The following is a 144,179-nucleotide window of genomic DNA, read 5'->3' on the forward strand; positions in this document are numbered from 1 at the left end:
GCTTGGGAAACTTAAAAGTTTATAGTTTGGAGAACTTTACAGCCAATAAATTTAATAGGTGTGATGTCAATAAGATAAAGATTAAATGACTTTTTTACTAATAGTTACTCTGGAAGTGGCTAATAGCACTATGGAAACAATTCAGAGAATACTTGAAAAGTAAATCATTTACATGATACAAGAAGTTGTTCCAGCATTTATTAATTTAAATTGAGACTGGTTAAAGATTATTATTGTCCAGGATATTATTATATTAACTGAATATAACCACATGTTTATTGAGAAATATTCCTTTGACAAAATTTTGTCAACCTTCCAGTGTGTTTTTACTTTTGTTCAACTTTTAATAGTGGCCTCGAGATCTTTTCCCAAAGGTAGTTTTTATTTGTAATATTTCTTCTTTTTTTTTCACAATTTAATTTCATGTTTGTCTACAGAAAAAAACCCTCCATTTTTGTCATTGATTACTTCAGATGAATCTAAATTAGACTGGCTCATACTCAGTTAATTTAGATAAAAACTATGAAAAATCTATGAGAAAGGGCTGCTTATTAAGTAAAATAATGACAGAATATTTGTGATGCTTGGCAGTTATTTCACATTTAATTCCACAAGCAAAGTTCTAAGCATTCAGCAGATTTTCATTCATTTTGCAAGCATTTAAAATAAGCAGATTTGGAATCAGTTGAGAGAAAGTCAGAACTGAATGAAAAAAAGTTCTCAGAATTTGATAATTCCTTGGTAATTGAACGGAGTGTACAAACAGAGGTTTATCAAAACACATAGAAAACTGACACTAAAATGATAACCTCACCACAATTTTTTTTTGTCGGTTGTGGGGCCTGAACTCAAGGCTAGAGCTACCACTTGAGCCACAGCACCACTTCCGGCTTTTTCTGCTTATGTGGTGCTGAGGAATCAAACCCAAGTCCTCATGCATGCAAGACAAGTGCTCTACCACTGAGCCACCTTCCCAGCCACTCATCACAAGATTTTTATAAGAAGGAAATTAAAATATAGATGTTCAAATATGTAAGAAATATTTGATATCTGAGTTTGTAGCATAATCATTTACATCGACATAATTAAAATTAATAGATTCATAAAATATAGCAAAATTCATAACGAATAATAGATTCATAAAACTATCAGTAGATAGTTACAGATTCAGTTAGTAAATAATTTTCAATTTTAGTGACTTAATTTGCTACTTATATATATATATATATGTTCAAGTTCTTTTTTCTTTTTCCTTCTTTCTTTCCTTCCTTCCTTCCCTCCTTTCTTCCTTCCTTCCTTCCTTTCTTCCTCCCTCCCTCCCTCCCTCTCTCTCTCTCTCTCTCTCTCTTTCTTTCTGTGTCTTTCTTTCTTTCCTTCTTTCTATCTTTCTTTCTTTCCCTCTGCCTATCTTCTTTCTTTTTATTTTCATTCTTGTGCCTGTCAGGTCATGGTGATTTTGCTTAGTTTTTTCCCTCAAGGCTAGCATTTTACCACTTGAGACAAACTTCCACTTTCAGCATTTTGCTGATTAATTGGAGATAAGACACTGATGGATTTTTTTGTCCAGGCTGAATTTGAACCAGGATCCTCAGATCTCAACTTCCTGAGTAGCTAAGATTACAATTTTTAGACACTAGCTCCCAGCTTATTATCTTCACTAGTAGACACCATGGAATTATTAAGAGGGCTAATTTACCTACAATATATAGAAGCATATTTTAATTCCTAAAGCATAGTATAGGGTCATTTCCTATGCTATGATTTTTAAGCTTCCTCCACTTTGACTAAATATTTACATATTTCAATGCAAATATAGTTAACATATAGTGCTACAGTGTTAAACTACTGTAAATTAATGTGCTATTTATAACTATGTTTTTGTATAGTTATATATAGGCTGTTAGTTAAGCAATTGCTAAGTATAGTTTGCATACATAATATAGATTACATATGTATGAACACTCATATATTCAGGTGTCTCAAGACATTCATTTATTTCAATGAATTACTAAATTATACTGTAATTTAGAATAATAAAAATTAACAAACAGAAATATATTTCAGTAAGCATAAAATATTTGAGCCAAGTGCTAGAGTTTTAAACTTATATTTTTAGTTATTCGGGAGATAGATCTGGAGTATCTGGAAGCCCAGGTAAAGACCAGTTTAAGACTCTATCTCCAAAATAACCATCACAAAGTTGATATGGAACTGTGGTTCAAATGGTAAACTGACAGCCTTTAACAAGAAATTTACATGAACATGATGTCTAGGACATGAAACTGGCAAATTAAAAGTGAGAATTCGGTAAAAATTAATCACAATGCCACTACATTTTCTGTTAATTTTCTTTGAGTTTTATCCAGAAATATGGAAAAATTTTGAAGTCTATATTATGACTCAAATAATGTTATCATGGGTTTAACCATACTTGATTTTATACAATACTGGCTCTACTTGACTGTATTTTGAAGAGTATACAAAAAGAGATAAAATGGCCTAAGAATTTTAACCATCTCCTTTGAGTTCTAATATTTTGATATAATCTTGGTATGTGTAGCTAAATTGTTATGTCATTATTGTCTACCATCTGTATTTTATATTAGAATAAAAATGTCCTGTTGTTTTTAGGGGATTCCATTGTTCAAAAGCAAATTCTGATTTAAAAGTTCTTAATCCAAATGAAACTTTTACAGTGTTTCATCTTAGATACTTTATCAAAACCAATGGATGAAGAATTAAGGATAATCTGTTTGTTGGTGTTGTTCAAGGCTGACACTTTATCACTTGAGCCATAGCTGGTTAATTGGAAATAAGAGTATCATGGAATTTATTGGCTGGCATTTAACATAGATCCTCATATCCAAGCCTCCTGAATATCTGGGATTACAGATATGATCCCACAAGTGCCTGGCTAAAGAGAGTAATTTAAATGGGAAAGTGTTATACAACACTAATATAAAATAACATATATATATATATATATATATATATATAAACAAACACACAAAGAGATATCTGTACATAGACATGTATAATACATACTCATACTGGTGTGGATATGTATATATACACATTTGCATAGATTTTACATAATGTTATACCTAGGAAAGTGTCCCAAATATTAAGATATTAAACAAAATTATACTCTTGCCATTCTTGAATGCTTCCTGTGTCCTTTAGAAGAAGCAATGTCTCTCTATTCTTGGCCTACATTGAAAACAGATTAGTTTTCAGTTTCTAGAGTTTTATATACAAAATAATATAGTATATCACCTGTTTTGCCATCTATAAGTTGGTAAAATTATTTAGTAAATCACCAGGTTGGTTGTGCTTTTGTATATTTTTGTATGTTTACTTCCTTTAGCATTTTTCTCCCAAATTAATAGGTAAATTTTGTGTAGCTTTCACTTGTTAATGAACATTTGAGTTAATTCAATTGTCTACTAAAAATAAAGCTTTCAGTCAGCAATAAGAAAAAAATTCAGTTAACATTAAGTCAATTTGCAATCAACAATTTGATTAGGAAAGATAGGTTTTGCTATTTATTTGGTTTAATCCATTTTTGTCTCCACAGCTTTACAGAAATCTCTGTCAAAACACCCATGTACTACAAGCTAAGGGGAAGTTGGCTGGAGAAATGACAAGCCTGACTCTTGGACTTATTCCTGAATGCATCTCAATTCTACAAACAGTTCATCTAACCAAAATTGATGTGCCAAAAATACATTATTTTAAGAGTTTTTCTGCGTGTATGTTCTATTTAGTATTTTCATCATATATCTTTTCAATTTTGTGGTTAACTTTATAGTCATACTTTGCACTTCTAATATACATTAAATTTATTAGAGAAAATTTTAAATGGAGTGTTACTCATTTTATTCAGACTTCTCTGTGGAAAGACGAAGAGAATACCTTTATATATATATATATATATATATATATATTATATATACATATATATATACATATATATATATATAATTTAGCACAAATATTGTAATAGAGATAGAACCTTGGGAGCTGGAGGCACAACATTACATCAGCAAACAAGAGGTTATGTAGTATGTTTTAGGAAGTTCATAATTTTCTGGTACTTACACTATGGAAGATTATTCAAAATCCAACTTGAAAACCAACATATGACATCTTAAATGAAATAGAAATATTTATAAGAAATAAAAGAATAGTTGTAGGTGAATGGATCAAGAAAATGTGGTGTACAAACACAATGGAATTCTATGCCTCCATCAGAAAGAATGACATTGCTCCATTTGTTAGAAAATAGAAAGACTTGAAAAAAATTATATTAAGTGAAGTAAGCCAGGCCCAAAGAAACATAGGTCACATGGTTTCCCATATTTGCAATAACAAGTATATGTCTGGGACAAGCAGAAACTGTCAGATAAGTTGATGTTAAGTGAAATGAACCCCAAGATAAGGAGTCAAATGATTTTTCTTTCTTGCTATTGTTTCTAACATATTTATAAGATGATTTCTTTGTTGTTTTGCATGTCACTCCCCCCAATGTATAATCCCTGTTTTCACTGTATTTGATGTTGGTATAATTTATGGAGGATAAGGGAAAAAACAAAATTTTTAACGAGGGATACAGGTGGACCCATTGGAACAATGTGATGCACAAGTCATTATGTCGAAAAAACGAACTTTACAACTTTGGCGCGGGAAGAGGGGTTGGGGGAGAAGGGGGTGGGGGAGGGGGGTAGATGGGAAGGGATGGGAAGGAGTAACAAAGGAGGAGGCAACAATGCTTGATAAGAAATGTACCCATTACCTTGCTCATGTAATTGTAACTCCTCTGTACGGTATTTTCACAATAATAATTTAAAAAAGAAATAAAAGAAAACTAGTATAGAAACAAGTAACCAACAAATAGAACCAAGGTACCATGTCACTATGTACACATTTCAAAATTCTACTTCCATGTATTCTCAATTATGAGAATGAGTCTTTTTCTTCTTTGACTTATAATTTAATGAACATCTTAATAAAGTTAACAATAATAAATTCTTCTTAAAGAAATATCTATTTGTAGATAATTATTTTGCATTCCATATTAAGTCCTGGTTCTCTAAGAGAAAAAAATAGTAATGGAATGATAGTAGTGTGATACATAAGGACAGAGTTTCTTGGGGGAAAAAGCCCTCACAACCAAATATGACCAAAATTATGTTTTCCTTAGAGAAATAAAAGCATCTAAAAGTGATGGTATATAGACACATTGGGTTAATTATAATAATTTCATCAAGAAAGGTGGTGTGCCCCTGTCAAGTAAAGAAACAATCTTCACAAATATAGCAACAGAGAGAGAGAGAGAGAGAGAGAGAGAGAGAGAGAGAGAGAGAGAGAGAGAGAGAGAGAGAGAGAGAGAGAGAGAGATCATATATTTAGCATGGAATTAATGGTATCATTAGAAAGAGTGCAGCTAAAGTGTGCTGTTAATTTAGAGATTCAATACCAGGCAGATAGATATAGGAATGCTAGAGAGATGTCAGAGAAAAAGAAAAAGAAAACCTTAATAAGGTAAAGGATTGTCTGATTTGTAGGGAGAGATTAAAGCAACATGATGTTTATAGCTCTCTAAGGGAATATGAAAATGATCCGCAAGCAGGGGTTATAGTGGGGGAGGGAGATATTGATGTCAGTATAACTTGTGGAGGAGATGGGGAAAAACCAGTTGTTTAAGGATACAGGTGGACCTGTTGCAACAATGAGAAGTACAAGTTGTCATGTCCAAAACAAGCTTTACAACGTCGGTGCGGGGGGGGGGGGGAAGGGGGGGAAGGAGAAGGATTGGGATTGAGGGGGAGGGGGGAGGCTGGGAAGGGATGTGAAGGGTAAACAAAGGAGGAGGCTGCAATGCTTGGTAAGAAATGTACGCATTATCCTGCCCATGTAATTGTAACTCCTCTGTACAGTATGTTCACAAATAAAATAAAATTAAATTAAAAAAAAAGAAAATGATCCGCAAATAGCTGAAAGATGTAAATAACAAGTAGTAAAAGAATTCTGGAGGAGAAAGCAGAATAGAAGCAATGCAGTTTGAATGAAAAGTGGCAAGGTTATTTATCTCACATAAGGATTCACACACACACACACACACACACACACACACACACACACACACACACACACACACAAGATACAATTTTCCTGACTGAATTACTAAACAGAAGCGGAAGCACCATCTTTCTCCTGAAACAATAAATGCCCTTCTGAATGTGGATTGCCCATACAACAGCAGGAAAACTGAATTTTTTTTTATTGAAATCAGGAAAAAATATTTACCTGTGAGGTTGTCTAATTCACTGTCTCTATTTGAGAAGGACTCAATATTTTCTTCCGTTTAGGAATGCAAAGATTTATTTTATGTTTTCTTTTTCTTAACTTTTGCCTAAAATGTAATTGTGAATGACTTATTAGCAGACCTTAAGCAAGGAAGAAGAGGTCACACAGAAAAAGATATGCAAAGATATTGCTCCAAGAGGCAATGATGAATGATCGGTACTCACAAAATTCACAGGTGGTAATTTTGCCTATAGAGACTTTACATGTGCATGTATAGTTCTTGTGAGTACCTTTAACCACTTTGTGTCAATTATAATTTCAAAAATGGTAGGCACTGAAAATACATTTACTTCCCTTCTTTGGCCTAATTATAAGAAACATTTTATCCAAATGAAAGACTACAGGGAAACTATGCATTGATAATCTCCAATGAAAACACATAGATCAAGTAACATTTATTTGTAAGTTCACAGATCACCAGAAATACTTTAATGTAAATGAACTCCATTTACTTCTATACTTTATGATAAGTTACATTATTATGTTCCTTAAAGAAATGAGAAACTGAAAAATGAAATTAAGTAACATTCCAAGGTACCACAGCTGCAAAAACAGAAGAGGAGAGAATTCAATCCAGCTAATCTAGATGTAGCCAGTATGTTATATTGTGACTCAATGCAGAGCACCACATTACATATGTATAGCTTCTACTATGTATTTGGTAAGAGTAATTCTTTTCTACAGTAGCAAGGGCACTTTGCACATAATAGTATCATTTACCCAATAATATTAAATTTTATCTACTCTAAATCAACATCAAATATAAATTACATCATTGTTTTGCATGGCACTACAAAAGAAACTGAAAATGTAACTTGATCTCAATACATGATTTAGAATTTTTGTTTTATATTTAGTGAAGTTGACATATTGTACTTAACACATATTCATAATTTTAGCCTCTTACCTGTACTTAACTTCTAACAAATGGGGCGATGTCCTTCTTGAAGACATAAAATTTCATCGTCTGTGTGTGTGTGTGTGTGTGTGTGTGTGTGTGTGAATATCCATTCATCTAATGCGGGACATCTGGGTTTGTTCCATATCATACCTATGGTGAATAAAGCTGCAATAAACATAGTTGTACTGGTAGCTTTAGTGTAGCCTTGTTTGTGATCATTTGGGTAAATGCCCAAAAGTGGGATTGCTGGGTCATAAGGGAACTCTCTGTGTAGTATTTTGAGGAATCTCTATAATATTTTCCAGAGTGGTTGAACAAGTTTACACTCCCACCAACAATGTGGTAGGGTTCCCATTTGGCCATATCCACTCCAGCCTCTGTTGTTATTAGATTTCTTGATTATAGTCATTCTAACTGGGATTAGGAGGAATCTCAATGTTGTTTTGATTTGGATTTCTTTTATGGATAGAGAAATTGAATATTTCTTCATGTGTATATTGGCCACTCTTATTTCCTCTTCAGAGAAGTCTCTCTGTAAGTCTTTACCTAACACTCTCCACTACTATTCAATTTAGTATTTGAATGCCTAGCTAGAGCAATAAGGCAAGATGCAAACATACAGGGGATCCAAATAAGGAAAGATGAAGAAAACTCTCCCTCTTTGCAGATGACATGATCTTGTATTTAAAGAACCCCACGGATTCCTCTCCCAAGTTACTTGAACTGATCTGAAACTTTGGCAAAATAGCAGGGTATAAAATTAACCCTCAAAAAATAATAGCTTTTCTGTTTGCCAATAATGAGAAGAACGTGGTTGAAATCAGGAAAACAACTCCTTTTGTAATAACTCTACAAAAAATAAAATGCATAGGAGTTAACTAAAGAAGTGAAGGGCCTCCATGATGAAAACTTTAAATACCTGAAACGGAAATTAAAGCAGAACTAAGGAAGTAGAAAAAAATCTCATGTTCCTGGATTGGGAGGATTCACATTGTGAAAATGACAATACTGCCAAAGGCTACCTATAAATTCAATGTGATACCTGTCAATATCTCAACGTCATTTTTCAATGAAATAGAAGAATTGATCCAAAAATTCACATGAATTTAAATTTATTTGTTTTTTGTCATTCATGGGCCTTGAACTCTGGGCTTGGGTGCTGTCCCTGTGCTCCTCAGCTCAAAGCAAGCACTCTACCTCTTGAGCCACAGCACCACCTCCGGTTTTCTAGTTGTTTTTATTGGAGATCAGAGTTTCATGGACTTTTCTGCCTGGGCTGGCTTTAAACCGTGATCCTCAGATCTCAGCCTCCTGAGTAGCTAAGATCACAGGCGGGAGCCACCAGCACCCGGCTTTGAATTTACATTTATAAACCAGAAAAATTGTAAAAATCTGATGATTATTTCATTATACTGTATAATACAAATGATGTCCTTAAAAAAGTTTCCAAACATAAAGTAATAGTTATCCATGTATGTTTACCATTTAGTAATAAACTATTTTGTAAATAAAAGAACTTTAAGAACTCAATAAAGAAAATGTTGTTGAAATGGACATGCATTGTAAGCATGAAATAAGTCGGCTTTTTAATTCTCAGATCTACTAATGTAATTGAGGTTATGAGACTTTTGTTTTTGTTTGTGTTTAACAGATAAGTTCTGTTAAATGTAAACTGTATTTGATTTGTTTACATTTTGGAATAGCTCCCTGCTGATTATAAAAAGCTATTCACAGGAACTAAACTCATTCTTCTATCATTTTTCATGCATTAATGTATCCACTACAATAAAGTAGCAGAATTGCTAGATATACAGCATAATCCTTGCACCAGTTAAATTTTTCAAAAATCTAACAATTTCTGAGAAATGCCCAAATTCTATTTATGAAATCTTAAGGAGTTCTTGGCTGTTTCCAAAATTTTCCCTTCCTTTACAGCTTTTTTTTCTTTTCCATTCGTTTCTTTTCTTTTCTTTCTTTCCTTCCTTCTTTCTTTCTTTCTTTCTTTCTTTCTTTCTTTCTTTCTTTCTTTCTTTCTTTCTTTCTTTCTTTCTTTCTTTCTTTTGATGTTCATTGTGGCTTGAACTCATGGTGTTGACATTATCTTTTCTTTAATAGTTTCTTCATTTAAATAGTGAAAAGCATCCTGTGGGTGGGAGGAGTGGTCTTAGAGCGTGGCAGCTCACTATTATTGCTATTCAAACAGATCATGTATTCTCTGATGGACAGTAATGTATGTCTTCTGTCTGAAATACTTTCCACATTTGTTACATTTATAAGGTTTTTCTCCTGTGTGTGTTCTCTGATTTAGATTAAGTTGTGTCCTACTGGTTAAACATATTTCATATTTCGTACATTCACAAGGTTTCTGTCCTGTGTGTTCTCTGATGATGACAAAGGTGTGACATATGAATAAAAACCTTTCCACATGTGTTACATTCATAAGGTTTTTCTCCTGTGCGTGTGCTCTGATGAAGATGAAGGTGTACCATACAGGTAAAATTTTTTTCATATTTGTTACGTACCGAGGTTCCTCACATGTGTGAATTCTCTTATGTGTTGAGGTTTGATTTTTGGGTGAAGGAATTTTTAAATTTCATACTTCATCTGTGTCTTTGTGGGGGGGTGAGGGTCCGGTCATGGGGCCTGAACTCTGGGCCTGGGCGCTGTCCCTCAGTTCTTCAGCTCAAGGCTAGTGCTCTACCACTTGAGCCTCAGCGCCACTTCTGACCTTTTTTCGTTTTAGTTATGTGGTGCTAAGGAATCGAACCCAGGGCCTCATGCATGCAAGGCAAGCACTCTACCACTGAGCCACCTTCCCAGCCCCTCTTACATTCATATTAATGTGTGACTTCTGGGTGAAAGACTTTCCACATGAATTACATTTACATGAACACATTTATATGTGCTCTCTGATGAAGATGAAGGTATGAGTTACATTTTAAAAACTTTTCACATTTGTTACATTCATAAGGTTTCTCTCCTGTATGTGTTCTCTGATGAACAGTAAGGTCTGACTTCTGTCTGAAATACTTTCCACATTTGTAACATACATAAGATTTCTCTCCTGTGTGTATTCTCTGATGCAAAGGGATGTATGAGTTCATTCTGAATGTTTTTTCACATATAGTTCTCTCAGGTGTTTTCCTCCCTCCCTGACAAATTTCTTGGGCAAGGAGAGCAGAGTTATCATATTCTTCTCTATTCATTATGATATAGGTGGCATCTCTGACACAAGCCCAATTATGTTGAAAGAATATAGTCTCTGAGTTTAATATCTTCCCTCCTCCATATTCAAAATATAGAAGCTCATTTGGTCCCTCATAATTTTGACTAAAAGGATCAGAATATCTAAGGGACTGTTTAACTACAGGAGGCACACCAGGCATATATGCATCCGGCATCTCACCAGGTGGCATGTTCTGACACTGACTGAACTCCACAGTCCTAATCCTTAAGGAATTCTCATCATTTCTATTTAGTTCTAGCTTCTGTTTTGAGGGTAAGTTAGAAGTTGGTACTAATCGCACTCTTTGGTCCACTGTGTTAATATCTGTGACAGCTACTTCACCCAGACATCTGTCTAGATCTCCCTGGTAAATCTTAATCACATGCTATATTTGTTTCACATCTAAATTGAATCATTAAACGAAGGAAAAAAACATAAATGAGATCCAAATACTCTTCTATGTAAAGGTAAAGACATTTTTCCCATCTTAACTGTTACAGATCTTAAAATATTAAAGTAGGAATTGATTGATGAGAAATAAATTTCATTCACCACAATGTATTAATTAGGAAAGTAATACTGGTATTTTATGATGGAAAATGTTTGTCTGTGTTTCAGTTTTTTCTTCTGTTTTATATCAGAGGAATAATTTACACAAATTACTAAGCTATTTACTGCTAGCGTTTTCACCTGTATACTTTAGTATTTAGTGTTCTTGGGTTTTTTTTCCAAATATTGTTCTGTTTGATCTTAGGGAAATAGATGCTTTGTTTCATTTTCTTAAAATAATTTATATATTGTGATACTTTACTTCTCAAACATTAGTGGAAGAGTATTTTCTAACTTTGGAGATTGTACCTTTTTATTAAAAAAAAACTTTTGCCTTTCACCTGAGAATATGCTTTTATAACTACATCACTTCAGTTCTACGTTCTCACTGTTAATTACTTTAAATATCTGTAGAATTTTAAAATTGATTTTTCTCCATCTTAGAAAAAGTCTCATCAAAATTATTTTTCTGATACTCCTTCCCCTCAGACTCCTTGAAGACCAAAGCCACACCAGCTCACCACCTAGTTAGTCATTCCCTGTAGACTAAAAGCTTTGGTTCTGTATCCCAGCCTATACCCAGCTTATTCTCATCAGAGGATAGCAGCATTGGCATACTCATTTGCTATACCTACCTAGTCCTAGTTTCAAGGAAAACTAAATCTCATTTTTGACATTTCTAATTTTTTTTGTCAGAAAAATTTCCACAAAGACAAAGAGTTGCTAACTTTCACTTCACTGACATACACAGTTCAGTATACATCTACATGTATTTTGATTCACAAATCTAACACAACGGATCCCCTAGTTCTCTGCCACACGTGGGACTCAGCGGAACTAGGAATATTATTGGTCAGTACAGAGCAAGATGAACTTACCAACTGGGTTCTGGATCCAAGATCACTATTGGATGCTTTAACTCACTTGTGAAATTCTTGTCTAAGGTTTCTCCCATATATGGCTCTTCATCTTGCTCCAGCTTGACAATCAATTGAGGTTTAGGAACACAGTGCCCTGTTAACCTGAAAGAGTGTGGACCTATTGCTCATACTGTGTCAAAAGTGTTCTAAGTTCTCAGATATCCTGTTTACCACGTTGCTCCTAAATCTTCTTTCTCATTTCTCACTGGCTCCATGGTTGAATTTCTCCCAGCTTTGGATTAACTTTGCAGGTTGTGTGCTTTGAACTCAATTTTTTTACTCAAGGCTGGATTTTATTAAGTTGATTCCTAGCTCCACTTGCAGTTTCTGAGTGTTTAACTTGAGATAAGAGACTTTACTGGAATTTCTCAATCAAGCAGCGAAGGACAGAAATAGAGCTATGGTTCAAGTGGTAGAGCACTAGCTTTGAGTGAAAAAGCTAAGGGACAGTATCCAGAACCTAATCTAAAGCCCTAGTACAGTCACCAAAACCCCCAAAGTATTAATAAAATGGTTTTGGAATCATTTATTTTCCAGATAAAATGAAACATGAAATAATCTACTGATCAGAAGACAGAAACTGAGGGCTGGGAAGGTGGCTCAGTGGTAGAGTGCTTGCCTTGCATGCATGAGGCCCTGGGTTCGATTCCTCAGTACCACATAAGCAAAAAGATAAAAGCCGGAAGTGGTGCTGTGGCTCAAGTGGTAGAGTGCTATCCTTGAGCTGAAGAGCTGAGGGATAGCGCCCAGGCCCAGAGTTCAGGCCCCACTACCGGACCCCCCCCCCCAAAAAAGAAACTGAGCAGCACTGAGTCTCTCATATGCCTTAAGTGTTAGTCTTAGAGCAGGCACTGTTGAGAGAGACAAATTGATTCTAGTCTCCTGTTAAAGCCTACAGATATTTCAAAGTCTGTTTCAATAACATCTGCTTCGACAAATCTCTTTTTCCAAAGGGAGAATTGTTCATCATTTAATCTCAAATATCACAAAGTGTAACACATTGCTATATTTACTCAGAAAAAAAGTATTCCATTTGCTGTATATATTGAAAAAAGATTACACAATGGTTTTTCTCAAAACAAGGACATTGCTTTAGCCAACAGTAAACATCCTTATCTTCATGGATGAGACCCAGAACACATGCTAAATGAAGATGTACATACAAACTATATATATGCTCCCAAATATGGGTGATGAAGTCCACACAGGAAAGAATACCAGAACATGAAATTTAATAAAGAAAGCTAGAGAAATGAAGCACATGCCATGCTTTCTCTTTCCGAAGAATAACTATCCATTAAGAAATGAAGAAGCATAATTGTCTATCAACTGAAATGAACTGAGCTCCAATTTGAAGAAATAGTTGCAAGCAAGTGAGTAGAAGATACATTCTTTTAAGTGGAATGGTAATTGCATAATGAACAGATACTTTCCAATTATTAGGCACAGCTGAAAAATGAGGTAATATTAAGTTTATGAGATGTGGCAGAGTAAGAATCTTTCTCTTTTCCTATATATGTATGCAATTGGGGAACTACCAGTTATACTGATGAAAGACAGATATACAGGAGTAAAATAGGTGTATGTATATACTGAAACTAGCAAAAGGTGTAGTTCAACAAATGGTTAAATTTATATATACATAATTAAACAAAGGGAAAGAAGAAGTAAGTCTCTTTGCTTAAAGAACAGCTCTTTGCTTAGTCATCATTATACCATTTTTGGAGTTCTAAATAGTCTCCTGAAAGGTAACTTTAAAAACAGCCTTCAAAGTTAGGTAGGAATGTTGATAAATATTCATTTTGATAAATATTTCATTTTGATAAATGTTCATTATGGGCCACCTACTGTTTACAAAGGGGTGTCACACCAAATCCTGAAATTTCATACTCATGCATATGGCCAAGTTCTGGAGTTTCCCAGAGATGTTTCAGCATCTTAGGTCTCCTTTTATAAAATATTTATATATTATACCTTTCAGTGGCTTTGTCTGTATATTTCATGCTTATAGACACTATATACATAAAATACACACTTTAGGGACTAATCCCTTAATCCTTTATTAGTGATATATGTTTGTAAGTTTCCTTTTTCAGCTTACTCATCTCTTAAGATACCGACACCTATACTTTTTCCCCTTTATTTGTGCTAGTATTGAGGCTTGAACTCAGAGCCTTGGACTATTGCTCACAGCTGGTGTTCTCATCATCACTCTATGCTTCCACCTCTATATTTTGTTGGTGAATTGGAGATGAGAGCCTATCAGGTTTGTCTAACCATTCAGGCCTCTGTTTTCAGTCTCGTCATTATTTTAGAATTACACACATCAGTCATGGGATAAGTAGCATCCCTATATCTTTCCACAAGCAACATTATGTTACCTGTATGGAACAAGACTGATGTTGATGTGTAATATCTGAATCATACAAGGCTCTAGCATGAAAACCAAGAGAATTTTATGATAACTGGGATTTTCTTTTTATAAAACTCATTTATGTATCCAATTTCTTTTTTTTTTTTTGGTCGGTTTTGCGGCTTGAACTCTGGGCTTGGGTGCTGTCCCTGCAGCCCTCAGCTCAAGGTGAACATTCTACCACTTGAGCCACAGCACCACTTACTGTTTTCTAGTAGTTTTTATTGGAGATAAGAGTCTCACGACTTTCCTGCCCACGCTGGCTTTGAACCGCAATCCTCAGATCTCAGCTTCCTTAGTAGCTAGTATTACAGGCTTGAGCCACCAGTACCTGGCTTCTATTCAATTTCTTATGAATTAATGTCTGCATTTCAGATGAAGGGTCATTTTATTCTCTTTTCCTTTTGCTCACACAAAATGATTGATTATTCTTCTATCTTTATAGTAATAATTTATTTTTCCAGAGAGATCTGCAAAGGTACTGAGGTCTGAACACTCAAGAATTATTTCTAGCCTCTGAATTATCTCAATCTGGTAAACTGTTCCCTACTCAAAAACTACCATGTTTCTTATCAGGAAATTTATCATGATTTGTAATAAATAAATCAAATATCTTTGTGATGATATACTTCAGCTTATATTTATTTCTTTTTTTCTGGTTAATTAGAGACAGAAGTCTGTGAGAGTTTTCTGCCAGGGCTGCTTTGATCCTCAAATCTGACGCCTGATTAGCTAGTATTACAGGTGTGAGTCCCTGGGGCTGATTCTGTCTTCATTTCTTAGTCAAGAATATTTCAGTACTGGTGGCTGGGTAGGTGCCTCAATGGTAGAGTGCTTGCCTTGCATGCCTGAGGCCCTAGTTTCAATTCCTCAGCACCACATAAGCAAAAAGAAAAAAGCCAGAAGTGGCGCTGTGGCTCAAGTGGTAGAGCATTAGCCTTGAGCTGAAGAGCTGAGGGACAGCGCCCAGGCACAGAGTTCAGGCCCCACGACCGGACCCCCCCCAAAAATGTATTACTTCATTTCCTCTATTAGATAAATATTACTATTGATCATAAATATTACTATTGATAGGTATGCCCATGGAACCATTTAATAGGCTAGTTCAAACAATAATAATGTTACCTAGAAATTTGGACACAATTTATACCTGTATATTATTGGCCCTATTCATGTGCATAATTTATCATAAAATTTAAGTTGGAATTCCTTCATCGCTTTTTAATATTTTATATTTTCTGTAAAAATATATTGCATGTACTACATTTTTTATTGATATTTTAATTCTTTATGATCATGAATTATATTTTAAGATTTATGTCTCTGAACTTTTTGGTTTGTATGTTTCTTTTGTGACAAACGTATAGCAAACACTACTATTGGGGCGACCATTTTCTCTAATAAATAGTCAGAGATTAAGCTGACAGTTTGCCTAGTGTTAATTTGACAAGTTGTGGTAAGTCATATTTGAGTTTCTTTTCCATCTTGATATGTTTTATGACATGTTCTGGCATTTTTTCCACTGGCTAATAATTGTAATATCATGTTAAGTATAACTAATAATATTACTTAGTTTTGTTAACATTCCTAAGGAAAATTTCTACTATTTCCACATTAATAATAATAATAATAATAATAATAATAATAATAATAATAATAATAGTCACATTTGTGGCAGGAATGTTGTTATCCTTTATGTTCAAAAACTGTGCCTTTAGTCAGACACAGTGGCTCATGCTTACAATCTTAGCTGTTCAGGAGGTTGAAATCTGAGGATCATAGTTAGAAGCCAGCCTGGGCAAAAAAGTCCCCATGAAACTCTTACTTATCTCCAATTAACCACTCAAAAATCAGAAGTAGCACTGTGGCTCAAGCCTTGATCACAAAAAAAAAATCAAGAATGTCACCCATTCCTGAGTTCAAGCCCTACAACCAATAAACCCAATCAAAAAACAAAAACAAAAACAAAAAAACAACTGTGCCTTGGCTGGTACTAGTGGCTCACACCTGAAATTCTAGATACTCAGGATAATGAATCTGAAGATTAGCGCTGAAATCCCGCAGGAACAAGAAAGTCCTGACAATTTTCTCTCCAACTACCCAGCAAAAGTTGGAAGAGGAAGTGTGGCTAAGGTGTTAGAAAACCAGGCTCTGATTTCATGCCCTAATTATGGTACAAAACACACAACAAAAATAAAACCCCTGTCTGTGCCTTGAGACACACAATATTTCACATTAAGGAAACAATCAATTGAGAAGATGATTTAGAAGCCATTAGGGTGCAAACAATGTTGAGGGTGTATTACAGGACACATAACTTTGATCCCCCCTCCCTGCTCAGGTGAGTTTAGATTTAAGTGTACAGCTTTTTCCTTGCTAGGAAGGCACTTCAGACACTTTTACATTTTGGCTATTTTTCAAGGTAGGGCTTCAATTCATGCTCAGTTCTACTTGCTTTGTCAACATCCTGCTTGTGCCTCTCCATCGAACTAGAAACAATAGGCATGCAAGTACTGTGCCCAGCCTTTGTACATTTTCCTCCAGGATAATGGGCAAGACCACCACACCCAGACATTGGTTCAGATGGATTCTTGTGAGCTAATTTTTTTCTGAAGCTGCTTGAAGTGTAATCTCCCAGCCTTTGCCCTCCAAATGGCTAATATTAGAGGATTGAGCCTAGCTTATCATTTATTTATATAAAAGTCGTACATTTTCATAGACAGTAATAAGATTAAAGTAATTTTAAGTATATTTGAGCTTACTAGCATAAAATAGCTTCCATGAAAAAGAGATTCAGATAAGTCTTGCTTATTTATATCAGTAGATATTTGACCGTGTATATATCTTAGAACTGGTTATCATAAGTAATCTACAACAAAACTGGCCATGGCTCTGAAGATTATTCAAAGCATGTCTTCAGGTGACTACCACAATTACAGGCTTCATTTTCCCAGGAAGTTTTCTGAGCACTGTGAAAACGTATCTAAATGTTAGCAACTTAAAAGGATGCACCTGCAAAAGGAATATTTTCTTTCTAAAGTGCTTTGCTGTAGATCTGATATTAATCTTTTAAAGTGCAATGGAGATTTAGAGTAGATAAAATTGAAATGCATGTTTTCCAGAAGATAGGGATGCCTTAATGGCAGAAAACCTGAACCATTAATTTTCCTGTAGTCTATACTGGGAGTCTTGTGATAGAATGGTCTCTTCCTTCCAAGACCATTTCCTGGCTCTGTCTGTGTTCCATTGATGTAATATCATGCTCTTGATAATAAGTACTTGTTACTTAGCAACAAGTTCTAGTGTACATCATAATTCATGGCTGATAAATCACCACATTTACTCTACAATAAGTAGTCATGCTATTTTAGGTTGAATTAATATTGAAGTTTAACTAAGTGTTTTAGAAAAATTAAAAAAGTCTGTGATCAGCTCTCAACAAAGACTATTAGACTGTAAATTAATCTTAACAAAACAATATGAACTTATTTAGTTATAACATGCACCCTACTTAAGTTTTAAAATGTTCAAGATCCAAGTAAAAATAATAAAAATACATTTTATTGAGGAAATGAGTGGATAGAGAACTTTTATTGATTAGACTTAGTGCAATACAACTGAGAAGTTGTTTTGAACTGTGAACTCCTAGAGATATGATAAGGCTGTGCCATAGTTGAATGTATTCAGAGACTATGGGCAATAAAGTTACTTTTTTATACATTGACTTATGATTTCCTTTTGAATTGTTTGGTAGGAAGTTGATGTTATTGCTTCTTTTAGAGTAATGTTTCTAGTGACAAATTTTCTCAGTTTTCATCTGAACATTTTATTGTATCTTCATTTGTATGGTTTGCTTCTCTTTCGAATAGAATCCTAGGTTTTAGTAGCTTTCAGTAAAGACTATCTTCTTCTAGTCATAGTTCCTAATGGTTTGTTGAATATTTTGCCTGGTTATGCTACTATGCAAAGTTATATGAGGCTACACAATTTATGAGGAATAGAAATTTAATCCTCACAGATCTAGAAGTGATGACTAGCAAAAGCATGGTGCTGGCCGTTTTAGTGTCAGATGAGAGTCTCTCTCTCCCCTCCTCTCTCTCTCTCTCTTTCTCTCTTCTCCCCCCTTCTCCCTGTTTTCAAATTGAACCTATAAGACCGTGTCCTTGAAGGGGACAAACATCAATTGTGCACATAATCACAGTATGGGGGATAAAAGAATGTGCATAAGCCACTTCTCTCTAGTGCTTTTGTATGTCATTAATCCCCACTCTCAACACGATCACAATGTGATTCATATCCACAAGAAATTTCTGAGAAAGCATATGTTCAAGCTCTAACCTGGACTATTAGCACATCATTGCGTCTTTAAAGGGAACATGACTTGCTTTCTTTCCCATATGTTTACTTTAAAGCATTTGAATTAGTAAACCCATAGGAGTAGTAATTTTTCTTTTGTTTTCATTTGGTCTTAATTGTACTCTGTGTTTATAACATGATTATATGACTAATATATGAATGGATTTGGGACCATGATTAAATTTTGTGTATTCAAACATTGCTTCATACCAATTCTTTTCCATTTCTTCTAGGATTCCTAGTATGCAGAATAATAATCAATGAATTCGAATATTTCAATTTATAGGTCTTGATTTTGATGATTGCTTAATCTTCAGGTAACATCATAATAAGCCAAGGAACCTCGGGACACACAATGACAATATTTTTGACATAGATGTTTATTTTAAGTCCCTATTGAAATCTGAGAAACAACTGTATTCAGAAACTTTAAGTTTATCAACATGTCTTTAATAGTTCTCCTTCTATTCAATATATTTTCACCCATATAATTTTCACCTTTATTCTGATGTTCTAATCTTATTCTCAGTTTGGTCCACTTTTCTGTTAAACCTACATTTTGATATTTATTTTGGGCCTCTTCAGAATTTCTGTTTATTATATTCTAAATATGTCATTTTATATGAGAATATACATATATTTATAGTTATCCACAATTATTTCATTCCTGGTTAGCTTAGATTGTTTTTAACTTTTATGAACTTGGAAGATTAGACGACTTCCTGGCAAATATCAACATGGCAAAACTAAACCAACACGACAGGCCCATATCAAGCACTGAAATAGAAGCAGCAATAAGAGACCTCCCATTTAAAAAAACCCAGACTAGAAGGATTTATACTGGAATTGTACAAGGCCTTGAAAACTCACACCAATACTCCTTTAACTCTTCATTGAAATTGAAAGAATAAATTCACTACCAAACTCTTTCTATGAAGCCATCTTAACCCTCATCCCAAAACCAGGCAGGGACTCATCAAAGAAAGAGAACTATAGATCCATTTCTTTGATAAACATGGTTGCATGTTCAACAAAATTTTGGCCAATCAACTTCAAAAACTCATCCAAAAAATCATAAACTACAATCAAACAGGATTCATTTCAGGGATGCAAAGTCTGTTCAATATACGTGAATCAATTAATATAATTCATCACATCAACAAAAGCAAGGATAAGAACCACATGGTTATCTCAATAGATGCAGAAAAGGGATTTGGCAAGATCCAACACCTCTTTATGATGAAGGCTCTAGAAAAATCTAGGACTTCAGGGAACATTCCTCAATACAATAAAGGCTGTATATGACAAACCTACAGCCAGCATTATACTCAGTGATGAAAAACTAACACCATGTTCTCTAAACTCAGGAATAAAACAAGGATGTCCACTCTCTCCATGCTCTTCAATTTAGTATTAGATTACCGAGCTACAGCAATAAAACAAGATGCAAACATAAATGGGATCCAAATAGGGAAAGATGAAGTAAAACTCTCCCTCTTTACAGATGATATGATCTTTTATTTAAAGAATCCCAAGGATTCCACTCCCAAATTACTCAAGCTAATTCAGAACTTTGGCAGAGTAGCAGGGTATAAAATTAACCCTCAAAAATCAATGGTTTTTCTGTATGCCAACAATGAGAAAAGCATGGTTGAAATCAGGAAGGAATTTCATTCATAACAGTCCCACAAAAAATAAAGTGCCTAAGAATTAACGTAACCAAACAAGTGAAGCACATCTATGATGAAAACATTAAAAAACTGAAAAAGGAAATAAAAACAAACGGATTGGGAGAAGATCTTCACTAGCCATACAACAGACAAGGGTCTCATATCTAAAATATACCTGGAACTCAAAAAATTTAATCCCCAACAAATCCTCAAAGAAACAACTGCCCAATAAATAAGTTGGCTAAAGACCTAAAGAGAAACTTCTCTGAAGAGGAAAGAAAGATGGCCAATAGACACATGAAGAAATGCTCTACCTCTCTATCCATAAAAGAAACGCAAATCAAAACAATATTGAGATAGCATCTCACCCCAGTTAAAATGGCTATAATCAAAAACTATAATAACAACGGATGCTGGAGGGGATGTGGACAGAAGGGAACCATACTACATTGTTGGTGGAAGTGTTAACTTGTTCAACCACTTTGGAAAGTAGTATGGAGGTTCCTCAAAAGACTCCACATAGAGCTCCCCTATGACCCAGCAATCCCACTTTTGGGCATTTACCCAAATGATCACAAACAAGACCACACTAAAGCTACCAGCACACTATATTTATTGCAGCATTATTTACTATAGTTAAGATATGGAACCAACCCAGATGCGCCTCAGTAGATGAATAAATCAAGAAAATGTGGTATATATACACAATGGAATTCTATGCCTCCATCAGAAAAAAATGGCATTGCCCCATTTGTTAGGAAATTGAAAGACTTGGAAAAATTAGATTAAGTGAAGTAAGCCAACACCAAACAAACATAGGTCCCCTGATTTCCCTTATTTGCAATATCTAGTATATGTATGAATCAAGCAGAAAAGGTCAGATAAGGTAATGTTAGGAAAATGAACCCTTAGATATGTATTTTTTTTCTTTCATGCGATTGTTTCTAACTCAATTATAAGATTGTTTCTTTGTTGCTTTGTATGTCCCTCCCCAACATTATAACCACTGCTTTCACTGTATTTGATGTCGGTATAATTTGTGGAGGTGAAGGGGAAAAACAAGTCGTTTAAATAAGGATACAGGTGGATCTGTTGCAACAATGAGAAGTATAAGTTGTCATGTCAAAAACGAACTTTACAACTTGGGGGGGAGTCTTGGTAGGGGGTGGGAGGATGGGAAGGGATGGGAAGGGTAAACAAAAGAGGAGGCTACAATGCTTGATAAGAAATGTACTCACTATCTTGCCCATGTAATTGTAACCACTCTGTACAGTATTTTCACAATAAAAAAGAGAAAAAAATCATTTGATGTTTCAAGTTAATGTGATATTTTTGGCTCACCTAAAGATAGCAGGAGGTGGGGCTGGGAAGGTGGCTCAGTGATAGAACACTTGCCTTGCATGCCTGAGACCCTGGGTTCGATTCCTCAGCACCACATAAGCAAAAAGAAAAAAGCCAGAAGTTGTGCTGTGGCTCAATTCGTAGAGGGCTCGCCTTGAGCTGAAGAGCTGAGGACAGCGCCCAGGCCCAGAATTCATGCCCCACGACTGGACCCAAAAACAACAAAACAAAACAAAACAAAAAATAGGATAGCAGGATGCAATGGGTTTCCAGCATCACATCTTTATACAGGGTCCTCTAAGAAATATCCAATTCCTGCCACTCCTCCCAACTGAATTACACAGCCCCATCATCAAATGACACCAGCTTCTGTAAGGACATATTCCATCAATTTATTATCCATGAGTCATGAGAACCCCAAGGCTGGAATTTCATTCTTCTACATGTAGGCTTTTGTCTAACCGAATGTGTTTGGAAAGTTCTGCATAATTTATACAATGAGATAAGTGTTTTCCTCCATAGTAACTTGGTAATTACAAATACAAAGTTTTCCTAATACATTAGAACACATTTCTGGTTCCAGGAATAAATACAAGGTAAACAATTCTGTAGGGAACTGACAGTAAAGCTCCAAGGTCATCTTGACCATTGTGCTCACTTGAAGGCACATACAAGGAACTGACTTTCATGAAAAACACCAGGTGCCCGGGATTGCTTTGCTATGTCTGTAGAGTTTGTTTTAATTTCTACCAGTTGACCTTGTCTTACATTTACTGCACTCTGTTTTTATTAAAATTTTCCTTGTTTTTCTGCAGTATGGTAACCTTATGTTACCTCTTGACTTCTAATAGTATATAATAAGGAAAGTTAAAAATAAACGGTGCTGCAGTCTTGAGCTGCAGACCTCCCAACCCCATCCTTTGTCTTATGTCTATATTTTTCTTTATCCTCGCCCCCTAATTCATGATTCCCTTTAGTTGCCGGCGGGCTCCGGCAAGTGGTGACTCAACAGGGACCTGAAAACCTGGGATCACAGCAGAGGACCCCGCTAAGGTAAGAGGACATGTCCAGAAAAAGAGAGCGGGTGAGAGTATAGTCAGGAGTAAGAAATTATGGGGCAAGGTAACAGCCATATGTTATATGTGCAGGCTCTTAAGGGCATGCTTCAAGTTCGAGGAGTGAAAGTTGGACAGAGTCAGTTAGAAAGTTTCTTTCACTTTGTCGAGGAAGTATGCCGCTGGTTCCCAGAGTAAGGAACATTAGTTTAGAAAGTTGGCAAAAAATAGGAAAAAGGATTCAGGAACATTATGAAGCAAGTGACGCTGAAAAAAAACCCCAGTGGATGCTTTTACTCTTTGGAATTTGGTTTGAGACTATCTGGACCCCAGGCATGAACAAATGAAATTTAATCAGTTGATTGGTGAAGTTGAACAGGGTGAGTCTCACCCTGCTCCAGGAGCGCATACTGCTGCCCAAGAAAAATCAAATAAATTAATAAAAGTTGAATCTATTGGGTCAGACAATGAGGAAAAGTCAGATGGCTTGGATGCTCAAGAAAAGTCAGATGACTCAGATGCTGAGGAAAAAATATATGATGGTCCTACTGAGGATAGAGTGCTCCATGTTGAGGAAATGTTGAATTCAGTTATAAATAAATTGTCACAGCTTCAAACAAAGCAACGACCCTCATTAAGGGTGAATGTTTGTGAGCCCTCCTTAACAGCTCTAGGGGACTCAGATTTCTTTCTGCCACCCCTTCTGCCTGTTATTCCCCCGGCACAGTCTACTCAGTCTGCTCAGCCTAGTCGGCCCAGGCCTTTGAAGTTATCTAGTCCTTCTAATAATGAATTCTCTCTTGGGACCTCCCAGGCTTAGTGCCTTGCAGCTCTCACTAGCACAGGATGCTCAAAGAGGGGAGGATATTTCTGGTTTTCATTTATTTCCTGTAATGGAGGACCAAAACCAACAAAGAACTCACCAGCCCATTCAATTTAAACAAATAAGAGACTTGAAAAATGCTTGCGCTCAATATGGACCTACAGCTCCATTTACTCAGGTAATTTGGGAAACGTTGTTCACTGATGCTTTATGCCCAATGATTGGAAACAATTAGCTAGAGCTTGTCTTAGTGGAGGAGATTACTTGTTGTGGAAGTCTGAATTTGTGGAACAGTGTCAGGCCACAGCAGAGGTTAATAGCGCTAATAATATACCTACTACATTTGCAGAGCTTGCTGGGGAAGGTGCTTATAATAACACCCATACCCAGTTAAATTACCCTTTGGACACATATGTTCAGGTTAATGCTGCTGCTAGGCTTGCCTGAAAAAAGCTTCCTAACTTTAGTAAGAATGAGGATCTTTCTAAAATTAGACAGGGACCAGATGAACTTTATCAAGATTTTGTCTCTTAGTTACTAGAGGCAACCGGCCATCTGATCGAAGATGGGGATGCCGGTATGGTTCTTCTACAACAATTGGCATATGAAAATGCTAATACAGCTTGCCAAGCAGCCATTAGACCATTTAGAAAAAAGGAGGAATAACTGATTATATTCGGCTCTGTGCCAACATTGGCCCATCATATATGCAGGGCCTCACACTGGCTGCTGCACTTCAGGGACAAACCATAACTGAATTCCTCCGCACTTCCTGAGGAAGCAAAAAAAGGAGGAAAATGTCCCCGAGTTGCTGGACCTCCTGGCAGCGTTTTTTCTTGTGGCTAAATAGGCCATCTAATAACTCAATATCCTAATCAGAAAAAGGGAATTATACTAGGGAAATGCCCCCAATGTAAAAAGGGAAAACATTGGGCCAGAGATTGTAGATCTACTTTTGATAGTGCTGCCATCTTATTTAGGAAAACTGGCAAAGGGGCCACCCCCTGGCCCCTCAACAAATAATGGGGCAGCCCTGTCCTTTGCAAGGCTTCAAGCCTACCCACTAGCAACCATCAACAACAACAACAAACGGTTTCCAGTCTCCTCACAGCAACCCCAGGAAGTGCAGGATTGGACCTCTGTTCCTCCACCTATACAGTATTGACTCCTGAAGTGGGAGTTCAAGCTCTCCCTGCGGGCATAATTGGCCCCCTTCAAAAAGATCTGTTAGTATATTATTAGGCCGCAGTAGCTTGGCATTGAGAGGCCTATATATTACTCCAGGAGTGATAGATCAATACTATACTGGAGAGATAAAAATCATGGCCTCAGTGCCTACTGAGTTATATCTATTTCTGCTGGGCAAAGAATTGCTCAGCTGGTCCTAGTTCCTTCGATCTCTGTTGGAAATTCTGTTACTTCTGCCCCCACAGGGGCAAAACGTTTGGGGTCCTCGGTTGTATTCTGGATTGAAAATAGCAAACAAGGAAGGCTTGAACTTATAAATTATATTTAACAAAAGCCTTTTCAAGGCATATTGGATACTGGAGCAGATGTATCTGTAATAGCAAAAAAATATTGGTCTTCTCACTGGCCCTTTACTGCCTCTTACATCCTTACAAGGAATTGGCCATGCTACAGATCCACAGCAAAGCAGTGCTATTCTCAATTGGAAAGATGATGAGGGCCATTCTGGAACTTTTCAGTCTTATGTGCTGGATCACTTGCCCATTACTTTGTGGGGGAGAGATATTATGGAAAAAATGGGGGTTTATTTGCTTAGCCCAAATAATGTAGTCACTGGACAACTTTTAAATCAAGGACTACTACCTTCAGGGGGATTGGGGATTGGTCAGCAAGGCATTCGAGAACACATTCAGCCACAGCCTCGACCCCATAGACAAGGTTTAGAATACTTTTTAGCGGGGCTGCTGCTCATCCTTCCCCTCACACCGATCCTATTACATGGTTATCAAAAACTCCGGTGTGGGTGGATCAGTGGCCCCTATCAATTGAAAAGATTATTCTTTCCCAGCAGCTGGTGCAGGAACAGCTGGAATTGGGCCACATAAATCCTTCTACTTCCCCATGGAATTCATCTATTTTTGTTATCAAAAAAAAATCTGGAAAATGGAGACTTCTTCAGGATATCTGGTGAGTAAATGCTACTATGGGGGGCTGTTACAACCAGGTTTGCCCTCCCCTATGGCCATCCCTCTAACAAATTGCTTCATTTTGCCTCTTCTTACACTTTCATATATCCTCGGGTGGTATCTTTATCACCTCTTTCTATGGCTGCCCTGGTGTTTACAGATGGATCTTGTAATGGAATGGCCGCTCTTACTATTGATGGGAATACTTCATCCTGGGATACTGGTCTTTCTTCAGCCCAGGAAGTTGAGCTTCAAACAGTTTTATAGGCCCTTACACTTCTGGCTACTAGTGCTTTCAATTTATATTCAGATACTCATTATGTTATTTGAGCCCTTCAGGTTATTGAGACTGTCCCCTTTCTCAGAACAGCAAATTCCACTATTTAAACTCTTTTTCGCTAAATACAGCTTCTTCTTCACTCTCGCACTTGTCCACGCTATTTTGGATTTATACGTGCCCATACTAAGCTTCCTGGTCCATTAAGTAAGGGCAATGCTATTATGGACAAGGCTACTCAGGTTTTTCTTACTCAAATTGATTTGGCAAAACAATCACATGCCACCCATCATCAAAACAGTCGTGCTTTACGCGGACAATTCCAAATCACTCATGAGGCGACTCGTCAAATTGTGAAGATCTGCCCTAGTTGTACTACTTTCTTACCAGAGCCCTCCATTGGAATTAACCCTCGAGATTTAGTTGCCAATCACATGTGGTAAATGGATATTACTCATATTTCATCCTTTGGATGGCTTCACATTGTCCATGTTACTATAGATACTTATTCTAATTTTATTATGGCTACTGCCCTTGCTGGGGAGACTAGCAAACATTGTATTTCCCACTCTCTGCATTGCTTTGCCACTATGGGACTTTCTAAATATATTAAAACTGACAATGGTCCAGGATATGTCGGAAAAGCTTTTCAAAATTTTTGTAAATATTATCAGATTATTCACACTACAGATATTCCCTATAATCCTCAAGGACAAGGAATTGTTGAACGAGCTAATGGTTTGCACAAACACCAAAATTTTAAATTAAAAGGTAGGGATTTATACCCCTTCTCTCTTGTTAATATTCTTTCTTATGCTTTGTTTGTACTAAATTTTTTAAACTAAATTGTTAATGGCCTTTCCACAGAAGAGCCATTTTGGGAAAAAAGAGAGCAAAGAGCTTTGGCTCAAGTTAAGTGGAAGGATCCTTTAACAGGTGCTTGGCACGGACCCGATCAGGTTTTAACATGGGGTCGAGGACATGTTTGTGTTTTCTCGCAGGAAGAAAATGATGCCCGCTGGTTGCCTGAGCGTTGTGTTAGGATTGTGGAGGCTCACTCAAATGACACAAACGCTGACACATTGGGCTTACATGCCGGATTCCCCGATTGTGCACCCAGCCACCTGGGAGGGAGTTGAAGTACTCATAAATGTAAATGGATCAACATACGGTACAGCCCCCAATCCTTTCATCCATTAGACCAAGATGGGAGATTTCTCAGCTTCAGGTATTGGAACTCCTTTATGCTTTACCACCAATTTTTAAAGCTCCATTCCAGACTGTACTTTTATGCGATCCATAACTCATAAAATTTGGATCACAGACACAAATCAAATGTTCAATATACAGATGACATCTTTGACAACTGGGCACCTAGTTTATGCAAATTCTACTCTATCCTATAGGATACCCCGTTGCATTAATTCTTCACAAATAGTAGAATCTACAGGAAAGCCTCATTCAATAAGGTGCAGGCATGTGCAGCCAGTTGTTACCAATATTTCTGGAACTAATTCTCAATTAATGGATTGGTCTGGAGCTAATCTTACTAATCAGTTCAATCCTGGATTGTGGTGGATGAATGGGCATCCTCAACATCATGTTTGGATGCTGGTGGCTGCACTCAATAATATAACCTGGCCCAATTAATCCCTTTTAAAAAATATTATGAGTTGTGTATCCTCACCCCATGTCATTATGTATGGACCATTTAATATTTCTATAGGAGCTAATTATTTTAATGTTACCTGTTCTAAATGTTCTTTTACTAATTGCTTGTATAGCAGCATAACTGAATCCATACTTATTGTTAGACAACCACCTTTTGTTGTGCTTCCTGTACCTGTAAATAGTTCTGAAACTTGGTGTGAAGATTCTGGTATTCAGGTGTTGAAACATTTGAAAGAACTAATGTGCCCTCGTAGATTTGTTGGGCTACTTATAGCTGGTGTTCTGGCCTTTATTTCGTTAGCTGCCGCTGAGGCACTAACTCGAAATGTACAAACTGCCCATTATCTTAATCAGCTTGCTCATAATACTACACAAGCTCTCCACTTTCAAGGTCAGATTGATGACAAGGTAGAACAAAAACTAGAAGCATTATATGAGTCAGTATTATCTTTAGGAGAACAAGTTCGCGCTCTGCAAACTTTACAGCGAGTGCGCTGTCATGCCAGGTTTGATTTTATTTGTGTGACCCCTCATATATATAATGAATCAAATCACTCATGGAAAAAGGTTGTAGCATATCTCAATGGTATTTGGCACCATAATAACTTGTTTTTAGATCTTTTTCAAATTCACAGGCAAATAGCTAGATTACAACAAGCCCCACCGCTGGACTCTGAAGTGGCTAAAATTGCTAAAGAGCTGTTTGAACAATTTCAACACTATATCCCTTCCCTGACTAATGTTAAAGGATTGTTAATGACATTCCTTGGCGCCAGTCTATTTTTATTAATGGTTTTTCTCTGGCTTTCTTGTATTATACGTGCACTGCAAAACTCTCTTATGAGTTTAGCCAGCCAGCTACATAAGATCAAGCTCCAAATAAGTGAATTCCCCCCCGAGAGGAACTGCAGCTAGAGATGGGTAAAAGGGGGTGCCAGTCTGACCAACCTAAGACAGGGCATTCAACTTCTCTCTGAAGAAGTTCCCGATGATGGGTAAGGCAGACAAGATGATCCACCCAAACTAAGACAGGTGGGTTCGCTTCTTCAAACACAGACAGGGGAGATGTTGGGAGCTGACAGTAAAGCTCTAAGGTCATCTTGACTTCTGTGCTCACTTGAAGGCACATACAAGGAACTGGCTTTCATGAAAAACACCAGGTGCCCGGGATTGCTTTGCTATATCTGCAGAGTTTGTTTTACTTTCTGCCAGTTGACCTTGTCTTATTTTTACTACACTCTGTTTTTATTAAAATTTTCCTTGTTTTTCTGCAGTATGGTAACCTGATGTTACCTCTTGACTTCTAATAGTATATAATAGGGAAAGTTAAAAATAAACGGTGCTGCAGTCTTGAGCTGCAGACCTCCTGACCCCATCCTTTGTCTTATGTCTTTATTTTTCTGCATCCTCACCTCCTCATTCAGGATTACTTTCATTGCCAGCAGGCTCTGGCAATCTCGGCTTCTGCAGTTGGGAGAGCAATATCCCCATGCATACACACACTCCTGGAACCTAGGGTTTGACACTGGTCGAACCCTTGCAACAACCTCACTTCCTCCAGAGTGGCACAGCACAATATGCGAACTGTAGTCAGCACTGGAGTAGATATGAAGCCCTTGTCTGTTGTATGGCTACTGAAGATCTTCACCCAATTTGTGGGCTTAATATTGATCTTGAAGGCTATGTCCTTTAACATGAAGAAACTATGTGGTTTCATGCAATACCATTTGTACAATCTTTCTTTGATTTCTTCTGTTTCTGTGTCTGTATGAGAAAAGTTCAACCTGTGGCAAGGAACCCTAGAGTTTCTCATGTTCCATCCTGTAATGTTTTTATGCTGTGAGCTTTTGCTTCCAGGTCTTTAACTCATTTGGAGGTGCTTCTGCTGCAAGGTGTTATGTAAGGATCTAGCTTTAGTTTTTGAAGTTTTTAATCAATTTTGCTAGCACTATTTAATGAAGAGGATTCTTCCATTCTATTTTTTCCTATATATTTTTCAATTTAAAAACAGGGTATGGAGGGGAGACAGTTACATGAGTAGTGTAATGAGTACATTTCCTATTGAGCATTGTTACATCCTCCTTTGATTTTCCTTTACTATCCCTTCCTCACCACTTCCCCAACTCCTCCCACCCCACCCTAAAATTGTAAAGTTCATTTTCAACATAGTGTCTTGTACTACCTGTATCCTTATTTAAGTATTTTATTATATACCTTCCCCAGCACAAATGATAAAATATATATACAAGATGCAGGACACTGGAATCAGATCCAGTGAAAACAGGGGTTTTACTATGGGAAAGAACATACAACAGAAACAAAAGAATCACATAATGCATTATAAGTATGTTAACAATAGCAAGTAGGAAAAGAAAACACTTGTGTCCCTTTCTTGTGTTCATTTCTCTTAACATCATCTTATATGGTCATATGTACATAGCTTTTGACAATTTCTGGTTTTTGTAGACATATACTAGTTATTGCAAATAAGGGAAATATTAGACTTATGGTTCTTGCATCCTGGCTTACTTCACTTAATATAATATTTTCCAAGTCTTTTCATTTCCTAACAAATGGGCAACATAATCTTTTCTGATGGAGGCATAGAATTGAATATATATATATATATATATATATATATATATATATATATATATATATATATATATATATATATATATATATCAGAGAAATGGGTATATAGTTCTCTTTCTTTGATGAGTCCCTGCAAGGTTTGTGAATGAGGGTTATGCTGGATTCATACAAAAGGGTTTTGTAGTGCACTTCATTTTCATCTTCATTGAAGAGTTGGAGAAGTATTGGTGTGAGGTCTGCTTTGAAGGCTTTGTAGAATTCCACTGTAAATACATCTGGTCCTGGGCTTTTCTTGGGTGAGAGGACTTTTATTGTAGTTTCTATTTCAATGCTTGATATGGGTCTATTAAGTTGTTTAAGTCATCTTGGTTTATTTTGGGGATGTCAATAAGTGCTAAAAATCATCCATATTTTTCAGATTCTTGAACTTATTAGCATAAAGATTTGAGAAGTATCTCCTTATTATATTCTGACTCATGGTTTTTTCTCTAGTGATGTTTCTATTCTCATCTCTTAGTTTATTTATTTGGGTGTGTTCTATTTTTTCCTGGTAAGATTTACTAAGGGTCTGTCAATTTTAGTAATTTTTTCAAATAACCATCTCTGTTTTGTTGATTCTTCTCATAGAGTGATTTTGGGCTCTAATTCATTTAATTCTGATTAAATTTTAATTCTTTGTTTCCATCTACTGTTTGGGGGCTTAGCTTGTTGCTCTTTTTCAAGGAGCTTTAATTGCCTCATTAAATTGGTTTAAGATCTCTCCGATTTGTTAACGTAGGAACTCAGAGCTAGAAACTTGCCTCTGAGTACTGTTATTCTGTTTCCCAGAGGAGCTGAGAGTTTGTGTGTTGATTTTTGTTAACGATCATGAACATTTGAATTTTCTTTTGAATCTCTTCCATGACCCATAGGTGGTTCAACAGTGCATTGTTCACCCTTCATGTGTGGAAGGACTTCCTTTGGTGGCTTTTGGTGTTGAATTCTAATTTTATTCCCTGTAGTCTGAAAGAATGCAGAGCATAATTTCAATGTTTCTGAAATTAGACAAATTTTCTTTGTGGCCTAGAATGTGGTCTATTTCGCAGAAAGTTCCATGTGCTGTTGAGAAGAAGGTGTAATCTGATGCTGTGGGGTAAAATATTTGGTAAATGTTGTCTATTTGATTTATGCAGATGTTAAGATGCGGTTTTTGTGTTGAGTTTTTGCTGGGTTGATCTATCTAGCGGGGTCGTGGTGTGTTAAAGTCCACAACAATAATTGTTTTTTGGATCTATGTGTCATTTAAGGAAAAGTAGTGTTTCTTGGATAAATTTAGGTGCTCTGTTATATGATGAGTAGATATTTAGAATCGTAATATCCTCCTGAAGGAGAGATCTATTAATTAGTATGTAGTGACTTTTTTGTCTCTTCTCATTGATTTTAATTTGAAGTCTATTTCATCTGGTATGAGAATTGCAATTCCCTCATGTTTATGGGGGCTGTTTGCTTGGTAGATTTTATTCCAGCCTTTCACTTTCAGAATATGTTTATTTTTATGGACAAGGTCTGTCTCTTGAAGACAGCAGATAGACGGTTCTTGATTTTTGATCCAACTGGAAAATCTATGTCATTTAATTAGCGAGTTAAGTCCATTAATAATTTGGGGGTGGGGAGCTGTGCCTTGTCTGTTCTTGTTGTTATTACATAGTTTTCTGTTTGCGGACTGCTTCATTGGCTATAACCTGTTCTTGTTTGTTTTCTTTGTGTTGAATGTCTTTGAGGATTTTTTGTAGAACTGGTTTTGTAGCAAAATATTGCTTCAGATTTTCCTTGCTCTGGAAGGATTTTATTGTCCTTCTGCTGTGCGTGAGAGCTTACTTATGTAGATTATTCTTGGTTGGTAGTTATTTGTCTTAGGGCATGGCATACCACTTTCCAGGCCATCTTTGCATTTATGGAGTCTGCTGAGAAGTCTGAGGTAATTCTGATTGGGTTACCTTTATATGTGATTATTCTCTTCTCACTGGTATCTGTAAGAATTCTTTCCTTAGTTGGTATATATTTGGTATAGATTATCATATGGTAGTGGGATGACCTGTTCTTGTCTGGTCTAGTTGGGGTTCTAAAAACTTCTATCTAGATGGGACTGTCCTATCATATATTTGGGAAGTTCTCTGCTAGGATTCTGCTTAGTATATTTCCTAGTCCATTGGCTTCCTTCTCTGGGCCCACTTGTATACCTAATAATCTCTAATTAGGCTTTCTGAGTGTATCCTCTATTTACTGCAGTGATCTGTCATGATTCTTGGTTTTGTTATGAATATCTGTGCCCTCTTTCTCTATGGAATCTAAACTCTTTGGCCTCCAAGAATCTTTCTTCTGCCTCCTCCATTCAGCTTTCAAGGTTTTTTACTTTACTGTTTATCTCCTTCTTGCTGGTCTTACTTAATGGTGGCCAGCTCTTATTAAGGTTTTCTTTTAATTCTTGAATAGATTGCCTTACCTCCTGGAGTTGGCTTGCAGACTTCTCTTTCCACTCCTTTATCAGGGTTTCTATCTTTTCATTAGAATCTTTTTCCCTCTGCTGGAGTTCCTTTATCCTTTCATTTGTGGATGCTATGAAGTAATCTATTAGCATCTGGTGGACCTCATCATGTTCTCTTATAGCCCTATGAAGGGTGTTCAATTTTTCATTCAGCATATTTACTAGTCATGCTTTTTTTTTGGGGGGGGGTCTGATAGTGGGGCCTGAAATCTGGGCCTGGGCAATATCCCTCAGCTCTACAGCTAAAGGCTAATGCTCTACCACTTGTGCCACAGCACCACTTCCAGCTTTTTTTCTTTTTGCTTTTGTGGTGCTGAGGAATCAATCCCAGGGCCTCATGCATGCAAGGCAAGCACTCTAGCACTGAGCCACCAACCCAGCCGAACCAGCCATGTTTTTAAACTACCTTGAGCATTATCCTCTAGGTTGTTCTGGGACTGCTCTGTAGCTTGTTGATTTGAAGGTGGTGTAGGGGTTAGTTGATTGGACATATTTCTTGTGTTTCTGCAGTTAGGTCTACCCATTTGGAGACAAGAACCACACTGTTAGACAAGAGAACAGTCTTTTAGGATTGGAGCCAACTGGGTGTCTTGTAGATGTATAGATCTGAGGGTATCAGAGTTATGTGTGGGGTTTTTTCTATTTAGTTCTCTTTTTCTTTGGTTGGAGAGGTATGTTGTGGCTCAGAGGATGAGACTATGTACAATTGTAACTTTTGAGACAATCTGGGTTGGGCTGTTAAATAGTCTGCCCCTTAGAGTTAACAAGATGGGTCCCTTGTACTCAAAATAATCAAATAGAACCAATTTTATGGCCAAAAAAGAACCAATTGTAAATTGAATCAGATATAAACAGGGATCTATGGACTGGAGAACATGGAGAAGAGGAGGGCTAGGATTGGAGACATATAAAGTTAAGTTCAGAAGAGAAATTGAGTATAATGATAGTAGTGGGGTAAAAACAGCTTAGAGGAGATGTATTTGTAGTAGTTGGAGAATAGAGACCTTGTTCCCGAGCGTAAGGAACAAAATAATTCAAAGAAAGGTTATGTAGAGAATAGCTTATGGATCTAGATGAAGATAAGGAAAGAATTATATATAAGTATATTTGGGAGAGTTGCTAACATTAGAAAAAGTTTTATTCAGATATTATTGTAAAGTCACTTAATCTAAGATAACTCCTGTAATTATTGTTTGCACACATAGAAGGAGGCCTTACTTTTTGTATAGAACTAGACAGGGTAGCTCTGATGCAGTAGTAATATAATGTGGAAGGAAATAAAAAGGGGAGAGTGAGAGGAAAAAATACAAATTAAGAAATTGGAACGTGGAAGAAAACACAAAATACTAATGAAAAATCTAAGATGTAAGTGAAATTGCAAATCCTAAAATACAATACATAAAAGTAATACATAGAAATAAAACAAACAGCAAATGATAAAATATAAAAACAAACACACAAAACAAAATCAAAGAAAAAATCCTAAAGAGTGGGTTTTTCGGGTTGTTTGTGGGAGCTTGAGTCTCTGCGTAGTCCTCAAAGCTGATTCCTGATAGAACCTTGTATGCCTTACAAAAGTCCACTTTCCTTGTGGCTTGATTGTGAACAGATGGCCTTTTGAGGAGGGAGTGTGCCTACTGGTGGCAGGGAGTTTGGGGGTTTCAGGGTTGTAGACTGCTATCGCAAGCCTGGAACTGTGTTCCCAGGCTTTCCCAGTTAGCCATGGGAGGCTTGGGAATGGAGCTTATGTCCATGTTGGGCTCTGATGTCATCCCTCTATTTTGGAATGGGGCTTGGGTCAGAGGCCTTTGGGATCCCACAGAGAATTGCCACCTCCAGGGATTGGACCCAATTGGGTAACTCACAAGGTCTGTAGCTGGTAGTGCACTCGACCTATGCTATGGCTATGCTATGGCTGCCAGGATGGAGTTGGGTGTGGGTGTTTGCAGGTGCTGGTTGGGTGGTGGCATCTGCTGCAGCTTAAGGATATCCTCTGCAGCATGGTGAGTCCTGCCACAAGAAGGATTGGGTGGGTCTTGGTTTGGTGGGCTGGTGTGGGCAGCGGGGGCCATGCTGGTTGCAGCAGAGGCAGTGGGAAGCCTTGTGGCTGGCTGCATGCAGCTGGGAAATCCTGGCATGGCACACCAAGCCCTGTGGTGCAGGAGCACCTCAAGGGTAGGTTCACTATATCTCTTTTTGCTTTCCTTATTTGCCTACTAGGATCATCCTCATGTAGCAGGAAAAGTCAACATATTTAGGGTTTGATTGGAGCGAATCTCTTCAGGTGAAGTGTGGCTGTGCCCCTAGATCTTCTTTTGGTCAGAGACACATAGTGGGACTACCTGTGAGAGTGCTGCTTTCCTCCTGGAGCCCCTTTTTAACTAACTGTATTTCAAGATTTTTAGGATTTCAGAATTCCTTTGGTTGTTTGCATTATTTATTCTCAAATTTATTAGACTAACTCATTTAAACGTAGGAGGAGAATGATTCTGTGCTGAAGCCTGCTTCCTAGAGTTGCTTGTAAGTAAAGACACCTAGGATATTTTGCATCTCCCTGTATAGAGTAGACTAGATTGGGTTGACATTTCTATGATTTCCATGCAAAAGCTATACTGTACAATGTGAAGTGTGGAATCAAGTGATTGGTGGACATTGGTTTAGGTTTTTCATTCTTTTCTTTCAATACTCTATCATGTATATGGCTCTATTATTCTTGGTGCATTGTAAATAGTTGTAAATAGTTGATATACAGCATGATGAGGATTATACATAAATCAAATGAGAGGAAAATTTGTCTTAACAATGTAAGTTTTTGAATAGTTGAAAAGGGGAAAGGGTTGGGTCAGAATTAAATTAGCAGGTTATCAACATTCAAAACTCAATATCCAAAAGAAAGAAAACAGAAGAAATTTATGTGGTGTTTAATATATTCAGACTTTCTTGTTTGTCATGTTTGATATAACGTGATAGTAATAGATCTACAATGAGTAAAAGTCAGTTTTGTTGCACTTCTACAGGTGTTACATCACCAACCCTTGAGAATGCTAACCTGAGGCTCATAACAGAAAAAAACAGATATTAAAATCCTTAATGATGCTGACTAAAATAAATAAAATTCACAGCCCTTTCTTAAGAGGGAATGGTATGTTGACTATGTTTAGCAGCCAAATACATTTTTATAGGCAGATGACTATCAGGAAAGTAGAGATTGAAGACAGACTCAATACATGGATTCAATTAAATGATGAAAACAAGGAGCTATGTAAATACCTGGTGCCAGATGGAAATCAGTTCTACAGACAACAGACTTCAGCATTGAAGAAGAGGTTGTGACATTTCAGAAAGTGAGCCAGCAGGCATTCTCAGGTGGACATAGTTAGAACCCTATTCCCACTGGTGAAAATCCCTTACATAGGTGTTTCCTGTAAGAACTGAGGAATTTTTTTTTTCAGATGAAATTCTCTTTGATTTTATTTCTAAAGAGTACATTTTTTTTTCTGTTTTTGACACATAGTTCTAAGAGATTTCTTTTTACAATGTACGGATTACTTAATTGTGACAACAGAGAAGATATAAAACAGAAACTGGCACTATAGCCCAAGTGGTAGAGTGCTTGCCTTGAGCTGAAGAGCTGAGGGACAGGTCCTAGGTCCAGAGGTCAAGCTCCACAACCACCAACAACAAAAATAATAATAATAGTAAAGTAGTCCCAGCACACATGAACTGAGGAATTTTTAGAACCACTTTTCATCTATCTGAGGGAAAGAAAAGAGTCCAAAGAGGTGAAAAGTGTGACCCCTTTGTAGGTGGGCATGTATTGAGAGCAGTTGCTTTCTCTGGTTTGGAAAATCTGTTAGGAGCAGGGGAATTGTGTCTCCTGAAGTATCTTGATGTCTCAGATATGTGAAGGATTCTAGCTACCACCAAAGGCAGAGGTAAACTACAATGAATTTGCTACGTTTAGGTGGTCACTAGGACCCAGATGTGATGTAAGGAACAAGACTGTTATTCATATAGTTAATGCAACTGAGTTCCATCCATTTGTAGGATCTCAATTAAGTTAGAATGTAGAGATATTAGAGAGGCTGTTGCATTAAGAATGTAATAAATTTACAATTTTGGTGGAGGGGAGGATTGAGTGGGGGGAGTGGGGGAGGATGGGAAGGGTTGGGAAAGGAAAACAAAGGAGGAAGCTACAATGCTTGATAAGAAATGTATTCATTATCTTGCCCATGTAATTGTAACCCCTCTGTACAGTATTTTCACAATAAAAATAAATAAAAATTTAAAAAAAACCCACATCGTAAATATGCTTACATGGTCTTGCTTGAGTTTTTAGCCCCTTCCTGTAAAATTGATTTAAGTCATAGTATGATTAGAATTTTTCAATTACAAAAAAAAAAGAGGCATGCATATATTTTTGGTAAAGAAGAAATGCATTTGGGGGGCTGGAATTGAAAAAAAAGAAAAAAGTAATTGGCAGAATAATGTAGCGTCCTGTTTTAAATTCCTCTTTCAGGAGTGTATTAAGGAAAGTATCTTCCTCACTGCAATCAAGTCCCAGTTGGAGCAAATGGGATAGCAGTTGATAAGGACAGCAGCAATATGAGACTTGTCAAGATGATGACAAGCTTACCAAAATCAATGAGCACTGGCAACGTATCCTCCATGTCATTGGAACGAGGTTAGAAATGCCTGAAAATTGTTTTCTACTCCCATGGTTCTACCCAGAGCTAAGAAACTAAGCATGTTCTTCCTCTACCGTCATCTAGCAGTTTCATAAAATTGAAGATTCACATTAGATGATTAGAAAGGAAAATTGGAAATAGTACACTCAGCATTAAAAGTGATGTATTATTAGTAAAAAATGCTATGCTTTGGGTTAGTTTTTTTTCTCTAGTACTGAGGATCAAACCAGGAACCTCTGGTAGGGAAATGTTGCACTTGTGTTGCTTTGAGACTCAATCTTCCTATGTTACCCAGAATGGCCTTCATCTCCTGAGCTTGAATGATCCTTGCAGCCTTACAAGTTGCTGGACTATAGGTGTACCACTGTACCTGTATATATTAGGTTTACACATATATTTTGAGAGAACTTGTCATGAAGAATTCAGGAATTCTCTGTCAAAGCTGCATTATAAGTAAAGGAACTCTATTGTCCCAATGATGCCTGACTATTCCTGAGTGTGTTGCAAATGCCAGAGCTCATGGCACAAGCCTGCTTTCTAGAAGAGGCCCCTGACTGCTCCCACATGCAGGACCTGAGATAATAGACTTATTCCAATGTCTAATGGGTAACATCTGGGCAGATAAGTTTGAGGTAACTGAGTTACTGAGAGGAACTCCTGGGATTATAGAAGAGGTAGGAATTCAAACCAAGTACGGCATGCAAAACAGATGGAAAGCCATCAAGCTTCACATTGACCTACCCTTCACTTCAATCTTGCACACCCACCCACATTCCCCCGGATCTCCCCAAACCACTATGTCTTTGAACAGCAATGGTAGTGATGTACCATGATGTAAGACTGCTCCTCCCACCCCACACAGGATGCTTTTCACTACCTAGCTGAAAAAATTATTAAAGAAATGATCATACTGACACCCCAAGTTCAAGCCACACAAACAACAACGAAAAGAAAAGAAAAAAATTTAAAAAGGGAAAATTTTGGAAATAGCCAAAAACTCCTGAATGTTTCAGAGATGGGATTTGGGCATTTCTGGGAAATGTTTAGATTTTTTATAAATCTAAATTGGTGCAAGGATTATGCAGTATGTCTACCACGCAATTCTGCTACTTTATTGCTGTGTATACATTAGAGCATGGAAAACAATTCAACAATCCGTTTAGTGGCTGCAAATATCTTTTTATAGTGACCAGAGGGCCATGACAAAATGTAAAGAACAGACAAAATTTACATTCAACAGAAACTATCTGTTAAAAATAAACACACAAGAGTCTCATAACCTCAATTATATTAATAGAACTAAAAATTAAAAAGCCAACTTATCTCATGCTTCCAATACATTTCCATTTTTTGAGTGGTCTAACAATGTTTCAGGAGGCACACAATGCTTTTCATGAAAAAAAAGCTCACCTATGTTCCCACATTTGGGAGAAAAAGGTCCCCATGCATCTATGCAGTCCTGGGAACTAGGGTCTAGCACTTGTGGAAGCCCACCTCCTCCAGGGAGGCACAGTGCATTGTGGAAATTTTAGTCTGTATTGCAGCACAGATCCTTTGAAAGTGCATAGTTTGTTTTTTTGTTTTGTTTTGTTTTTCTTTTTTTCTTTTTAAAAAGCAGGGCAACGATCCTTCTGCACATGTGCCTCCCCACCCCATGTGGGTATTTTCAACCTGTAAATTCCAGTTCCTTTCCCGTTGCCTTGCTGCTGGAAGTTTTCTCTTCAGTGGAGCTTGGGAAGTGTAACATGAAGGGATCTCAAACTGCAGAACCAATGTCAGGTAGAAATTGCGAGCTGGATGCAGAACCCAAGAAGGAGTCTGTCCTCCACATATTCCTCCAGTATGGGGCTGATGATTTGTTCAGGGTTCAAGAGTTTGTGCTGCCAAAGCACTTGTGCCTCCAGGTGCCAGAAACTGGCTCACAAAGCTCTGACAGCAAGATGGGTAGTTCTCTCGAATAAGAAAAACAAGGAACTGTGCATTTCTATTTCCATGACTATGAAACACTGCTCTTAACCCATGTGACTTTATTAAACTTTTCCCAGGAGGAAGATGAGCATGGTAACATTTTTAGTGAAATTGTGAAGTGTGGGCCTGTTTTGACTCCATTTATATGGCATTTGTATTTTGGGTTTCTGTGTTGTTTATGTCGAGGTGTCTCTGTTCTGTGCCTCCCTTGTTAGATTTCTTAGCCCTCCTGCCATTAGTTCACACGTGTTTGTACAAGACCTTCTTTGTAGGAACAGGTCTACATGAGATATTACAGTAGTGTGTGATACTCCTGTTTTTTTCCTCTTTCTGTTAAGCAATGAAGCGTAGCAATGTTTGAAGGAGGATACCTTGTCAACTTTGACAAGCCTTACAGAGCAGAGGCAGAAAGGCAAAGGAAGGACAAAATGTTTTCAACTTTATTGCCTTAAGCAAAAATTGAATCTACTTCCTAGAGCACAAGGCTCAGGTGTACTCTTTCCTCTAACACTCCCAATCACTAGCTGCTGTTGGAAATTTAACACTAACTAGTAGGAGGGGAAATGAACTTGCCTGAGGAATTAGACAGAACCTAGTTCTCAGAAGGGACATGGGGTTGTGGTTTGTGGAGGAGAGGAATAATTTTCACAACTGAAAGTATCTATCTCTGTTCTTACTAGTTTATTCAGCCTGTTCACACTATCAATTCTTGTACATGATCTCTCAAATGTCTCACCTGTGGATATACTGATAGTAGCCTTAAAGCGTTGTTTTTTTACCTGCAGTTGAGAAAGTGTTGGTCACAGATTGTTACAGAAGGAAACTTGAGGTATTTTGTTTTGCTCAAAGTTGTATGTTTTGTAGATGGAAGGTGTAACAAAGTATTAGCTAGTGTTCTCCATTTTGTGTCAATCTGCTCAAAGAAGTATTATTTCACTTAAGAATTTCTTAATGGGAATTGAAGTCAATGAAGCTTGAACATTCCTTTAAAATATCTTAGTGAAACATATTGATCCCTTTTATCCTTTGCACTTCCTATGGATTTTCCTAGATTAAAATGTTACTAGCATGGATATTCCCCAGTTTATTTGTTCTTAACCAGTTACCATTTCTCCACTAGAATATTGAGCCTATTTTACATCACTTAAAATGAGAGATTGTTGAAATAGGTATTCCAAAACAATTGTTCAGTAGAATTTAAATACACTACAATGCACTTTTTTGTGTGCTAATCCTGGTTCCTGGGCTCAAGCACTGGACACTGACCCTGAGCTTCTTTTTTCCAGCCTAATGTTCTACCATTTGAGCGACATCTCCACCTCCAGGTATTTTTAGTAGTTTATTGGAGATCAGAGTCACTTAGATTTTCCTGCCCCAGCTGGTTTCAATCTGTGGTGCTCAAAAATCAAACTTCTGAGTAGCTAACATTAAAATCATAAGCCAACTCAGCCCAATTACAATAAACTCTTTTAAATACACATTATATTTCTAATAAAATAATATGAAAAAAACATTTTAAATTTTAAGGAGAGTAGTCCAAATCTGAAAACAAAAAGAAAATATCCCATCCTGAAATCTACAACACTCCTGGTCTTGAGTATTTGAATATGGATAATTAGTGTATAAAAATTACTTTGTGCTGGGCACCGGTGGCTCACACCTGTAATCCTAGCTACTCAGGAGGCTGAGATCTGAGGATCACGGTTCAAAGCCAGCCCAGGGAGAAAATTCCGTGAGACTCTTATCTCCAATAAAACCACTAGAAAACTGGAAGTGGTGCTGTGGCTGAAGTGGTAGAGCGCTCGTCTTGAGCTGAAGAGCACAGGGACAGCGCCCAAGCCCAGTGTTCAAGCCCCACGACTGATCCAAAAAATAAAATTTCTTTGTAAGTTTTTAGAGAAAACATTCTTGTGAAGTGGAAAAACTCAATATGAATTTGCAGATGTTGCTTTTAAATGATTCCTATTGTGTTTCTTAGCAGAAAGGACCTAAGTGAAGTTTATAGAGTAGATTTTCATTTTTCATGCATATCACTATGAAGTTCATTTTATTTTATATAAAGAGTATCCATTCCATGCAGTTGTTTTTTAAAAAAACCTGTGTGGATGGATAGTAGCATTTCCTGTTTAATAAGCCAACCAACAAATACAAGGAAAAGTATATAGATATGTAATTTTTAAATTTTTATTGGTCTGCATTTTGGCGTGTCATCAGCTTGGAATTTTATGTTAGTATTATTGGTATAACTTAAGATTTTAATCTTCTGGTTCTTTGGCTGTGGTTGTTGGTTGGGACAGTGTAAATCCTATAAGTAGTATTTCATGTTACATCTTTATTAAGTCCTTTATCTTCATCAGGATGGCCACAATTCTTCATATGATTGTTTAGGAAGTAAGCATTAGGGACTTCTCACACCTCTATTTACATAATCTTTACTGATTATGTGAAGCAGGTTAAAAGGCAAATTTCAAGTCATTGCACAAGGGTACTCTGAGTATTTGGATACAGGGAAGTATTTCATTTGAAAACCACTACTGAAATATTATGCAAGTAAAATGTATTGTATAAATTTTCCTGTATAATTACGGGTGAAAAAGTATTGAGTTATAACCTATATGCTCTCCATGAAATTTAAATATGTAAATGAATAAGATAGAGTACAAAAGCTCAATGGAGTCCTAGAATCCATTTTAACGAATAGAAAAATAATTCATACAACCCTAAGTATTAATAACTAGTGTTATTGAAGGTGTGGATTTTTGTTTCAATTATTCAATTATTTTTAGGAACCTTAGTTTTAATGAATTTTGTGTGTGTATTAACCTAGAAATGAATTGCTTTTATACTGTCTGTTTATCAACTAATGGACTGTGGAGTCAACTTCAGGTGAGTATTTCATACTCTACTTGAGATATAAAAGATTCTTGTCCCATAAGAAGGCTTTTGTGTTTTTTCACTCCATGTATGTTTTGAGCAGGAAAATCTGGAGCATAATCACACAGGTTCTTTCCTGACTATGTCAGTTGCCTTTTCTCTAAGACAGGCTTCCAGAATCTTCTGTTCATTATCAACAACAAGAAAGAATGAGAGGATCTGTGGTGAGTTGCTTTTTATTTCTCATTTTCCAAATTCCATTTTAGCAAGCTTACGGTGTCTATGATTTAAAAACAGAAAAAGTGATTCTGCTTTAGGAACATGTTTCTAAATCAGATAAAGATGATTTTTAGAGTTCGATTTTCGAGAAAACAACTTGTACAACTTATTGTTGCAATGGGTCCACCTGTATCCCTAGGTAAACGTTTGTTTTTACCTTTTCCCTCCGCAAATTATACCAACATCAAAGACAGTGAAAGCAGGGGTTATACCATGGGGGGAGGGACATACAAAGCAACATAGAAATCATCTTATAAATATGTTAGAAACAATTGCATGAAAGAAAAAAAAAGCACTTGAATACTTATCTTGGGGTTCACAATGTACTCATTATCTTGCCCATGTAATTGCAACTCCTCTGTACGGTATTGTCACATTTTTTATTAAAAGATGGTTTTTAGAATGAGTATATTATAACATGTTACAGTCTGTCTAAATTGAGGGAAGACTTGCTTCCAGTTTTTCTGATGTGAGAATAAGTAGTTACACTTATGTGATTCAGTGACATTGAGAAGGTCACTTGTCATGGAAAATGAACATTTGCCAGCAACTTGTCAGAGATCACCTCTTTATGAGTAATGTTGGATTATGTTGCAGAGTTTTTACCAGTGTTTATGAAATAGTGTGCTCTCACACACAGCTTCAACTGTTATAGATGACTGAGTAACTATATGTAATTAAATTATTCTCCATACATACTTCTTGGCCTGCTTCCTGGTCCCTGACTACATAAAACTTGATAATAGTTGATGATATAGGATATGGTGTTCCTGGAAAGCCCTCTGTATTTTCTCTAGTTGTCCTCACGAGATTTTTTTCTCTATTTTTCTCTCTTTCTGAGAGAAGTAAAAATTAAAAAAAAGATAGCATAAGCAAAAACTAATAATGAAAAATACAAATAGCGATAATATGTAAGGATATGAACATCAGACCAAAATATATGACCACAGATACAGACCATTGATAATAACTGACATATCATACAATTTGATAATAAAAGTTTTATGGTGAAAAGCAAAGTATGCGAATCCATCTTTAAAGGGCCATGCAATTATAATATCTTTAATCTACAAATTTGTAGAACTCAATATGAGAAATAAAAATACATGATAAATACAAGAAAATTTAAAAATATATTTGTAATATTTTATGAGTGAAATAAACACAGGGGAAATTACAATGGATCTCAAAGAAATGTATTCTACCATTGTGATTTATAGAATATTAAATGTAGCCATTTTCTTACTACACATTTGAAATAAAAACAAATGCATTGGGGTTGGGAATATGCCTAAGTGGTAGAGTATTTGCCTACCATACATGAAGCCCTAAGTTCAGTTCCTCAGAAAAATTAGGAAATGGCATTTGGGCTTAAGTGGTAGAGTGGTAGCCTTGACCAAATCAAGATCAGGAAAGGTACCCAGGACTGGCCCCCAGTTCAAGCCCCAGGAATAGCAAAAAAGGTTTAAATATGTATAGTGTATTCACATGAATATCTTCTGGAGGGTGGGGGAAAGCCAGAGAACTTGAAGGAAATAGGGTAAAAAAGTGGATCTTAGGAGGTCATTAGGCATTGATGAAAGTAAGCTATACAAGTCATGATTCACGATGGAAGTGTGGTGGAGATAAGTGTCTCACAGCTTTCTTGCCAGGGCTGGCTTTGTACCATGATCTTCAGATCTCAGATTACTGAGTAGCTAGAATTACAGGAGTGATCCACTGGTGCCCAGAAATGATTTGTTTTTAGTAGATATGTGAATATTTATTGGACTTTCAATGCTATTTAGATGTAAGATTCCAGTCTGTGTGAAGTGTCATTTGTTTCTAAGGAAAGCTTCAGGTGGATTATATACATTTCAAGGCAATTTAATTCTCATTCTTCAAGAATTCGAATCAGCAGTTTGACAAAAGTTCCAAACTATGTTCCCTAAAAGGAGACTGTTTCCACAAAATTGAGATGATTATCATGGGTGGATATACAATCTAGAAAATGCACACACACACACAAACACACACACACACACACACATATATATAAATACATATATAAATGTATTTATATCTGTATATATAAAATTATACACATATATACATATATAAATACAAATGTATTTATAAATTATAAATTTATAAATATAATTTATATTTTATATTATAATATAATATATATTTATTATATAAATATATATTATAATTTATAATATAAAATTATAATTTATAAATACATTTGTATTTATATATGTATATATAAAATTATATATTTATATAAATACATGTGTATTTATATATGTGGTGTGTGTGTGTGTGCAGTGGTTCACGCCTGTAATCCAGGCTCCTTAGGAGTCTGAAATCTGAGGTTTTCATTTTGAAGCCAGTAATGCTACTAAAGTCTCCATGAGACACGTATCTCAAATTAAGCACTCATAAACTGGAAGTGGAGCTAGACTCAAACTAATAGAATCTTAGCCTGGAGAAAAAGAACTGAGTTCAAGCCACACAACCTGCAAAGTTTAAACCAATACTGGGGGAAAGTCAACCATGGAGCCAGTGAGAAATAAGAAAGAAGATTTGGAGCAACTTGATAAACAGAATATCTGAGATCTTACAGCTATTTTGACACAGAATGAACAATAGGTCTCCACTCTTTCTTATTAACAGGGCACTGTGTTCCTAAACCTCAATTGATTGTCAAGCTGGAGGAAGATGATGAGCCATATATGGGAGAAGCCTCAGACTAGAATTTCACAGGTCTAATAACAACAGGTGCTGGAGGAGATGCGGACAGAAGGGAATATTACTGCATTCTTGGTGGGAGTGTAAACCTGTTCAACCACTTTGGAAAGCAGTATGGAGGTTCCTCAAATGATTCCACATAACACTCCCCTATGGCCCAGCAAACCCACTTTTGGACATTTACCCAAATGATCACAAACAAGACCACACTAAAGCTACCAGCACAAGAATATTTACCATAGCTTAGATATGGGACCAACCCAGATGCCCCTCAGTAGAAAAATGGATAAGAAAATGTGATATCTATACACAATGGAATTCTACGCCTTTATCAGAAAGAATGATATTGCCACATTTGTTAGGAAATGGAAAGACTTGGAAAAAAATTATATTAAGTGAAGTAAGGCAGGCCCAAAGAAACATAGGCCCCATGGTTTCTATTTTTGCAATAACTAGTATATGTCTGAGTCAAGGAGAAAAGGTCAGATAAGTTGAAGTTAGGGGAATCAACCCAAGATAAGTATTCATTTTTTTTCTTTCATGCAATTGTTTCTAACATATTTATAAGATTATTTTTTTGTTCCTTTGTATGTCCCTCCCCCATGGTATAACCCCTGCCTGCACTGTATTTTTATGTTGATATAATTTGTGGAGGGAAAGGGAAAAAACACATCGTTTAAATAGGGATATAGGTGGACCCATTGCAAAAATGAGATGTACGAGTCGTTATGTCTAAAAACGAACTTTTCAACTTTGGGGTTGGGGGAAAGAACGGGGGGGGAGGTTAGGGAAGGGGAGCCGGTGGGGAGATGGGAAGGGATGGGAACGGGAAACAAAGGAGGAGGCAACAATGCTTGATAAGAAATGTACTCATTATCTTGCCCATGAATTGTAGCACCTCTGTACAGTATTTTCACAATAAAAAAAAATAATTTCACAGGTGAGTTAAAGCATCTTGCATAGTGATCTTGGATCCAGAACTGAGTTGGTAAATTCATCTTGCTCTGTACTGACCAATAATATTCCTAATTCCCCCGAGTCCCATGTGTTGCAGAGAACTTGGTGATTCTTTGTGTTGGATTTGTGAATCAAAAATGCATGCAGATACATACTGAACTGTGTGTGGCCATAAAGTTAAATTTAGCAATTCTTTCTCTGTGTGCAAATTGTTCTGACAAAAAAAGAAAATTAGAAATGTCAAAGATGAGATTTCATTTCTTTGAAACTAGGACAAGGCAGATATAGGATATGAGTAGGCCAAGACTGCTATCCTCTGATAAGGATAAGGTGTGGAGAGGCCAGGATACAGAATCAAAGTTTTAGTCTAGAGAGAATGATTAACTAGGTGGTGAGCTGGAGAATTTTTGGGCTTCCATAGGTTTGAGGGGCAGGAATAAATTTTGATGAAACTTTGTCTAAAAAGGAGAGAAACAAATTTTAAAATTACTAAGATACTTAAAATAATTCATTGTGGTAAGTTAGAACTGAAGAGATGGTGTATAAAACTTTACCCTCAGGTGACTGGCAAAAGGCTTGTATAAAAAAAAGGTAGTCTCCAAAATTAGAAAATACCCTTCTCCTAATGTTTGAGAAGTAGAGTAGCATTATATATATAATATTTTAAGGGGGAAAAAGGGGTTGGGAAGGTGGCTCAGTGGTAGAGCGCTTGCCTTGCATGCATGAGGCCCTGGGTTCGATTCCTCAGCACCACATAAGCAGAAAAAAAAAAAGCCAAAAGTGGTGCTATGGCTCAAGTGGTAGCGCGCTAGCCTTGAGCTGAAGAGCTAAGGAACAGCGCCCAGGCCCAGAGTTCAGGACCCACAACCGGAACCCTCCCGCACGAAAAACAAAAAGCAATTATAACCCTAAAAAACAAAACAGTATTTCAGAAAAAAACAAAAATACTAAATACGACAGTATGTAGCCTAACATGCTATCACTAAATAGGTTAGAAATTTGTGTAAATAATTCCTCTGATATGAAAAAGACGAGAAAACTGAAACAGAAAAAACATTTTCCATCATAAAATATTAGTATTGGTTTCTTAATCAATACATTATGGAGAACAAAATATATCTCTCTATAAATCAAAACCTATTTGAATATCTTAAAATCTCTAACAGTATGGGAAATATGTCTTTACCTTTACATTAAGGATTTGATTTATGTTTTTGTCTTTTTTTCATGACTCATTTTAGATGTTCAAGAAATGGAGGATTTGATTAAAACATACCAGGAAGGTTCAGATGAATGTGTGTGTGTGAAGTGGCTGTCATGGATAGTAACTGAGTGGAGCAAAGAGTGGGATTACTAACAACTTCTACCTTGGCCTCAAAACAGAAGCCAGAGCTGAATAGGAATGACGAGAACTCCTTAAGGGTGAGGACTGTAGAGTTCATTCAACATCAGAACATTTTCCCCTATTGCGAGTCTGATGAGATGCCTGCTGCATATACGCCTGTTCTGTCACCTATAGATAAACAATCCCTTAGATATTTGGAGCCTTTTAGTCAAAATTATGAGGGTCCAAATAAGCGTCAGTATTTTGAATATGGAGTAGGGAAGATTTTAAACTCAGAGACCATGTTCTTTCCACATAATTAGGTTTGTGTCAGAGATCCTGCTTATAACCATAATGAATATAGAGAAGAATATGTTAAGTCTTCACTCCTTGCCCAAGACATTTGTCAGGGAGGGAGGAAAACACCTGAGAGCACTATATGCGGAAAAACATTCCACTTAAGGTCTACAGAAACTATGAATCAGAAAAGACACACAGGAAAGAATCCTCATACATGTAGTGAATTGAGCGTTCAATCAGTAAGGATTTACACCTTACAAAACCTCAGAGGAAATATCCAGAGGAGCCTGATGAGTTTAAGCAATGTGCAAAATATATCTCTAAGAAGTCAGAACTGACTTGCCAACCTAAAACACCACAAGAAGAGAAACTCTATGAATATGAAGAATGTAGGAAAATTTCCACTCTGAAGTTAGGACCCAGAAAGCACCAGAGAACTGACACAGAACAGAAACCTTATGAATATAATGAATATGGAAAGTATTTCAGATGTAAGTCAAAGCTTAGTGTCCATCAGAGAACCCACACAGGAGAGAAACTTTATGAATGTAAAAAATGTAGAAAGTATTACAGATAGAAGTTACAACTTACTGCCCATCAGAGAACACACACAGGAGAGAAACCTTATGAATGTAACAAATTTGGAAAGTATATCAGACGTAAGTTACACCTTACTGTCCATCAGAGAATACACACAGGAGAAAAACCTTATGAACATAACAAATGTGGAAAGTGTTTTCCTCAGAGGACACACCTTTGTCATCATCAGAGAACACACACAGGAGAGAAAATAAAAATGTAATGTGTGTGCAAAGACTTTTACCCAGAAATCAGACCTTACTATTCATCAGAGTACACACACAGGAGAGAAACCTTATGAATGTACCAAATGTGGAAAGTATTTTCTATGTAAGTCACACCTTACTGTCCATCAGAGAACACACACAGGAGAGAAACCATATGAATGTAACAAGTGTGGCAAGTCCTTCATATGGAGTTCACAGATCAGCAGGCATAAAAGAATACACAAAGATGAGAAAACTTAGGAATTTGGTAAATACGGAAAATCTTTCACCTGGAAGAAAAATCAGCTTGTATCAGAGAACCCAAACAGGATATAAGACTTGTGATAGCAAATGTGCAGTCTTTCACATAGAAGGAATACCTCAGTGTTCAACCTTGAATGCACACAGAGAAAAATCTTATGAATAAAATATGTGGAATTTTTTTCAAGAAGAAATCATACTTAAATTTTCATCAGCAAACACACAGGAGAGAAACTTTATGAATGTAACAGTATCAAAAAAGTCCTTCAGTAGGAAGTCATGCATGAATGAGTGTTTATAGAGTACACACAAGAATGAAAACTTATGGATAATATCAATGTAGAAAATCTTACTTTGAAGTCATACCTCAGTGTTCATCAGAGAAATGACTCTCATAGGAGAAAAGAAACTATCAAATATAAGAAATATGAATTGACTTTTACTGTGAAGTCAGTCCTCAGTGCATCCAAAAATATAAACAGGAGATAAAAAGTGAATATAATAAATGTAGACAACTATTTAGTCAGAAGTCATGTCTCTACAGGTTTCAGAGACCTGGCAACATGACAGAGTGTCTAGTGAAAATTAGAGGATGTCTTTCAAGCAGAAATCACCCTTCAGTCAGCATTGGAACACTCACACAAAATGAAACCCAATGTAGGAAAACCTTTGACAGAAACCTCTGTGATTTATACAGCAACCCTTTATTGCAGAATTAAACTAGGTGTAATGGAAAACCACCCACTGAGCCAATATTTCTCATCCTTTCATTGTATTGGGTAGGGATGATGTACTTTCACCTTCAAAGATTGGACAAAAGTGATAGGTATAAATTACTTCCAGGCTTGACAAATAATTAAGATAGTGAAGTTGTTGATTTGTGTCTTTTATATTAAGGAATGGCTGTTGGCGGAAATTTAATAAACTCTTCTCAGAAATAAGAGCTCTGGACCTTTGATATTTGACTGAGATCATCAAAAGTGGTTTGGTAGTGATAGATGGGGAAAGACTGTCATGCTTGAAGCCAAGGACATGAGAGCACTGACTTCTCTACTGCTCCCCCAAAAGTCTTCCATTATATGTGTGGTCCATACATTATAACATTATTACTATTCCATTTCAGTTTTTGAATGGAATATCTGTTGGAAGATAACACTCCTGGTTGATTACATAATGTGTACAGGATTAAAATCTCTCTCATCATCTTTCATCCTCATGTTCATGAAACATTCAGAAAATATGAAAGAGCACGTATTTGGGAATACATTTTCTTTTTGTGTGGGTATATGTCTTATAGCTTGAACTCAAAGCCTAGCCACTCTGTTAAGTACTTTTACTCAAGTACCACTTGAATCACAGCTCCATTTCTATTTTCTTCGGTGGGGAAATGAAAACATGATTCATAAGCATTTGGCTTTGTATGAGTAACCCAAAAATGACTTTAGTACTTTCTTTTTATATTTAATTAATTATTGATGATGCGTTAATTGTGACTGATTCACTTTTAGTCCATTATGATGTTGTTCTGAGTGAGTTATAATTAAAACACTAGTGTGGATAATGTGGAGAGCCTGTGTTTTCTCACTGTTATGGAGGCTGAAAGTGAATTTCTCACTAATATTGCTTTTTCCAGTTCCATGAAGATGGGTGTAAAAAATCAAAATTAAGTTATGGTTTTGCTAAATTTAATTGTGTAGCAATTTTAAAAAGCTAGACTTTCAAAAAATGAGGAACAAGAACTTGGAGAATACTTACAGAGATAAGCAAAAACAGGAATCTGGTAGATATTTTGCAGGGTAAAATACAGGTAAAAATGATCCTTGTGGCTGTCTAATGCATACATAGGTACATAGACTATGTTTAAACTTTAAGCCAAGAGGTAAAGGCTGTTGCCCAGTGTTTCAATGAAGCATTTAAATGCAAATTAAACTTACTTTAAAAAAAGGAATTAAAAATGGCCTACCCTTTGTGAAAAATTTGTTAAGTTGTGGGTAGTGGCAGGCCTCCCAGACAAAGAAAAGTTTAAAAGGGAAAATTATCCTAAAGTTTATTTCAAAGTAGAAAAGATAAATTAGGATAACGAAATTATTGTTCAACCTAGTTTGCCATGATAGGATTTTTGTAATAGTTTCCAAAAGGCCCACAGTAAAGGACATAGGACAAGTTTGTCACATGGAATTTTGGACCTTAATAAGTTCAAGGTAAGACCATGCTTACAAATCCACTTCCAATGACCATCTTTCAGCTTTTAGTTGGAGTAAATATGCCCACAAGTAAAGATTCATTAATCTGAACACTGGTGTCAAGCTAGGCTGGGCAGAGAAAGGTCCCTGTGAGATTGTCATCTTTAATCTGCTAGCAGAGTGTTCAAAAGCCGAGTTGGTTTGGAGTTCAAAGTGGCAAAGTACTAGCCTTGATCTGGAGAGTTGAGGGACAATGCTCAAACCCTGAGTTCAAGTCCACCAACCGACCAAGGAAACTGTCAAAGATGCATTTATTCCAGCATAGACAAAGGCATTCCTGGAACCCTGAAAATGTTGGAATATGCAGAGGCAGTAAGCCACTGCTCATTGGATGGCAGAGATGGTATCAGATCCTGAAGTCACTTGTGCTTGTCTCTTCAAAGCTTGAACAGAGTACAGAGGTCATGGGAAGAGAGTTTGTAGGCATGCTTAATGCCCATGTCTGGCTAACTCAGCATGGACTTCCCAGTCATCTATGATAGTGTGTAGTGAAAGCTAAAGATGTAAAATATGAGGGATAATTTAAATCCCAACCCACCTGTATCAGCTCAAAGTCCCAATTGGCAGTGAGTTTTGAGCTGGCCCATCCACATTAATTCATCTGCTAAGGAAAGAAAGTTGTGTGGACTTGAGATTAGGTCCCCATTTAGATCTAACTGCCTACAGAGGCAGACATTGCTGCAACCATTACAGATCAGGCTCCTCATCCAACCAGAAAAAATTTTTACAAACCAAAATGTTAAACAAGATATGATACTAGAGCTTAAAAAAGTGTCTGTACATCTGTTAAAGGTTAAATGTTGTATATAAGTGACTTTAAACAGGCTGCCCAGATGCAAGGGGTGGTACTTAGAATGCCAATCAGATGGAGTTTATAAACATCTACTGGGATTTACTACAAAACCCTGGCAAATAATTGTTAGTCAATTGTTTACAAGTTATAGGTAACCTCAATCTCGTTGATTTCCTTGTTGCTTTTATTGGAAATAAAAAGGGCTTTTGTGACAAAGATTCCTTTTGCCACAGTTCAAAGCCATCCTGAACACAAAGAATCTCTCTAAAACTCAATTTCCCAGCTAATCAGCCATGTGCCAGTCTGGAGGCATGGCTCAAAAGAATCTCACCTCCAAGCAACTCTCTTAGGTGGTAGAGTACTAGCCTTGCAGAAGTGCTCAGGGAGAGTGCCCAGACCTTGAGTTCAAACCAGACAATGCCAAGTAGGAGAAGCTCTCCAAGCAACAGACTCTAAGACACCCCCTTCCACTACCCCCGCCCTGCACCATCTAGGACAAAATTAGTCCAGAAAATGGAAATCCATGGAGAGCAATAAGAGGAGATGACATCCTAAATGGAGTCACTTTATGCTTGCCCTTTCAAAATTAATCAGAACTGGGAGAACAAGAGAAACAGTTGCTTGCCCACCTAAATGTCCATACCTGCCTATCTTCTATCTGGACAGAAAGTTCCAGTCTTGTTTTTGTTACTTGCTATTTGTATTTATAGTAGCCTCTGACTGGTATTCTCAACTAGTGCATTTTCTTCTCCCTTACCTAGTTGTCCAAAAGACACTAGACACCCCCTTTCTCCCTACTTCCCTTAGTAGGGGCTTATGCTTCAAATATTACTTTTTTGGCCCATGGCTAATGTGTGTTATCCTATGCCATTCATGTTAACTGACCTTGGTACCTTGTCATTTTTTGCCTGATCTATCCAAAAGTCTCCTTTAACAGGTTAACAGTCCCAACCCAGGACACCACCTGGGAGCAAGTCATGGCTATCCTAATACTACAGGCAACTGGAGACATCATTTACATTGCCCTGCTGGACCCTAATATCCCCAGCTCCAGTGACTCCTTCACCTCCCCAGCAGGAAGTAGCCAAAAGAACCCATGACACTTGTTGACTCTGGTACCTTTAAATATCTCTGCAACCTCCTCTGGCTACTGTAATCCTAAAGTGGAAAAAGTCTTACCTCCCACCTCCAGGATGACAGGAGCCAGGTACCATGGTATGTCTCCTCTGGTAATCAAACCTTCCTGGCTTATTTCTCTCTTGGCTGATAACAGCAATTTTTGTCTGAACAGCAACTTTGCTTTTTATTAAATGTGTCTTGATATTTTAAATTAAAAAATATGCATATATATTTTTGTAGATTGTGGGGCATGAACTCTGGGCCTGGGTGCTGTCCTTCAGCTGTTCATCTCAAGGCTCATGCTCTACTATTTGTTCCACAGTACTGCTTCTGGCTTTTTCTGTTCATGTGATGCTGAGTCAAACCCATGGCCTCATGCATGCAAGACAAGCACTCTACCAATGAACCACATTCCAAGCCCTAGAAAGATGTTTTAAAAAGTTGTTTCATCGCAGAACTTAAATAAAAACAGTAATTTAATGGGATTTTCTTGCACATTTAAACAACAGTAAAATATTGCAGAATTTTTTAAAAGATTAGGAATATATATCAAGTAACATTGAGCAGTCTCATGTGTAAAAGTAGAATTCAGAAACTCTGTATGAAGATAGGTCCATACCAATAGCTCCTTTTTCCCATTTCTCAGGAATTTAGACAGAAACTTGATCATGTCCCAACTGTTCAAAATTGTGAAACTCTTGGCTCTGAGTGACACTTGGAGTAGAAGGCAAGGTTTTGTTCATCATATCATCATGGTGCGAGGTCATCCTAGATTGTGCACATTGAACACCTGGCACCATACACACTGCCATAGGCCATATTGTTTCAAAAAATAAAACCCACAATCACACGTTACTATAATGCTGCATATGAAATCATTTTAACATGACAAAAAATGAGCAGCAAGCAAAATGTACTTTAACTAATTTTGAAATTTTCAGGGAGAATTACGGATATTCGTCACATGGAAAAACAATAAAATTGAATGTGAAGAAGCCCAATGGGGCTGCAGAGGGGCTGGAGCCTGTGAGCTGTGAGATCCAGGGACAAAATCTCAGCCTCACCGCTGCTTCTGCCATCGTCCAGAGACCAATGACCCCCTGTCTTTCCTCCACCACCTATTCAGGACACAGGACATGCAGTCATGGATAGAAATGAGATGGTGCCATAGGGCCAAAGTGGCCAAGCAAGCTGAGCAATATGGTGATATGGCAGCCTGCATCAAGTCTGGAAATGAGCAAGAAGCTGAATTACCTAATGAGGAAAGGAATCTTCTCTCAGCTGCTTATTGGAACCCATAGGTCATCTTGGAGTGTAGTTTCAAGTATTGAGCAAAAGACAGAAAGTTCTGAGAAAAAGCAGCAAATCGTGTGAGAACACAGGAAGAATTGAGAACAAGCTAAGAGATATCTGCAATGATATACTATCTCTTTTGGAAAAGTTCTTGACCCCTAATGCTCCACAAGCAAAGAGAAAAGTTTTCTATTTGAAAATAAAGAAAGACTTCTATCACATCATGGCTGAGGTTGCTGCTGGTAATGACAAGAAATGAATTGTGAATCAGGCACACCAAGCATACCAAGAAGTTTTTTAAGTCAGCAAAAAGGAAATGCAACCAATGCATCCTATCAGATTGTGTCTGGCCCCTAAATTCTCAGTGTTCAATTATGAAATTCTGAACTCCACAGAGGAAGTTTCTTTTCTTGAAAAGACAGCTTTTGATGAAATCATTGCTGAACTTTATACTTTATGTGGGTTATGTTACTTCTATTTTAATTTCTGTATTTCCCATGTGTTTTCTGTTAGTTTGTTTCATATTAGAAGAGTAAAGCCCGTTAACATTTAGTGAGTTATCCGTTTTCATCATGAGATGGCCAGTATGATGATGTGGAATTTTTAAACAAGGTATAAATGTTTGGCATGTGCTTTGGTTCATGGTGACTTCACAAGAGCCAGTGTTGAAACTGATTCCATGTCTAAGCGAAGAAATCTTCCTACATATTGATTTGTCTTGGTGGAGATTAAGAGGGAAATTGGTTCCAGTCAAGGTGTGGTTATTGTGGGTATTATAAAGTTTTGGAGCACTTGTAGGGCTGTGGCTCAAACAAATATTCCATGGCTATTCCAAGGTGCAATCATGTATTTCTGTGGAAGAATCTATTTCAGTGAGCACACCTTTGACTACAGCACCAGAAGTGTTCTTTCAGACAAAGTTGTAACCCAATTAAGGGCAGAAATGGTTCACATTCCATTATTTGTGAAATTACCTGCTGTTTGTTCAAATTATTTTTGCTACACGTTTTATTTGTATTTCAATGTTTTAGACAACCTAAGAACTGATGTAAAAGTAAAGGTGTAGTAAAAATGAACTGCTTGGTATTGACAATTCATGTATATTCAGCAAAGCCATAAACAAAGAAACCCTATGTTTAGGAAATGAAAAGACTTGGAAAAAATTATGTTAATTTATTATATTAAAAATTATATTAAGCCCAAAGAAACTTAGGTCCCATCGTTTCCCTTATTTGCAATAAGTAGTATATGGCTGAGTCAAGCAGAAAAGGTCAGATAAGTTGATGTTAGGGAAATGAACCCTAAGATATGTATTCAAATGTTTTTTTTTCTTTCAGATGATTGTTTCTAACACATTTAAAAGATCATTTCTTTGTTGCTTTGTATGTCCCTACCCCATAGTATATCCCCTGCTTTCACTGTATTTGAGGTTGGTATAATTTGTGGAGGGGAAGGGAAAAAAATTGTTTAAATAGGGATACAGGTGGATCCATTGCAACAATGAGCGGTTATGTGGAAGATGTTATGTGGAAAAATGAACTTTACAACTTTGGTGGGAGGGAGCAGGATTGGGTTGGGGGGCTGGGAGGAAGATGGGAAGGAATAGAAAGGGGAAACAAAAGAGGAGGCTACAATGCTTGATAAGAAATGTACTCATTATCTTGCCCGTGTAATTGAACCCCTCTGTACAGTATTTTCACAATTAAAAAAACCCTATGTATTTAACTTGTTTTTAGATTCTTTTTCCTTCTGTGATTTTTTTCTTTTTTGCTATGTGCCTCAAACACATGTGTTGCAAAATAAAAAAAACTAGTTAACAGGGAAATAAGATGATGGCCTGCTTTGTTTAATGTCTTTTGAAATTTTCATGAACAATCCAAGCATAATTGTAAAGAACACATGTATTAAGTTCATTTGAGTGGAATAAAACATTTTTGAATGGACTTTTCAACTACTTTCTCTATTATTTTTCATGTAAATCATTTTTTTGAGTTTGAATCTCCTCTAAGGAAATTGTACATTATTAGAAAATTGTTCCTTAGTCACTTTTGGCAGGTAATAGGCTTTTACTGAGTTAAATTGCAAAGTTTATCATAACAACAAAAATACTAATGTAACCACCAAACACCTCCCATATTCCGCATTCTCTCCTCATCTCAAAAACAAAAGTGTTTTTTCTCCTTTGAGGAGTGGAAAATCTGCCCATATGACATTGGATAGCATTAACTGTAAATTCTATGCTTCCTAATCAGTTTTGGTTTTTCAGAATTTCTTGGTTTTAGGTAATGTTCTCTATTTTGTCTCAATCTGCTCGAAAAAGTATTATTTCACTTAAGAAATTCTTCATGGAAATTGAAGTCAATAAAGCTTGAACATTCCTTTAGAAGATGTTAGTGAAACATGTTGATCCCTTTTTATCCTTTGCACTTCCTACGGAGTTTCCTAGCTTAAAATGTTACTAGCATGGGTATTCTCTATCTTATCTGTTCTTGACATGTTACAATTTTTCCACTAGATAAATGAGCCTAATTTACATCATTTAAAATGAGAGACTGCCTAAATCTGTATTCCCAAGAAATTGTTCAATAGAATTTAAATACAATAAAATAAAATGCTCTTTTTTGTGTGCTAGACCTGGTTCTTGGACTCAAGCACTGGACATTGACCCTGAGCTTCTTTTGTTCCAACCTAATGTTCTACCACTTAAACCACATCTCCACTTCTAGGTATTTTAGTAGTTTATTGGAGATTAGAGTCTCTTACACTTTCCTGCCCCAGCTGGCTTCAATCTGTGGTGCTCAGATCTCAGCCTTCTGATTAGCTAAGATTACAACCATGAGCCACCAGAGCCCAGTTACACAATAAACTCTATTAAATATAGATTATGTTTGTAAAAAAATAATATGGAATAAAAAACTTTAAATTTAAGGAGGATACTCTAAATCCCAAAACAAAAAGAAAATATCCCACCCTGAAATCTACAACACTTTTGATTTTGAGTATTGGAATATGGATAATTAGCCTACAGAAATTTCTTTGTAACTTTTTAAAAGTATGAAATCATTCTTGTGATGTGGAACAATCCAAAATGAATGTACAAATGTTGCTTTTAAGTAATTCATATTGTTTCTTAGCACAAACGACCGAACTGAAGTTTACAGAGTAGATTTTCATATTTCGTACATATCACTGTAAAGTTTATGTTATTTTATATTAAGATTTCTATTCCACGTAGTTGTGTAAAAAAAATAAGAAAAAAACCTCTGGATAGTAGCATTCCTGTGTATAATCCAAACAATAAATATAAGAAAAGCATATGGATATTTAAATTATTTTTTTATTTTTATAAGTCTGCATTTTAGGGTGTCCTCAGCTTAGAATTTTGTGTTAGTATTATTTGTGCAACATAAGATTTTAATCTTCTGGTTCTTTGGCTGTGATTGGGTGGTTGGTGTTCTGTCACTCCTATGACTAATATTTCATGTTTCATCTTTATTAAGCCCTTTATCTCATGGAGGATGGCCACAATTCTTCATAGAATTGTTTAGGAATATGAGCATTAGGGAATTCTCAAACCTGTATTTACATAATCTTTACTGATTATGTGAAGCAGGTTAAATGACAAATTTCAAGTTATTGCTCAAGGGTGCTTCAAGTATTTGGATGCAGGGAAATGTGCCATTTGAAAACCATTACTGAAATATTATAATAAAAGTAATACGTATTATACATTTCCCTGTATAATTTTGGGTGAGATAGTATTGAGTTATAACCTATATTCTCTCCATGGAGTTTAAATATATAAATGAATAAGAGTCCAAAAGCTCAATGGAGTCTTAGGATCCATTTTAATGAATAGAAAAATAATTCATACAACGTATTTCCTTAATAACTAGTGGTATTAAAGTGGTGGATTTTTGTTTTAATATTCAATTATTTTTAGGAACCTTAGTTTTTATGAATTCTGCATGTATATTAACCTAGAATACTGTTTGTCTACCAACTAATGGATTGTGGAGTCATCTTCAGCGGAGCATTTAATACTCTACTGGAGACATCGAAGATTTTTCTCCCATATGAAGACTTTGTGCTTTTTTCATTCCATGTATAATGTTTTGAGCAGGAAAATCCGGGACATAATCACACAGGTTCTTTCCTGACTATGTCAATTGCCTTTTCTCTAAGCCATGCATCAGAATCTTCTCTTCATAGTCAACAGCAAGAAAGAATGAGAGGATCTCTGGTGAGTTGCTTTTTATATCTCAATTTTTACATTCCATTTAGGAAACTAAGTTTATCCAAGATTAAAAAAAAAATAGATTCAGCTTCAAGAACTTACTCCTAAATGAGGTGAAGACGTTTTTTAGAATTTGTAGATTATAAATTGTTACAGTATGTCTTAGTTGAGGGCAGATTTGCCTCCAGTTTTCTGATGTGAGATAAAGTAGTCACACTTGTTTTGTAATTCAATGCCATTGAAGGGGTCACTTGTCATGTAAATTGGACATTTGCTGACAACTTGTCAGAGATCATTTCCTCATGAGTAATGTTGAATTATGTTAAAGAAGTTTTACTGGAGTTTCTGAAATAGTGTGGTGACACACACGACTTCAAATATTAGAGATTACTTAGTAAGATATATGTAATTAAATTACTCTCCATACATACTTCTTGGAATGTTTCCTGGTCTTTGACTACATAAAACCTGATAATATTTGATGATATAGTGTGTGGTCTTCCTAGAAAGCCCTCTGTATTTTTCCTAAGGTGTCCTCGCAAGATTTTTTCTCTATTTACTCTCTTCATTCTGTTTCCTACTCATAAGATTTCATCATTTCTCTCTTTATCTCACTTTTTGTATATTTTCCTCCCTGTGTCTTCTTCTCTTTCAGTCCCCATTCTCTCCATCTCTCTCTCACCTTTTTTCAAATGATGTATCTGGGAAGTTGTTTGTTTTACTAATCAATTTTCCTTTGCTGACATGGCTCATGGAAATGACATTTTTCTTACCCAATCAGTTCCTTTTCTCTTTATGTCTGAGATGAGGATTTGCTGTGTTTCCATATTTGGTGTCTAAATTCAAATCTAATGGGATACACCTACCTCAGCCTCCACTGTGCCTTTCTTGTGCTAGTATTGGAACAGGAACTCACAGGCCTCACAGTCAATCAGCTTCCTCCTTCACTGTTTGCACTACTTCTTTTTAAAAAATACCTTTTTTTATTGTGAAATAGTGAACAGAGGGGTTACAGTTACATGAGTGCATTTCTTATGGAGCATTGTTACTTCCTCCATTGTTTTCCCCCTACAATTTCTTTCCTCTTCACCTCTGCAACTCCTCCCACCCTCCCTCACACAAATGGTAAAGTTCATTTTCAACCTAGTGTATTCTACATCTCATTGTTACAATGGGTCAGCTTGTATCCCTATTTAAGCATTTTGTTTTTTTTTTTTTTTGCGTCCTATCCCCAAATTAGAAAAATGTATATAAAAGATCTAGGGCACCGCAAACAAATACAGTGAAAACAGGGTTATACCTTGGGGGAAGAATATACCAAAGGAACAAAAAAATCACATAGTACATTATAAGTGCATTGAAAAACAATACCAAGAAAAAGAAAAACCACTTGGGTTCCAGTCTTAGGGCTCATTTCGCTTCATATCATCTTATATGGTCATATGTACATAGCTTTTGACCATTTCTGCTTGCCCTAGACATGTACTAGTTATTTCAAATAAGGGAGACCATGGGACCTATGTTTCTTTAGGCCTGGTTTACTTCACTTAATACAAGTTTTTCCAAGTCTTTCCATTTCCTAATAAATGGGGTGATGCCTTTATTTCTGATGGAGGCATAGAAAAGCATTGTGTGAGTGTGTGTATGTGTGTGTGTGTATATATATACACATATATGTATAAATATTATATATATGCATATATATGTAAATACCATATTTTCTTGATTCACTCATCTACTGAGGGGCATTGGGGTTGGTTCCATATCTTAGCTATGGTAAATAAAGCTGCAATAAACATAGGTGTGCTGGTAGCTTTAATATACTCTTGTTTGTGATGTTTGGGTAAATACCCTAAAGTGGGGTTGCTGGGTCATAGGGGAGCACTATGTGGAGTCTTTTGAGGAACCTCGATATTACTTTCCAAAGTGGTTGAACACGTTTACACTCCCACCAACAATGCAGTAGTGTTCCCTTTTCTGTCCACATCCCCTCCAGCATCTGTTGATATTAGTGTTCTTGACTATAGCCATTCTATCTGGGGTGAGGTGGAATTTCAAGGTTGTCTTAATTTGCATTTCTTTTTGTCTAGAGAAGTTGAACTTTTTCGGGTTTTTTTTGTATTTTTTTTTTAGTATGGCATTGCCCTATTTGTTATGAAATAGAAAAACTTGGAAAAAATATTATACTAAGTGAAGTAAGCAAGGCCCAAAGAAACATAAGTCCCATGGTTTCCCTTATATGCAATAACTAGTATACGTCTGAGACAAGCAGAAACGGTCAGATAAGTTGATTTTAGGCGAAATGAACCCCGTTAAGGATTCAAATGTATTTTCTTTCTTGTAATTGTTTCTAACATATTTATTAGTTGAGCCTATTTTTTTTTAAATATGTCTTTTGGCCGTTCTTATTTCCTCTTCAGATTAGATTCTTGTTAAGTCTTTAGCCTACTTATTTATTGGGCAGTTGTTTCTCTGAGGATTTGTTGTTGGGGATTTAATTTCTTGAGTTCTAAATATATTTTAGATATGAAACCCATGTTCATTTTATGCCTACTGAAGATCTTCTCCCAATCTGTGGGCTTTGTATTTATCTTGTTAGCAATGTCCTTTGCCATGCAGACGCTCTGCGGTTTCATGCAATCCCATTTGTCCAACCTTTCTTTGATTTGTTGTGTTTCTGGGTCTCTATTAATAAAATTTTGGCTGGTGCCAAGGAGCCCTAGAGTTTCTCCTATACTTTTCTGTAGTGATTTTTAGGGTGTTTGCTTTGAATGTGAGGTTTTTCATCCATTTGGAGTTGATACTGGTGCAGGGTGATATATACAGATATAGCTTTAGTTTTCTACAGGTAATGAACCACTTTTTCCACCACCATTTACTGACGAAGTTGTCTTTCCTCCATTCTATTTTTTAGCTTCCTTCTCAAAGTTTAAGTGGATACAGGTCTGTGTGTTCATTTCCGGGACTTCAGTCCTATTCCTTTGGTCCTCAAGTTTGTCCTTGTGCAATTACCAAGCTGTTTTGATTACATTGGCTTTGTAGTACAGTTTGAAATTTGGTAGTGATATTCTACTAGCATTGTCTTTCTGGTATGGATCATTTTTGCTATCTGGGATCTTTTATTGTTCCATATAAATTTCTGGCTTGCTTTTTCTATTTCATTGAAGAATGAGGTTGGACTATTGATAGGTATGGCATTGAATTTGTAGATAGCCTTTGGAAGTATTGTCATTTTCACGATGTTGGTCCTCCCATTCTGGGAGCATGGTAGGTTTTTCCACTTCCTAAGCTGTGCTTTAATTTCTTTTTTGGAACTATCTCTTGAGCCACACCTCCTCCAATATGTTGATTAGCTGTTTTATTTGAGTTGTCTACACAGTTGTCTGGCTTCCAGCCTCCTTAGTAGCTAGGGTACGATAAGCATCTTGAGCCAGAAGCACTTGTTTTGTTTTGTTTTTACTTACCTGAATATTTATCATTAACAGTTAATTGGATACTATGATAAAATTAGATTATTTTTAACAGCATATGTGAAATTAATATTCAAGCTAAGCTCCAGTATAAGTGACGTATTTTATTTCTAATAATTGTAGCTGTTCTTCTAACTGTGGTACATTTTCTTCACTAACTTTATGCTCACACAACTCCATGAAGAAATTGTTTCAAATTTAATTGAATCTATTGTTATTGTGGTGATGTATGGGGAGACTACCAGTCCTTGGGCCAGGTAATGAGTACATTTCCTTTCATACCCTCACTCTCTCCCAATGTTTCCCTTCCGTCCTGTCTCATGATTTTTATAGCTTACTTTCATCAATGCCTAATGGCCTCCACAGATCCTCTTTTTACCCCATTTCCTTCTAGTTCTCTGGCTTTCCCCCACTCTTCTGAAAATGTCCATACATATTTAAACCCTTTTTTTTTGCCAAACCTGGAGCTTGAATTTGGGCCCTTCTTAGGCACCATTCCCGATCTTGATTTGCTCAAGTCTACAACTCTACCACCTGAGCCACAGTGCCATTTCCTAATCTTTCTGTTTATGCAGTGCTGAGGAATGGAACCTAGGGCTTTATGCAGATAGGCAAATACACTAACACTTAGCAGTATTCCCAGCCCCAAACTATTTGTTTTTATTTCAAAGGTGAAGTAAGAAAGAGGCTACATGTAATATTCTATAAATCACAATGAAGGAATACATTTCTTTGATATCCATTGTAATTTCCCTGTATTTATTTCACTCATAGAATACTACAAGTATATCTTTTAATTTTCATGTATTTATAACAGAACTTTAATTTCTCATATTGATTTCTACACCATTTGTCTTCAGATTTACTTTTAATCTTGGAATATGTGTCTTGATAAATGTAACACCATAGTGTTTTATAAACAGCATTAAGTTTAACATAATGGAATCCATTTGTGTGTTCGTGCTGATTTTTTGTCCGGTTGTTATATCAATTAGTAAGAGGCCAATTAGTTCTGCAATAGTAATGGTAGATTAAAGTATTAAAATTGCATGGTCTTTTAAACATGTCTTTGTACACTTTGATTTTCAGCATAAATTTTTATTATCATAATGTATCATCAGTCTGTTATTATCAATGATCTGTATCTGTGGTCATATATTTTGGGCTAATACTTATTTCCTACATATTATCACTATTTGTATTTTTCATCATTAACTTTTGCTCATGGTATCTTTATATGTTTTTTTAATTTTTATTTCTCTCTAATCCGTGACTTTGGATTGCTCAATAAGTTTTCTTTCTTCTGTTCATGTCAGACAGTGCCTCATATATTTACTATACTTTACAATTAAAGTATGGTCTTATTTTGATGGACATTTTGCTATTTAATATCTGTTTGTCTCATCTGATATTTGTTTCTTATTCTGCTTCTATATAGCCTGCACACATCTCAAATTCACTGTAAACCACCTCTCATATAACTTGCCGGCATTCTGCTGTACACTGTGAATTACCTCTGATACCAATTACAAATTAAATCTGATGTAAATAGTTGTTATACTGCATTGTTCACAGGATAAAAATAAGACTGCATGCTTAATACAGGTGCCCTACATTTTCAAAGATTTGTTTCTATGTTCCATTGAATTTGTACAACTCAAAATATGCAAGGACTGCAAGAATTTTAAAAAGGGTCTTATTAATTTTCTTCATACAGAAATAACCAGACATTTCATGTAAAGAACAAAGGTCATTCTCAGGCTGAAGCACAGAGCTTCAGCAGAAGTAAAATGTGAAGGAAAATTGTTTTACTATAGAACTGCAAGAAAATGAACTTCCTACCTTGTGGGGTACTTTGTTAGGAACACAAAGAATTAACTTGCTGGATACACTTTTGCTAAGAACATTAAACTTTACAATATTATCATAGTAGTAGCATATAGCATAATATAGTTACTTTTCAATGGAATTGAATGGAATTTATAACCTACTTATAACCTATGTATTCTCCTTTTAATTTTTGTATAAATAATTCTTTGAACTCAGGCCCCCATATTTGCAATGCAAGTACAATATTAATTGATACATATACAGGATTCACAAACTTTGTTTTAAAACACTTATGTGTTTGTATATTGAATTTGAATTCCATATGAATTATGAATATGGTACTTTAAGTTTTCTTTTCACAAGAGAAATTACATACAATGTTTTCTATACATTCTTTTACCTACGCATGTACCATTCCTTTACCTACACATTTACCTTTTTAATAATCTTGTCGTCTGTGTAGATCTACGTTAGCAATTTTAATTTTTCTCTTGATGTAGAATAATTCTTTTTGTCTGATTGTTGGGCCTGGACTCTGGCCCTGAGCCCTGTCCCTCAGCTCTTCAGCTCAAGTCTAGGGCTCTACCAGTTGAGCCACAGTGCCACTTCCGGTTTTTCCTTTTTTGCTTATGTGGTGCTGAGGAATCGAACCCTGGGCCGCAGGCATGCAAGGCAAGCCCTCTATCACTGAGCCAGCCACCTTCCCAGTCCCACAAAATAATTTTTATAGCACTTAAAATGAAGATGGGTAAATGATGCATTATCTTTCCCTAGGAATACCTTCAATCTATATTGTTAGAAGAGGCCCTTTGCCCGATGGATTGTGTATTGAAGTCTATTTTCTTTCAACACTTTATAAATATATTTTCTTTTTGTGTGTTAGTCATCATTCACCTCTGATATTGTCAAGAATGACTGTATTCCTTTTAGACACTGTACATCAAATTAGTGCCATATTTAATTCCAATTTTTAAAACTTCTATATTTTTTAGATCATGTGCCAATTCATAGGTTTTTTTTTCTCTATCCTTCTTGTGGTGGTCATATTTCACATTTTGAGGGATCATCTTGAGCATTCCTTAAGCCTTTATCCATTTACATCCATCCTTCCATTAAGGCCTATTAAAATGCAAAGCTGATTAAGAAACATTTTATGGTAATAAGTAAGTATTTTATGTGGTAGGAAGTAGTCGATGTTCAGAAATGTTCATGCTGGAAGTTCGTTTTTACATATGAAGGAAACATATGGATATCTATGACCATACTTTTATATCTAGAAATTTAATAACAAAAATGATTAACATCGGGTATTTTATTGTGAGAACTTAGTCAAATCTTATGAGAGCCAAATCATTCATTTACTATTTTTTGAGTAATTTTACTCCTTTTAACATTCACCTGGATGCTGTGCTTTTCATAGATCTACTAATGTGTTATGTATTCCATATGATGTAATGACTATGTTGTGACTGTTTATGAGAGCACTATTTAATAGAAAATCTAAATAATATTGTTAATGAGGCAGAATATGAAAATACAGAAAACATATTTGTTTACTTCATTGTTACCCAGATATGTAGTAAATATTACCAAAATAAGCTAAACACACACTTTCAGACTCATACTTACTGTTGTCTTGCTAGGTTATTAGCTTCTTAGAACTGTTTTCTTGTCTTTATTGCTGGAACCAGAAGTGTGTTCTGATGTATTAGAAAAACTTTGTATGTGTAATTACCAAGTTAATATGGAGGCAAATCTTTCTACTTTGATTATATTTTCTCTCATTTTATACATAACACAGAAAGTACCAACCACAATCTGTAATACAAAAGCATACATGTAGAAGAATGAAAGTCTAGCTTTGGTGTTCTCATGACTCAGGGATAATAAATTGATAGAATGTGCCCTTAGAGAATCTGGTGTCATTTGATAATGTGGCTGTGGAATTTAGCTGGGAGGAGTGGCAGGAATTAGATATTTCTCAGAGTACCCTGTATAGAGATGTGATGCTAGAAACCTATAGCATGCTGGTGTCCTTAGGTGAGCCAAAAATAACACATTAACTTGAAAAGTTAAGTGGGGCTTGACCTCTGGGTGTTGGTGCAGTGCCTCAGCTCTTCAGTTCAAGGTGAGCACTCTATCATTTGAGCAACAGCTCCTCTTCAAGCTTTCTGGTGGTTAATTTGGAGATAAGTATCTCACAGCTTTCTTACTAGGGCTGGCTTTGTATGGCAATCCTCAGATCTCAGCCTAATGAGTAGCAAGGAATATAGGCGTGAACCATTTGTGCCTGGAAAATGATTTGTTTTCAGTAGCTATGTGAATATTTATCGAAATTTCAATGCTATTTGGATGTAAAATTCCAGTCTGTGGGAATGTCATTTGTTTGGAATGAAAGCTTCAGGTAGATTATGTACATTCTGAGGCAATTTTATTTTCATTGTTCAAGAATAAAAAAAAGCAGTTTGACAAAAGTTCCAAACTGATAGGTATCCCATTGAATTTGTAGATAGCCTTGGGAAGTATTGCCATTTTCACGATGTTAATCTTCTAAATCCAGGAGCATGGGTGGTTTTGCCATTTTCTAAGTTCTGTTTTGATTTCGTTTTTCAAGATTTTAAAGTTTTCATCATAGAGGTCCTTCACTTCTTTGGTTAAGTTTATTCCTAGGTATTTTATTTTTTGTGGGGCTATTACAAATGGAGTTGATTTCCTAATTTCAGTCACACTTTTCTCATTGTTGAAATACTGAAAAGCCATTGATTGTGGGGGGATAATTTTATACCCTGCTACTTTGCCAAAGTTTTGAATCAGCTTGAGTAATTTGGGAGTGGAGTCTATGGGATTCTTTAAATACAAGATCATGTCATCTGCAAAGAGGGAGAGTTTTATTTCTTCTTTCCCTATTTGGATCTCCTTTATGTCTACATCTTGTCTTATTGCTGTAGCTAGGCATTCTAATACTAGATTGAAGAGAAGTGGAGAGAGTGGACATCCTTGTCTTGTTCCTGAGTTCAGAGGAAATGGTTTTAGTTTTTCACCATTAAGTATAATGCTGGCTATAGGTTTGTCATAAACAGCCTTTATTGTATTGAGGAATGTTCCATGGATTCCTAATTTTTCCAAAACCTTCATCATAAAGGGGTGTTGGATCAAATGCTTTTTCTGCATCTATTGAGATAACCATGTGGTTCTTATCCTTGCTCCTGTTTATGTGATGAATAATATTAATTGATTTGCATATATTGAACCAGCTTTGTATCCCTGGAATGAATCCTGTTTGATCGTGTTTTATGATTTTTTGGATGAATTGTTGAAGTCGATTGGCAAAAATTTTGGTGAGAAGTTTTCATCAATGTTCATCAAAGAAATGGGTTCATAGTTCTCTTTCTTTGATGAATCCCTATCAAAATTCCAACCTTATCCTGCAAGGAAATAGAAGAGGCAATCCAAAAATTCACATGGAACAATAAAAGACCCAAATAGAAAAAACGCTCCTCAATGGAAAGAACACTGGTGGAGGAATATCAATACCAAATTTCAAACTCTACTATAAAGCCATAGTAATCAAAACAGCTTGGTACTGGCATAAGAACAGAACTCAGGACCAAAGGAATAGAATTGAAAACCCAGAAAAGAACCTATAGACCTATAGCCAACTAATATTCGATAAGGGAGCTAAAATAATAGAATGGAAGAAAGACAGCCTCTTCAATTAATGGTGCTGGAAAAATTGGTTAACTACATGTAGAAAACTAAAGCTAGATCCTTATATATCACCCTGCACCAGAATCAACTCCAAATGGCTCAAAGACCTCGGAGTCAAAGCAGACACTCTGAAAACATTACAGGATGGAATAGGAGAAACCCTAGGTCTCCTTGGAGCAGGCGGAAATTTTCTTAATAGAGACCCGGAAGCACAACAAATCAAAGAAAGGTTGGACAAATGGGATTGCATGAAGTTGTAGAGCTTCTGCATGGCAAAGGACATAGCTAGCAAGATCAATAGAAAGCCCACGAATTGGAAGAAGATCTTCACTAGCCATACAATGGACAAAGGTCTCATATCTTAAATATACTTGGAACTCAAAAAATTAAATCCCCCAACAACAAATCCTCAAAGAAACAACTGCCCAATAAATAAGTGGGCTAAAGACTTGAAGAGAAACTTCTCTGAAGAAGAAGTAAGGATGGCCAATAGACACATGAAGAAATGCTCAACCTCCCTTGCCACAAAAGAAATGCAAATCAAAACAACATTGAGATACCACCTCATCCCAGTTAGAATGGCAAAAATCAAGAACTCTAACAACAACAGATGCTGGAGGGGATGTGGACAGAAGGGAACCTTACTTCATTGTTGGTGGGAGTGTAAACTTGTTCAACCACTTTGGACAGCAGTATGGAGGTTCCTCAAAAGACTTCAAATAGAGCTCCCCTATGAACCAGCAATCCCACTTTTGGGGGATTGTTTACAAACAAATGTTTGTAAACAAATGATTACAAACAAGACCACACTAAAGCTACCAGCACAACTAAGTTTATTGCAACATTATTTACCATAGCTAAGATATGGAACCAACCCAGATGGAACCAACCAGCTGCCCCTCAGTAGATGAATGGATCAAGAAAATGTGGTATATATACACAATGGAATTCTATGCCTCCATCAGAAAGAATGACATTGCCCAATTTTTAGGAAATGGAAAGGCTTGGAAAACATTATATTAAGTGAAGTAAGCCAGGCCCAAAGAAACTTAGGTCCCATGGTATCCCTTACTTGCAATATCTAGTATATGTATGAGTCAAGCAGAAAAGGTCTGATAATGTGATGTTAAGAAAATGAACCCATAGATATGTATTTAAATGTTTTTTTTCTTTCATGCATTTGTTTCTAACGCATTTATAAGATTATTTCTTTGTTGCTTTGTATGTCCGTCCCCTACAGTATAACCCCTGTTTCCACTATATTTGATGTCGGTATTATTTATGGAGGAGATGGGGAAAAACAAGTCGTTTAAGGATACAGGTTGATCCGTTGCAACAATGAGAAGTACAAGTTGTCATGTCGAAAACGAATTTTCAACTTTGGTGTGGGGGGGAGGGGCGTGCGGGGGGAGAATTGGGTGGGAGCGCTGGGGGAGGCTCAGAAGGTATGTGAAGTGTAAACAAAGGAGGAGGCTGCAATGCATGATAAGAAATGTACTCATTATCTTGCCCATGTCATTGTAACCCCTCTGTACAGTTTGTTCACAAAATATTTTAAAAAATTAATTAAAAAATTCCAAAATTTCTTCCGTAAAGAGAAGACTGTCTTCCCAAACTTGAGATGATTATTGTGGGTGGATATTCAATCTAGAAAATACACACATACATACATACATACATACAAACATACATAACTATTTATCACTATTGGAAATATGAACTGGAAATCACTAGTTTAGAGGGAGTACTTATTTATAATCCAAACCTAGTACTAGATGCAGTGGTTCATGCCTGTAATTCTTAGGAGTCTGAAATCTGAGGCTTTCAGTTTGAAGCAAAAACTGCCAGTGAAATCTCCAAGAGATTCTTATGTCAAGATAACCACTCTTAAACTGGAAGTGAAGTTAGGACTCAAACTAATAGAATGCTAACCTTGAGAAACAGAATTGCGTTCAAGTCACACAACCTGCAAAATTAAATCAAGCCTCGTGGAAAGTCAACCATGGAGCCAGGGAGAAATGAAAGAAGATTTGGGACCAACCTTGTTAACAGGATATCTGAAATCTTAGAACAATTTTGACACAGCATGAGCAATAGGTCTTCACTCTTATTAACAGGGCACACCGGTCCTAAACCTCAATTGATTATCAAGCTGGAGCAAGATGAAAAGCCATATATGGCAGAAGCCTCAGACAAGAATTTACCAGGTGAGTTAAAGCATCTTGCATAGTGATCTTGGATCCATAACCAAATTGATAAATTCATCTTGCTCTGTACTGACCAATAATATTCCTAGTTCCCCTGAGTCCCATGTGTGGCAGAGAACTAGGTGATGCTTGTATTAGACTTGTGAATCAAAAATGCTTGTAGATGCCCACTGAACTGTGTATGGCAGTAAAGGTAAAGTTAGCAATTCTTTCTCTTTGTGGAAATTATTTTGAAAAAAGAAAATTAGAAATGTCAAAAATGCGATTTAGTTTTCTTTGAAACTAGGACTAGGCAGGTATAGCAAATGACTATGCCAAAGCTGCTATCCTCTGATAAGGATAAGGAAGGTAGAGGCCAAGATACAGAACCAAAGCTTTCAGTCTAGAGAGAATGATTAACTAGGTGGTGAGCTGATGTGGCTTTAATTCATGAGTCTGAGGGTTTAAAAGTCTGATGAGCTGGGCGCTGGTGGTTCACGCCTGTAATCCTAGCTACTCAGGAGGCTGAGATCTGAGGATTGCGGTTCAAAGCCAGCCCGGGCAGGAGAGACTGTGAGACTCCTATCTCCAATAAACCACCAGAAAACTGGAAGTGGCGCTGTAGCTCAAGTGGTAGAGTACTCGCCTTGAGCTGAAGAACTGAGGGACAGCACCCAGGCCCAGAGTTCAAGCCCCACGACCGACCAAAAATAAATAAATTAATTAATTAAAAAAAATAAAAGTCTGATGCGTTTCTGTCTAAGATGGAGGGGAACAAATTTTAAAATTTCCAAAGATACTTAAAATAATTCACAGTGAGAACTTATAACTGAAGAAATGTGGTTATAAAACCTTATTCTTAGGTGAAAGACAAAGGTTTGTATAAAAATGTTACAATCTCCAAAGTTAGAAAATACTCTTCTCCTAATGTTTGAGAAGTAAAGTAGCACAATATAAAATTGTTTTAAGAAAATAAGATCAATCAAAACAATTTTTGGGAAAAAAAGAGGAATGCTAAATATTAAAATATACAGGTTAAAAGTCTAGTAGTAAATAGTTTAGTAAATTGTGTAAATAATTCCTTTGACATAAAAAAGAAGAAAAACCTGAAACACAGAAAAAAAATTTCCATCATAAACTACCAGTTTTACTCTTTTTTTATTGTGAAAATACTCTACAGAGAACTTACAACTACATGAGCAAGGTAATGAGTACATTTCTTATCAAGCATTTTTGCCTCCTCCTTTGTTTCCCGTTACCATCCCTTCCCATCATTCCCCCCACCCTCCCCCCTCGCCAAAGTTGTAAAGTTCGTTTTTCGACATAACGTCTTGTACATCTCATTGTTGGAATGGGTCCACCTTCCCCTCCACAAATTATACCTACATCAAATACAGTAAAAACAGGGGTTATACCGTGGGGGAGGGACATAAAAGCAACAAAGAAATATCTTATAAATATAGTTAGAAACTATAGCAAGAAAGAAACAAAAACATTTGGGTCCTTATCTTAGGGTTCATTTTGCCTAACATCAACTTATTGACCATTTCTGCTTGTCTCAGACATATATTAGTTATTGCAAATAAGGGGAACAATGGGACCTATGTTTCTTTGGGCCTGGCTTCCTTCATTTAATATAATTTTCCCAAGTCTTTCCATTTCCTAACAAATGGAGCCATATCATTCTTTCCAATGAATGCATGGAATTCCATTGTGTATATATACCACATTTTCTTGATCCATTCATCTACTGAGGGGCATTTGTGTTGGTTCCTTATCTCAGTTATGGTAAATAATGCTGCAATAAAGATAATTGTGCTGGTAGCCTTAGTATGGTCTTGTTTGTGATCATTTGCGTAAATACCTAGATATGGGATTGCTGGGTTATAGGGGAGCTCTATGTGGAGTCTTTTGAGGAGTGTCCATTCTACTTTCCAAGTGGTTGAACAAGTTTACACTCCCACCAACAATGCAGTAGGGTTTCCTTCTGTCCATATCCCCTCTAGCATCTTATTAGAGTTCTTGATTATAGTAGCTCAGTGGTAGTGTATTTGCCTTGCATGCCTAAGGCTCTGGGTTCGATTCTTCAGCACCACATAAGCAGAAACAATTGGGAGTGGTGTTGTGGCTCACGTGGTAGAAAGCTAGCATTGAGCTGAAGAGCTGAAGGACAACACCAGGACTGGAGTTCAGGCTCCACGACAAAAAAGGAACAGCATTACTTTCTTAATCAATACATTGTGATGAAAGAAATTTATTTCTCAAAAATCAATTCTACTTTAATATTTTAAAATTTGTAACAGTTAAGATGGGAAAAATGTCTTTTCATTAAGGAGTATTTGGATCTTATGTATGCTTTTTTTCTTCTTTATATGACTCATTTTAGATATTAAAAAAATGGAGCATATGACTGAGACTTACCAGGAAGGTCCAGATGAATGTCTGTATGACGTAGTTGTCACAAATAGACAATAGAGCAAAGAGTGAGATTAGTGACAACTTCTAACTTGACCTCAAAACAGAAGACAGATCTGAATAGGAATGATGAGAACTACTTAAGAATGAGGACGGATGAGTTCATTCAGTGTCAGAACACGCTCTCCTACAATGAGTCTGGTAGTGAATGTGAGAAATCATTTAGTAAGGATTTATACCTTACAAAACCTGAGAGGAAATATCCAGAGAAGCCTGATGAGTATTAAGCAATATGCAAAATCAATCTCTAAGACGTCAGAACTAAGTTCTGACCAACCTCAAACAACACCAGAAGAGAAACCCTATGAATATGAAGAATGTAGGGAATTTTCCACTCAAAAGTCAGGTCTCAGGAGGCATCACAGAACTGACACAGAACAGAAGTTTGATGAATGCAACAAATGTGGAAAATCATTCAGAATGAAGTCATACATCACTTTGCATCAGAGAATACACACAGAAGAGAAATCTTATGTACGTGACAAATGTGGAAAGTATTTCAGACAGAAGTCAGACCTTACTGTACATCAGAGAACTCATACAGGAGAGAAACCTTATGAATGTAACAAACGTAGAAATTTTTTTTTACCTGTAATGCACACCTTCATCTTCATCAGAGAACAAACACAGGAGAAAAACTATTTGAATGTAACAAATGTGGAAAGTATTACAGACAGAAATCAGACCTTACTGTCCATCAGAAAATACACACACTTATGAGTGTAACAAATGTGGAAAGTATTTCAGATCAAAATCACACCTTACTCTCCATCAGAGAAAACATACAGGGGAGAAACCTTATGAATGTAATGTGTGTGAAAAGTCTTTCACCTATAAGTCATACCTTACTGTTCATCAGAGAACACACACAGGAGAGAAACCTTATAAATGTAACAAATGTGGAAAGTATTTCAGACTTAGATCATGCCTTACTCTCCATCAGCGAACACACACAGGAGAAAAACCTTATGAATGTAATGTGTGTGAAAAGTCTTTCACCCATAAGTCACAACTTACTGTTCATCAGAGAACACACACAGGAGAGAAACCTTATAAATGTAACCAATATGGAAAGTATTTCACAGTAAAGTCACAGCTTACTGCTCATCAGAGAATACACACAAGAGAGAAACATTATGAATGTACAAAATGTGGAAAATATTTCAGACGTAAGTCACAACTTACTGTCCATCAGAGAACACACACAGGAGAGAAATCTTATGAATGTAATGTGTGTGGAAAGTCTTTCACCCATAAGTCATACCGTACTGTTCATCAGAGAACACACACAGGAGAGCAACCTTATAAATGTAACAAATGTGGAAAGTATTTCAGACTTAGATCGTACCTTACACTCAATCAGAGAATACACACAGAAGAAAAACGTTATGAATGTAATGTGTGTGAAAAGTCTTTTACCCATAAGTCACACCTTACTGTTCATCAGAGAACACACACAGGAGAGAAACCTTATAAATGTAACCACTGTGGAAAGTATTTCAGAGTAAAGTCACAACTTACTGCTCATCAGAGAATACACACAGGAGAGAAAAATTATGAATCTACAAAATGTGGAAAATATTTCAGACATAAGTCACACCTTATTGTTCACCAGAGAACACACAGGAGAGAAACCTTATGAATATATCAAATGTGGAAGTATTTCACATTTAGATCATCAAAGAACACACAAAGGAGAGAAACCTTATGAATGTAACAAATGTGGAAAGTATTTCAGATTTAATTCATAACTTAATCTCCATCAGAGAACACACACAGGAGAAAAACCTTAAGAATGTAACAAATGTGGAAAGTCCTTCATTTGGAGTTCATACCTCAGGAAGCATAAGAGAATCCACACACATGAGGAACCTAAGGAATGTGATAACTATGGAAAGTCTCACCTGAAAGAAAAATAAATTTGCATGATAGAACCAAAACCTGATAGAAGCCTTGTGAATGTAGCAAATGTGCAACCTTTTAGCCAGAAGACATACCTCATGGTTCCAAATTGAATGAACACGGGAACAAAATCTTATTAATAAAAAAATATGGAAAGTTTTCAAGAAGTCATAGTTAAATTTTCAACAGAAAGCACACAGGAGAAAAACATTATGAATGAAACAAGTATCAACAGGTGGACCTGTTGCAACAATGAGAAGTACAAGTTGTCATGTCCAAAACGAGCTTTACAACGTCGGTGTGGGGAGGGGAGAGGATTGGGATTCGGTGGGGTGGGGAGGGGGAAGGCTGGGAAGGGATGTGAAGGGTAAACAAAGGAGGAGGCTGCAATGCTTGGTAAGAAATGTATGCATTATCCTGCCCATGTAATTGTAACCCCTCTGTACAGTATGTTCACAAATAAAATAAAATAAAATAAAATAAAATAAAATAAAATAAAATAAGAAACAAGTATCAAAAAGGTCCTTCACTTAGTAACATGCGTGAATGAGTGTTTATAGAGCACACAGAAGAAAGACAAGGAATGAATAATACCAACGTAGAAAACCCCATTTCGACAGCATAGCACAGTGTTCATCAGAGAACTGAATCACATAGGAGAAAAGAAAACTAACAGGTCTAACAAATATGCAATTTTTAATGTGAAGTCAGTCCTCAGTACATCCAAGAACATAATAAGGAGAGAAAATATGAGTATAATAAATGTAGACCAATATTTAGCCAGAAGTTTCAGAAGTTTCTCTATAGATTTCAGAGACCTAGAGACAAGATAGAATGTCAACTGAACATTAGAGGACGTCTTTCAAGCAGAAATGAACCTTCAGCCAGCATTAGAGCACTCACACAAAAAAGAAACCCAACATAGGGAAAGCTTTGGCAGAAATCTCTGTAAATTATACAGAAATCCTTCATGTCAGAATTAAGCTAGGTGTAAGGGGAAACCACTCACTGAGCCAATATTTCTCATCCTCTCATTGTGTAGAGTAGGGATGATGCCCCTTCATATTATTCAGGGGTTGGACCAAAGGAATGGGTATCAATTATTTACAGGCTTGACAAAGAATTAAGATAGTGAAATTGTTGACTTGTGTCTTTTATATTAATAAATGGATGTTCAAGGAAATTTTATAAACATTTCTCAGAAATATGAGCTCTGGAACTTGGAGATTGAACTCAGATCATCCAGAGAGTTTTGTTAGTGCTAGATGGGGAAGTACTGTCATGCTTTAATCCAAGGACATGAGAGCATCAATTTCTCCACTGCTCCCCAAAAGTCTTCCAGTATATGTGTGGTCTATGTATGCATTATAACACTGTCACTATTACTATTACTAGAAATTGTAAAACTTTTATTATTACTAGTTTCTTTGGTGGAAAAATGAAGACATGATTCTTAAGCATTTGGATTTGGATGAGTAATGCCAAAATGATTTTACTACATGCTGTTTATATTTAATTACTACTGAGTCTCTTGTGAATTTTTCACTTGTTGACCATGCTACTGTTCTTCTCAGTAATAAAACACTAGTGTGGATATTGTGGAGAGTCTGTGTTTTCTCACTGTTATGAAAGGTGAAAGTGAATTTCTCAAGAGGAGAATATTGCTTTTTCTAGTTCCAAATTTCTAGTTCTATAACAAATTATGTTATGGTTTTGCTAAATTTAATTCTGTAGCAATTAAAAAAACTAGACTAATGGAAAAAATGATGGAAAAAAGCTAGCTCGAATACTTACAGATATCCATGGGATTATAGAGCTAAGCAGAAAGAGGAAGGACTGTGCTATATATTTGGCAGGGTAAAATACAGACAAAAACGATCCTTGTGGTCCCTGGGGTAACATGACAGGGGTGTCTGTGCGGAGGGAACTAGTCAAGGTGCTCTGAGGGAAGCTGAGTGAAGAGGTGGTGGGGCGTGAATATTGCTTTCAGAATAAATTTCTTTGCCTGTTTTTTGGGTCCCATAAACATCCCCCCTTACCTGACCAGGATAGGGGCCATTATGTCATGCTATATGTCTGTTCATGTCTTGATTCCTGTTTAGTACAAGTTCCTTGTTGTTGGAAATTTTTTGTTGTGAACTATGTGGTTCTACCATGATTAGGCAAAATATTACTGCTAAAATTCCAAAAGTTTTAAATGGCAAATTTTAGCATTTAATGTGCTCTATAATCTGTGCACAAACATCTCTGTCTTTCTATATGTAAAATATGTAAATAGTAATGGTTCCAAAGTTACCAACTTTTCTGCTTGCTAAAAATCTTTTGTCAGTGGAAGCTGTTGTTTAATCTGAATTGCTTTGTGACATGACTATAAGCCAAAATTTTTAAAAAAGGCAGTTTTAAAAAACCATGGGAAAGGAGTTAGAAAAGCTGGTTTCCTTTCCAAGTCAATGAAATTGGTAATTAAGTTGGCTGTGATTTATGTTATTTCTTATGTCTATCTATGCTAAGATTAAATATTGTACCTCTTACCATGACTGGTAAACTAAGGCTCAGGTTTTAATTCTCTGTTTTGTCCCCTGTGCAATGATCAATTCCCTATAAGATCAAGGGACCACAATGCATCAAGATGCAGTTTGCTCCTATGCATTGGGAATACCCATGTAACAGAACAAAGTTGTCACAGCTGCCTAAACCAGTGACACCAGCCTGCAAAAGCCAGTGTGGTCTTTCACCAGTGGTCTTTAACCAATGCATATAGAATTTTGCAGGTAACCAGCAAGAGATGGGACAGTCCATACACACTGGGAGATGCCACTACCTTGCCTAGACTCCAGCCATGCTGAAACACACATGATGAAAAGACTGCGAATTTGGGGTACAAAAAGAATAAAAAAACAAGCCAGTTAAGAAATTTGTTTCTGTAATGTTAATCACCACCATCTTACACCATAAGGGGTGTGTGAACAAAAAATCTAAGTTGACTTATCTCTAAAGGGCAAGAGATACTAAGTCTAGATTCTTGGTACAGAGCTATTGCATTAAAATAAACTGCTGATTTCCTAAATGTAACTCACACTGTAGAAAAAAATGGGCAGTTTAAACCTTCAGCCAAGAGGTAAATGGGGGATTATTATAGGAAGATGGCTACAAATTCAATACAATACCTATCAAAATTCCAAACTCATTCTTCAAGGAAATAGAAAAGGCAATCCAAAAATTCATATGGAACAAAAAAAGAACCCGAATAGCAAAAACGCTCCTCAATGCAAAGAACACTGCTGGTGGAATATCAATACCAAATTTCAAATTCTATTATAAAGACATAGTAATCAAAACAGCTTGGTTCTGGCATGAGAACAGACCTGAGGACCAATGGAATAGAATTGAAAACCCAGAAATGAACCTACAGACCTATAGCCAACTAATCTTTGATAAGGGAGCTAAAATAATAGAATGGAAGAAAGACAGCCTCTTCAATAAATGGTGCTGGAAAAATTGGTTAACTACATGTAGAAAACTAAAGCTAGATCCTTATATATCACCCTGCACCAGAATCAACTCCAAATGGCTCAAAGACCTCGGAGTCAAAGCAGACACTCTGAAAACATTACAGGATGGAATAGGAGAAATCCTAGGTCTCCTTGGAGCAGGTGGAAATTTTCTTAATAGCGTCCCAGAAACACAACAAATCAAAGAAAGGTTGGACAAATGGGATTGCATGAATTTGCAGAGCTTCTGCGTGGCAAAGGACATAGTTAGCAAGATCAATAGAAAGCCCACGGACTGGGAGAAGATCTTCACTAGCCATACAATGGACAAGGGTCTCATATCTAAAATATACTTGGAACTCAAAAAATTAAATCCCCCAATAACAAATCCTCAAAGAAACAACTGCCCAATAAATAAGTGGGCGAAAGATTTGAAGAGAAACTTCTCTGAAGAAGAAAGAAGGATAGCCAATAGACGCATGAAGAAATGCTAAACCTCCCTAGCCATAAAAGAAATGCAAATCAAAACAACATTGAGATACCACCTCATCCCAGTTAGAATGGCAAAAATCAAGAACTCTAACAACAACAGATTCTGGAGGGGATGTGGACAGAAGGGAACATTACTTCATTGTTGGTAGGAGTGTAAACTTGTTCAACCACTTTGGAAAGCAGTATGGAGGTTCCTCAAAGGACTTCACATAGAGCTCCCCTATGACCCAGCAATCCCACTTTTGGGCATTTTCCCAAATGTTTACAAACAAGACCACACTAAAGCTACCAGCACAACTATGTTTATTGCAGCATTATTTACCATAGCTAAGATATGGAACCAACCCAGAACCCCCTCAAGAAAATGTGGTATATATATACAATGGAATTCTATGCCTCCATCAGAAAGAATGACATTGCCCCATTTGTTAGGAAATGGAAAGGCTTAGAAAAAATTATATTAAGTGAAGTAAGCCAGGCCCACAGAAACATAGGTCCCATGGTTTCCCTTATTTGCAATATCTAGTATATGAATTAGTCAAGCAGAAAATATCAGATAATGTGATGTTAGGAAAATGAAAGCATAGATATGTATTTAAATGTTTTTTTTCTTTCATGCATTTGTTTCTAATGCATTTATAAGATTATTTCTTTGTTGCTTTGTATGTCTATCCCCCACAGTATAACCCCTGCTTTCACTATATTTGATGTTGGTATAATTTGTGGAGGAGATGGGGAAAAACAAGTGATTTAAGGATACAGGTGGACCCGTTGCAACTATGAGAAATAGAAGTTGTCATGTTGAAAATGAACTTTAAAACTTTGGTGCGGGTGTGTGTGTTTGGGGGGGGCAGGGGGAGGCTGGGAAGGGATGTGAAGGGTAAACAAAAGAGGAGGCTGCAATGCTTGATAAGAAATATACTCATTATCTTGCCCATGTAATTGTAACCCCTCTGTACAGTATGTTCACAAAAAATGAAAATTAAAATAAAAAAAGAGGTAAAGAGTGTTGCCCAGTGTTTCAATGAGGAATTTAAATTCAAAGTAAACTGACTTTTCAAAAAAGTTTACAAATGTCCTCCCCATTGTCAGAAATTTTTGACATTGTGGGGAATGGCAGGTCTCCCAGACAAAGTAAAGTTTAAAAGGAAAAATTATACTAAAGGTTGATTTCAAAGTAGAAAATAAAAATTAGGATTACCAAAAGGATTGTTTAACCTACTTTGCCATTATAGGTTTTTTATAACAGTTTCCAAAAGGCCCACAAAAAGGACAGAGGACACGTTTGTCAGATGTAATGTTGGCCCTGAATAAATTCCAGGTAAGACCATGCTTTTAAATCTCCTTACGGTGCCCATCTTTGGTGCTTTTACTTGGGGTAAATGTGGCCATAAGTAAAGCCAATTAAGCTGAAAAGTGGTGTGAAGCCAGGCTGTGCAGAGAAAGGTGCCTGTGAGATTGTCATCTCAAATCTCCCAGCAGAGTGCTCAAAAGCGAAGTTGGTTGGGATTTCTTGATCTGGAGAGCTGAGGGACAATACTCAAACCCTGAGTTCAAGTCCAGCAAGCAATGAAGGAAACTACTAAACAAGTATTTATGCCACCACGGAGAAAGGCATTCCTGGAACCCTGGGAATGTTGGAACATGCAGAGGTAGTAAGCCACTGCTCTTTGGATGGCAGAGATGGTATCAGATCCTGGAGTCACTTCTGCGTGGCCCTTCAAAGCTTGATCAGAGTCCAGAAGTCATGGGAAGATAATTTGTCGGCATGCCTAATGCCCATGTCTGTCTGACTTGGCAGGGACTTGCCAGTCATCTATGGTACTGGGTTTTAAAAGCTAAAGTTGTAAAATGTGAGGAATAATTGAAATCCCAAACGCCCTGTATCTGCTTCAAAGTCCTAAATGGCAGTGACTTTTGAGCTGGCCCAGCCACATTCATTTATATGTTAAGGAAAAGTGGTTGTGACCTGAGACTAGGTCCCTAGTGAGATTTGTCTAAAGGCCTACAGGGGCAGGCATTTTTGGGACCACTACAGATCAGGCTCCTCAGTCAACCAGAAAAACGCGTTTACAAACCAAATTGTTAAACAAGATATACTGCTATAGCCCAAGAAAGGGTCTGTATATTTGTTAAAGGTTAAATGCTATATGACTTTTAACAGGCTGCACAGAGGCAAGGGCCAGTACTTAGAATGTCAATCAGTTGTAATTTAAAATATCTACTGGGTTTTAAATTGTTAGTTAATTATTAACAAGTTATAGGTATCCTCAATCTCATTGATCTCCTTGTTTCTTGAATTGGAAATATAAAGGGCTTTTATGGCAAAGACTCCTTTTGCCACAGTTCAAAGCCATCCTGGGCACAAAGAATCTGTCTAAAACTCTATTTCCCAGCTAATCAGCCAAGAGCCAGTCTGGAGATATAGCTCAAGAGAATCTCACCTCCAAGGAACTCTTTGGTGATAGAGCATTAGTCTTGAGCAGAAGTGCTCAGGAAAAGTGCCCAGACCTTGAGTTCAAACCCAGTCAATGCCAACTACGACAACCTATCCCAGCAACAGACATTGAGACCACCCAGGACAATTTTAGTCCTGAAAATGGAAAACTATGGAGAGGAGTAAGAAGAGATTACTTCCTAAATGGAGTTACTTTATGCTTGCTCTTTCAAAATTAATCAGAGCTGGGAGATGAAGAGAAATAGTTGCTCACCCACCTAATATCCATACATGTCTAACTTGTTAGTGGGTAGAAAGTTACAGTCTTGCTTTGTTCGCTGCTATTTGTATTTATAGTAGCCTCTGACAGGTACTGCCAAGCAGTCCATTATGTTCTCTGCTACCTGGCTGCCCAAACACACACACACACATACACACACACACACACACACACACACACACACACACACACAAATGGGACTATCTACATCCGCCTTCTCCGTTTGAAATAGAAAACAGCTGGAAATTCAAGGAATGAATGGAACCAAATGAAAGAGAGGCCCTGTCTGGCAAAAGAAGTTTTGAGGTTTACTGGTGTTTTGGTTAGGTCTCACCCACCCAGAAACTATCTAAGGATTAGGATTTGCTAGAGAACTTTACCTATGTTCCACTAGCTCAGAAAGTAGAAAGCTATACAAACAGGAGAAACCATTGAGTCCGGAGCTCCCATTTCCTGTGTTAGAAGAAGCAATATTCTTTTTCTTTCTTCCTGGTTTATCCTGGTACACTAAAACAAATCCATGCCAGAACTTCCACTTTGTGAGATTCTTGAGTCCAAGTTAGAAAAAGACACATACTTACTTCATTCCTAACTTCCAGGCTAACTCACCAAAGTTGTTACCAGAAACTTCAGGGTAGCTAACTAATTAACAATTCAGGCAAGATGCAAACGTAAGTAAGTATGATAAAAAAAATGATTGGAAGAGAATGTGATAAAGAAAGAGAGCAGGCAGGAAGCATGTCTATGCCACTGGCAAGACAGCATTTCATCCTAAATCTGCCATCTTGAACAGTCTTCAGCTGTCTTCCTATGTCTTGTTCTGTCTTCCTCCTTACGAGTTTGGCCTCAGGTTAAATTGAGAATTGGATGGCTTTCTGATTTATGGGTCTCTTTTGTGTTTTGTGTGAGGTTGAAATGCCAAAGATTTACTGTCTTACTTTCTCATTCTTTTGTCCTTCTTACTTCCCCGTTTTTCTTTCTTTTGCAGCCTCCTGCCCCCATTTTGTCGTCAGGCAGGTTGGGTGTATCAACTTATCTTGGCTGCAAGTTGTGTGGGTCAAAATTCCCTATCAACCTCATATGCGTGTGAAGCCCTGAATTGCTTTTTATGAGTGGAACTGGATTTTTTTGCCTGTCCTGGGGCTTGAACTCAGGGCCTAGATGCTGTCCCTGAGCTTCTTTTTGCTCAAGGCTAGCATTCTACACATGAGCCACAGCACCACTTCTGGCTTTTTCTGTTTATGTGGTATGGATGAATGGAACCCAGGGTTTCATGCATGCTATGCAAGCACTCTACCACGAAGCCACCTTGCCAGCCTGTGCCTGGAATTTCTGTGTGGAGAGTTGGAAGCTGAGGATCCAACATGATGGTGACACCATCACCTTTTCAAGAGTAGGACACCTTATTTTCAGTTGAAAGCCATTTGTATATTTTTTTAATCTTTCTGTGACCAGTAGAAATTGACAGAAACAAAGCTGTGACATTTTGAGTGTAACTTGTAAAAAAATATGGCAGCTTCTAGTTTTGCTCTTGAATGCTAATGGTCAGAATGTAAAGGCTTTTGGTTAGAAGGCTAAATGAAGAGAGAAGAGATGTAGAGAGAAGAAGAAAGGTAGAGGGAGGGAAGAAGGAAGGGAGGGGAATGGAAGAGGAGGAGGAGGAAAAGGAAAGTAAGAAAAGGAGGAGAAGGAGGGGGAGAAGAGGAAAAAAGAGAAGTCATGCCACCATAGTCAAATTGGCCAGCAACACAGCAGACCCTAGAAGATGTGACCTCAGCAGATGCTAAACTGAGCAGCTAACGACAACTCAAAAGTCAGAACCATGAGAACTGATGTTTCCTGCTGTTGTTTTAACTCACTAAATTTTGCTTGGGCTTGTTACATGGTAGTGGAAAATGTAACTGTCCTTTCTAAATGTAAAACCATGTTAAGCCATGGGAGTGACAATAAAACCAAAAATTCTAACTGACTTCCATGAGCCTAAAGTCCAAGTGAAGCATCACACACACACAAATACACACACACTTACACACACACACACACACACACACACACACACACACACACACACACACACAAGTGTTTTCCTTTTTGACAGTTCAAACTCAGGGCCTTGCACATGGTAGGCAGGCATTCAAGCACATGACAAGCCCTTTTGGGCAATGGTTATATTTGGGATCCTCCTACTTCATGATTCTTACTCTTCCTAACATGATGGATGTGCACTAATGTACCATGGTTCTTCCACTGAGATAGAGTCCCTGAACATTTCTATGTTGGCTGGCCTCTACCTTGTATGCTCCATTCTCAGGCTCCTGCATGTAAAACTATGTGATAAGTTCTGACAGGGGTGGCATAACTAAGAATGCTTCCTGCCTTCCATGAGCTTAAAATCCCAGGGGAGACATCACACACACACACACACACACACACACACACACACACACACACACACACACACACACTCAAAAAGAGAGAGAGAGAGAGAGAAACAGAAACACATACATATACAAAATAACTTGAACATTAGAATTGGAGATCCAGACAGTTCTTTTCCTTTCTTTCTTTTTTTTGCAATTTTTTATTGTGATTATATAAATTTCACAAATTTCACAGTATTGTGGGATAGTGATACTTAGTTAAAGTCACAAACACATTTGGATATTTGTAACATACAGAATTTGCAGGCCAACCAGAATTATCTATATATTTGATGGCTTGGGCAGCCATGTACCAGATGATTTCAGACATGTAATATATCCCACCAGCCTGATGTTCACCACCCCTTTTAGATGTTAGGAAGTTATTAGAGTAGGAAGAATACAATAAAGGACAAGTTGGCTTCCTTACAGACTTATAGGAAGAAACTGCCAAATCTTTTAATAGCCAGGAAATTGAAGGACTAGTTTTGAAAGTTGAAGTTCTGAAATTTGCACCTATTTTGCTGATGTGTTTTTCATGAGCTGAGACCACATCTTCAGCTTCTGTATATTAAGAAACATTTTGGCTGTGTTTTATGTAATAAACCTACCCAGAACGTATTGTCTCTAATGATTAAGAGTTGCTAGGTGATGAGCAGGTGTGTAGATAGGAATTCAACATGATATCCCCCAGATAAATTCTCTAGACACTAACCTACATTTGGAGTCTTCTTTACTCTCATGTCCCTGTCCTAGTTTTCTGCACTTTATCCTATTACACTAAAATAAATGGTTGCTGAACTACTTTGTTAGAGTCTCTCTCTCTCTCTCTCTCTCTCTCTCTCTCTCTCTCTCTCTCTCTCTCTCTCTCTCTCTCTCTCTCTCTCTCTCTCTCTCTCTCTCTCTCTCTCTCTCTCTCAGCTATTAATACAGATTTGGGGGGGGAGGTCCTGGATCTCAAATTCTTGTTAATTGCATCGACACTGGGAAGCTGAGGGATGTCTTTATCCCATTCCTACTTTACTACTTCCTGATGAAAAATGAAAGGAGCATGCTTGTTACAGAAACCAGGACTTGTGGTGATGTCAGTACATGGAACTTGATGAGGAACTCTTGTTACTACTATGAGGACCAACAGGGAGATGAGTTTCTAGAAGATTAGTATGTGATGTCTCTATCATATTTGCTCAATATATTAGAATGAGAAAATAAAGAATACAACACTTAGATGGGCAGCAACCTTGAAACCCAGGGAAGATTTTTCTCATATTCAGAGTTCACCAGGTGTAGTTTATGTTTCTTCAGGAAGTAGTGAATATATTACTTCTAGATGTGTTTTAGTAAAGCTTAGCACCTAGTTGGCTTTAATGCTATTGTCTTTTGTTTTGTTTTGTGCTGGTACTCAAGCTTGAGCTTAGAGCCCCGCACACCATCCCTTAGCATTTTTGCTCCAGGCTGTCACTCTTAACACCTGAGCGACAGCTTGATTTCTGGCTTTTTCATGGTTAATTGAAGATAAGAGTCTCACTGACTTCTCTGCCCGGCTAGTTTTGAGCCTTGGTCCTCAGATCTCAGCCTCTGAGTGTGTGGCATTACAGATGTGAGCCACTGGCCCTCAGCTGTAACGCTGTGTAATGGATTCAAGTCCATGGCCAAATAAACCCTGAAGTATCTAGCTATTAACGATTCTGTGAATTTTCTAAAAAGGTGTCATTGAATAAAGTGAGTTTTTCAAAAGCATTAGTCTCAGGAATGAGTATAGCTCAATAGAGAAGAGGAAGAGCCTTCATTACTTACGTCTGTTTGAGTCCTAATGTTTAGCCTATTCTGTCACTCGTATCCTGCAGGAAACCTTTATAACTAGCACATTACTTTAACTTGCAATTTTCCCATTATTTTTTTTTACTTCTTCCAATTATTATTCTTTCCTGAAATTAGGTGTCTAATAAATCCAGATATTTCTATTCAACCATGTATGATATTATGAAGTATGTACTTAGATATTATAATCATTTCCTTAAGCCTTTGAAGACTCTGGAGTGATGAGTGTCTTGATTTTTTGTTTGTTTTTGTTTTTGTTTTTGTCAGTTGTGGGGCTTGAACTCATGGCTGGGGTGTTGTCCCTGAGCTTTTTCACTCAAGGCTAGCTGGCACTCTAGCACTTTGAGCCACAATGCCACTTTCAGTTTTCTTCTGGTTTATTGCAGATAAAAGTGTCACAAACTTTCCTGCCCAGGCTGATCCTCAGATCTCAGCCCCCTGAGTGGCTAGGATAACAGGAACTGTGAGCCACTGATCCCCAGCTCATAAGTGTTTTTTATGCTAATGAATGACTTCTGGGAGGGGTTCAAGTCTTCTAAAGGCTCCCTCTTCCAAATTTAGAAGTCCCAAATTATGTTCGATATGCCAAGTAAAGAGAAATGAAGAAGACCAGAGAAAAGATACTTATTATATAGCAGCCATGAGAAGAAAGCACTTAAGTGTATCATCAGGCATCTTTAGGAGGAAAAGAGGTTGGCTTCAGGTTAAAAAGAGAACTAGTGGCAGGGGTATGCAGAATTAACCCAAGACTTGAGTCACCAGCAAGGTCTCTGGAGAAGTTCTGGAGAATTGTTATCTCATTCTCATTGGGGAATCTTGCTTTTGGGTGTCTTGTGGAGTAGTTTGCCTTCCACACGACACTTAACAGTGAATGTTCTATTTCCTAGATTGCAAGGTGGGCATGGTAAAGTGACTGCAGCAGGGAATAACTCCGATCATAGTGCACAGATACAAAGTTGAGGGAGTTTAGTTAATTCAGATGTTCCAGCAAAGGCATCTTTCAAGTTGCCTATTTCACTTTCAGCTTCATACTTTGAACTCTGGAGGTGGGAGGAGTTGAACATAGAGTCAATTACTAATAGCCTATGACTTAGTGAACCCTGCCTCTTTAATTTACAGAGTGTTTGCTAGGGAGATTCTAGATGGCTGTGTGGATGTTCCTGGATGGGAGCATACTGAAAAATGATATGGAAGCTCCCGACCCTTCTACTATAGCTTGCCTCATGCACTCCATATTAAATTTGGCTGTTCATTTGTCATATCCTTTCTTATAAATATGTAATCATAAGTGAGGTGTATACTCAAGTACTGTGGGTTGCTCTAGCAAAGCAGCCAAACTTGATAAATCAATGAAACCACAATTTATAGTTGTTTGGCTGAAATTAGTTATCATAACCTGAGGATTGCAAATAGCGTTGTGTGTGTGTGTGTGTGTGTGTGTGTGTGTGTGTGTGTGTGTGTGTGTGTGTATTGGTGCATATATGTACATGTATATGTATATATATGTATATATATAATATATATAGTTTCTTTTGGGGGGTTGACTAAATCCTCAACCTGGAGATCTGACACTATCTCTAGATCAATATGATCAGCAGTGAAGCCAATGAAAGGACAGCTAGTGGAATTCAGCAGCTGAATTACTTGATTGGTGTCTAGTGACCAAAAATAAATGAACCCACCAGGCATGTAGGGAGGCTATGAATAAAGAGTAGAGAATAGGAACAACAGCATTTTGAGGTTTCTTCTTTTTTTTATTTTGTTTTCATCAGTCATTGGGGCTTGAACTATGGGCATGGGCACTGTCACTGAGTTCTTCAGCTTAAGGCTAGTGCCCTATCACTTAAGCCACAGCGCCACTTCTGGTTTTCTGGTGGTTAATTGGAGATAAGAGCCTGACAACTGCCCTGCCTTATAGGATTGAGGCGGTGCATGAGCTTTTTTTCTTAAGCCTTAAAATGTGAGACTCTATTTAGATTTTTTAAAAAATTTTGGTCCCCAAGACTTGTTTTCAGTTATTTTTCCTTGGAAACATTGGCTATTCTAGCCAATGATTACAGTTTTCTAAAGTAGTTTATTTTCACCTTTGTTCTTTCTCAGTTGATGTGTGTGTGTGAGTGTGTGTGTGTGTGTGTGTGTGTGTGTGTGTGTGTGTATTGGGGCTCAAAATCATGGACTTCTACTATTGTTTGGCTTTTATTCTTTAGCTTAGATTTTTTTCACTCAAGGCTGGTGCCACATCACTTGAGCTGAATCTCCACTTCTGGTCTTCTGGTGGTTAATTAAACATAAGAGTCTCAGATTTATCTGCCCGGTGAAGCTTTGAACTTCATCCCTCTGATCCTGAGTATCTGGGATTATAGGCATGAGCTACCAGAGATCATCTTCATTTGCTTTTATTAGCTGATTTCTCTAGTTACTATACAAACAAAACAACTGGCCCCACCTTCTTTTTAGTTTCTGTCTATTCTTTTGTTCTCCTAGTATTATTGCATTGCTTTATTTTTCTCACTTCTTTCTGATGTTCTCTGAATGATTTCTATTTTGCCATAAGTAGATTCAATATCTCAGAGTTACTTTTCTTGTCATTTCAGTTTTCTTATGCAATCAGGAATGTATTATTTAATTAAGGAATTTATGGGAGAAACGTAAGTTAAACAGATGCTAAAAGCAAAAAGAATAATGAAAAACTCTCACTAAAATGATGTGTAGAGCATCTTGCCAAAGCGTGTTGATGGAGTATGATTTGGTTAGCACTCAGGTGAAGGTCCTTCCCTGAGCCATGAATCTCCACTTTCGTGCTTTCAGTCACATTCATAGTTTGTCATTGATACATTAGAATATGGAAAATAGAAAACTCATGCCTTATATATATATTTTAAATTTAATTTTATTTTATTTGTGAACATACTGTACTGAGGAGTTACAATTACATGGGCAGGATAATGCGTACATTTCTTACCAAGCATTGCAGCCTCCTCCTTTGTTTACCCTTCACATCCCTTCCCAGCATCCCCCCTCCCCCCCAAATCCCAATCCTAATCCTTCTCCTTCCACCCCTTCCCCCCCCCCCCGCACCGACTTTGTAAAGTTCGTTTTGGACATGACAACTTGTACTTCTCATTGTTGCAACAGGTCCACCTGTATCCTTAAACAACTGGTTTTCCCCCATCTCCTCCACAAGTTATACTGACATCAAATATAGTGAAAGCAGGGGTTATACTGTGGGGGATGGACATACAAAACAACAAAGAGATAATCTTATAAATGCGTTAGAAACACATGCATAAAATAAAAACAATATTAAAATACATATCTAAAGGTTCATTTTCCTGACATCACATTATCTGACCTTTTCCACTTGACTCATACATCTAATAGATATTACAAATAAGGGAAACCATGGGACCTATGTTTCTTTGGGCCTGGCTTGCTTCACTTAGTATAATTTTTTCCATTTCCTAACAAATGGGGCAATGTCATTCTCTCTGATGGAGGCATAGAATTCCATTTTGTATATATACCACATTTTCTTGATCCATTCATCTACTGAGGGGCATCTGGGTTGGTTCCATATCTTAACTATGGTAAATAATGCTGCAATAAACATAGTTGTGCTGGTAGCTTTAGTGTGGTCTTGTTTGTAAACATTTGGGTAAATCCCAAACGTGGGATTGCTGGGTCATAGGGGAGTTCTATGTGAAGTCTTTTGAGGAACCTCCATACTGCTTTCCAAAGTGGTTGAACAAGTTTACATTCCCACCAACAATGAAGTAAGGTTCCTTTCTGTCCACATCCCCTCCAGCATCTGTTGTTGTTAGAGTTCTTGATTTTTGCCATTCTAACTGGAGTGAGGTGATATCTCAATGTTGTTTTGATTTGCATTTCTTTTATGGCTAGGGATGTTGAACATTTCTTCATGTGTCTATTGACCATCCTTCTTTCTTCTTCAGAGAAGTTTCTCTTTAAGTCTTTCGCCCACTTATTTATTTGGAAGTTGTTTCTTTGAGGATTTGTTGTTGCGGAGTTTAATTTTTTGAGTTCCAAGTATATTTTAGATATGAGACCATGTCTGTTGTATGGCTAGTAAAGATCTTCTTCCAATCCGTGGGTTTTCTATTGATCTTGCTAGCTATGTCCTTTGCCCTGCAGAAGCTCTGCAACTTTATGCAATCCCATTTGTCCAACCTTTCTTTGATTTGTTGTGTTTCCGGGTCTCTATTCAGAAAATTTCAGCCTGAGCCAAGGAGACCTGGGGTTTCTCCTATTCCACAAATCTATAGAATATTTACTTTTGGCAAGATTTTTCGGTTTCAGTTTCTTTAAATGTTATCATCTTACAATAGGCACGTGACAATTCAGAGAAGTGGGGCAAAGCAGGTGTTATTATTTGAATTTATGAGATTCATTCACTGATATTTAAAGAGATGAATGGATCTTATTAAGATCAAAAGATAACATGCTACAATCAGGTCTCAAATTCAGGTTTCCTAGTCTAGAGTTCTGTAACGTTTAAATATCCATTGTTCTTGAGTTAAGGGAGACCTTGTAGGGGGATTTTTGAAATATTTTTTTATTATCTTTAAGTAGTGTACGAAGGACTTGTCAGTTCACAAAACTTGATCACAGTCAGCTCTTTAAACTGGAAAACTCCTTGGCACAAACTATATATGCCAATATGTTAATTTTTTAAAATGTTAGCTGTTCTTAAAAGTTAATTCTTTTTTTGGGGGGGAAGGTCCTGTCGTGTGGCCTGAACTCTGGACCTGGGCACTGTCCCTCATCTCTTCAGCTCAAGGCTAGCACTCTACCACTTGAGCCACAGTACCACTTCCGGCTTTTTCTTTTTGCTTATGTGGTGCTGAGGAATTGACACCAGGGCCTCATGCATGCAAGGCAAGTGCTCTACCACTGAGCCACCTTTCCAGCCCCGAAAGTGAATTGTTTTCTGAACTATATATTCAGATTTATTCTAATGACTTCTAAAAAGAGTACTGTAGTTTTATTCACCTCCAAAGAAGAAGGTAATACATGACAAGAAGCCAATGTGCTGAGTATACAAACCTTGAAGACATTAGCCATTAGAACATAAGAAGGGAGACCATTTTTATGTGTCATGTTTTAAACCCTGTTTTAGAACTTGCTTCTCCCTCCAACATGTTTTAATAAAAACCATCATTAGTTGCCATTTCTTTATATTTCAAGTGAAAAAAATATCTGAACACCACTATGTCTGGAGATACTTTATTTGCCTCAAAGCATGGCTAATACTTTCTTTTCTCATAATACCATCATTTGAATTCAGGGCCTGGTACTGACAAGACAGTGTCCTTACTGCTGGAGCATACCATTTTTCAATGGTTACCTCAAGTCTAGACTCTCATTTTCCACCCAGGTATGTGTTTGAGCTGAGATTTTACTTTAGGATTCCTATTGTTGCTGGAATTACAAGTATTTTCCACTACAGCCCACTTCCTTAGAAAACTGTTCTGTCAGGCTGGCCTAGAACTGCAATCCTCCCTATTACAGTCTCCTAAAAGATATGGCCACCAAGCCTGACTTTCACACAGATTCATCTTTTTTTGTTGTTGTTGTTAGTCATGGGGCTTGAACTCTGGGCTTGGGTGCTGTCCCTGAGGTCTTCAACTCAAGGCAAGCGCTCTACCACTTGAGCCACAGGAGCACTTCCAGTTTTCCAGTCGTTTATTGGAGATAAGAGTCTCACAGACATTCCTGGCCAGGCAGACTTTGAACTGTGATCCTCAGATCTCAGCCTCCTGAGTAGCTAGGATTACAGGTGTGAGCCACCGGCGCCCAACCATGATTCATCATTTTTTTGTGTCAGAATTGGGGCTTGAACTCAGGGCCAAGGCACTCTCCCTTAGCTTGACCACTCAAGAATAGTACTCTGCCATTTGAGCCTCAGCTCCACTTGTGGGTTTTTGGTGATTATTTGGAGATATAGAGTTTTATGGACTTTCCTGCCTGGCTGGATTTGAACCTAAATCCTCAGATCTCAGCGTCCCTGATTAGCTAGGATTATGGGCATGAGCCACTGGCACCCAACTCTACAAGTACATTTTTATTTTTTTAATTAAATTTATTTATTTTATTTACATGGTGATGTACAGAGGAGTTAGTTACATAAGTAAAGTAATGAGTACATTTCTTTCAAACAGTGTTATTCTCTCTCTTGTTTTCTCCTGCTTTCCCTCCTCCCAAGTTGTAAAGTTCATTTCCAACATAGCATCTAATGTTGCATTGGTTTACCCTTGTCCCACTGTTTCTATGGTTCCCTTCCCTTCACAAAATCAGGTAAACTTATATACAAGACAAAGGGTAATGAAATCAAAGACAGTGACCATATGGAATAAACCAAAGGGGGGGAAAATGAACGAAAAAAGAAATAACTGCAAACCGTACACTAAAATGACAAACAAAACAAAACCCTCATTTCCATATCTTGGAGTTCATTTTGATTAGCATCATTTTTATAGTCATATGTACATAGCTATTGAGCTATTGCGACCCTCTGCTAGGATTATCCTAGATACACACTAACTATTAAAAATGAGAGAAACCATGGAGCCTATGTTCTTTGGGTCTGACTTAGTTCACTTCATATGATTGCTTCCATGTCTTTCCATTTGGAAATGGAAATGGAGCGATGCCATTTTTTATGATGGAAGCATAGAATTCCATTGTGTATATATACTACATTTTCTTGATCCATGAATCTACTGAGGGGCATCTTGGTTGATTCAGTATCTGAGCAATGGTAAATAATGATGTAGTAAACATAGGTGCTGTTTATGGTCTTTTGGGTAAATGTCCAGGAGTGGGATTGCTGGATCATAGGGGAGCTCCATGTTTAGTATTTTAAGAAACCTCCATACTGCTTTCCAGAGTGGTTGAACAAGTTTACATTCCCACCAACAGTGTAGTAGTGTTCTCTTTTGGCCACACCCTCTCCAGGATCTGTTCAAATTAGTTTTCTTGATAATGGTCCATGCTAACTGGGGTGAGGTAGAATCTCAATGTACTTTTGATTTGCATTTCTTTCATGGCCAGAGATGTTGAACATTTTTTCATGTGTCTATTGCCCATTTTTATTTCCCCTTCAGAGAAGTTCTTCTTAATTCTTTAGTCCACTTATTAATGGGGTGGTTGTTTTTTGAGGATTTGTTTTGGGGGTATGTTTGGATCTCTAAGTATATTTTAGATATGAGGTCCTTTTCTGTTGTATAGCTAGTGAAGATTTTTTTTTAATCCCTGGATTCCAGTGTTTGATTGTGGAATTATGGTTACCTGCAATAGGCATTCCTATAGTACAATACTTACCAGGGGTTTTTCAGTCCTTTCCAGGGCAGTTTCAGTGTTTGCTAAATAGATTGGAGGAAGGATACATTTTAACCACATAGGGTATTTAGAAATAGAAAAGGAGAAGCTCCCTCTGGGATGTGGGGATTACAGATGTGCAACACCAAAGCCTGCTAAATTACTTTATAGATAACTCTTATCTGGCATATGGAAATAGATTTGCCCTCTAGGTTAACAATATATATCTGGCTTTCCTAAGCAAAGTTATGAACATTCAAGTACTAAATATTCTATCCACAGACTTCAAGAATTCTACTTATTATTTTTGTAACATCATGTAAACATTTTGAGAAACTAAATGTTACTTTATACCAATAGTCCTCTCAAGTGAGCCTGAGATTTAAATTCTAGGCTGGGGTGAATCCCTCTTGTAGGCCACAAGACCCTGCTGCTTCTGAGACTAGCATCATCTTTCACTGATGCCGGGGCTTTGCCTCCACCACTAGCTGGGGTCTACTCTGTGCATGAAGAACAATCTCCTTTGCCCTGGTGAGCCTTCACCAGACAGTCCCCGACGAGCTGCATGCACTGGCTCTGAAGGATGGCGACACTGCTGCAGGCCTGAGGACCCAGTTTTTCCCCATCCATGTCCTCTGTGCTGGTCACATGGGCACTATAGAGAGCCAAGGCAGCACAGAGCAGCCAGGAGTAGTTGTGGATATATGGCTGGATGAGCCTCTGGTGGCCACTGATCTGGATGGTCACCATGGGATAGGCTGTGATGCTATGGGTAGGAAAATGGCTGCAAAGGCAAGACATTATTATGATTTGTCACTCCAAACAGGAACCCAGGCTTGGCTGCCACTGAACATTAATACCTCTAAGTTGTTGTTATTGAAAATTTAAGGGGAGATATGGATTTGCACCTTGGAAACAAAGAACCAACACTGGCATACCATTTCTGGATTTCATAACCCCATAGAAAACTGCCTGTGGAAATCAGGCTAAGTAAAAACTCCTTATTGTGAATTTTGCAAGATGTGCAAATAGTGTTTTGGTAATATGAGATAATGCTCATAACTTAGAGGTAAATATAAAGTACACAGCACAAAATGATTTAAGATATTAAATTTGTTTAAAATCTTTTAACAAGCTAGGTGTAGCAGCATAAGCCTGTAATCCCAGCACTTGGGAGACTAGGGTGAAAGGAATTATGTTCTTGGAAGGCTCAAGCGGGAGGATTTTGAGTTCAAGGTTGAACTGGGCAACATAATGAGACCTTCTCTTAAAAAAGCAAAGCAAAGGGCTGGGAATGTGGCTCAGTGGTAGAGCACTTGCCTTGCATGCCTGAGGCCCTAGGTTCGATTCCTCAGCACCACATAAGCAAAAAGAAAAAAGCTGGAAGTGGTGCTGTGGTTCAAGTGATAGAGTGCGAGCCTTAAGCTGAAGAGCTGAGGGACAGTGCTCAGGCCCAGAGTTCAGGCCCCACAACCGTACCCCCCCCCCAAAAAAAGCAAAGCAAAACAAAAAAAACTTTATGGAGGAAAAAGACTCAAATAAACTTAAGAACATATAACAAAATCTTCCTAATTGCTGAATCTGGGTATTGGGACAGTGAACTGGTCTCTCTAGTTTTGGCTAGGTTTAAATTTTTTTAAAAACAAAAACTTACTTTAATAAAGGAAGGGCTTAGTGTATAACTAAGTGGTAGAATACATGTGTAGCATGTGAGGCCCTGGGTATGAGTCTTATCATTGGGGGAAAAAAAGAAACCACAGAGCTATATTTTTTAATTATTATTATTTTTTGCAGTATTTGGTATTTGAACCCAGAGCTTCATGCTTGCTGGGCTTTTCCATTTGAGCCATATCCCCAGATCTCTTTTCTTTAGTTTTTCTCACATCTTTTGCTGATGTGATCTTCCTACCTAAAAACCTCTTACATAACTGTGATCACAAATGTGTACCATGATACCAACCTTATTGTTGGAGATGCAATCTCATTAGCTTTTTGCCCGAGTTAGCCTCAAATCATGATCCTCTTTTCCTCTGTCTCCTGATAGACTTTATGTGACCATGCGTGGCCTAATACTAAAGTTCGTATTATTTGTTGATTCTTGGCTCTTGAGAGCAGGGACTTTCTTTTTGGTTCACTGTTCTTTCTTCTAGCTCCTTGTCCCAAGCCTGGTATACAGAAAATATAAGATGAATAGTTGTATGAATGAATGATTCAGGATTTGTATTCCAGGAGTCAATGTCCCTGGCTGTTCTCTAATTTGTGAGACTCTTGTCTGAGGCCTGCTTACCCAAATTACAGGCTTCTGGAAGAAGGATGGGGCAGCTTCGAACATATTTGCATGTTAAACACAATTTTTCACTAGCAACTGGTGCAGTGCGGGTATGTGGATTATAGGAGACCCCAGAAAAAGTGAACTGACAGTGGAGGTCAGAACTTGGCTTTTTAAAAAAAATCTAGTGCATGTGCGTGCATGTGTGTGTGTGTGTGTGTGTGTGTGTGTGTGTGTGTGTGTGTGTGTGTATGTGTGTGTGTGTGTGTGTGTGTGTGTGTGTGCACATATGTGTGCTGGTCATGGGGTTTGAATTCAAGACCTGGGCTTTTTTCCTTTCTTTCGTTTTTCTTTTTGTCAGCCATGGGGCTTGAACTATGGGCCTGGGGCACTGTCTCAGTTCCTTTTGCTCAATGCTAGCCCTCTATCACTTGAGCCACAGCACCGCTTCTGGCTTTTTCTTGAAAAATTGAGGTAAGAGTCTCACGGACTTTCCTCCTGGGCTGGCTTTGAACCATGATCTTCAGATCTCATCCTCCTTGAGTAACTAGGATTGTAGATGTGAGCCACCAGCAGCCAGCACAGGCCTGGGCCTTTTTGCTCAAAGCTAGTACTCTACCACTTGAGCCATAGTTCTAGATTTTTTTTGGAATTAAGAGTCTCATGGACTTCCCTGCCAGGTCTGGCTTCCAACCATGATCCTCAGATCTTAGTCTCCAGAGTAGTTAGGATTACAGGCATGAGCCACTGGTGCCTGAACAGCAGGCTTCTTACTAAGCAAAGATATACATCAAGAAGATGTGAAGTGTGTGCAAGTCATCTGAGACATACCCATAGGAATATTTCCTTGCTGCATAGCATCCATATCAAAGATCAAAATCATCACACACATTGCAGTTCATTCTTCGGCCTATGATCAAACCCTGGCAGTGGTCACAGGTAAACTCCATGTTGAACATTTTATCGTCATCTCCATGGCCTTCAGGCTTCACTCCACCTAGACAGAAATGATCAGTGTGAAGTGGATGGAACAGAATGCTTGGAGAAGGGCCACAAAAATCAATCCAAACACTACAGCTGCTCCCATCTATTGTTCAGGAGGGCAGAGTCCACACATATCTTCTGGGGACCAGTTAGCTCTGTCCTGATAACTGAGTGAATAAATGACATTTTCATGAAATGATAACCCCTTAACAACTTAATAATAACAATACAATTATTAAAAAAATTATATTCTCAGCAAAGAGGTGCTGGACAATGTCATACTGCAAAAATCAGTTCCTAGCATGATTGCTGTTTGGCAAACAAAAGCCCCCGGGTAGATTTGTGAGATTTCTCCCATGACTCTCTTTTGACATGAGTTAAGCATCTGTTGGTGCCTCTGCTAGCAAGCACTGCAGAATGATCAGAAGACAATGTGACAAGGGAGTAAGAGGGAATTAAAGGCACGAGACAGGCTGCTCTTGCCTCTTCCTTACTCCATGGCATCTCCAACTTGATTTGGACTCTGCTATATACATCATATTTTATCGCCTCTATTCTCACTACCATGAACCTGGCCCTGACTCCAATGCCTTTGCGACTACTGAGACTGATTCCTAAGTGAGACTGACACAGACATGCTTTCCTCCTTGAGACCTTGTTAATGTCTCCCTCATTCTCTGCAGACTTCAAATGACTAAACCTAGCATCTTGGGATCTCACAACCTGAGCTCTGCTGGTCTTAATCCATCACTTAGTCGGACAGTCACTCAAGTGTGTCTACCTAAATTCCTTCTAGATGCTCACTTCTGTACTTGGCTTGTTCTACCCTCTGTAGCATTTAGTTCATATCACCTGACTGTGACTTTCTCCAAAAACCAGTACTTATCCCATCTCCTCCATGACAGAAATAGTATAGAAGTGCTGCTATACTACCAAATTTTTCTAGAATAAGTCTGCCCTACTTATTTATTACTCAACACATCACTCTTATACTAACAGTACATCAGGGCAGGGGCTGTATCTTTTACTATAAGATCAACAGACAAGAAGCCACAATGTTCAACATTGTCAGTGTACTTTGCTTCAGTGCATACAAGTCAAATGTACTAAAGAATTTTTTTTGTGTATATATACCACAGATTCTTTTTATTTATTGTGAAAATACTGTACAGAGGGGTGACAATTACATGGACAAGATAGTGAGTACATTTATTTTATTTTATTTTATTTTATATGTGAACATACTGTACAGAGGGGTTACAATTACATGGGCAGGATAATGCATACATTTCTTACCAAGCATTGCAGCCTCCTTCTTTGTTTACAATTAACATCCCTTCCCAGCCTTCCCCTCCCCCACCCAATCCCAATCCTTCTCCTTCCCCCCTATCCCCCCCACCACACCGACGTTGTAAAGCTCGTTTTGGACATGACAACTTGTACTTCTCATTGTTGCAACAGGTCCACCTGTATCCTTAAACAACTGGTTTTTCCCCATCTCCTCCACAAGTTATACTGACATCAAATATAGTGAAAGCAGGGTTTATACTGTGGGGAAGGGACAAACAATGCAACAAAGAGATAATCTTATAAATGCATTGGAAACACATGCATGATAGAAAAAAACATTAAAATACATATCTAAAGGTTCATTTTCCTGACATCACATTATCTGACCTTTTCCGCTTGACTCATACATATACTAGATATTGCAAATAAAGGAAACCATGGGACCTATGTTTCTTTGGGCCTGGCTTACTTCACTTAATATAATTTTTTCCAAGTTTTTCCAATTCCTAACAAATGGGGCAATGTCATTCTTTCTGATGGATGCATAAAATACCATTGTGTATATATACCACATTTTCTTGATCCATTCATCTACTGAGGGGCATCTGGGTTGGTTCCATATCTTAGCTATGGTAAATAATGCTGCAATAAACATAGTTGTGCTGGTAGCTTTAGTGTGGTCTTGTTTGTAAACATTTGGGAAAATGACCAAAAGTGGGATTGCTGGGTCGTAGGGGAGCTCTATGTGAAGTCTTTTGAGGAACCTCCATACTGCTTTCCAAAGTGGTTGAACAAGTTTACATTCTCACCAACAATGAAGTAAGGTTCCTTTCTGTCCACATCCCCTCCAGCATCTGTTGTTGTTAGAGTTCTTGATTTTTGCCATTCTAACTGGAGTGAGGAGATATCTCAAAGTTGTTTTGATTTGCATTTCTTTTATGGCTAGGGATGTTGAACATTTCTTCATGTGTCTATTGGCCATGCTTCTTTCTTCTTCAGAGAAGTTTCTCTTTCAGTCTTTCGCCCACATATTTATTGGGCAATTTTTCCTTTGAGGATTTGTTGTTGGAGGGTTTAATTTTTTGAGTTCCAAGTATATATTAGATATGAGACCCTTGTCCATTGTATGGCCCTGCAGAAGCTCTGCCACTTTATGCAATCCCATTTGTCCAACATTTCTTTGATTTGTTGTGTTTCCAGGTCTCTATTCAGAAAATTTCGGCCTGAACCAAGGAGACATGGGGTTTCTCCTATTCCATCCTGTAATGTTTTCAGAGTGTCTGCTTTGAGTTCAAGGTCTTTGATCCATTTGCAGTTGATTCTGGTGCAGGGTGATATATAAGGATCTAGCTTTAGTTTTCTACATGTAGTTAACCAATTTTGCCAGCACCATTTACTGAAGAGGCTGTCTTTCTTCCATTCTATTGTTTTAGCTCCTTTATCGAAGATTAGATGGCTATAGGTCTGTAGGTTCATTTCTGGGTTTTCAATTCTATTCCATTGGTCCTGAAGTCTGTTCTTATGCCAATACCCAGCTGTTTTGATTACTATGGCTTTATAGTAGAGTATGAAATTTGGTACTGATATTCCTCCAGCAGTGTTCTTTCCGTTGAGTAGCATTTTTGCTACTTGGGGTCTTTATTGTTCCATATGAATTTTTGGATTGCCTCTTCTATTTCCTTGAAGAATGAGGTTGGAATTTTGATAGGTATTGCTTTGAATTTGAAGATAGCCTTGGGAAGTATTGCCATTTTCACGATGTTATTCTTTCCAATCCAGGAGAATGGGAAGTTTTGCCATTTTTTAAGTTCTGTGTTGATTTACTTTTCCAAGGTTTTAAAGTTTTCATCATAGAAGTCCTTCACTTCTTTGGTTAAGTTAATTCCTAGGTATTTTATTTTTTGTGGGGCTATTACAAATGGATTTGATTTCCTACATTCAGCCACACTTTTCTCATTGTTGGCATACAGAAAAGCCATTGATTTTGGGGGGTTAATTTTATAACCTGCTACTATGCCAAAGTTTTGAATCAACTTGAGTAATTTGGGAGTGGAGTCTATGGGATTCTTTAAATACAAGATCATGTCATCTGCAAAGAGGGAGAGTTTTATTTCTTCTTTCCTTCTTTGGATCACATTTATGTCTGCATCTTGTCTTATTGCTGTGGCTAGGCATTCTAATACTAGATTGCAGAGAAGTGGAGAGATTGGCATCCCTGTCTTGTTCCTGAGTTAAGAGGAAATGGCTGTAGTTTTTCACCATTGAGTATAATGCTGGCTGTAGGTTTGTCATATACAGCCTTTATTGTATTGAGGAATGTTCCATGGATTCCTAATTTTTCCAAAACCTTCATCATAAAGGGGTGTTGGATCTTGTCGAATGCTTTTTCTGCATCTATTGAGATAACCATGTGGTTCTTATCCTTGCTCCTGTTTATGTGATGAATAGTATTAATTGATTTGCGTATATTGAACCAGCTTTGCATCCTTGAAATGAATCCTGTTTGATCGTGGTGTATGATTTATGGATGAATTGTTGAAGTCGATTGGCCAAAATTTTGTTGAGAAGTTTTGCATCAAAGTTCATCAAAGAAATTGGTCTATAGTTCTCTTTCTTTGATGAGTCCCTGCCTGGTTTTGGGATGAGGGTTATGATGGCTTCATAGAATGTGTTCGGTAGTGAGCTTTCTCTTTCAATTTCATTGAAGAGCTGGAGGAGTATTGGTGTGAGCAGGCCTTGTAAAATTCCGCTGTAAAACCATCTGGTCCTGGACTTTTCTTAGCTGGGAGGTCTCTTATTGCTGTTTCTATTTCAATGCTTGATATCGGCCTGTTAAGATAGTTTAACTCATCTTGATTTAGTTTTGTCATATCAATATTTTCTAGGAAAAGCTCCATTTCTTTCAAGTTCTCAAACTTATTAGCATAAAGTTTTGAGAAGTATTCCCTTATAATGTTCTGAATCTTGGTTGTTTCCGTGGTGATGTTTTCATTCTCCTCTCTTAGTTTATTCATTTGTGTGTGTTCTCTTCTTTTTCTTATAAGACTTGCAAAGGGTCTGTCCATTTTGTTAAGTTTTTCGAAGAACCAACTCTTTGTTTTATTGATTCTTTCTATAGCTTTTTTGGATTCTAATTCATTTAATTCTGATTTAATTTTAATCATTTCTTTCCGTCTACTGGATTGGGGTTTATCTTGCTGCTCTTTTTCAAGGAGGTTAAGATGTGTCATTAAATTGTTAGATTCAGATCTCTCCAATTTGTTGATGTAGGAGCTCAGAGCTTTAAACTTGCCTCTGAGTACTGCCTTTGCTGTGTCCCAGAGGAGCTGGTAATTTGTGTGTTCATTTTTGTTGAATAGCAAGAACATTTAAATTTCCTTTCTAATCTCTTCCATGACCCACTCATGATTCAGCAGTATGTTGTTCAGCCTCTATGTGATACCGGACTTTCTTTGGTGGCTTTTGCTGTTGAGTTCTAATTTTATTCCCTTGTGGTCAGAGAGAATGCAAGGTATAACTTCAATGTTTCTGAATTTAGACAAGTTTGCTTTGTTGCCTAAAATGTGTTCTATTTTAGAAAACGTTCCATGTGCTGCTGAAGAAAACGTATATTCTGATGCTGCTGTGTGAAATGTGCAGTAAATGTCTGTTAAGTCTAGTTGATCTATGCAGCTGTTTAGATCTGCGGTTTCTCTGTTGAGTTTTTGCTGAGTTGATCTATCTAGTGGGGAGAGTGGTGTGTTAAAATCCCCAACATTTAATGTCTTTGGATCTATATGGGATTTGAGGGAAAGTAGTGTTTCTTTGATAAATTTGGGTGCTCCCTTGTTTGGCGAATAGATATTTAGAATTGTAATATCCTCCTGAAGGAGAGATCCTTTAATTAGTATGTAGCAACCTTCTTTATCTCTTCTCACGAATTTTAATTTGAAGTCTATTTTATCTGATATTAGGATTGCAACTCCCGCCTGTTTATGGGGGCCGTTTGCTTGGTAGATTTTGTTCCAGCCTTTAACATTGAAAATGTGTTTGTTTTTACGGGCAAGATGTGACTCCTGCAGGCAGCAGATAGAAGGGTCTTGTTTTTTAATCCAAGTAGACAGTCTATGTCGCTTAATAGGAGAGTTCACTCCGATAACGTTAAAAGATAGGACTGAGAGGTATTTGGGAGTTCCTGCCATGTTATCCACCTTCTTGGGGGCTGCGAAAACTGGGTTCTTCCTATGGTTCTTGGATTCTCAGTTTGGGTGCAGTTTCTTGTCCTTTATTGTGGTCTTGTTGGTTTTCTATGTGTAGGACATCTTTAAGAATCTTTTGTATGGCTGGTTTGGTGGAGATGTATTGTTTCAATTTTTCTTTGCTATGGAAGGTTTTTATTTGGCCTTCAGTTATGAAGGAGAGTTTAGCTGGGTACACTATTCTTGGTTGATAGTTGTTTGTTATTAGGGCATGGCATACATCATTCCAGGCTCTTCTTGCTTTGATTGTCTCTGCTGAGAAATCTGAGGTGATTCTAATTGATTTCCCTTTATAAGTGGTTAACCGTTTCTCCTTGACAGCTTTAAGGATCTTTTCCTTGGTTTGAGTTGATCCTGTGTGGATTATAATGTGACGGTCAGATGTCCTATCCTGGTCTGGTCTATTTGGGGTTCTAAAAGCTTCTTGTATCTGAAAAGTGCTATCTTTTTGTATGTTTGGGAAGTTCTCTGCTAAGATCCTGTTAAACAAATTTCGTAGACCATTAACTTCTATTTCTAAGTGCTCCTCTACACCCATTATCCTTAATTTAGGCCTTCTGATGGTGTCTTCCAGGTGTTGGATAGATCTATCATATTTCTTGGACTTGTCTTGGATGGTTGTATGTTCTTTCTCTATAATATCTAGGCTGTCTTCAATCCCTGAGATTCGATCTTCTGCATGGTCTAACCTGCTGTCAATACTCTCTACTTTGTTTTTTTTTTAAATCTCTTTTCCTTCTAAATGGTCAGCTTTGATGGCTTCAAATTCTTTGTTGAAGCTCTGTTTTAGGTCTTGTATGAATTTCTTTACTTCCTTAATTTGGTGTTCAGTGTTTGTTCTCAAATCACTTAGTTGATTGGTTATGGTTTCTTTGGACTCCTATTCCTTCTGTTGGGTTCCATTCAGCATTCCCTTTGTGGTCTCCCTGACTTCCTTCAGCTCTTTGTTAATGGATTCCATGAATGCCTTTAGTGATCTTTGTGTGTTCTCTACCTGGTCTCTCAATTCCTGTATTACTCTTTGATTAGCTTCCTCGCGTTCGTGGGATTCCTGCAGTTCTCTTTGAGTGTTCTCAGCCTGCTCACGCTATTCATCCCTTTCTCTTTGAGTATTCTCAAGCTGCTCACACAAATCCTCTATCAGTTTTTGAGTAGCTTCCTCACACTTATGATATTCCTGTATAAACTTTTGGGATGCCTCCTCTCTCTCCCTATCATGCTCATACAGAGTCCTTTGTAAGTTTTCAAACTTTTCATTTGTCATGTTTGCCAGCAGTGTTTGTAGAGCTATTTGGGAACTCTCCTCTGGATCATTTATTATCTGTTCTTTCCCCTGATTATCAAGATTGGGAATTAAGATACCAGGATTTGCCATTTTTCTTGTGTTTTTCCGGCTTACTCTGACCATTTGAGATGAAAATAGCACCAGTTTTGTGCTAGAACCCTATCTTAAGACAACCATAAACCAGAGTTTGCATTTGTACAGTCAATAGTCTACAGATACAATCTATTTCAACAGATACATCTATTCAACATCAAACAACTATATGTTAATGGGCTTTGAACCACAGAGAAGTATTTGGAAACCAGAAATTATTAGGGTTAGGGAGAGATGTGGGTAAAAAATAGGAATAGATTGGTGTGGGGAGGCACAGGGAGAGTTAACTATGTCCTAATCTCAATGTAGGAAATAGGTTGGGTAGGATGCATGTAGAGAGAGAGAGAAAAAGAAGAAAGGGAAAAGGAAATGAAAAGAGACCAAAAAAAATAGAAACGTAAAAATTAATATTATTATGGAGAAAAAAAAGACAAGCTATTTAGAGAGGAATGTGAATATATTGAGAGAAGGGGAGGGACATAGAGGAGTTGTGAAAAAATTAACAAAATGCTTAAAATATTATATAGGTATAAAGAGGTAGTACTGCTATTAAGGAATTTAAGTCTCAGAGGTTTTGAATTGAGTAATAAATTTGTGGATTAAGTGTGTACACAATGGGGGATAGGGTCTACTTGTTAAGTAAGGGTTTATCTGAGGATGTGCAGGACAAGAGTTAAGTCACGTAAAGCAGAACAAAAGAGAGGAAAAGGTGAAAAGAATAAAAAAGGGGAGAAATAAAGATCAGAAGGTCAGTAGAGCTAAACAAAAAACAAAAAGATAATTAAAAAAAGAAAGAAAAAGAGAAAGAAGACAAGAAAAGATAGGAAAACGCACATTCACGTATTCCTAAAATAAAAATTATAAGAGAAAAAAAGTTTCTGGAAAACAATTTTATTCAAAAAAGGAAAAAATTAAAGATTAATAAAAGTTTTAGAAAAAAACAATTATAAATATATAAGGTACCAAAAAAAGAAGAAGAAGAAGAAAAAAAAAAGTTCTTTGATTTTTTTTTTATTTTTTTGGGAGGGGTGGGAAGAATCCTGTATCTCCTTTTTGTCTGTAACCAGCCTCTTGTTGGAGTCTCTGGTCAGCTTGAGGTCCTGTGGCTTTATTGTTTTCTTAAGTCAGTTTGTTCGAACAGGCAGAAAAATGCTCTGTTTTACCCAAGATTTTGAGATCCCCCTCCCTGGTTAGTTTTCTGAGAGGGTGATCTGCTTTGAGAATCACAAAAGAGGGGGATGCAGTGATGAGACTAGGTTCTGGGTAGAGTTGAGGCCTTTCAACAAACAGTTGCTTTTCCCTCGGGCTATTTTGTGAAAAACTCACAGCGCCCAGCCTGGAGCCATTCTCAGGGTTTCTGTATTTCAATTGATTGTGGAGGCTGCTAGAGGGAGGGGCAGCCTCTGGCTCTGGTTATCCAGAGCGGAAAGCCACTCTTATGGCTGGCGCCTGAGCTGGGTGACTTTTCCCTGGATGGAGCTGAGTCTGGCAGGTCACTTTGCCGTTAAGTTCTTGTGACCTGCTCAATGACTCATTTTATTCCAAGGCCTGAGTTGGAGCTAGCAGCTCCTCTGAGCTTTGTCGGTATCCAAGATGGAGATCACTGTTGCTGGGGGGGAAGGGGTGGCCTTCCCTCCTCTGCTCCCTGAGATGGAGTGAGGATGTCAGGCTTGTACTCACGCCGAGTCTTGGATCCTGGGTCGTCTCTGGTCTGCAAACTGCAGGATGAAGATGTCCGCCCCTTTTCAGTTCTTGCTGGTGTTGAGTAGAATCTGCTCCCCCACTGCGTCTGGCTCCTTCGTCCCGGACTCTCTGTGGCTCAGGTATGGGTGCCCTGCAGTTGCCGCCGCGACCCTGCCACCACCGTGGCGGCTGCTGGCAAGCGCTCAGATGTGTCTCCTTGCCTTGGCTTCCCCTCTCTTGCCTAACTCTCTGTCCTGTGATGGCACACTTGGTGTGATTCTCTGGCTTAGGACTGTTCACTGGAACTCTAAAACTGCTTTCTATGCAAGAGCTTGTTCAGATTCCAGCTTCTCCTCTGCCATCTTCCCCCTAAAAATTTTTTAAAGTTTACATATATTCATACATACATACATATATACACATACATATATGTGTGTATGTATATTTTTTATTTGAAGTCAATAAATTTTTATTTAATCATTTTTACATGTTGTAATTCCTTCACTGCCCATCAAACTGATGCTCAAGATTTCTCTTGAAATCTAAGGGAGCCCTTTTTGAAGCAAACAATTTTCAAGCCAGCCATTTCACTGCTCGGGAGGCCAAAATCTAGTGGCTATGTTCAAATGGCCAACCAAAAGCAGAAACTCTGATCAGCCCTGCCACAAATCTTTTATTGGGGCTTCTTTTAGCACTATTACAGAATTACTGATGACACACCTAAATTCTTTGAAATGTCATTTTGCAAGCAAATTTTGGGATCACTTTTTAAGTCCAACAGCTTGATTCAACTGCTGAATGCCTGCCTAGAGAAAGAAAAGCATTTGCTGAAAAGATCAGTTATCCTAAGTATTATCAATATGAATTGTCAAACTGCATATATTGTATCAATAGAAATACCAGGTTTACCATGGACAAAGCCAAGAAAACCAACGATGCCAGATATTGAGTTTCTATTGCACTGTCCTTTGAACATATCAGCAGGAGGTATTGCTGAATGCAAATACCATACAGTGTAATGTAAGTGTGTGTGTGTGTGTGTGTGTGTGTGTATATATATATATATATATATATATATATATATATATATATATATATATATATATATATATATGTCGTGGGGTTTGAACTCTGGGCCTGGGCACTCTCCCTGAGCCTCTCTGTGCTCAAAGATAGCCTTCTACAACTTGAGCCACAGCACCACTTCCAGCTTTTTCTGTTTTTCTCAGGAATCGAACCCAGGGCTTCATGCATGAGAGGCAAGCACTCTATCCTTAAGCCACATTCCCAGCCCCAATGTGAAGTTTTTAAGTGGCAAGATCACATAAGATAATAACAATTATTACTATTGAGTATGGCATACTCATTTCTATGAAGTTTACCTAGGAAGCAAGTTTTGCAAAGATCCATGTCACTGCATTAAAGACACCGGTAGCAGTGCTAGGGGAGCAATCTCATGACTTCCATCACAAGAGATGTCCATATTTAGCATGTCACAGTAGCGAGCAATGAACATGGGCATCTGTAAATTCTAGTCCAACCAGACTAGGAAGGGGGACCTGAGCTGATCCTGATCCATCCCTCCCAGCCACCCCTCACCCATTGAAGACTTTAGGAAGAACTATTTCTAGGTGGTGGAGCAAGGCAGAGGCACCATGGTCTTCTACAACCAGAACGTGGATAAAGAGGACAGACCACACACATGATCCCAGTGGCCCATGAGCTCAACCTTTGTTGTGGAAGTAGAGGAATCAGAATGGATTTCTCAGGGACCGTCCCCCAACAGAAATCCATGTTTCTCCTGCAAAAGTTCTGACTCTGTCACGTGCACATTGATTTGTATAACACACCAGATAGGGAGCTGTGTGTCATACACACACATGCACACACACACACACACTCAGCCATCATGGGTTTGTGTCACCTAGCTACCCACCCTGGAAATGATCATCCCACCTAAACTCAGCAGACGAAGCAAAGCCTATTCCCTGTCGGTGGATTGACTACATCTCCCTTTTGAGCTCTCCTAATGAGTGATCCAAGCGGTGAAGACAAATGCAAATTTTCCTGCAGATAAACAGTCATTGAACATTCTGAAATAGAATGGTCTCCAACATGACAACAGTCCTGGGGTTTGAACTCAGGACCCTGAGCGTGCTGTCCCAGAGCTTCTTTTTTGCTCAAGGCTGAGCATTCTACCACTTTAGCCACAGCACCACTCCTGGCTTCTGTGTGTGTGTGTGTGTGTATGTGTTATAATGAGGAATTGAACTCAGGGCTTCATGAATGCTAGGAAAGCACTGTACCACTGTACCACATTCTGTGCCCTAGGGTAATGTTTTGTTTTGTTGTTTTAAATTTTCATTGTAAATGCATTGAACAGGGGAGTTACAGTTAATAAGAGAAGTAATGAGAGCCAGTCACCTGTGGCTCATGCCTGTCATTCCAGCTACTCAGGAGGAGGCTGACATCTAGAGGATCATGGGCAAACTGGAAGTCCTGCCATATTTGTGGTTCAGTGTGGTACTGAGCACCAGCCTGGATCTGAAGAAGCTAGGGGACAGTGCCCAGGACCCAGAGTAAAAATGGTAGAATGCTAATCTTGAGCACAAAAAGCCCAGGGCCATAGTGTGTTTTGAACTCAGGGCCCTGGATTACTGTACCTGAGGTTCTTCAGCTCTAGCCTGGACACTACTACATTGAGCCTTAAATATAGCACAACTTCTGGTTTGTTGGTAGTTTCATGAGCGATCATAATCTCAAGGACTCTCCTTGCCCTAAGGCTGGTGATCCTATCAGATCTCAGCCTCCTCCTGAGTAACCATACTTGTCGAGGCTGCATTGAATTATGCATCTTCCTGATTTCCTTGTCATGTCCAAAACGAGCTTTACAACATCGGTGTGGGGGGGGAGTGGAGGGGAAGGAGAAGGATTGGGATTGGGGAGGAGGGGGGAGGCTGGGAAGGGACGTGAAGGGTAAACAAAAGGAGGAGGCTGCAATGCTTGGTAAGAAATGTACACATTATCCTGCCCATGTAATTGTAACCCCTCTGTACACTATGTTCACAAATAAAATTAAATTAAAAAAAAAAAGAAAAAAAAAAGAAAAGGGACAGAGTCTGACTGAGGAGAAGCTCGCCCGAGAGGAACCTCTGGTTTCCAGCTTCCAACACATCCTGGAAACAGGCGAGTTTCCAGGATCCTCTTCCCTCCAGAATACCCCCAAATCCTGAAATTGAAATCCTTCCCCTAAGAGCCCTGGCCTTGGTCCAATCAAACCTCTTTCCATAATCCTGTATTTTTTTTTGTTTAATTTCTTCTCCCTTGTCCTGTTTTTCTTCTTTTTTTAAATTTCTCCCTACAGATTATTGTCCCCAGGAATAAGGACCCAGCCTGTTGGTGGAAGCCCTTTATTCTGGGTGTATAATGTTCCAGGTTGGAATTAAAAAATCGCTCTCGAAGGAGGCTGTGGTCATAATTCACGTGTCCAAAATGAGTGTTTTTTTTGGGGGGGTGGGTCACTTGGGGAAGAAGAAAGACAGAATGATGTGGGACAGGAAGCAGTGGGATTTCTTTCTTCTCTGCTCACTTCCTTCCTCACAGGTAGACTTCCCTTCACAGGCAGAAACTTGTCCAGGAATCTGCTTCCCACCCCCATACACCCCATTCCAGCAGAATAGTCCTCTGGGAAGTTGAACAATCCTTGCTTTCCAGAAGTTTTTTGTTTTTTGCTTTTTTTTTTTTCCTCTCCTACGAGGTCATCTATCTTGACTTCCAGCTTTGCTACTTCCTCCTCCTCATCCTCCTCCTCCCCTTCTCCTGAAATTTGTGCTCCCACAATACTTAACCTAGTGATCCAGTAAACCACATCCTAAACATATCATTCTTACTTGGATGATTGACTCAATGTCCCCTGCCCAGCCCATTCCAATGGAATGATTGGACAAACTGAATTCTAGAAAAGAACCTTAGAGTAGTTATTATTATTATTATTATTATTATTATTATTATTATTATTATTATTATTATTATTATTATTATTATTCAGAATAACTCCAGGCTCACGACTGCCATCCTAGCTACTCAGGAGGCTGAAATCTGGAGGATCGTGGTTCAAAGCCTGATTTCTCTCCTTACCCAACCATCAGAACCTAGGAATGCAGAGGATTGGGTTAGACTCAAACTACACCCTTTGGTCCATTCGTTGTTCAGTCCAAGGTGGGGATGGAGTAAGAATTATTTCTTATTAGCCCATGAAACAGGAGGAAATCACAGTGTGTGCTTTTCCTGGGTCCATCCCCAGACTCACAGGGATGCCCACCCCAAAAATATTAGCCGTAATTCAACATGGGTCCCCAAGAACTCAGGCTCACTCGACATCAGTGGTAGAGATTTTAACTCTGGTCATGCGAGTGGTGGCACAAGAAACCAATAAAGGCGCTGGAAGGGTTGGGAGAGAGAGCGGGGAAACTTCCACCAGGTCCAGGCACAAGAGGGTTTAGAACCAAACTTCTGGGCTGGGCCAGATGAAGGTGTGTACAGTGAGCACAGGGCAGAGAGAGAGGAAATAGTAGAGGTGAGCAAGGGGGTGTGTGGGTGGAGAGGACTCAGAACTGACCTCAGGGTCTTGGGGGTGGAGAACTTGTCATAGTCTGAGTGAAAGGTGATGGGGCAGAGGAGGAAGTGAGTTCAGAGGAAGAAGTGAGCTCAGTGGGTGAGGAAGTGACTTCAGAGGAAGAGACAGTGGCCTTAGAGGCAGAGGAAGTGAGCTCAGAGGAAGAAGTGAGTGAAGCCCCGGGGGGGCTGGTCAGTCTGAAGGAGGCATGATGGGGCAGAGGAGGAAGTTCCCCAGATGGTTAGGAAGTGAGTGCAGAGGAAGAGGAAGTGGCCTCTGAGGAAAAGGAAGAGGAAATGGCCTCAGAAGAAGAGGAAGTGGCCTCAGAGGGAGAAAGTGACTGTGGGACCTGTGGGGGACCCATCATTGTCTGCAGGAGGCATGATGAGGCAGAAGAGGAAGCTCTTCAAATGCTTAGGAAGTGACCTCAGAGGAAGAGGTAGTACATTCAGAGAAATAGGAAGTGAGCTCTGAGGAAAAGGAAGCACACTAAGAGGAAGAGGAAGTGAGCTCAGAAGAAGAGGAAGTGACCTCAGCAGAAGGGAAAATGATCTCAGAGGAATAAGAAATCACCTCTGATGCTTAGGAAGTCACCTCAGATGCTTAGGAAGTTACCTCAGAGCCTGAGATTCTTTGCCTACTCAATGATTGATGGTGACAGGTGTTTCTTTACTGGTTTGGGGCTGGTGATCTCTGGTAAGGCTACAGTGCTTCCTACTTAGCAATGGAGAACGTTGTGTCCCTCCTGGGGAAAATTCCTGTACATCCTCCCCAGCTGTGTGATTTCAGTCTGTGATCCCCCCTTCAGGGGTCAGTTTTCAAAGATTGTCCATAGGCTGCCCCAGGTGATTGAAGTCCAGACTCGAACTTCCTCCCTGGACACACATCATGATGAACTAATGTGCAGAATTGGAAGACAATGAGAGAGAGAGAGAGAAAGAGAGAGAGAGAGAGAGAGAGAGAGAGAGAGAGAGAGAGAGAGAGAGAGAGAGAGAGAGAGAGAGAGAGGGGAGAGGGAGAGGGAGAGGGAGAGGGAGAGAGGGAGAGAGAGAGGGGGAGGGAGAGAGGGAATAATTTTCTGATGGAGGAAATGACACAGACAGACAGCCAATATTCACTTGGATTCCTTCAAGAAAAACTGTGATCCTCGTATGGACTAGAGTATTTGGGGTGACTTGGTTTGTTTTTTGTTGTTGTTGTTGTTTGTAAATGACATGTGTGGGATTAGAACTCAGGGCCTGGGGGTGCTGTCCATGAATTTTTTGTTTGGTTCCAGACTGGCCTTCAATCACCTGAGCCATACAGCTCCATCTTCCAGTTTGGGGTTATTAATGGTCGGGCATGGGGGGGGGTCAAGTCTCAATAGACATTTCCTGCTAGAGCTGAGTTTGTCCTTCAGCAGCTTCTATTCCCTTCAAGATGGGCAAAAGAGAAAGAGAAAATAGGAATGGTTGCTACTATTACATAAGAAAATGACTTTTTTAAGAAGTCGGCCTGTGTCTTGAAAGTTTGGTGTCTTTCTGTTCTCTATAGGCAGAAAGTTTTGCCCTTCCTTGTGAGGAATGTCAGAGGAATTGAACCTACACACCCAACTTAGTGAATATTTGGGGAAATTGAGACTGTAGCCTCATCAAAATGAGGCCTTAGGAATACCAGGAGCCTTCAACATGGGAAGACTTCCTCCATGTCCCACTAAAAATAGCCCTCAACCCACAATGCAGGTGCTAGGCTTCGACTCTGTCAACGGAAGAGGACATTGGGAGGCCTCTTCTTTATTTCATAGGATACACACTGAGTTCTCACACTTATCTTCATTCCTCTAACTTAACTTCACTTGACCCCACCACACCTATTTCAAGTCCCCACTTCCATTTGTTTACTTGGTTGAATTTTTATTCTTTCTAAGGAATTACACTCTTTACTATAAGCCTTGAATCTACAGTACTTCCATAATACATGTGTGCGTTGACTTGCATGCCACCCAGCACATCAAATAATCCATGCACACTCTGTATTATATGGGGTATACTACACCAGAACACCAATGCATTCCCTGCATGGCTCGAAAAGTAAATCATTTTCTCAACACAAACAAGAAGATCTGTAATTGCACAGAGGACAATCTCAAATGCAAATGAGCATACTTCCAGAGATCATCTCTTCAGTCCTTTCTAAATCTGAGAAAGTCTGATCAACAAAAGCATTGACATACATAATAAGGTCAATAAATAATGTAATATTTGCTTATGTGATACAGTAGTAATGTAACATTTGTAATAAAAGATGCTGAAATCTGGCTGTTTATTTGTATTTGGCTCACAAATACACTGACTGGTGTCAAGTTGAGGTTGACAGGTGAGTGTTACGTGACATCCTTCAGGAATCAATAGGAAACAAGGCCCAAGAGAGACAGTACTTGGTCATTTGTCCTAATGGCCACTTAACAAGGTTTACCTAAGGTCAGATAACAATTAGACTGATCCTAAGAAGATTTTTCTGGAAGGACTCCATTGGAGAAAGTTGGGATGAAATTCACACAGAGGAAAGCCAGGGAAAGAAATATTAAACTGAAATCCCTTCCATGTGAAATTCTAATCCTGTTGCTGGATAGACATCAAAAGTTGGACTATACACTGAAATTTTCCATGGTGTGGATTTCAAAGGTTGGAGAATGTACTGAAAATCTACATGTAGACATGAAATACATTCTGAATGAGAACAGTTTCTTAGTGAAGAGTGTGTTAGTTCTGCCTGCGATGAGAAAGAGTAATTAAGTAATACCACGACCACTACCTTTAGGACAGCATTTGCAAAAGACTTCATCCTAAACGAAGAGGTCACTGAGGATCTGAACTTATTCTGCGGAGCATAATTTGGGTCTATATTGTGTAGCTTATTTTCCATAAGTCCTACTTGAGCTAATGTTTGTACTCTATTGTAACCCAGAAAATCATTTGAAAGCAGATGTCTAATAAAGAACTAGAAATGGCAATAAAAGACATGAAGAAATGCCAAAAAGAAAAACAAAAAACAGACAAGAATCCAATATATATACATATATATACATATACATATATATATATATATATATAGATATATAGATATATATATATATCAAATAAAGCATCTGGGTGGGTAGAGGAGGGAGGGGTGAGAATGTTCGAAGGGTAACATTGATAAAAATGTATTCTATTCACAAACTGTTTTATAAAAATAATGCATCCTTTGTGCAACTACTTTATGATCATAAATATGTAGAAATACATAAAAAATAAAGCAATATGAAATAAGGAACTCCTTTGTGAGTCTTGATGACTTTACCACAATCCTAGGGTAAGAGAGTTGGTAGGATTTGTGTCTCACCCTTACAGGATTTGAAACTAGGGTGCTCTTCTCTGCTTGCATTAATTGCGTTGGTGCATAAAAAAGTACTGAACAACATGTTAGATGACCGCAAGCCATTGGGAAATGCAATAGTTAATGTAGATACATATATATTTACATTTATTTATATATCGTTATATGTAAATAAATATATAAAGGTTATATATATATATATATATATATATAAAACCTTTATTCCAACAAGAACACAGGAAATTTTCATGGAAGGGTCAATCAGAAAATAGGATTAAGCAAGAAGGAAGAAGGAAGTAGTTCAAGGCTGACACTGACCTTATCTTGACTTCAAAAGATGCTGCCTTTTCCAGGTGTAACAAAGGTGTCCCAAAGACACCAGGTGTCTTTAGTGTATCTGGAACACTTTAGGCATCCATCAAAAAGAAAGGAAAATGATTTATTCAGTGCAAATAGCATAGCTAGATTTGCACTGGGTGAAAGATGAATTATTTTTGTGTTCAGAACCAAAGCATCTGAAAAACAAGCATAGGACTAACCTCAGAACAAAGTCATTATCTCATGAACATTTTGAAAAAATGTTCATGTTTCTGTTTCTGAGAAGCTTATGAACATCAAATACTTTTTTTTGTTTGTTTGTTTTTTGGGTCCGGTCGTGGGGCCTGAACACTGGGCTTGGACACTGTTCCTCAGCTCTTCAGCTCAAGGCTAGCGCTCTAACACTTGAGCCACAGCACCACTTCCAGGTTTTTTCCTTTTGCTTATGTGGTGCTGAGGAATGGAATCCAGGGCCTCATGCATGCAAAGCAAGTGCTGTACCACTGAGCCACCTTCCCATCCCCTCAAATACATTTTATCTCCAGGCTACCAGACCTCCAGTGGGATTGATTGATATTTAAAAATATCTATAAATGATAAATGGAGCGGCTGGGAAACTGGCTTAGTGGTAGAATGCTAGCCTAGCATGCATGACGCCCTGGGTTTGATTTCTCAGTATACAACATTCACAGAAAAAGTCAGAAGTGGTGCTGTGACTGAATTGGTAAAGCCTTGAGCAAAAGAAGCTCAAGGACAGTGCCTAGGCTCTGAGTTCAAGCCCCAGGACTGTCAAAAAAAGATAAATACTTTTGTCAATTCGTGGTACAACTATTTTCTTTAGTTTAGATATCAGGGACTGTGAGAAGGTAAAAAATATTGAGATAAATGGGCCTTGGGCCACCAGAAATATGTTTGTGTTCCACCCATCTATTGCATGAAGAAATTTGATGCAAAAATAAAAATAAAAAAACAAAAAACTTTTGATCAGTCAAGATGGAGAAATCAGACCACCGAATTCATACAGAAATCTGTCCAGATCCATTGTGTAGCCATAACATGCAACTTTCTGTCTTTTCTGAGAGTGTTTTCTCCTGGTTTCCTTCTGCTCCACATGAACAACCATACTGGATGAATGAATAGCATGGGAAGAACAAATCAATAGGACCATATTCCTGAATCAGGTTAAGAATTGCCATTTGTGCCTTTTTCCTGTGCTTTTCTTTCTTCAGCAAGAAATGTAGTCTGAGAGAAGCATGGTAGGCCTGCAATTTATGTTATACATGATTTGTTGATGATTGGATGTCAACCCATGATTGGATTGAAGTGGGAGGCTGCTATCTTGGATTGCAGAGCAATGTTCTTTGGGTTCCACCAAGGTCATAGAGACAAGCTACACCCTCCTTTCCCCACCCCCCTGCCCTTGCAAGGTAGAAAGGAGACCCATGGATGTAGATAACCAATCTCCTGACCTAACTAGGACAGAAGGAGGAGTAAGAGCCATGCCTGTCCTTGCAACCCCTGCCTCCCATTGTTCTCCTTAAACCACCGTGAAGGTCACTGGGCTCCACTTTATTTTCCTCTAAGCTAATCCAATTAGTCTGAGAATCCCAGTCACTGCCCATCCACCCCCTTTCCGCCAGTGAGGGACAGTCAGAGAACAATTTCAGGAGGACAAATGGTCATTATGAATCAGGCCTGTGGATCAATGGTATAAAAGGAGGGAATCTATTCATATTCTCTCCACCACACCTGTCCTGCTCTGAGCTTCTGTAGGACAAGGACAACCAGCATCAACATGATGAAGGCTCTGCACTTACCCTGCTGTTTGGTGAGGCCTGTGCAGGCCAAAGATCTCAGGTCCAGCCATCAGAGGGATCCCTGAATGGGCATGTTCATCTTGCATGGCCCGTGTGTGTGTGTGTGTGTGTGTGTGTGTGTGTGTAAAATGTGCCAGTTTTGTGTGTGTATGTGCATTTGTGTGTAAGAGAGAGAGATTCTGTTTGATAACATGTGGATTCAATGTGTCTTCATAATCAGGAAAATGCCTTTGCACCTTTCAACTCCCTGTCGTGTGACAAAGGTGTCCTCTTCAATCCAAAAGCTAAGGCAACAGTATCGTTATTAGACTGGATCACATGTCGTGCCTACATGGAATCCCTAACTCACTCTCCACATGCAATGGTTCCCAAGCACGTCTCTCTCGGTCCTGGTGTCACAGTGTGGGAGACTCCACACAAATTGGCAAGGCCTGGCCTCATTTTCTTCTCTTGCCCAGTCAGGAATGGCTTCTTTGGTGCTGGATAAAGGGAACTGAGCGGAATCAGGAGAGTGCTGGCCTTTTGCCTTTGGGACATGGGTCATTTACGTGACTGGCAAGTGGCACACCCTAGCCATCTTTGTGGACAAGCCAGAGAAGATCAAGGAGGGCAGACCCTTGAGAGGCCTGCTCTGACATATTAAGGCTCCTGAAGGTGGTAAATACATGACCGTGGACTTTTATAACAAGTAAGCAAAACCTTCTCTCTCATTCCCTGCCTCCATGCCTCTCCAGAATTGATTGACAGAGCCTGTGGCTTCTCACATATCTGGGACATTTGATCCTGCATGCAGACAGGGACATATTTAGATAATGACATCATTGCTGGTTTCAATCCATGAATGGATAGTATGAGCTCTGTGGAGACCACACTGTCTGGAAGAGCATTCTAGAAGAATCCTCTTCCCTTGACACTAGCACAAAACTATGCAACTAACAGCCAAAGCCCTGGTGGCTCATGCCTGTAATCCCAGATGCTCAGGAGGTGGGATCTCAGAGAGTGAGGTCTGAAACCAGCCCAGGCAAGCATATCCATTAGGAACATAACTATCAAAAACCAGAATGTAGAGCTGTGGTTCGAGTGCTACACCACCAGCCTTGAGCAAAACACAAGACCTGAGGATGAGTTCTCTGGTTCTGAGTTCAAACCACAAGACTTGCACAAAAATGACAAAGAATGGTGATGAAAAGAATCAGAACAAGTACCATAAGTTATTCAAAGCATTTCCCCCAGTTGATGTCCTCCTTGGCTACTCGAAAGGTCTGGAAGAAGTAGCTGGGATTTGTGGATAGGAAATAAAGACTTGGTTGTTGTTCTGTTGTTGTTTTCTTGTTATCTTACAGGCAAACTGGGGAGTGACAAAAATACACTGTTGTGGGTGAGCTGAGGGAGGATGGGGTCTATGTAGGAGAGTGTGAGTACAACGCGGTATAGACAGAAAACTGGACTCAAAGCAGGGGTGTGCACATGGTTGGGAGATTCATGGAGGTCACTTCAGGTGTTACATCAATAGCTTTGAATTCTAGAAACATCCAAGAGTCGGACATTATCAGAATTAAGAAAATACAATCGACATCCAAGTTGCTCAGTTCTTCCTAGAAAATTTTATTATTTTATTATTTATTTTATTATTATATTTATTTTTAAATATTTTAACCATTCTATTTTATTATTTATTATTTTATTATTCATTTTCAAAAATGGCCTCTGAGTGGTTACACATGGGAGTCACCATTTATGAGAGCGGCAAATACATCAGATCTTGATAGATGTCTCCACATTTGGGTGTATGTGTGGGCAGGGGGTGTGGATAGCTTTGGCAGTGGGACACAATTTTTTAAAGCATGCTGCATGTGTATTTTAAAAAAAAATCTGAAAACTATATAAACAGGTGATACAGATGTGATCAGCCCCAGCTCCTGACTCTTAAGTTATCAGCACATATATTTATTCATTGTAATAGGTTTTTCTTTTGATTGTGTGTTGGTGCAAATCAATTCCCTTTCAACAGAGTGAGAGGGGGAGGAGATGGATGAATTAGCATTGTAAGGAAATGTCCATGAATTAAATTCGGGGGGGGGGGATATGTTCAACAATTGCTTTAACTAGTTGGTCAGGTATTATTACATCTCATTGGAAAAATGTGATTTGATGTCCATATGTTCAACATTGATCGAGACTCACTGTGTTCATAAAATTGCTTTGTTTTAATTAATTAATTTTAATTAATTTTAATTAAAATATACATCATAATAAAGTCTATTAGAGGTCTGATAGACAAATGATCGAAGGAAAAGTGCTCCAATTTACTGAATCTCTGATATAAAAGTCAGAATGTCAATAGAAGGAGAGCATACCTGCACCTACTGAATTTTTATCAGTTTAACCTGTGACATGTGGGAGCACAGATTCAGGAAGATTCAGCCTTGAATGGTGTTTTGGGGAGCATGGAGAATTCAGAAATTTATCTATGGGGCCCATCACCACCCCAAGAAATCAAGATATTTGAACTTCAAGGAAGTGCATGAGATGGATTGATTAGGTTCAAAGTTATTGATTATTGACCACCAGCTTAATCCAGAAGGAGAGGAGAGAACAGTCTATTCCACACAGGACTAGGGAAAAGTGAAATGAGGTGAGGGAACTCAAGTGGACTCACCCTGGGTTCTTTCTCTTCCATAGTAGACTCTGGTACGAACACCTTCGAGCTTGTGAAGCAAAGCAAAGGCAATAACATCTTCTACAACGTGAATGTGGACAATGAAGGACAGATAACACACATGATCCTGGTGGCAGGTGGGTATAAGTGTGGGGGAGGACACCTATCCACCTGGGCCAGGGGAAGAATGGGGGCTGGACTGGGATAGGGCAGAGTAGCCCATGGTTGATCACCTTAGCCCTGTACTGTTGAGTGGAGGAGTCAGAATGTTTTTCTGTATAGCAGAAACGTCACTTTGGAAACACCTGTATCTGTCACACATTTAGTCCATCCCATTCCCATAGCTCCCTGTGAAATAGCCTGGGCCACCCATGCAGGAATAATTGGGCTGTCAGCTAGGGACCCACATGGCAAATTCTCATTTAATTTGACTGAAGCAGATTTAGTCCTTTCCTGGGGGAAGTGGGCTCATTTCCATGTTGAACTCGCCTAACATGTTCTCAACAGAGTGAACCGTAATGTAAATTTCCCGGCAGGTGTACACCAATGAGCCCCTCAAATATGTTGTCAATCCCCATGATATCTTGATCTCTGACCAAACATTTCAGTTTGATACTGAGGTGTCCATTATACTCAGGGAGAGCATCATATTGAGCATCTGGCTGAATGAATTATAAAGATGTGATTTCTAGTTTTGATTGATTTATTTTTTCAGCTGCTACAGAGCTAACATGGTTAAGTGAAGTTCAAATCATTTGGTCCTCTCCTTTTGTGAGGACAGGGCAAGAACACAGAAAATGTGGATGGTCATGCAGATGGGGATAAAAGGAAACTATAGAGTATGGAGTCCATATAGGAAATCTCAGCTGGACAGGGATTACAGGGGGCTCACGGCATTCACATAGTGACTCAGATGATTGAGATATAAGGATCATGGTTCAAAGCCAACCTGGGGCAGGAGTGACCATGTGACTCTATCTCCAATGAGTCACCAATAAAAGCCAAAACTAGAGCTGTGGCTCAAGTGGCATAAGACTAGCCTTTAACAACAACAACAACAAAGCTCAAACCGCTAGATTAAGCCCTAGGACTAGAACCACGATATAAATAAAAGTAATATATAAAATAATAAATAAATAAATAAAAATTAATTAAATTAAAGTAATAATATAAATAAAAATTAATTAAATTAAATAAAAATAAAATAAAAACAACAACCAACAAAGAAAAACAACTCAGTTCCACTATCACTTGATCACTGAGGCAGTGTTGAGAACACAGATGATTAACTGTCCAGGTCCTTGCTCAAAGAGTCACTGTAAAAACCTGAACAGTGGAGGGCTGGCAAAAAGATTAATGTCCATCTACCTTGCCAATGTCACTGCTACAGGAGTGTGGGGAACCAATTTGCTCTTCCTGGTGCTGCTGGGGACAGGGAGGAAATTGGGGGCCAATGAATGGAAACAGCCCAGTGGGAGGCAACATGCCTTTCATGCCTGTCATCCCAGCTAAGCCAAAAGGCTGAGTTCTGAAGTATCCTGGTTCTAATCCAGCCTGGGCAGGAAAAGTTTGTGTGAGACTCTTATCGCCAATGAACCACTAAAAAATCAGAATTGGCAACATATGTGTGTGTGTGTGTGTGTGTGTGTGTGTGTGTGTGTGTGTGTGTGTAAAATTCAAAGTGGTAGAGGGCCAGCCTTGAGCTGAAGAGCTCAGGAACAGCACCCATGCCTAGAGTTCAAACCCCATGACTGACAAAAAAAATTCAGAATATAACCAGACTCCTGCCACTAATCCTAGCTACTCAGTATAGAAGAGTTTGAACTCAGCTCCAAGAGACTGGGATGGCCCATTAATCACCCAAAACCCAGGAGTGGTGCTGTGGTTTACATAGTAGAGTGGTTCTAGCCTTCAACGCAGAGCCTTAGGGAGAATTCCCAGGCCCTGAGTACAAGCTCAGGACTGGAAAAACCCACAATGAAACAAGGACAGAATACTTGAGTGTTTCAGCATTAGGGCAAAAAAAGGTAACCTTCAAAACTGTAAGGATACCTTCATTTCTGTAGATTCCATATGAAATGTGAGGCCAGGTGGCTCTTTTTAAATTTTATTTTTAAATTTTCCTGTAACCACCATGAGATTTCCAGACCCATCAGATCCTACAGAAGTGGAGTATTGGGTGTATGACTTATTTGGTTTAAGCATTTTGGTGAACTCAACCTCCAGCCCAGGGTTGGGCTGGAATAGCAATTATTTCATATTAAAGTATGCCCACTCCTTATGCATATAAACTGAGCTATGTCCTGTTAATTGTGGGTTGGGGGATGTTTAGAGGTAAACAGATGAAGTCTCCCCACTGTGGAGTTGTATGTTCTAGGCATCTGGTGTTCCTAAGGCCTTTTTTTATGTCATTCAAGAGGCTCCAGCCTCTACATTCCTGGACTTACCCATGTCCATCCTTCCTATAGTTACCAGCAGTAGGGGAAAATATTTTTGCTTTTTGTCAGTCATGGGGCTCGAACTCTGGGCCTGTGCACAATCCCTGAGCTCTTCAGCTCAAGGCTAGAGCTCTAGCCACATATATAGCACCATTTCTGGTTTTCTGGTGGTATCACTGGAGATCAAAGCCTCATGGACATTCCTGCCTGGGCTGGCTTTGAACCTTTGAGATCCTCCAGATCTCAGCCTCCTGAGTAGCTAAGATGAGAGGCATGAGCCACTGGTGCCAGGCTGGCATTCTTTATTCTTGACACAGGACAGGGCTCAGTTCTGCTGAAAGGAAACCACCACATGGTTCAGGCAGAAGAGAGTTTATTGGGGGGGGGCAATCCAACCACTAGCCTGCACCAGATGTAAGCCATGCTGAGAGGTGGAGCTAATAGAGGAGACAGACTATATCTGGGAAAGAGGAAGAAGAGGTGTGGCCAAAACCAGATGTTGAAGAGATATGAGAAAGGAAGTAACCTCAGAGGAAGTGGAAGTAAGCCTAGAACCTGGAAATCCTTTGCTGATTCAGTCAAGTGATTGATAGCTACTGGTAATTACTGGGCAGGTGAATTCTGGTGAGCCTCCATTCTGTACAAGGACAAGTAGGGGAATAGAGAGGTTCTGTGGGCAGAACTAACAGCACCTTTACTTTGCCTTCCTGTATCACAATCTGTGACCAAAGCTACATTCTTGGGAAATGTGGGGTACAACATCAGTCACGGTCTTCAAGATTATTTTCTTTCCTAATGTTGAAACACTCAAGGACTCTGTAGTTGTCTCTGTGTGTTTTCAGGTCCTGAGTTGGTACCCAGGACATGTGCATCCTCCCTCAGGTTTTGTGTTCAAGGCTAGCACTCTACTACTTCTGGGTTTGGGGATGATTCATTGGAGATGAGAATCTCATGGACTTTCCTGCCCCCAGTCTGACTTCAAACCATGATATTTAGATCTTAGCCTTCTGGGTAGCTAGGACCAGGAGTGTGAGTGAGCCTGGAGTTATACTAAATAATAGTTATTATTATTATTTTTATAATTAATAGTATAGTTCTCTTATAGATTTAGTTTTCCATGATTCAATTGAAGTGGCTTATTCTGAGCCAGGGGACATTGATTTTTGTCTTCACAGTCAGAATTGGATTCTGGGAAACTGTTATTGAATCATTGAGTTAAGTCACAATAGCACAAATTTCCGAAGAAAAGGAAGAAGGCAATGAAAAACATCGAATCCAGATAACGACTTTCCAGGAAAGAGGAAAAGATGTATCAAAGTTTAGGATGGATTGTTGTCTTAGAGCTGATTCCATTTGAATGAGGAAGATGGATGTGCATGCATTTTTGAAGATGCTACTACCTATTGGGAGGGAGCAGTGGGCAATCAAATGCACCTGAGACCCTGTGAATGGCTTCATAGTGCAGATTACACATGGAAAACAAAGCGCCTACAGAAGGAGAACATGGCCAGGGCAAATTTATTTCTAACAGGACCAAATCTGTGCCTGGGGCCTGGTCTTCCTAGGACAAGGAGATGGTTTCCTCAAACTTCTATCCAAGATGCATTTTTGGGTGGTAATGGCTGATGGGTAGTTTCTACTGGAAATTCCATGTGTATCTTCATGCCCAAATGATTTCTGAGGATCTGCCCTATGGCTAAGAGAGTGCGCCAATATGACATCCTCCACTAACTCTGAAAGTCCCCCGAAGTTCATCATCTTCCATGCTTCAGATCAAACATGACTGACTGTGTCCTTCTCCTCGCAATTATGTGGAGGCCGAAGTCATCAGGGAAGATTTCTGTGATAAATGTTTTTTCTCACTCATGCAATTGTTTCTAATATATTTATAAGATGATTTCTATGCTGCTGTGTATGTCCCTCCCACACGGTATAACCCCTGCTTTCACTTGATGTTGGTATAATTTGTGGAAGGGAAGAGCAAAAACAAATCATTTCACTAAGGATACAGGTGGACCCATTGCAACAATGAGATGTACAAGTCGTTATTTCAAAAAAAGAATTTTACCACTTTGGTGGGGGGGGGAGGAAGGATCGGGTGGGGAGAGGTGGAGGGAGTATGGGAATGGATGAGAAGGGGAAACAAAGAGGAGGCAACAATGCTTGATAAGAAATGTACTGGTTAGAAAGAATGACATTTCCCCATTTGTTAGGAAATGGAAAGGCTTGGAAAAAATTATATTAAGTGAAGTAAGCCAGGCCCAAAGAAACATAGGTCCTATGGTTTTCCTTATTTGCAATATCTAGTATAGGTATGAGTCAAGCGAAAAAGGTCAGATAACGTGATGTTAGGAAAGTGAACCCTTAAATATGTATTTTAATGTTTTCGTTTCTTTCATGCATGTGTTTCTAACGCATTTATAAGATTATTTCTTTGTTGCTTTGTATGTCCCTCCCCCACAGTGTAACCCCCGCTTTCACTATATTTGATGTCAGTATAACATGTGGAGGAGATGGGGACAAACAAGTCGTTTAAGGATTCAGGTGGACCTGTTGCAACAATGAGAAGTACAAAATGTCATGTCAAAACCAGCTTTACAATGTCGGTGTGGGGGGGGAGGGGGGTATGATTGGGTGGGGGGGAGGGGGGAGGCTGGGAAGGGATGTGAAGGGTAAACAAAGGAGGAGGCTGCAATGCTTGGTAAGAAATGTATGCATTATCCTGCCCATGTAATTGTAACCCCTCTGTACAGTATATTCTCAAATAAAATAAAATAAAATAAAATAAAAATAAATAAAAAAGAAATGTACTCGTTATCTTGCCCATGTAATTGTAACTTCTCTGTACCGTATTCTCACAAAAAAAAAAACAAAAAAAACAAAAACATAGACTAAGCCAGGCACCAGATGCCTGAGGCCTGTCATCCTAGCTACTCTGGAGGCTGATATCTGAGGATCACATGTTCAAAGTCAGGCCAGGCTTATCTCCAGTGAACCACCAGAAAACCAAAATGGTGCCATGGCTCAAGTGGTAGAGCACCAACCTTGAGTTGACAGTTTCCAGGCCCAGAGTTCAAACCCCACGACCACCACCACCAACAACAACAACAAAAATCAAAACAAAAAAAAGAGACTACGATAGTCTCCTTCAAGAGAGACTCTGTTAACCATGGAACTCCACTTATCCAATGAAAAATATAGTAGAATTAAAGTAGCAAATGGGTTGGGCCAGGTTTGTGTCTACTCACTTCAGGGAAGCTCAGTACTCATCTGTGAAAAAGTGCAAGGAAGGAAAAAACACAACAAGATCAAGGGAGATGTTCAATATGACAAAGTTTATGCACTCACACTTGAGTACAGTGCAACTGTAGACAAAGAACATACTGAGTCAGGATCTTAGATAGTGATTTCATTTCATGGTTTTTTTGGGGGGGTATTCTATAGGAAACAGCCCTGGGCCTCACCTGGAAATGGAATAATTTGGATGCTGGAAAATAGGATGTTGTTCTCCTTGGCGAGCTCCTCCACCTTCTTTAACTACCCTGGTCTCAGGGCCTCTAATCTCCCTGCATGGCATAGAGAGGAAATGAGAAATGGTGTGCACTGGAACGTGGCCTAGATTTCCATGTGTCCCCGAGCCACATGGGGCTGTCTCCCCACCCACTGCATGTCCCCAGCTGGCCCTCTGAGGATCAAGCTGGGTTCCCTATGGAGTGAAGGTGTGGTGACATTGATGGAAGTGAACATTTTGGGGTACACACACTTTTAGGGTCTTTAGGATCACTCATCTGTGGCACCCCAATAAAGTTACTTGTGGGAACTTTGCTCAAGTTCCCCACCAGGTGCCCCCAGGGGGATCAGAGCGAGGGGGCTCCCGTGCTGCGCCCCCTTGTCCCTGGACCACAGCCACCTCCAGAGTTGCCAACACTGCGGGCATTCATGTGGCCGATTGCTACCAGAGCCCTTGCGGGCTGTCCTAGTCCTCCCCAGAGATTCCCCAGTACTAGATAGGAAATGTACTCATTACCTCACCCATGTAACTTTAACCCCTCTGTACAGTATCTTTACAACAAAAAAAATTAAAAAGAAAAGAGAAAAAGAAATCACAGATACTTTCAGGCCAGGGCATTTACCAATATTTATTAATTAAGCCCATGTCTTTTCCAGTCCTTGTTAGCCTTCTTCTATCTCAATAGAACTTTATAATGCAAAGACATTACCCATATGCCAAGAAAGATTAAAGCATTAAAGAATTAAAGTCACTTATACACAAGATTTGGCCAGTATAGACTTTGAAACAAGAGAACCCAATATCATTTGCTCAACCAGTAAAAATGATTTATTTTTTTTTACAAAAAACAGTATTAATAGGAAACTAGCTAAATAAAAGTGTGCATATGCATCATTAAAAATCTACTTTCAAAAGACAAACAAAAAATCATACTACAAATTTAGTAAAAGGAGGAATTTGAAACTGTACAAAATTAATATTGCAACTTTATTTCAAAGTATGTCTGAAATAGATTCATGGCTCAAATGGAAAGGCCTTCTGTTCAAACCTCAGTGCCATAAAACGAAAATAAAACATAAAACAAAAACCAAACACAATGACTTTCTATGAAGATTTCTTTTTAACAAAGAAGAAGTGTATTATCCCATTAGCAGTTATTGATTTCTGGATGATACGACTGTGATTTTTATTTATATAATGTTTTTCAGTATTTCCCTAGCTGTCTAAAACAAGGATAAATGCATTTCATTCTACACTGTTTTAAGAAAATCTCATACACAACAGTTGCTTAATTTTTTAAAAAGTACCCTTCAGGAATTACATGTTACCCAAAAAATAAATAAGTAAGTAAAAATAAAAAAATAAACAAAGAATTTGTTGCTACAAAACTGGATTGAAAGAAGCACTATACTGAGAAGACTCCAAGACAGTTTTTGATGTGTGATGGAAAAGGGGAAGAGGATGAGATTACTATCTCAGTAGCAGAGCACAAATACTTGGAACTATAAGCTATGAGGATACATCTACCAGTGTTCCCTTCTCATAATGAAGTGTGAAAAATTAGCCTTATGGAAATTTGTTTGAAAGCTGGTGAACAGGAAATGGACTTAGCACATAAAAACAAGAGGTAAGTAAGAAAAGAGGTCAGTGAAAGAAAACCAACTCCTAATGTTCCAACTCCTAATGCACTCTCAGAATAACTAGAGTTCTGCAACCATCTTGAAATTAACTGAATTGTGATTATTTGCACAGAAAGCTTGAAGACATTAACAAAATGCCAGAATCATGTAAGTAGGGTATTTGTGTACCATATTTATTCAGAACCTTTTGAAATTTGAAATTTTGATTCTGGATTTGTGTTTTGGGAGAGGAAAGAATTGAATAAATGCTTCGAATGTGTTTTTCTTTTGTTATTTCAAAGGATAACATTACAAATGGTTTCACTTTTGTGTAAAGAATCTGCGCAGTACACCTTCTAGGAATAAAGCTAAAAAGTTGACTTTTTTGGCGGGGGGAACAAATTATCAAAAGTTTTTTGTAGTGCTGTGGATATTTGACTTTTTTTAATTGCTTAGATATAAAATGTCTTAGAACTTTAGAAAAAAACGATGCATACAATTCTTAGGCTTCGGTGAGTGACAGGAAACATTTTAGAAGAAAACTGTTTCCACTCATTTTGGAACTTTGTCAAACAAGTCTCCTGAGTACAAAGGAAGTACAAGGGAATAGTCCAGGAAGGAAAATGTCCTTGCAAGCAGTATCATGCCCAAACAGCAGCATCATGAAAGAATTCTGCAATTATCTTAGAAGAAAACCCTGAACTGGATGAGATCACCCTTACATGTGCCTAGGCCAAGAACTGAACAAGGTTGAATGAAAATCTTCAGAAAAGGAAGCGAATCTCATTTGGGAACCTAATGGTAAGAGGGCCTGCCCACTTCCCCTGGTAAGGACACATTGCTATGGAAACCTCTTAACCCTTCAGATTCAGTAACTGACATCAGAAGATTATCCCCTTGTCTGGGGTAAAACTAACAGAGAAGCTGGGAAGGTTAAGGGAGGAGTTGATGGAGGGTTAAAAGGAGAAATTGTTTGGCTTGTATCAAAGAGTTAAAGAAGGAAGGCTAGTAACAGAAATTCAAAACACCATGTCCTGGGAGCTAGTCAAACTTTTTAGCTAAAGTTTAAACCATCAGAGATCCCAGCCTCCCTCCCTGTTGTGAAAGAAACTACCCTTTGTAAGCTCTTGTCTCAGAGAAAAGAACTAGTTTCATCCCATTACTAGCAACAGAATGCTTTTATTTTGTGAATCTAAAGTCCTGACTTTAGCTTTACATATTAAGTCAGCCCTCTCCAAACTGTGCAGCACCATGGAAGTGCTTAATATATTATATACATTATATATTATATAGAGATATAGATATAGTGTCTTCATGGGTCTGGGGTGTGATTTGGCTAAAATAAGTGCTAAAACTCCCGTGTAGCCAAGTTTGGGAATTACTGAACTTCAGCAGTGAGGCGAGGTGGCACGGGATATGTTTAAAAGAAAATGCAATATTACCTCTCTGGACCTTTTTAAAACTAAGAATGAGCTAGTTTGCAACAAGCAAAACTAAGACAATAGGCTGCTGGGTACACAAAAACAGACAGCACGTCCTGACAACACCTTCTTTGAGCTTTATCTCTTTGTTGCTTTGTATGTCCCTCCCCCACAGTATAACCCCTGCTTTCACTATATTTGATGTCAGTATAACTTGTGGAGGAGATGGGGAAAAACCAGTTGTTTAAGGATTCAGGTGGACCTGTTGCAACAATGAGAAGTACAAGTTGTCATCTCCAAAACGAGCTTTACAAGTCGGTGGGGGTGGGAGGGAAGGGGGGGAAGGAGAAGGATTGGGATTGGTGGGGGAGGAGGGAGGCTGGGAAGGGATGTGAAGGGTAAACAAAGGAGGAGGCTGCAATGCTTGGTAAGAAATGTACGCATTATCCTGCCCATGTAATTGTAACCACTCAGTACAGTATGTCCACAATTAAAATTAAATTAAATTAAAAAAAAAAGAAAGATCGTACCAATGGGAGCCTTTTCTCCTCCAGGGAACAAACATCTTTCTCACCCAAAACGCCAAAACTTCAACATCGATTGTAGGAGAAAAGGAGCCACGAATGCCAGGACTCCCAACTAGGAAGAAAGGAGCCAGCAGCTCCAGAAGGAAACCAATCCTCGCAATCGCCCATCATCCATTTATATGGGGCCGGGGTAGGGGTCGGGGTGGGGGTGGCAACTGGGGTCCCCAGGGCTTTTGTCCGGAAAGCCCACACCTGCTCCTTCTCCCGTCCCAACCCCACACATTGTCTGTGGTGCCCCAACAAAGTTACTTGGGGGAACTTTGCTCAGGTTACCCACCCAGTGCCCCGACAGTCTCAGGGGGAGAGGGGTGAGGCCGCTGCTGCTAGCGAGACGCCCTGGCTCCCAGGCCGTGCCCCTGGGTCCCTGGACCACTGCCACCTCCCAGGTCGCCAACACCTTGGGCGTTTGTGGGGCCAATCCAGACCTGATCCCTGGCGGGCTGCCCTCCTCCTCCTCAGAGGTTCCCCAGGCTTGGGGCCGGCCAGGCTCCCCGCCTTGGCCCCCTGGCGAGCCCCAACTGGATCCCTTTCTGCAATTCAGCCCGCATGGCCAGTGCCGCCCAAGCAGGGTGGTCACGGGAGCCCCTGCCTCCCTGACCCCAAGGCCGACCACCTACCCACCCTATGGGTGCCATGCCCGGTCCCCCAGCGCGCGGCCACTCCGGCCAGCAGCCGGGCACGCGTGCCCTAGCCCAATATGTCTGGCACAGCACAAGCACAGAAGAGCCCTCCCTGCTAGCCCCCGACACCGGCACTCACCGCTTGCGCTCCTTGTCGCTTAGGCGCCGCCTTTGACTAGCCGCCTCAGCCCGGTGCCCTCTCCTCAGACCGAGGCCGGCCGCACTCAAGAAACCTGCGCCTGGTGGGCTTGGAGAGCACCCACACGCAGGGCGTGCTTGCGTCCCCGGACCTAACGCCTGCACCTGAGCCGCGGGAGAGGCTGGGCTGCGTGCACAGAGGCAGCCCTGGAGATAGAGCATGTGCAGTGTGTGCCCCTTGCCTGTAGGCCAATCCCCCTACCCTCCTTGAGCAGTGGGCGAGATCCTGCTGGAGGCAGGGAGCTGGATGGAGCTGGGCCAGCGCCAGCCTTCACTGAGAGGCACTTTTGCCCAGGTACCACACCTGGAGTTTTCTTCCCTGGTTCCTATGTCAATGAATGTGTTATACTTTTATGGAGTACATTGAAAGGGATACAGAGTATTCTCTGCGAATAGGGGGCCCATTACATTTGGATTTTGGACTTCTTTGGGCACATTTTATCTGCCCTGTGTTCTAATAGGTTAATAGATTACGTATGCATAAACATCATGCAGTACCTAAAACCGTAAACCCTAATAAGGCAAGGAATAATAGATAATATACTTATTTCTAACTCCGCCCATTTTAGATTTCCGTCCAGTACTGTGAGGAAGGAGAAAATACATGCTTACTGGGGAGATCGTGAATACTTTACAAAGGCTGAAGTGGCACAGCATCAAAGAAAATGTCAGCCTCTGAAAGGAGCAAGTCTAACCTGATTATTAATTACAGCAAAGGGTTAAAACGGTGGCTGCAAAGACAGTTAAAGCTCATCTGGAAGTAAACTTTAACACTTATCCCAAGATTTGAGCAATAGTTCATGAATAACTTAAGAGCATTTAAAATGGTGGTCAGAGAAATCGAAAGTGCCTTAATTACAGAAAATAAAAAGACTAGACTTGAATGCGATAGTACATATTTTAGATGAGAAGCAATAGAATCTGAAATTCAAGTGTGGTTATCAGGAATGGATAACAGTACAAAGTTTCTGGAGATAATAAAGCACAAGATGACTTCTAGCTCTTTCTGGGAACTTATTGTGAGAGATACCTACCTCATTAGTTTGATTATTATCCTTGTAAATATTTATCAGTACATTAATGAAACTTACAAAATATATACCACTACCAATTTGAAAGAAATGTATAGGGAAAGATGCCTGGACTGTATTAAACGAACTCCTTTTGTAGAATGCAAATGCTCCATAATAAACTTTCTGTTAGTGTTATCATCAATGTTTCTGACCCTTAATGTGCCCATCTATAACATGGGATCATAATATTTACCTGTACAATGGTTCACTTTACGGTCAACTTTGGCTACAAATGGCACCCAGATAACGAAATATTATTAATTCTACAGGTTTCAATGAAGACGTATTTAAATAGGTAGCATTGTGAGAATATAGCACATTACCTTCCATAGTGTCAGTGGAAGGAAGGCCTAATATAAGCAAGGTAAGAAGGAACTCTGTCAGTTATAGATTACAGATCTTCCTTAGTTTTCAGGGCCCAGATGTTGGATTTGTTAAGGCTTCACAATCATAATGGATAGTGATGATGTATATTTTTAACATACACATGTATAACATATATCTGTTAAAATTATATTGGATATAATTGTATCACATAACTATATCATATATGCATGTACATATGTGTATGTATATGTGTTTGCATATTGAAAAATATAGCAGATTCAAATTAGAGTCGTTCTTACTGAGGTTCCACATCACCAAAGTAAAACCTGAATTATTTACTGAACTTCCAAAAAATATGGATAGAAATAATAGCTAAAGCTGTTTTTTTTGGTCAGCTGGGGGCTTGAACTCTGGGCCTGGGCACTGTGCCTGAGCTCTTCAGCTCAAGGCAAACGTTCCCCACTTGAGCCACAGCACCACTTCTGGTTTTCTGGTAGTTTATTGGAGATAAGAGTCTCATGGGCTTTCTTGCCTTGGCTCACTCTGAACCAAGATCCTCAGATCACAGCCTCCTGAGTAGCTAGGATTACAGGCATGAGCCACTGGTACCTGTCTAATAGCCAAATCTTAAGCCAACAAGATTTGATTATAAAGAGGTAACGTGAAAGAAGTAATTTTTATTTGTTGAATTTGTTCCTTATCCCTCCTTTTCTCTGTCTCTCTCTCTTTGCCTGTTTAGTTCATTGGATGAGCTGGATGCTGCTTAGTTCATGAGCCACTAAAAAAAGCCAATCAGATTTCTGAAATCCAAATGAAAGTTTGTTTTTTGACCTATATATATATATATATATATATATATACATATATATGTATATATATGTATATATATATATATATATATATATATATACCCAATATATGTAGTATATTATAATTACGTTGTGTTGTTTCTGTTTCTCTACAGATTTCTGGCTAATATACCTTGGAAGGTTATGAAAATAATATAAATTAATTATCATCTAAAAGCAATTATGATTTTTAACTTGGTAGGTTATAAAAAAATTAAAGTGAGTAAAGAATCTCATATATAATGTGGTCTGGATAAATAGCAGCTATTATTATCCATGAATGAATACCAAAAACAAAAGCTAAAGGAGTAGAAAAGGTGAATAATAGCACTTTAAAATAATTTTCTACGTTTTGTGGGTAATCATAAATATATGTAAAAAGGAGGTTTAAGAGAAGAAAAAATTTGTTTATAGCTCTGATGCACAAAATAGTTGTATATATCATATTTTAATTCCTTGCAAATAAATGTGCTAATGATCCATTAATTACAGAGAGCTGTACTTTTAAAATATAATAGAAAGCAGAGGTTTAAAATCACATCTGAAAATTATATTCCAATTTGCATAACAGTTCATTTCACTCTACTTGCTAATAGAAAGGAGAAATCTAGGGAAAACTTCCTTCTGAACTGATCTCCAATGTCACCAGGTAGTTACATGATATAGCACTTAACTAATATCAATGTTTTCATTCAGTGTCTTCTGGGGAAGCCAATAGCTATGGTGAGTGTGTAAAATTGGTTAAAACATTCTATTTAACCTACATATATTTCAATATGTTTGTTGTATACTAGGCAACATCCTCAATCCTCAGGGATTTGTCAAAAAGCTAAAAATAAGAATAGGAATATAAGCATAATTTAAGGCAGAATGTGTTATCAGGATGATAAACGACTTGGCCAGTCGTGCCACCCTCTGGTAGCTCACACTTGACCTACTTCTCCTAATCATGATTCTACTGTAATTCCCAACTTTGCATAGTTTGGTTTAGTGAAAGCCCAACCAAATGCTTGTACACACCAAAATCCTTTAAAAATATTTCTAATTGGTGAAGTATTTAATAACCTAACATTCTCAGTCCACTGGCTCTTTGGTTCTGAGTTTATATAAGATACTGAAGGACAGAGGGAGCAAGACAGAATTCATACAGATCTAAAACCTGTGCTCTTTTTTTTTTGCTTTCTTTGTTGTACTGACTTTTTTGTTTAGAGGGGATTTTACTTAAACTATAAGAATTGAAGGATTGACTCCCAGGTCAAGCACAACACTAGGTGCATGCTCACAAGCTTGTCAGCAGGCAGGTCATTCCCAATTTGGCCTAAATGAAAATCCCCTCACCCCAGGCAGGGCATCTGATCATTTGCATTTTCAGTACTCACCAATGACAAAGCTATGATGGAATTGAGTTGTGTGTGTGTGTGCGTGTGTGTGTTTGTGCATGCGTGCATGCGTGTTGCCAGTACTGCACTGGGTAACTTCCCTGAGCGTTTTTCTTTTTGCCTAAGGTGAGCATTCTACCCACTTGAGCTTCACAGCTCCATTTTTGGCTTTTTGGTGATTCACTGGAGAACAGAGACTCATGCACTTTCTTGCCCTGGGCTGGCTTTGAACCAAAATCTTCATATCTCAGCCTCCTGTTAAGCTGGGATGACAGGCATGAGCCTCCGGTTTCCACCTGAATGTTCTTATTTCCTCCAACCTCTGGGGTATCCTTTACCTTTTGTGCATTTCAGCACACATTTTCTGTGTTTTTTAGCCTCCCTCAAATGAAAGGATGAAATGAAGTGAACTTTTCCTTTACCATGTTATCCCTGGTTACTTATGAGAAAAACCCACATCAAAAAGCTAAATCCCATCTTTGCAAATGGTTCAACCAAGGCTCAATATTCTACCACCCCCCTGTGTATGACAGACACTCCAGTATAAAACTCAGGAGCTTGGTGCTAGGTGTTTAGTCAAAGCTCCAGTTATTTTCATGTTGGAGAACTTTACATTTGAGAGGCTCAATTCCCACCAATCTGTGAGGAAATTTAGATTTATTTTCATGCCTTGAGAACGTGGTGGGAGAGTTCAACACAGAAATGAGCTCACTCCACATCATGGAAAGAAGTGTGTATAAATCAAATTTAATAAGAATTTCCAATGTGGGTTCCTATCTGTCAGCCGCAATATCACTGTGTGAGTGGCACAGGCCACTGCCTAGCGAGCTGTAGCAATGGGTGTTTGCCATGGAGCCAGGTATCTTGAAAAAGACCCACGGAGGTGTTTCTGGTCTACAGAAAACTGATTCTGCACCCATTGTGCACCCTGAGGCCTCCTGCATGCACAGAGTTCTGTAAAGTGAGGCACTGTCCGTTCTTCTCCATCCCCATCACAGCCTCTGATTCACCTGCCACCAGGATTATGAATGTGATATTTCCTTCCTTGTCCACATTCCTGTTGTAGAAGACGATGACATTTGCAGCAGAACTTGGCAATAGTTTTCACCAAAGTCTGCCATGGAAGAAGTAATCATGGTCCGTGCACTAGAGTTCCACCATCTCATTTCATAGTCCCCTGCCCAGTGTGGAGTGAACCATTCTCCACTCCTTCTGGATGAATCCTGGGTTAAGGAACCTGGTTTCTAATCAATCCCATGAACTTTCTTGTAGTTCAATCACTTGGAGTTTGGGTGAAGAATTCCACCCGCTCCATAAAGTGCACAGAAAACCAATTCCTGAATTCTCCCCTATCCCCAAACCATCATAGAAAAGTATTTCCACGAATCTTCACATTCATTTGTTCTAGGTCTAATTGAGTGCATGTCAATATGTGAACGTTTGCTCTTCTATTGATATTTTGTCTTCTATAGCTAAGGTTTCAGAAAATGAGACCAGTTTCCCTCGAAAGTTGAACTGTTGAGTACAAATGTACTCTTTAAAAAACATACATTTTTATTATTTTTTTTCTTTTTCTTTCCACCCCCCAACAATATAACCCCTGTTTTCACTGTATTTGATTCTGGTGTCCTGTATCTTGTATATACATTTTTGTAATTTGGGAAGGGGAAGGGATATAACTAAATGCTTAAATAAGGATACATGTTGACTCATTATGACAATGAGATATACAAGACACTATACTGAAAACGAACTTTATTATCTTTAAAAAATGTATTTATCTCATTTTAAATGTATTTTTATCTTTTTAGAAAACATATGATCTTTAAAAATATTTTACTATCTTTGAAAATATATTTTCATTATCTTTTTATATATTTTAAATTATCTTTTATCTTTATATTTTATTATCTTTAAATGTATCTTCAATTATTTTTCTACGTTACAATATTTTAATTTATTTTTACTATAGAGTTGAGGGGTAACCATTTCATACATCAGATAATCAGAACTATATTTCTTATCTTTTAATTTTTAAATATATTGTGTTATTTATAAGTGGTTTGATAGAGGAGTGGCCATTCAATAAAGCAATTTGTGAATATAATACAACTGGATCCACATGAAAAATACATGCTCTTTTTTTTGGACTGCCCTGGGTCTTGAATTCAGGGCCTGGGCACTGTCCCTGAACTTCTTCAGCTCAAGACTAGCACACTATCACTTGAGCCACGGTGCCACTTCTGTTTTTTTCTGTGTCTGTAGTATACTGAGGAATCAAACCTTGGGCTTCATGTATGCAAGGAAAGCACCCTACCACTGACCCACATTCCCTCCCTGAAAACATATGCTTTTAATTTTTTTCCAATTATTCCAAAGCACAACAATACCTGACTTCCTAGATTCAGCATGTTGCACAGATTTTATTTTCCAATTCAATCCATATAAATTGCTTTTGGATGTCTATAAAATACTTGTATTCATAAACCGCTTTTGTAGAATAGCAACTGTTTGGTACAACCACTGAATGTTCATAAAATATTATTTTTTAAAAAATTCAGGTATTCCCCAGAGGAATTGGGATTACAGATCGGCCAGACTCTCATCTGTCTGTCCTGTTCAGACAATGTTAGAGTAAATTATTAAAACAAGTATTAGACTGTGATTATAAATTAATTAAGTAATTAGTTAATTAATTAACCCAAGATCGAGTTTGAGTGCTGGGAACTGCTTCTAACCACTAAAGCCATTCCCACCCCACACCCCAATGAAGTGACATTGATCAGGAAAGATCTTTTGTATTGGTCAACTGCGTGGATAAATCCCAACTCTTGTGTGCCACCAATCACTGACAGATCATTTTTTAATGCAATAATAAAAATAAAATACACTGAAGACTTTTTTAATGTGTAATTTCTGAATTTCCTAGGAAGAAGCAAGCACCTACAGAGTGGACATGAATAACCTACATCACTACTGTCCTGACTTGTGGATGATTCTAGATTTCAAAGCCATGTTTTGAAAGATCTGAAGAATCTCCCCCACTGAGTGCATGGCCCGTGTTTTGACTGATGTCCTCTTTGCACACCACAGTGTACTTACAGTTAGCTACGAAGACTCCATTCTCATTCTTCATGTGCATAACAGTGTATTTTTGCCACTCTTTCACTCTCTCTTTTGCCTGAAAATCAATAACACAAAGCAACCAGGAAGTCCTTGTTCCAATCAATACATTCCAGTAACTTTCTCCAATCTGGCTGAGTGGCAGAGGACTTCAACACAGGAGATGCTTTTCTAAAAACTCATGTTCCCATTCTTGTCATTATTATTCTGTTAATATTATAATAATAATAATTATTATTATTATTATTATGTGCATGTCTTGGAGCTTGAACTCAGGGCCTCAGCACTGTCCCTGAGTTTCATTTTGCTCAAGGATGGTGCTCTACCACTTTAGCCACAGCCCCACTTCTGGTCTTTTCTGTCTATGTAGTACTGAGGAATTGAACCCAGGGAATCATGCATGCTAGACGAGCACTCTACCACTGAGCCTCCTTCCCAGTCTATTATTACTATTTTTGTACAGGTCCTGGGACTTGAACTCAAAACCAGAGTGCTGTTTCTTAGGCTTTGATTTGTGCTTAAGACTCATGCTCTACCAATTTGAGCCAAAGCTGCACTTTATGTTTTGTTTTGTTTTAGGGGTTACAGGTAAGAGTCTCATAGACTGTTCCTTCCCCCGGCTGGCTTTGAACCACACGATCCTCCAGATCTCAGCTTCTTGAGTAGCTGGAATGACAGACATGAGCTACCAGGACCTGGTTGTGGGTTGAATATTTTTTATTTTATTTTATTTTATTTTATATGAGAACATACTGTACAGAGGGGTTACAATTACATGGGCAGGATAATGCATACATTTCTTACCAAGCATTGCAGCCTCCTCCTTTGTTTACGCTTCACCTCCCTTCCCAGCCTCCCCCCTCCCCTCCACCCACTCAGACCCCCCTCCCCCCCACACCGATATTGTAAAACTGGTTTTGACATGACATTTTGTACTTCTCATTGTTGCAACAGGTCCACCTGAATCCTTAAACGTCTTGTTTGTCCCCATCTCCTCCACATGTTATACTGACATCAAATATAGTGAAAGCGGGGGTTACACTGTGGGGGAGGGACATACAAAGCAACAAAGAAATAATCTTATAAATGCGTTAGAAACACATGCATGAAAGAAACAAAAACATTAAAATACATATTTAAGGGTTCATTTTCCTAACATCACATTATCTGACCTTTTTCGCTTGACTCATACCTATACTAGATATTGCAAATAAGGGAAACCATGGGACCTATGCTTCTTTGGGCCTGGCTTACTTCACTTAATATAATTTTTTCCAAGCCTTTCCATTTCCTAACAAATGGGGAAATGTCATTCTTTCTGATGGAGGCATAGAATTCCATTGTGTATATATACCACATTTTCTTGATACATTCATCTACTGAGGGGCATCTGGGTTGGTTCCATATCTTAGCTATGGTAAATAATGCTGCAATAAACATAGTTGTGCTGGTAGCTTTAGTGTGGTCTTGTTTGTAAACATTTGGGTAAATGCCCAAAAGCAAGATTGCTGGGTCATAGGGGAGTTCTATGTGAAGTCTTTTGAGGAACATCCATACTGCTTTCCAAAGTGGTTGAACAAGTTTACATTCCCACCAACAATGAAGTAAGGTTCCTATCTGTCCACATCCCCTCCAGCATCTGTTGTTGTTAGAGTTCTTGATTTTTGCTGTTCTAACTGGAGTGAGGTGATATCTCAATGTTGTTTTGATTTGCATTTCTTTTATGGCTAGGGATGTTGAACTTTTCTTCATGTGTCTATTAGCCATCCTTCTTTCTTCTTCAGAGAAGCTTCTCTTTAAGTCTTTCGCCCACTTATTTATTGGGCAGTTGTTTCTTTGAGGATTTGTTGTTGGGTGGTTTAATTTTTTGAGTTCCAAATATATTTTAGATATGAGACCCTTGTCCGTTGTATGGCTAGTAAAGATCTTCTCCCAAACGGTGGGTTTTCTATTGATCTTGCTAGCTATGTCATTTGCCCTGCAGAAGCTCTGCAACCTTATGCAATCCCATTTGTCAAACCTTTCTTTGATTTGTTGTGTTTCCGGGTCTCTATTGAGAAAATTTCGGCCTGAGCCAAGGAAACCTAGGGTTTCTCCTATTCCATCCTGTAATGTTTTCAGAGTGTCTGCTTTGAGTTCAAGGTCTTTGATCCATTTGGAGTTGATTCTGGTGCAGGGTGAAATATAAGGATCTAGCGTTAGTTTTCTACATGTAGTTAACCAATATTGCCAGCACCATTTACTGAAGAGGCTGTCTTTCTTCCATTCTATTGTTTTAGCTTCCTTATCGAAGATTAGATGGCTATAGGTCTGTAGGTTCATTTCTGGGTTTTCAATTCTATTCCATTGGTCCTGAAGTCTGTTCTTATGCCAATACCAAGCTGTTTTGATTACTATGGCTTTATAGGAGAGTTTGAAATTTGGTATTGATATTCCTCCAGCAGTGTTCTTTCCGTTGAGGAGCGTTTTTGCTATTCGGGTCTTTTATTGTTCCATATGAATTTTTGGATTGCCTCTTCTATTTCCTTGAAGAATGAGGGTGGAATTTTGATAGGTATCGCGTTGAATTTGTAGATAACCTTGGGAAGTATTGCCATTTTCATGATGTTAATCTTCTAAATCCAGGAGAATGGGAGGTTTTGCCATTTTTTAAGTTCTGTGTTGATTTCCTTTTTCAAGATTTTAAAGTTTTCATCGTAGAGGTCCTTCACTTCTTTAGTTAAGTTAATTCCTAGGTATTTTATTTTTTGTGGGGCTATTACAAATGGAGTTTCTTCCCTAATTTCAGCCACACTTTTCTCATTGTTGGCATACAGAAAAGCCATTGATTTTTGGAGGTTAATTTTGTAACCTGCTACTTTGCCAAAGTTTTGAATCAGCTTGAGTAATTTGGGAGTGGAGTCTATGGGATTCTTTAAATACAAGATCATGTCATCTGCAAAGAGGGAGTGTTTTATTTGTTCTTTCCCTATTTGGATCCCCTTTATGTCTGCATCTTGTCTTATTGCTGTAGCTAGGCATTCTAATACTAGATTGAAGAGAAGTGGAGAGGGTGGGCATCCTTGTCTTGTTCCTGAGTTAAGAGGAAATGGCTTTAGTTTTTCACCATTGAGTATAATGCTGGCTGTAGGTTTGTCATATACAGCCTTTATTGTATTGAGGAATGTTCCATGGATTCCTAATTTTTCCAAAACCTTCATCATAAAGGGGTGTAGGATCTTGTCGAATGCTTTTTCTGCGTCTACTGAGATAACCATGTGGTTCTTGTTCTTGCTCCTGTTGATGTGATGAATAATATTAATTGATTTGCATATATTGACCCAGCTTTGCATCCCTGAAATGAATCCTGTTTGATCATGGTGTATGATTTTTTTGGATGAATTGTTGAAGTCGGTTGGCCAAAATTTTGTTAAGAAGTTTTGCATCAATGTTCATCAAAGAAATGGGTCTATAGTTCTTTTTCTATGATGAGTCCCTGTCTGGTTTTGGGATGAGGGTTATGATGGCTTCATAGAATGTGTTCGGTAGTGAGCTTTCTCTTTCAATTTCATTGAAGAGTTGGAGGAGAATTGGTGTGCGCTCTGCTTTGTAGGCCTTGTAAAATTCCGCTGTAAAACCATTTGGTCCTGGACTTTTCTTAGCTGGGAGGTCTCTTATTCCTGTTTCTATTTCAATGCTTGATATGGGCCTGTTAAGATAGTTTAACTCATCTTGGTTTATTTTTGGCATGTCAATATTTGCTAGGAAGAGGTCTATTTCTGTGAAGTTGTCAAACTTATTAGCATAAAGTTTTGAGAAGTCTTCCCTTACAATGTTCTGAATCTTGGTTGTTTCCGTGGTGATGTTTCCATTCTCATCTCTGAGTTTATTAATTTGGGTGTGTTCTCTTCTTTTTCTTATAAGATTTGCTAAGAGTCTGTCAATTTTGTTAAGTTTTTCAAAGAACCAACTCTTTGTTTTGTTGATTCTTTCTATAGTTTTTTTGGATTCTAATTCATTTAATTCTGATTTAATTTTGATTATTTATTTCCGTCTACTGGATTGGGGTTTATCTTGCTGCTCTTTTTCAAGGAGGTTTAGATGTGTCATTAACTTGTTAGTTTCAGATCTCTCCAATTTGTTGATGTAGGAGCTCAGAGCTTTAAACTTGCCTCTGAGTACTGCCTTTGCTGTGTCCCAGAGGATCTGGTAATTTGTGTGTTCATTTTTGTTGAATAGCATGAACATTTGAATTTCCTTTCTAACCTCTTCCATGACCCACTCATGATTCAGCAGTGTGTTGTTCAGCCTCCATGTGATACTGGACTTTCTTTAGTGGCTTTTGGTGTTGAGTTCTAATTTTATTCCCTTGTGGTCAGAGAGAATGCAAGGTATAACTTCAATGTTTCTGAATTTAGACAAGTTTGCTTTGTGGCCTAAAATGTGGTCTATTTTAGAAAACGTTCCATGTGCTGATGAGAAGAACGTGTATTCTGATGCTGCTGGGTGAAATGTGCAGTAAATGTCTGTTAAGTCTAGTTGACCTATGCAGCTGTTTAGATCTGCGGTTTCTCTGTTGAGTTTTGCCGAGTTGATCTATCTAGTGGGGAGAGTGGTGTGTTAAATTTCCCAACAATTAATGTCTTTGGATCTATATGGGATTTGAGGGAAAGTAGTGTTTCTTTGATAAATTTGGGTGCTCCCTTGTTTGGCGAATAGATATTTAGAATTGTAATATCCTCCTGAAGGAGAGATCCTTTAATTAGTATGTAGCGACATTCTTTATCTCTTCTCACGAATTTTAATTTGAAGTCTATTTTATCTGATATTAGGATTGCAACTCCCGCCTGTTTATGGGGGCCGTTTGCTTGGTAGATTTTGTTCCAGCCTTTAACATTGAAAATGTGTTTGTTTTTACGGGCAAGATGTGACTCCTGCAGGCAGCAGATAGAAGGGTCTTGTTTTTTAATCCAAGTAGACAGTCTATGTCGCTTAATTGGAGAGTTCAGTCCGATAACGTTAAGAGATAGGACTGAGAGGTATTTGGGAGTTCCTGCCATGTTATCCACCTTCTTGGGGGCTGCGAAAACTGGGTTCTTCCTATGGTTCTTGGATTCTCAGTTTGGGTGCAGTTTCTTGGCCTTTATTGTGGTCTTGTTGGTTTTCTATGTGTAGGACATCTTTAAGAATCTTTTGTATGGCTGGTTTGGTGGAGATGTATTGTTTCAATTTTTCTTTGCTATGGAAGGTTTTTATTTGGCCTTCAGTTATGAAGGAGAGTTTAGCTGGGTACACTATTCTTGGTTGATAGTTGTTTGTTATTAGGGCATGGCATACATCATTCCAGGCTCTTCTTGCTTTGATTGTCTCTGCTGAGAAATCTGAGGTGATTCTAATTGATTTCCCTTTATAAGTGGTTAACCGTTTCTCCTTGACAGCTTTAAGGATCTTTTCCTTGGTCTGAGTTGATCCTGTGTGGATTATAATGTGACGGTGGGATGTCCTATTCTGGTCTGGTCTATTTGGGGTTCTAAAGGCATCTGGTTTCTGAATAGGCCTATCTTTTTGCATGTTTGGGAAGTTCTCTGCTAGGATCCTGTTAAACAAATTTGCTAGACCATTAACTTCTGTTTCTAGGTGCTCCTCTACACCCATTATCCTTAAGTTAGGCCTTCTGATGGTGTCTTCCAGGTGTTGAATAGATCTATCATATTTCTTGGACTTGTCTTGGATGGTTGTATGTTCTTTCTCTATAATATCTAGGCTGTCTTCAATCCCTGAGATTCGATCTTCTGCATGGTCTAACCTGCTGTCAATACTCTCTACTTTGTTTTTTATCTCTTTTCCTTCTAATTGGTCAGCTTTGATGGCTTCAAGTTCTTTGTTGAAGCTCTGTTTTAGGTCTTGTATGAATCTCTTTACTTCCTTAATTTGGTGTTCAGTGTTTGTCCTCAAATCACTTAGTTGATTGGATATGGTTTCTTTGGACTCCCATTCCTTCTGTTGGGTTCCATTCAGCTTTCCCTTTGTGGTCTCCCTGACTTCCTTCAGCTCTTTGTTAATGGATTCTCTGGATGCCTTTAGTGATCTTTGTGTGTTCTCTACCTGGTTTCTCAATTCCTGTATTACTCTTTGATTAGCTTCCTCGCGTTCGTGGGATTCCTGCAGTTCTCTTTGAGTGTTCCCAGTCTGCTCACGCCATTCCTCCCTTTCTCTTTGAGTATTCTCAAGTTGTTCACACAAATCCACTATTAGTTTTTGAGTAGCTTCATCACGCTTATGATATTCCTGTATAAACTTCCGGGATGCCTCCTCTCTCTCCCTATCACGCTCATACAGAGTCCTTTGTACATTGTCAAACTTCTCATTTATCATTTTTGCTAGTAGTGTTTGTAGAGCTATTTGGGAACTCTCCTCTGGATTACTCATTATCTGTTCTGTCCCCTGATTATCAGGATTGGGAATTGAGGTACCCGAATTTGCCATCTTTCTTGTGTTTTTCTGGCTTACTCTGCCCAATTGAGATGAAGATAGCACCAGTTTTGTGCTGGAACACTATCTTAAGGCAACCATCAACCAAAGTTTGCATTTGTACAGTCAATAGTCTACAGACACTTCAACAGATACATCTATTCAACATCAAACAACTATATGTTAAAGGACTTCGAACTGCAGAAAATAATTTGGAAAACCAGAAATTATTAAGATTAGGGAGAGATGTGGGTAAAAAATAGGAATAGATTGGTGTGGGGAGGCACAGGGAGAGTTAACTATGTCCTAGTCACAATTCAGGAAATGGGTTGGGTAGGATGCAAGTAGAGAGAAAGAGAAAAAGAAGAGAGGGAAAGGGGAATGAAAAGAGACCAGAAAAAAATAGAAACATAAAGATTAATGTTATTATAGAGATTAAAATACCGTCTATTTAGAGAGGAATGTGAATATGTTGAGAGAAAGGGAGGGACATAGAGGAGATGTGAAAAACTTTAAGGATAGGAAAGGGAGAAGAAAAGATCAGAAGTTCAGTAGAGCTAGACAAAAAACAAAAAGATAATTAAGAAAGAAAGAAAAAGAGGAAGAAGACAAAAAAAGAAAGGAAATCGCTCATTCACATATTCCTAAAATAAAAATTATAAGAGGAGAAAAAAAAGTTACTGGAAAACAATTATTTTTTCAGAAGAGGCAAAAATTAAAGATTAATTATAGTTTTAGAAGAGAAAAAAATTTTTATACATATATAAGGTAACAAAAAACAAAAAACAAACAAAAAAGAAAAGAAGAAGAAGAAGAAAAAATCTTTTGATTTTTTTTTGGGGGGGAGGGTTTGGAAGAATCCTGTATCGCCCTTTTGTCTGTAACCAGTCTCTTGTTGGAGTCTCTGGTCAGCTTGAGGTCCTGTGGCTTGATTGGTTTCTTAAGTCTGTTTGTTGGAAGAGGCAGAAAATGCTCTGCTTTACCCCTCCCAGGTTAGTTTTCTGGGAGGGTGATCTGCTTTGAGAATCACAAAAGAGGGGGATGCGGTGATGAGGCTAGGTTCTGGGTAGAGTTGAGGCCTTTCAACAAACAGTAACTTTTCCCTGGGGCTATTTTGTGATAAATTTCACAGCGTCCAGCCTGGAGCCATTCTCAGCGTTTCTGTTTTTCAATTGATTGTGGTGGCTGCTAGAGGGAGGGGCAGCCTCTGGATCTGGTTACCCAGTGAGTCAAGCCACTCCAATGGCTGGCCCCTGAGCTGGGTGACTTTTCCCTCATGGAGCTGAGTCTGGCAGGTCACTTCGCCGTTAAGTTCTTGTGACCTGCTAAATGACTCGTTTTATTCCAAGGCCTGAGCTGGAGCTAGCAGCTCCTCCGAGCTTTGTCGGTATCCAAGATGGAGATCACCGGTGCTGGGGGGGGAGGGGTGGCCTTTCCTCCTCTGCTCCCTGAGAAGGAGTGAGGACATCGGGCTTGTACTCACACCGAGTCTTGGATCCTGGGTCGTCTTTGGTCTGCAAACTGCAGCATGACGATGTCCGCTCCTTGTCGGTTCTTGTTGGTGTTGAGTAGAATCCGCTCGTCCACTGCGTCTGGCTCCTTCGTCCCAGACTCTCTGTTTCTCACGTATGACCCCACGGCGGTGGTCGCCGCCGTGACCCTGCCGCCAGCGGCAGCTCCTGGCAGGCGCTCAGATGTGTCTCCTTGGCTTCCCCTCTCTTAACTAACTCTCTGTCCTGTGATGGCACACTTGGTGTGATTCTTTGGCTTAGGACTGTTCACTGGAACTCTAAAACTGCTTTCTATGCGAGAGCTTGTTCAGATTCCAGCTTCTCCTCCGCCATCTTCCCGGAACCGCCCGTGGCTTGAATATTTTTATGTTCATGTCGAGACAAGAGGATTCATCCAGAGGGCTTTCCTTGGAAGCTGTTTGTCAATCTAACTAAGTCAAATTCATTTGCCACACACATGAAGCTAGCGAAGGATCAAACTAGATGCTGGCATTAAAAACACCATAGGCACACAGTTTCCCGGTGGATGGAGGGTCTGTGGTCATGGTCCACTCCATGATGAGCTATGTATTCAGTGGAGGAATGATCACAGGAGGGCTTGTGTAGAATTTCTGGTTCTGTGATCTCAACATAGCCAGTAATCATCAATCGATGAATGGAAACCATTCATCATATTCTTTTATAAACATTTAGATGGGTGCTTCCAGTCCAGGTCTCCATGGCTGTGAGAAGCCCATGGTTCTGTGTTATCTTGAGGGTCAGAGGTAGGGGAGGGAGTTTTTCTTACATGATATAAAAGGTATTAGGACTTGACCATCTTCATAGCTATGAGATGTCACATGAGGAGTCTCAGGGTCCTCCTTTCTGGATCTTCACCAGTTTGTCTGTGAGAAGGACCAGGGTGTGCCACTCCTCATCCACCTAAAGGACTATTGCACGCCTCAGCAACTTTCTCATCTTTTGCGTGAAAACTATTGCATCTTCAGACTTAGTAGGAAGGAAATGCAGTGCTGATATGACCCATGATGCAGTTAGTTGCCTTTAGCTTTTGCGCTGAAGAGGAAACAATCAGGACCTGACAGGGAGTTCAAAGGTGCAAGGGTATTTTCCTGTTTAACAAGGCATGCAAATCTACATTTTATTAAAAATAAACACACATGCACACACCCGACTCTGTCTCTCTCTCTGTTTTGTCTGTCTGTCTGTCTGTCTGTCTGTCTGTCTGTCTCTCTGTCTGTCTGTCTGTCTGTCTGTCTGTCTCTCTCTCTCTCTCTCACTCTCTCTCTCTCTCTCACACACACACACACACATACACAAACACACACACACATACACCCACAAGTCATGCAAGAGGAACATGCCAGCAAAACTTGTTCATGGTACCTCAGCCTGCTGCACCTTGGGGCCAACATAGACCATGCAGAATAGCAGGACAATAAACAGAGCCTTCATCCGGCATGTGCCAATGCTGCTGCTTCTCCCTGTACTGCAGATGCTCGGAGCAAGGACAGCTGTGGTGAGTAGGATCCAAGTGGATCCTTCCTTTTATGTTATGTCTAGGTGGCCTGGTGCGTAATGCAGCCACTGTTGCAAGTCTGAAGTCCTTTTGTCATCTGAGTGTCTTCAGACATCTTGGGTTGTGGGTGATGGGTGGTGTCTGATATCTGGTACATTTGACAAGGGGATTAGTTATGCAGGGGAAATTAGGTGGATCTGAGTGACCTTCCTACTGGCATTGCAAGCACAAAGGTGGAATTCTGGGCCAAAGCCTGCAGTAGCTCTGTCCCTTCCATCTCCAGTCACTGCAGGAGGAGATGGGTGCCAAATCCATATTTCCAGAATTCCACCTCAGTGGGGGCTATGACAAATCACAGATTTCAGGACTTCTGTCAGATGCAGTTCTGTTTAAGAAATTATTA

General features: G+C 38.3%; 1 protein-coding gene and 1 non-coding gene across 2 annotated transcripts; one reads left to right on the forward strand and one right to left on the reverse strand.

The window, feature by feature from the left end:
* Positions 1-34,913: 34,913 nt before the first annotated feature.
* Positions 34,914-73,912, forward strand: LOC138808692 (zinc finger protein 33B-like; the record flags this gene model as incomplete). Its single annotated transcript, XM_069994924.1, is given in 6 exon segments — positions 34,914-35,018; positions 48,235-48,457; positions 69,823-69,912; positions 72,278-72,342; positions 72,984-73,068; positions 73,071-73,912. Coding segments are annotated over 6 exon segments (1,410 nt in total), but the record flags the coding sequence as incomplete, so codon positions are not given.
* Positions 73,913-105,269: 31,357 nt separating this feature from the next.
* LOC138808698 (small nucleolar RNA SNORA8) lies at positions 105,270-105,407 on the reverse strand. Its single transcript, XR_011366577.1, has one exon. It is a non-coding gene; the product is annotated as a small nucleolar RNA SNORA8 (small nucleolar RNA).
* Between the last annotated feature and the right edge of the window lie 38,772 nt (positions 105,408-144,179).

Source organism: Dipodomys merriami, unplaced genomic scaffold (genome assembly GCF_024711535.1).
Source record: "Dipodomys merriami isolate MVZ:Mamm:240054 unplaced genomic scaffold, mDipMer1.0.p SCAF_469, whole genome shotgun sequence".
Lineage (NCBI taxonomy): Eukaryota > Metazoa > Chordata > Mammalia > Rodentia > Heteromyidae > Dipodomys > Dipodomys merriami.